Genomic DNA, 144,179 nt, shown 5'->3' with positions numbered 1-144,179 from the left:
CTAGCGCAAGCTGAGCATTTTTTTTACTTCATGGCATTGGTTTTTGACTCATAGCATAACCTTGTTTTTTACCACGTTCGCACCAAATTTGAATCCCGGGTTTTTGTGATGCATTCTATGTGTGGTCTGAAAAACTGCGAGCACTATCAATGTGCTTATGTATTATGGAGCGTGAAAAGGGAATACATTAATCCCTCGCTATAGCGAAGTCATCGGGACGGCAAAAAAGTTTTGTTATAAGCGGTATTTCGATATAAGCGACCACTCGAGAAAAGCTGAACAATTTGAGCTTTATTTGCGCCACAACAGCGAGGAATCAAAACACATTGTTTTCACTGAAACAAAACTTTATTCACGTGGAAAAAAGGCAGAGAGCTTGGGCTGTTTCAAGTTCTTCCGGGCAGCGAGCAACCCCTGCTCTAATTTGACAGAGCATTGCATGAAGCTGTGGTCGCCGCACATGCAACCAACTTTATTTCGCAACAGGCGTATAGGTACTCCCGAATCTCTACTATATAGTTGGCACTTCACCTGGATCTTCATCCGCCGGCTCTTCGTCCTCGTCGGGGCCACCAACAACAGCGTCAATTATCTCCGCATTCGTTGCTGGGGCGACCACTGGAGCGTCAGCGTCAGCCAATGCAAACTTTTAGAAGTCACCTCCTATGTAATAGCCAGAAATTCTACCTCTTTACCAGTGACGGAACGCTGCGAGAGTTTCGCGCTTGAAAGCGACGCACCACCACTCCTGCTTACGCCCATTCGTGGCCCGCAGTATTGTTTAAATAAATAAATAAATAAAAATGCCGTGGCTCGAGTCTCAGGTTGCTTGGTTGAGCTCAAAAAACGATTAACCGCTCATTGTGGGTACACAGCGCAATCATGAAAACTAAACGGGATTGCACTAGGGGCTTTGCATGATTACTGGGCAACTACTTCTTCAGGTGTGCAGCCTTGAAGTTTGGAAAACAAGAGTTTTTCGGCGCCCCGTTGTAAACGAAACTGCTGAGTCCACAGTTCGAGTGTCCGTGTTTGTGCACCATCGTGACCAGGCCATTGTTTAATGCCTAGGAACGAATTTCAATGACCATACAACGCATTTGGACCGTTCGACTAAAGTCAGATAGCGCGAATTGGGCATGACCGGCTCGAGAAAATCACCGAGGAAAGGCCAGCTTGCGTTGACGCGCCATGTCGACAGCCTGACTCGCGGCTTGGTCGCCGCCGTCCGCGACGCCTCCGCTCGCCACTTCGATCTAAGCGGGTCAAGCTCTTCGTGCACTTCGAGTAATGCGGCCTAAAACGCATGTGTTTGGGTTGGGACCAGAAGAAATTTCGAATAAAGCGATATTTCGAGTAAGGCTATTTCGTTATAACGCGTGATTACTTGATTTACTGCCAATATGCCAATAATTTTCGAAGTAGAGTCCCACTGTTGGCATAATTCACTCGTATATCTACATTTCATAGCGCACTGAAAACCTTGGGACGAATTTAGACTAATCCCAAGTAGCTAACCATAACTGTACAGCCCATTTTAATTTCAAAAATTCCGGACGATCGGGTTGTGCGAAAATATCGATACCTTGGCTAAAAAATGGAATCAAAAACAGTAAATATATTAATTGAACAAAAAAGTACGCCCACCTCCCCTCGCGGGACCCCTGGTGGGATGCGACGCTGAGGGGGGTTCAAGCGCAAGCGGAGAACAACCGCCGACCGGAAGGCCGCCGGAGAGCGGCACACCGGTTATATGCGCAGCGCGCCCGAAGGAGAGGAGACCGCGGAGAGAGAGAGTGCCGCGGCTATGACGCAACACAATCCAACACAATTCACTTTAATCCAATCCAATCCAATCCAATCCAATCCAAGCCAAGCCAAGCCAAGCCAAGCCAATCGAATCCAATCCAATGCCCCTCGCGAGAGAGTGTTCGCTATCGGAGAAGAGAGGGGGAGAGTGGCTGCGGACAACAACAACGGACGCACGCGGACAACAACAACGGACGCACGCAGGAAGGACAGGGCCGCCGACAAGAGATGCTCTCAGCGTCGCATCTAAAAGAAAACACGGAAACACACTAGTTTGGTGCCACCGCGAACAGCACAATACAGGGCAAAAACAAAACACTGAGAAAAAGCAGAAAAAGCAGCTGTCTGGATTGAACGTGGCGTCGCAAGGAGTCGAGATGAAACCAAACACAACTGAAAAACATTTTTTTTCGTCTCATGAGGCATATAAGATTCTCACCCCAAGAAATTAGCGTTGCCCTCCATTCGTTCCTACATTCAATCTTTTCTCGAGAAACTCGCAGTGTGGGATTGGCCGACCAAACATCCCCCTCGCGAGGGGCACGATCAAATGCAGAGCATTTCCGGGCGCGCACGACGTTAAGTAGTTTGCGTTACGTTAATGTTGTTGCCCTTGTTGCTGTTGGTTGTTGTATTGTAATTAAATGAGGAGACGTAATTACGTGGTCACGTGACATCATTTATTAGCAGGTGGGTATGATTATTGTGGCGCAGTGGGAAAAGCACCATGTACCTCGCGTTCCGCCCACAGGTAGTGAATGCGTTGTATCAGCAGCTTCTTGACGTAGTTTGAATGAGTCAAGGATATAAGGCGCGTTCGTAGCCCTCCATTCTGTGTCGGCTTTGTGGCGCAGTGGGTAGAGCACCATGTACCTTGCGTTCCGAAGCAGGGTCGTGGGATCGAAACCAGGCGCCCGTAAGTATTATTTTTTATATAGTGTAGGGGGAGGGGTGCGGACTACTACGGACAACTAGAACGGGTGACATCGTGAGTTAAAGAAATGCTCTGCATTTAAAACAAAGGAAGGGTTCTGCCTTGCTTTGCCGCTGGCGGCGCGAAAGCAACAAAAGGAAGTACCTTGTCTCGACCGACTACCAACAACTGCATACAGCTAGTTTAAACCGCGCAGTTCTGTTCAATTTTCCAGGGTCTCCTCACAAGGAAGTGCGATGAAGTCGATTTTACTATCATTGCTACACAACCCACCAATATTCGCTTACGGGCAATTCCGCTCCCTCTTTTAACTTCAGAACTTTTCTGGCGCTGGTCCTTACGACGGTCCTCCCTGGCGTTGTGTCACGCTCCCTTTTGAGCAGGTTTTTCTTTCCCGGAAAAACAGGTTCCCAGTATGGAAAGATTCTTATAAAAATGTCCTAGGGCCTTCATATTTTCGTACAAAACGGCTTATGCTGCCCTTGAACAACAACGTCTTCCAAGCAATACACTGGTGTTTAGAGGTGAAGCCAACTTTAAAATGGTCAGCGTAAGCTTGGTTTTTGTAAGCTGCCTTTATCACATTACCTGCTCCGCAGTGAAGCATGCATAGCCATCTACGGAGGGTGTATGGGTACGTAAAACGGCCGCAAATGTCGTTTTGCTGCAACTATCCGGAAACAAATTATGTGGCCATTAGCCACTAAGACGACTCTAACATTACGCACCACAAATTCGCTGGTCATCCTTGTTCACGGAGGGAAAGGACACCAAAGTATCTATCCTCCTTTCTGTCCGGTTTTGTTGATTTACGGATTTTCTTCTGGATATAGCCTATTGTTAAAAAACAATATACGGGGCAGCAATAGGGTCTGTTTTTGCGAAGGTGGCAAACTAATTCAACATTGTTTGCACTTTTTTGTAACAATAAAGTGTAAATCATTCTTTCGCACAGGTATTCATTTTCACATATTCGTTTCAATTTCCTGAAAACGTTTCGTAATTAGCAATTTATCTGGCACCATATCCTTGCCTTGACTGCAGTTCAGTTCGGATTTCGGCTTATACACAAAAATATCCCTCCTCGTGCGAACACTGAAACTTACAGACAGACAGACAGACAGACAGACAGACAGACAGACAGACAGACAGACAGACAGACAGACAGACAGACAGACAGACAGACAGACAGACAGACAGACTAAACAATAACTTGACTCTGGCAAATATTTGTCACGCAATAAAGCTAGTAATAAAACACAGGGTTGCTCTAATGCGCCTGGTGTTCTGGACGTTTTGGCGCTGGTGGCTGAAGAGGACTACTAACGACATAAAAGCCGGAGGGCCGTTAATTCAGAGGAAAGCAATTCCTGGTCCCCATCAAAAGCTGGCTTCGGTGCGGAGGTTGACGACCCCCAAATCCGCTGTGAGCTAGTGGCATCAAACCATTAAGCCTGGGCCAACCCAAATGGTCATTAGAAGATCGTTGTCGCTTGATCTATTCGTCCTGCAGGGCTGTTGATAGGCTCAGAGATAGAGGAGGCGCGCCCTCTTTGCAATACAGCAACAACGGATGCAGTAAACCATGCGAGAGTCCCCTGTCCTCTGGAGAAAGGCATCCCTTCTGCAGCAGTGAGTGTGGTTTGGTGGCCACTAAGCTAGCAGACAACGAAATAATGTTCGCGCTAGTGCATTTGTACGTTTTCTTACAAAAAGGATGGTGTACGCTGCCTTGCCCGGCATAATGGTCGTAAATATTTATTTGATACCATAATACACCCAAACCTAGCCTATGTAGGGCAAAAATAATAAATTTTTGTGCTTTAACGAGACTTTTGTAGTGGTTTTAGGACACAATGTCGTGACAATTGGCTTTCCAAACATTTTTAGCCAAGCGGTTCTAGAGTTCTCTATCGGCGTTCTACAAATAATATGTCGCGTTGCTGCAACGTCTCGTCGATCGCCTCTCATGAGGCTTTTGCAAATTGGGGTCTGGAGCCTTCAATTTAACATAATATAGAGCCATATTCTAAGTGCCATAATGAGCATCATTTGATTCAGAAGCTTGCGCGCTATACGTACTAAGCCTACTAAACACGACAATTCTCCCTTTCTTACGGCAGTTATACATATCCACCTAAGGTCCCTCCACAAAGTCTTTCATTTTACGGCTATTCCGCCGCCGTTTCCCTAACAAACCCCACTTTTATCTTCGCTACCAATGTTCTGTTCCCTGTTACAAACATTTTCTTCAACAGCGTTTGAACATAATTTTCACTGGTGGGACTTGAAAGTACTACCACATTTTAAATCCATGCTATACATATCCCTTTAGGCAGGAAGAAAGAAAGAAACAGCCCAGGAAAGTCATGGAAATTAACCGGGGAACTGTCCGATCGGCAACCCTACATATGGAGATGTAGGGTTGCCAAAAAGAAATGGACCGCGGCGAATATTAAAACAAATAAGTGACAAACTAAGGACTGTGCACGCCAGTGATGTGTCCCTACAACCGTTCAGATAAGGCTGTTTCCTTGAAAGTGAAGTAAGACAATTTTCTAGCCTTCTGCGAATTTTACGGGCAACGCCTGTGACCAAAAATAGCCTGTGCCGTAAAAGAGTAGTCGTTGAGTTGGCGTAGTGTGGTTGAGAGTTGATGCTTCGGCGTTGTTAACTGGTCAAAGTAGCACAAAAGGTGTTTAGTTGTCTCTTCGTTGGCTCACATATCACAGGCAGGGATGTTTACCATGCTGATAGTGAAGTGTAAGCACTGGTGAAGGCAGCATCTAGCCACAAGCGACGAAGTTTGGTGACGTCCGGGAATAACACGTCAGTAGGTAAGTGGCGCTGCAGATCAGCTTCGTGCGTGTAAAAACGAGGGTTCGAAAACTCTGGTGTATCCCACTTCGTGTGACTTCGTTGCAATGAAGCGCGGTGCCGTTGCTGAATCAGGGCGTGATAGTGGGATGCAGGCTAATATTGCACTCTTCTGGACATATCTTGGAGCTTTATTTGCATACTCATACCCGGAATGCTGCCATAGCTTGGAGCCATGGGAAAATAATATATTGCCCTTGCTTGACTAAGGTATTATATGCACCGGATTTCTGCACCAAATTCATATGCTAGAGAATGGACAACTGGGAGAGTTGGTACTGGTTCATGGCTAATATAACAGCGCACACAGACGGAAGGCATTGCAATAAATGAGGCAGGATGAGCGCTGACTCAAAACCAAATTTCTATTGAAGAACACATTGAGGATATACTAATACCAGCCGAGCTGCACGTGGCATTCGACCATTTACTAGCAGCCATCCCCATGCATTGTGTCTGTGAACTGCGCAGGATATCAAGCGATAACGACCAACTGATCACTGTGTGCTTGGAGCCGGATTTCACTTGTTATCCGGGAAGGGAATTTCTTTTTGGCTCAGGGTAATGGAAGAGTTGGATACGCACATATCTCCGAGCTTCGCAATATTGAGTGCGTCGATAACTTTCCGCGTCGTCCTGTCTCTGTGCGAAAAGAACAATTTTGTTTCGTTAAACTTAGGTTAGCAGATACAGTCCCGGCAATGCTGGGAAATGTGCCCCTGCGAGTCATTCTCGAAGCTGCCCCTGTGTTCTATGAGGCGCACATGCAAACAACGGCCCGTCTGGCCCACGTACTGACGGCTGCACCTCAGAGGCACGCTCTACGCTGCACCCATTGTGCGCTGCACAAACGGTGCTTGGTGGTTTACCCCGCAGCCTTTGCGCTTGCTTCTTGATTTGCACTTGCTTGCTTCCTGGCCTGTTCATATGGGCCGCATCGAAACGCAGACTGAAGGCACTGAAGATGAGACCTGCAGTCTCAGAGAACTGCATATTTTCTGGTGGTTTCGGCTTTATGAATAAAATAGCCTCCGCAATAGTTGTCAGTTCAGAACCGGTTGACGTCGTCAAGTTGGGAAGTTGATAATGAATGCCAATAGATGGGCCTGGTATTCTTACCGCACCGGTAGAACTGGAGATGGTTGCCGGTCCATCTGTATAGACATAAAGTGGGTTTCTGTAGGCTTCATTTAGAAACAGTTGGGACAGCTGTTTGAAGACCCCACGGTGGAGAGTCCGCTGTCTCTTTTCCCCGAGAAATGGTGAGGTGCACTGGTGGCTGTAACAGGCACGAAAGTATGGATTATGGCAATACCCGATTTTCGTATTTCGAAGGCAGGACCCCATGGTGGGCGGCCGCCACATTACAAAAAGGTGCCTCTTGTCCCGTTGACGACGGGGATGTCAGGTGGTAGTGAGGCAGCCGACTGGGGTGCCTGATGTGTGTCTTATGTATCTCCACTGTCATGTAATTGATGATCGGATTACCCCTTTCCATACAAGTGGTGGCCACAGTTAAGGCGCAACGGGGCAGAGCGGGGCATTTCCCTAGACAATGGGCTTGTATGGCCTAAATTTCCTCCAGGTTGCTTTTACACGCGTTTTGTGATTACGGGCTGGCTGTAACACAAACTAACGTGAAGCGCCCCATTCTGTCGGCTTAACATTTAGTAAAAGGAGACATTTGGTATGTTTCCGACCGGAAACTTTATTGGCTGGACCACTGCAGTAAGCCTACTCATCAGGACTAACATTTGGCCGGGCCACGAAAGATCTTGATCGATGATAACTGCCACAAACCTGTCACTTTTTTAGGTAGACAATAGGGTGTTTATTCAAAGAAATCCTATACTGGAACATTGTTTTGTATGTAAAAGCAACCAATGCACATTTCTCCGGAGATATCGTGAGGTCATGTCGACGCAATAGCAATCATATCACCGTTGCGGCTTGACGTCGCACCCGGATCTCAGGACGTGAAACCTGTGAGGCCTAGATGCAAATGTTATCATTACGGATTGGGCAGGTGATCATTTGTTGGTAAAGCTTCATTAGGTTCTATCAAGGTAAGTTTTAATAAGGCAGGGCTAAGCACATCTGCTTGCGGGACGCCATGAGTAATATAGTGCTGCGTTGTTGGGCCATCCGAAGTCTCAAAAACAATATCTCCGAGATTGAAAGATTTGTATCCATCTAAATGTCCGGCGACCGACTCCCACATCTTGAAGGCCGTCCAGAATGGAATCACGTATTACTTTATTGTACTCTCTATTGATATTGATAAGCAGACCTGAGGACAAAGTTTTGACGAATTTCTCGTGTTGAATCCATGTCACAAGGTCCATTGCGTTGGCAATGACTGAAAGGCCGTTCAGGAATCCAGCCATGGGCAGATGTTGTAGTGCTCCAGGTACGACTCAGTACGCCCCAAAACTATCCTTTGCAAAAATTTACCTATCCAACTTGCAAGACGATATCGACAATTTGATGCCAGGTCCAGGGAAGATTTTCAGTGTGTAAAAACTGGAATAGGGAGGTTACATTTACAGGCCTCATGAAAAACATTAAAACATTGTACGAGCTATACTACATTCACCCACTGATATACGCATAAAAAATTAAAAAAATAATAATCAAAATGTTAACGCGGGAAATCAGAGCGTATATGGTTCGCGGAAATCCAACAACGTCGGATTTTCCGTGAGTATAAACTGCCGAGTGATAAGGTTTTCTTAGCGTGACTAAGCTATGCTATGATTAGACATCAAAGCGAATAACGTCATGTTAACGCTCACGTTCTCCACGAGACTACGTAAAGCAGGCATGAGGTGATACTTGCAGGTCACACGCACTGCGAAGGCGAAAATACACGAGGCACGTTCACTAAAACTGTAGAGCGCATCCAGGTCGGCAGAAGGGCAAGAACGAAGAACCACGCGGATAAAGCAGATAAGCTTGTCAGCGTCGAGTTCACTAGAGAAAGAAAACAATCTAGGTCGAGCAACGAGCAATCCTGAGAGTTGAATGCCGGTGTGGTCACGGTGTGACTTTGGTTCCCGCAGGTGGACCTGTTGAAACAGTTTCATTATCCGTAATAGGGATACTATATGATACGACGACTTCAGCCTTACCATGGCGACCATGCTACTGAGATGCGTCAGCGTAACCGTTGGAAACGCGACGTGCACAAGTCGCCCAATACTGTAAGGAAAGTGGCAGGACAATTGTGGGAGTAGGGCTGTAGCTAATAAATTGAAAACTTCCGGAACCTAGAGCGTTCTGAAGTGCGCCCCGGTTAGTAGAGGACCTCTTAAGAACGCGCAGAAGGCGCGTTTCGAAATATCGTATAGAATTTCGTTGTGCTGAGAATATTTGAACATTCGAGCATTTGTTTATTTGACCGTGCAGTACTTGTGCGGAGACCTTGAAAAAAAGCTGCATTAGAGCAGCGTGACTGACCCATCAGTCCCAATGTCTGAAATATTAGGCTTTCGTTTCCTTCCCGACCAGGATGTAGTGCCGTATGGGTTACACAATGTCCTTCACGTACAACGCGCTTACAGTTGCGCTAGGCAAGCTGTAGGGTGTGCTATTGTCAAGCATGGCTCTTACAACATGCATGACATTTGACCTGCGGCGGGCAGTATTCATCATGGTAGAGGTCACGGTAGGGAATGGCCCTGCGAACAAGGGCCCTGGCAGTAGCGGTGGAGATTGAGTTCGGTGCGCAGAATGGGTGAAGGTGGCCACGTTCCCATGCTTGAATTGTGTCCGTGATCAGAATCGTACAAATAGACGATGTGTAAGTCTTAAACCTCACACATTATTATACACGCGGAAGCCCTGCCAGAATTGGAAGTGGCGACGTATTTTGACATCCCAAATCTGCAGCCATGCATGGTTATTCTGGGAACATAGAAAAGTTGGAGCATGCCGTTAACGCCATTTTTTAAAACGTGATTTAGGCTGGGTAAACGTGTAAGTCCATTGTAAACCAATATTAAAGCAGACCTTTCTCTGCCTCACTGATGGCGGCGTTGCACGAAAACACACTCTAGGAAAGCAAACTTTTCCTGACGGTGATGATTATCGTGGGTGAAGTGAAAATGATTGAAACGCGAAGCTTTCACTGGTCGAAAGCCAATGTCTTCAAAATCCAAAGTCAAAGCCTATTGTCCAAATCGCTACGCCCAAAACGCACTGCAGAAAAGCCAAATTACATAAAGGGTCGCCACTGAGGCACATCAAGCGCCCCTGCCTTGAAGTGCTTTCTGTGGTCGGAATCTACCGACGTCTATCCGATTGCGCCATTTTGACACTGTCGAAGCGGTTTAGAATTTGGACTTTGACTTTGACTCGATTTCATGGGAGAGGGCTTCGCGTTTTGATCATCTTTCTGTTAAGAAGGGGCTTTTGATCTTTGCTTCTCTTTATTAGTCGCTTGAAAAGGGTTGCGGCCGCCAAAATAAATAACTGCATAATGGATATGTGTGCAGAACACTTCGCGAGGAAACCAAGGAAGGAGCCAATAATTCAAGCCGTTAATTTATCTATGCAGGCGACCGTCCCGCGGCGCTCTTTTCTTGCGGCGTCAGAACGGCAGCCGCGTTCCTCGCATGCCTCCAGCTGCGCCCAGGCGCCAGTGATGAATCTCTGCCGCTTTTATTCTGTAACAAACAGCGCCTCCCTACCCTGGCCACGCGCTGTCGGTCACATTGAAAGGGACGTTACCCGCCATGAAAGGGCGCATTGCGTGAAAGCTTTTCCAACCCAGTGGGCACTGCGAATGTTTATACGGCTCGTATCTGTGCCAAGCTACACAAAGACGGGAAACACTGTTTATTTTCGATGTTCGCTCCATTTATGTTACTCCCAAAGGGTGGAGATTCCTGCAGCGTACAATTTAGCGATTATTTGGAAATCTTTGCACGCTGTTTGGGCAAAATCAAGATATAGCGAATATTATACGCACTCACACGTGGTGTTTAAGCTTAACTTTTTCTGGTGTTCGACGGAGCCCCTTTCCATGCAATGCTTCGTGAGCAATTGCGGCTGCTGAAGAAACATTGGAGCTCGAGGACTTCGCTTGCTTTGACTTGGAATTTCTTACATCTGCCCCTTTCTTCAGAGAAAGATGGTTAAAAATAAAGCTTGCCTCATGCAAACTGAGTCTTACAAAAGTCCACAATTTACACTCCTGAAGTCCAAAATACAAACTGGCAAAGTACTCGTCAACTCAGCCAAAGTCCAAAGCCAACGGCCACGCTATGAATCCAAAGGAAAGGCTGAATGCCCTGAGTACGATTATTGCGTAAATGGATAGACGCCAGTTTCATAACGCCAGATACCTACCCCCAATTCAAGCCACGGGAAGCGTTTTTTTTCTCTTAACGTGCGCACTCCCCGCACCAGCTCGCGGGCTTCTTTCCTCCTCGCAACTTTCTTTCACACTTCTTGGCCTGGCCCGTTCCTCCTTTCTGCTTTTCTTCGTCGCGTTTTGAGCGACGCCATGCTTGGATAGAATTCAAGCTTCAACAGCTCCGCTGTTAAAAACTTCCGATGACACTTACGCTTCCTCGTATGGTATCAGAATACCTGAGCGTCAATTATCGTTTACGTTTAAATGCATAAAGCCAATGTGGTTGGACTGGTGTGCCCCACTAGGACCATCTTCTTCCAGTGCGTCCGTCTGGCGTGCGTTTCGTCGTATGGAGCGTGGTGGCCGCCCCCAAGACTCGGCATCCACGGCCTTTCTTGCCTCTGGACGTACACCGAGCCAATTTGCTCCAGACGTGGCCAAGCAGTTTTTCCCGAAGAACGACCAAGCTCCACCAGCATTTGTCAGCTTACCTACTCTTACACCGGAGGCTGGGTCGCGCCCAAGCCAGGAATATCTTGACGGGATACAGGCTCCATTTACCATGGCTGGGTTTTTGGGAGCTATTGGCGGTGAGATATTTGAGTGGCGTCCCCTGGCTGTGACGTCGGCTTAGGGACTCGCGCCGCTGTCGTCTTCTACACTAGAGCACTGCACGGGCCCGGGCCAGCCCAAATCCCGGGCCCGACCCGACCCGCGGGCCGGGCCGGGCCGCCCGAAGTCGATTATCGGCAGGCCCGGGCCGGGCCCGGGTTCAGTGCCGCGGGCCCGGGCGTGGCTCGGGCTCAGTGCCGCGGGCCCGGGCCGGGCTCGGGCTCGACGCCACGGGCCCGGGTCGGGCCTGAATTCATAGGCCCGGCCGTTAATAGTTCGGACGTGAAGTGTAGAAAAGAGCATATAATTGAATATTCTGAGTATACTTTTACGCGCTTCTTGATGTTAGTTGTACACATTGTTTTTAAAACATGTTTTGCTAGGGCTGATAGTCACTTACTGCAACTTTAGTGACATTGCATGTACTGCATCAAGATTTTATATTTTGGTGTATAACATATCAAATATACGGTTACAAGGAATGCCCTAGCGGGGAAGGAATTAATTATGCCACCCTGGAGCTGTGCACCTATGTCTATGTACGTGTGTTTTAGATGTCGAACCAATCTAAATGTGGCTGCCATGGCTGGAAATCAAACTAGCGTGCTAGAGAAGCGCCGCCGCTTAACAACCACTCCAGGGAAAATATTTCAACGCATGCAAATACTCGTGGATTGAAATGGAAAGCAAGAAATTTCATTAATACCAACTTGTGACCGAAACAGCCCCATGAAGTTGCCAAGAGTCTGGTCAACAGAGTTGATGGTGTCTCTCGTGTAAGAATACGAGGTATTATTACGCCCATGTGGCGTGAACTGCAGACGGTGTGAGCTAAGCTACGTGTACTTTTAAACTTTTATTTTTTGCGTTACAATTCAGCGCGTGCTTGTACAGACTACATGCTCCGTCTGATTTCCCGCCACGAAGACACTCGACCAAATATAATAAACAAATTTTCATCAACGTCTAAGACCAGGCCTGGTCACACACATGCGGGCCCTCCCTAGGCTCAAAACAAAAAAGACCGTGCCTGGGCTGGGTGTGGGCCTGAGACTACGGGCCCGGGCGGTGCCTTGGATTTAGACTATGATCCCGGGCCGGGCCTGGGCTTGAGACGACGGGCCCGGGCCGGGCCCGGGCTAGGCGCACTTATGAATTCCCGGGCCCGGGCCGGGCCCGGGCTCGGTGTTACGGGCCCGGGTCGGGCTCGGGCTTCACAAAGCGGGCTCGGGCCGGGCTCGGGTCTTAAAATCAGGTCGGTGCAGTGCTCTATTCTACACTCCGCTTGTGAGGGGCAGCAGTGCCTGTGCTCGAAATCGCCAGCTTTGATGTTTTAGTGCGTTAAAAAGTGTATTTTTAGTAATGCAGTTATTTTAGCCAGCTTCTGACACTCTGAATAATTTCAAGCTGTATCCCCCGCAAGTTTGCAACACACGAGGAGAGAAAGAACAACTTTCTTCAGAGCAAGCTTATTCGCGAGGTTCAGCGCACAGATAAGTAATTAAAATGCGTTGGCTTCCCTACAGTATTTTTGAGATGCTCTTACGACTACTCAACAGTCTAGTGCTACGTACACGCGCATCTCACAGCCGGAAATAAAGTGGCTGTCTTCTATTTTTTTTTCGTTTTGTGTTACTTGTACAGATGAATGTTTTTTTTTTCTGTACGAAAGGCATTATTTCAACATTAATGAATTATTAACCATCACAAACGTCTTATTAGTAGGTTTCGGGATGTTTAGGATTCTCGCAAAGATCGTCAGGCTTTATGCATGGCATACATCCCCTTCACAAATTGGGTTCCGTTATAGCTACTTGCACGAAAGTGCATATCCGCAGCATGCGTTTTTTATACACATGCAAATACAATGAGAAGGTTTTTGCTACGCCACTGCGATCGCACCCCAAGCAACTTTGTCCAGAGTACTCGAAGGTGGCTTTTATGCTCCAAATTTCTATCGTAACCATTGTTCGTAACGAAGTGACTCTCAACCCGAACAATTATGGCATGATTACGGTGTTTAAGGCTTGATATACTCACTAACGAACGCAATAATTAGTATACGTGCATATATTGCAAGAATCGAAACCGATGAATATTTCCAAGGAGCTCTCTTTAACTCTTCAAGGCGAAAAGAAACCCGGGATTGAGATCTATGAATTGAAAAAAAAAATTACTCTTACTCATTTGTCCTGGACTGAGGACCTGGACCACTAATCAGCTCGATTTTACTGTTAAATAGAGCTTTCTCCTCCTCTTGTTCCTCCTCCTGCTCCTCTTCAGTGCAGTTCTCCTATAGCGCAAATCTGAATACTGGGAACAAATGGCTGTGGGTAATGTACGGAAATATCCCTCCAGGTCTGAACAAACATAGTGTTACTCTATCTTTACCTTAGACGTGACTCGTTTTGCTCAATAAACCTCCATACTGGTTAGAAGCGTGGTATAAAACCATCACGCGCCTATGCACACAGGGGGTTATTCGGAACCTAACCTACAGTTCTTGCAGGCCCATGATGCATGTCAGCATACTTTCATGCTATGACAACGTAAAGTGATGTGATACAATACTTTCGAGCGTTCGGCAAAGTTGGAAAAACTCTTACCTTACATAGATTACCGCGTATTGTAATGCCTTCTGCCAAAGCCGACAGCCTTGAAGGCCTGGTATTTGCTTTGGTCTTGCAATTCCGCTTTTTTCGGTTATTATCAGCTGTTCGAATATAGCTTTGTTCGAAAGATAGCTTGATGCAGAAGCTGACCCTTAGCTGCATCTCTTCGTGCTCCGCACAGGACGGGCTTCGCAAGGAATGGGGCGACGCCGGCTATGTTTCTTACGTAGCGGTATACAAAATTGCCCTTTAACTCACGCCTTGAGCTAGTGTATGCGATTTTATGTCTATTAATATGATCAAAAGTTACGCGCATGGCAAATCTGGTGTGGACAAGCATAAGATGTCAACTGAGCGCAAAGAAAAAGCAGGGAGCGCGAGCCCGAGTGAAGCAGACGACAAATGCGAGAATCCCTAAGCCGACGTCACGGAGGCGCGCTTCGCAGCGCCGCCTGTGTTCGCGCTCACCGCCAGTTGACAAGGCTAAACTGCGCACAGAGCCGGGCCCAGATGGTGTAACATATGAAGTGTTTAAGAACATGGACGGTCCCTGTCTGCATTGGTTACTGGACTGGCTGAACACTGTCTGGGCTTACAGCGCCATTCCACTTACCTTGAAACACGCCAAAGTGGTACTCGTCCCGAAACCTGGGAAGCCCCACCAGTTGAGTAACCACCGTCCTATCGCACTGACATCCACCCTGTGCAAGCTACTGGAAAGGATGCTCGCCACGCGCCTTTTCTGGTGGCTCGAACGACACGGATGGTATCACCGAGCTCAGATTGTGTTTCGTCCACACCTGGGAACAGAAGATGGCCTGGGCCATCCGTCATCTATGGTGCTTTTAGGCGGCAGGTCACGTAAGCTCCGTACAATCTTCGCCATGGACGTTGAAAAGGCGTATGACAACGTGAGCCACTCTGCTATAATCAGTATACAGCAGAGACTCCACCTTCCGCAAGCAGTATGCCACTTTGTGAAGTCCTTCCTTCGTATCCGTATAGGCAAGGAACGCGTGGAACACTTTGTTTCGGAGCGAGGAGTGCCTCAGGGCGCCGTATTGTCTCCTGTGCTGTTCAACGTGGCCCTACTACCATTGGCGTGGCAGCTGGATAGCATACCGGAGACATTTTTCCTTGTCTATGTGGACGATATTACTGTGTGGTCGGTGCACGACAAGCTGTCTCGTCAAGAAACAGGTCTACATGCTGCCGTGGACATTACCTCACAGTGGTGTTCACTTATTGACCGTAAGCTGTCTCCGCAAAAAACCACTTAAAAGTCCATCACAAATCGTATGGGTCAACAACGGCTGTCGCAGACACCGATATCCCTGTTTTTGAATGGTGAACCCCTTGCCGCCACTGATCATATGCGTATACTGGGACTGGAAATTAGTGCAGCTGGGTCGGCAGCCTCTTGGTCCGCTCCACCCGACAAAATTCCACCAGCACGTTACACTTGTTCCGCCGAATCAGCCAGAAGTCTGGGGGTGCCTGCTCTCAAGTCATGCGTACGCTAGTGTATGCTATCTTCCAGCCTCGACTCGTTTACCAAGCCCAGTTTCAACACCTTACCTTGCGCGACTGGGATCGCTTAAAAACTGCAAATAGAAAAGCAATGTGAGTCATCAACGGACTCCCTCGCATGACCTCTATACCGATACATCAAGCCGAGGCGCAACTGAACTCGCTGGATGAAATCGTACACCAGCGTCGATCGGCTCGTCACTTAAAAATTCAATCGATTCCCGCCGCGGCAGCACTTGCACCCTACTACGATAGTGCTTCGCCTCTGCTACCTCGCTTAGCGGAGCCCCCTCCAAGGCAACGACCTCAAGCTACGGACAACCGGCCTCTAGGGTGCATAAAAAGCATTCATCCCCAAGAGAAGCAGGCCAATCCACCGCTCCCTCTTGACTCACCAGAAGTCCTTCAATCGCATGTGGACGCAGAGGGTGCCGACGGCATCCTCCACACAAGCCTTGTCTGCCCCACTATGCCATTTATCAAACAGACATGCACGTATTTCACTGAGGCGCCACTTCCTTCTGTGTTGGCGGAGCTGGTTGCCATTCGTGATGGCCTGTGTGATTCAGCTTCTGAGCCCGGCGCTGCCCCACCACCGCGCTCAGTATTATACACCGATTCCACTCAGGCTGCTCGAGAGCTTCGGCGTGTCAACAGTACACTTGACATTATATGCGAGGTGCACCGGGTACTCCAATCATTTCCGTGCCCTGTTCGCGTCCTCTGGACCCGTCAGAGCACGACCATGCACGCTCTCGCCGACTCGGCCGCTCACCCGCAGCAAGTAATGTACCAACTCCAATTTCGGCAGCTCTCACTGGAAGACACTCTAATCATCAAGAAAGATATTCTTCGACGCTCCACGCGTGCCTTTCTCCCTCCGCGTTGGTCTGACCTTCCTGGCGGCTTAACCCACCGTGAAGAGGTGGTGCTTCGTAGAATCCGCCTGGGCGCCGCACTGACGCCTGCTGTGCGAGCAACGTGGACTTCAAGTCTTGCAGATCCCTCTTCGACCTGCCCCTACTGCCCTGCCCCTATTGCTGCGGCGACATCAGAACACTTGCTAGTGACGTGCCCAGGGCTTCAATCAACCCGAGCTCGACACATGGGGCCCACAGGACATCGCCCAGGCCGACCTCCCAATATTCATCAGTGGACGCACGGCCCACTTTACAAGAAACTTTTGGAAATTATTTCCGAAACTGGACTCTATAGTATCATGTAGGGCGCGCGCCTCACATTGTGTGTTTTTCTTTTTCTTTTGTTTGCTGGCCTCCTGTGTCGTACACCTGTTTTGTTTTGTTCATTGTTTTTCTGTTACCTATTCTCTGTGGCAAAGTGGCGCAAAAAAGCATATGTGTCGATCCGTATGTTGACACCGCTGCCAAGGATAATTGGTGAAAGGGTCATGAGTCTTTCACGGCTGCTGTCATAGACAGTGGCTATGTGAGTGGGTAGGTGAGCACTAGGGGATGGTGGGTTGTTGCCGCGGCCAAATTAGGTGTTGTTAACTGGCCGTGTGCTCTCCACATCAGCTGACGTCACCACAGGGAAATCGGTTTGTTTGACTTCGACAGAACTGTGAGCACGTATGTTGACGTCACAGAAGCATGAGAATTGTTCAGGTGGCCTGGCCATGAGCCTCTGATGCCAGCTATCACGTCGCTATCCAATCTACTTTAGTGAATATTTTGTAAGTCCCGTATTTAGCCTTTTCTTTATGTGACCTTATGCAGCAGCTGTGATTAGGCTCGTGGGCTTACAATTAATTTAGAGTTGCGTAGAGCGAGCAACACGGTCCCGCGAAACAGAAAGCACCCGTATGTCGCGGCCGAGCAGCGCTGAAATCATGGTGTTCGGTGTTGCGTCATCACCTTCAGTAATGATTCAATATGTATTTGTGTTGCGTCATCACTTAAGGCAATTCAATGAATTTCCTGACGAAATGTTCTCTTCAACTATGGGGAACCATTTTCATGCTGACATTCCAGCATTAGCACATTTTTTTACGCATGCATGTGTACGTGGTGATCGTTTGGTTAGTTCTCTGATTTTTAATTGCTGGTTAGTGATGAGAAAGATGATAATAATGTATTATAGAAAAATTCATACCGCATTCGGGCGAGGACAAGGAAAGAGAACAGACAACATGAAGCGCTACTTTCGTACGTCCGCATGCGTGATGAATTTTGCTGCAATGCAACACCAACTCGCCCATGAATCCGTACTCGTAGTAATAATGTATTTAAAATCAATGTTGATTTATTGTATTTTTGTTTTCGTTTGTTTTTGTTTTGGCTTGTGTTTCGCTTCCCTTTGTGTTTTTTGTGTTTTATGTTTTTCTCTGTATTCAGTTATCGCTGTCGAAGAGTACTTTTGACTGTAGGTATGACCGCGGCTGTTGGGCGACGCCGCACAAGCCCACCTGTTGGCTTTAATGAGCCCATCTTTCCTCTCTGTATGTACTCTGTGAGAATAAACAAATTATGATTTTTTATATTATGCGGCACCGGTGTTGATTTTGTTGCTACAACATTACCACTCCCAGTAACTACGCCCAAATGATGTCAAACTCCAGGTCCGCCAAACTGCTAGTACGCCATCAGCTCTTTGGAGACATTGCATCTCAAAGAGGTGATGGAGATGCTTGATGTCAACGATGGTGCCAACATCGAGCAGTCAGATATCCGATGGAGGCGTTACGCCCCCGTATAACCGTGATCGCGCCACGTGACGATTGCTAAATCGGCCGTGAGCTTGTGGCGACTGCTGTCCTCGTCACTGGCCATCCAACCTGATTTGGTATGTTGTTAAACTGTCGCAGATACTCGTTAACTTCAGTGGTAGGCTTCGGGCCAGACGTTGGCAATGGAAATTTCGATGACGCTGTACGGGTGCGGGTACGGTTACAGGTACGGGTCGCCAATGGGATATTTTCAGGCAGATTCTCACTAGGGAATGTCCTTCATCTGAGCTTCGTAATGCGTCAGTGTTGCTCACTCGTTAAATATTGCACGAGAAACTCTGTTGGTTCGGTGGTGGTTGCCACTATCACGCCTTTATTGTGGGTGAAATTGTTACTTTGGTAATCGACCAGATTTAGGGCAAATGCCCTAGGTGGAGTAAGTTCCTGCGGAGGAAATTTTGACATCCCCCTCAATGCAGCCGTACGGCTACAAAGGAAAAGTGTGCAGCCTTCTTAGAAACAACGCATTTGAAGAAAAATTTGTCCCGGTACAAGATTCGAACCCACCAGTCGCTCTACCAACTGAGCAAATCGGGAGGCAACTCGTTTGTAGCGTGAGAGCGAATTGATCAACAATTCAAAGTTATGGACAGGTGTTGATCGACCAGATTTGGGGAAATCCTCAAGGTGGAGTAATTACTGTCGTACGCCGCTGCTGCTCAATGTGCGCTAGGGACCTGTGGGTCGTTGTATTCGGTGAGACTGTAAATTACGTAAAAAATCAAGCGCGATCAGGGTTCCTGCGGCACCTCCGCTGGCAGAAAAAGGGTCACCACACCGCGATTTCTAATTCGCAGTTTATATTCTGCAATCGCGGTAATGCCAATACCACTGACACCGCGTAAGTTTGAGGTGGGTAAGTTGAGAGCTTTATAAATAAGGGATGCGGCGCAAACCCCAGAAAGCAAGTTCCTTAGCTCTGCCTTACCGTCCAAACTCTCAGGGAAAAGGTTGCCGACCTCTGGTTTCTGAAGCACGCGAAGATAAATTGGTGTCGCTGAAGCCGCCAATAGGTGTCCGTTTTGCCTTAGATTCCCAGAGCAATACACTGCGCAGCATTGCACGATAGCATGTGACCTCAGCGGCACCACACGGCTTCTTCACCTTGACGTGGTTTGGGTCATCTGTCCCGCAATTTGTTAGGCGGTAAGCACTTTCTGACGTCGAAGCGCGTTTTGCCTTGTGCCGAAATTGCGACTTTTGAACTATGGCTCCAGTTGAACAATCGGTATTTCTGTGTTTAACAGCATGCCGCCTTAGAAATCCACGACGTATAGTTGGTACTATAGAGAAAAGTCACTCAGAAAAACGGGCCTGTGTGCGATACACTATTTCATAGGTTTCATAATGGTGAGCGTTAAAGTTTCATATTTTGAAAATATAGGAAAACGAACCTAAGCTGCTAATACATTCATTTGAGGCCCTGAATGATATCGTATGGAAAAAGTGTGGGCTTTTTATTCCTTTAAAAAAATTACGACTAATTCCCCTCTTCGAAGCAGAATGACCAGTGAAGCTGTATTAAATACGCATCTAACACATAGGTCGCAAATGTACGCGCAATACTTTTTATGAGTTTTTGATATGATAATAACTGCGGTTTGGTGAAAAATTAAGGAGACGTGAAAGGACTGCAGTTTTATTTTAGCTGACATTAGGAGGAGGAGCAGGAGTCCATTTCCGTCCCTTTGGGAGCCTACGTATTCACAGCGGACGGGAATGTGGCAATCTGTGCCACTTCACTGCGAACTACCCAATCGTAGAAAAAAAATAAACTCGCCTAAATGATATAAAATGTTACTGGCAAGTTGTTACATGCATTGCTGCGCAATAGTCTCGATAAAACAGGGTTATATCTTTTTCTGTAGCCATGCGCTTCTCTTAAATGCCCATGCAATGCCAGCTGAATTAAATATTGCACCGCTTGCAACATAACTGTTAGGTACCTAACTACGAGAAATAAATAAACGTCTGCGCAGTAATTAGAAGACAAATTCCCTATGATTTTTATGAGAAACTTTTTCATAAACAACAGTGACAGTCGTTTTTTGCCGAAAATTTGCGATGCAGTTCCTTTTGAGACAAGATGATTTTTTGGGGGCTACGAAAAAAATGTACGCAGCCTTATCCATAAGAAGTGCCTCTGTGAAACCTACACTGATTTTGTGCCACGTTCATTGGTGGAGAGGTGGCGTTAGGTTTGGAATCAGCCAGCAGTGCCCTTTGAATACTTCCAATTCACATCTTAGTTAGGAAGATTAAGATAAACTGGGACATCCAATTGCAAGAATGTACGCACATTCGGTGAGAGGAAACAATCTCCCTAGCCTATAATTAACTGGGATTGTGGTAGTGGGCGGAATTATGGCTAAAGCAAGGTACTATTTCCTCACCAGCACCCACATCTGCAGACCGTGTGCGTGCAACGTGTAGCATTAGTTCCATTTAAGAATCTCCCCTTACCAAGCCAACATGCCAACACTCGAAACCGCTTTTCGTTTTGCTCGCTACTACAAACTCTACCTCGCAAATTCAGGCAGCATCAGATCAAGCACAAGCTTGCTACCGGGACAATGCTCCGTAGGCCTGCGATGTTCCCTCGCAGACTACTTGGCGCCATTTCTGAAAACGCTCCTCCTTGTAAGCGTCTTCGCCTTCTGTCCAATCGGTATATTTTACATATTGGTCGACCGTTGGGAAGCCGCCCGGAAACTGCGGGCTTGTAAACGCTGCTAAGCTGATATCTTATGGATACAACATACTGCCGTGCAATACCGTGACGATGGTGGGGCGTTACCCCGAGAATCCAGCCTTGGATTCAACCCTGAAATGCAGCACAACCCCTCAAGCCACAACTCTCTGGTATGCTAGGGGCACTTTACTAAGCCGCCTATCCTCTGCAACGAAACAACTATCGACTATTTCCCTTCGCCTCTTTAGAGTCTCTTGCGGCTATCATACAAGTCCAAAAGCCCGGATATACTCCAGCGATCGTTCACGCCACACAAACCACCCTAGGAATCCCGTCATCTAATAAGGTATCCGCATGTACCGCATGGACATGGAGTCACTGCAGTGTTGACTATTGCAATCATGCGGATCACTTTGCGTCACTTGGAACCATTCAAATTACCCTACGTCCGCTGCTTTCTCATCTCACTTCTACTCACTCTTGCCGGTCTCCAGTTTCACCACCCTGTACACGCCAGCAAGCGCTGGTTAGACAGAGCATTCGCACTGGGTTACCTTATTCATGCCTCTCTCCCAAAGTCTGACGTAAGGTGACCAATTTTCAAACAAAACAACACAAAGTACAGCTCATAATCCGCAAGCTTCATAAAAATGAACCACATGACTCCCCACGGCTGAGGACGGCGTGCCACTATACTGTAACTGTGTAATACGGTCCAAACACACTCGTGTCCCGTCTTCGCAGCGAATCTCCGATAACAACTCGGCATATTCAGTACATAGTATTCCCTGAGCTACGTCCATACGCTTCATGAAGTGATATGAGAAGGAGCTGACCAAGTTATGTGTCTCGAAAGCTCCGAAGGGGCGCGCAATATGTGCAAATGTTTTCGAAGTACTCCCTAAATCTGGCCAAATATCCGCCTTAATTCCCACTTCGGGTTCCCATGCCTCTTGCATCCAAACGCGTTTTTCACATACTCACCTCTTTGTGCGATTTACTTATGGCGGTGCGCTGCGTTGCAGGAGCTTTGTGCTTGTTTGATTGTCCAACTTATAGAACTCCTAGCGTAGTGGCAGTTGGTGTTACCTCCAAAGGCGGTTTACAACATCGCCAACGACGAGGCGCCACCCGGGCATAGGTTCCCACTTGAAATGTTAATAAAATGTGTCATCACAGTGTCAAATTACCATGAACACTAAAGGAGGGTTGCAATACAAATAAAAACAGCCCAACTTACCGGTAATCACTGATCACCACGGTGTGATAGCAAAAACCGGCATTTGCGTCCATACCTTCACATACATAACTTTTCGTTATTGTCAGTGCTAGCGCGCTTGATGATGAATGAGCGCAAAACCCGAAAAACCAGTCGGGGAAAACGTTTACTGCGGCTAAGCACTACTCACGACATACAGAACTACCTAATGTATTTGCCGATATTGTGTGTGCCTGGAAGTTGCATTTAGGATGATGGCTTGATATGATTGATTCATTTATTGTGAGCCTTACATTTCATGTATTCCTTACATTTCACGTAAGGAATAATACATGAAGTAATGCATAAATAATAATTACCACATGATACCGTACTCTCTCGAGCAGCGTATTGAAGAGTTCGCCATTGCTCCCTTCCGGAACGAGATCGGTATGTCTAGCATCAATTTTTAGAGCTTTTGCAGTTGTATCTTCAGCGTATTTTTCTTCCACTTAACCCGTTTTCGCGTTACAGACGCCAGCAGTGAGAAAACTAAAGGTTCGCTTTAATAAGTTGTAGTTGGCCGTTTGTGCTGTGTCTGTCCGTCCTCACTTCGTCCGTGTCCCCCTTTATTGCGCGATTAGTAGACGTAACTAGTAAAAAGAATGATGGTACCAATGATGAGAAGACACCGTCGCACCACTACACACGTACCGTCCAAGCCGATACGAAGAAGGTGGCCAGCCTATGGTTCCCGCATCATGACTGTAGATAAAATAAGCCCGATACTTTCAACGCGACACTTGTTCTCGGAATTTCATTGGATTCCTGTGTACGGTGACGCACTCTCAGCCGTCTACACGAACTAAATCAGTGAAACCTGGCGCTCATGGCAATGCCGCACAGTAGAGGAGCAGGCTTTGAGGAATGCGGCGAAAAGAGCCAAAGCACTGGCCAACCGGCACCAACGTGGGCAAGTCACACAAAACGAAGGAAACGAAGAGCACAGCAGCGGAGGTTGCGGAATGTATATAGAAGCAGTATAGGTGCTACAGCGAAAATTCTGAAGCCATGAAGCTGAAGCGAATGAATGCGAGGATTCTACCGAACATGAGAGGTCACAAACAACTGCGCTCACACAACGCTGCACCAACAGATGGCGCAGACGAAATGAATCAAACCCACCAAGACGTTATCCCCTATACAACTTCCACGTTCACACAGTGGCACAATAAAATGTAGTTGGAAGTCCGCGCTGTGCGTGTACGGCCTCACTTCGTCAGTGTACCCCTTTTATTGCGCAACTATTTGGTGCAATTATGGAGCACCAACATGCACAGAATGCTACGCTTCCCAAATTTGTTTCCCGCTCTGACTTTTCTTCCTGTCTATTAGTTTAAAGGCCAAACTGAAGGATTCGTTCCATGCGGCGAGGAGGCCCAAGCGTCAGGCACATACTGCTACTTTGGAGGTGTCGTCTTTAAATTTACGTACACGCAACCATGACGTCGCAGTACACACGTTTTTGATATAGCCCTGGCAAACGAAATGTATGCTTTCGGCTCCAACTTGCATAAGCAGACTTAAAGGAGCCATGAAGAGAAAACAAAAGTTTCTTTTATTCGAAAGATTAGGTGTTTCATAGTACCCCAAGCGCTTTCCCGGAAGCAAATGATGCTTTATTCACTGAGAAATAAGGCAATTTAAGCCAAAATTTTAAATCTCCCGCTAAAATTGCACATTTCGTCACGTGAACAATGGCGTCATACGATCCGGTCCATGAAACAGATACTTAGTATGTCGACTCCATATAGCACCCACACGCGGGAGTCGACCGAGACGGCGGCCATTTTAAAAATACTAGTAAAACCTAGTGCACCCGCAGCCCTAGTCATGGAATCGCCTGATCCGGAGAACAAAGCTCTCGCCGAGGAGCTCGGGCTTGCATTTAACAACCTCACACCACTTGAACGCTCAATGCTTCTAAGTGCACGAGCGGCAAGAGTTGTGGGATACGCGGTGGACGGGAAAGCGACCATTCCGCGATAGCCACAACAGACGAACGCCCAGCCGTCGGCACCGCTGCCTCGTCAGCCCCGTCGCGACGGACGAATACAGACTGGTACGTATGTGCCGCATTTTCAATTTCAGTAGCAGTATCGCTTATGCCAGTTGGCCGGTGTCGTGTATGGAAAGCCGTTCGCTCGAGCTCTCTGCTCCGACCAGAAAGATTCGAGCGTCAATGCGCGGTGTGTACGGCAATTTTTTTTCCCCAAGGTCAGAGCGCTTTGAAAGGCGATTTGACGAAGTCGGCGACGAACGCCAGCATGTCCGGGCCCCTGCCGTAACCACTTCCTCGGAAATGAAGCGAGCACACTCGTACTTCCTTTAGCTCTCTTTCTCCTCCGTTTGCAAAGTTCACAAAACGTAGCCACTTGCTTCGCCGAGGTTCGTCGTTGGGCAGCACATGAAAGGAGATCTCACCGGCGGGGATGTCGCACGACGATTTGCCCGTACTACATGAGCATTTCAAAACACAGCAACGAAATTTCATTGTAAAGTACTCTTGCAACCTGAAGTTTTCAGTGGTTGTAAACTGTAAACGAGCTCGTAACGACAGCAGCAAGCCAACACGACCTCCATACCGAAACCTGCGCGACGAGTGGCAATATATCTCGTTGCTGCTCTGTGTTCCTTACTCCCCTTGTTTCTATTTTTACCTTTGCTGGTTGGCGATATGACGGCCAACCTCCTGTGAAGGGATTACAATACCAAGCAAGGTCGCGGCTGTGCGTGCTGGGACGGTTCGTTGGCCCCGAAGAGCCTTGAACCCGAAAATTCGTCTGCACGACGGTGGAGACGGCGAGATGTCGAGTTCGGCTTGGCCGTAGTTTCGTACGCATTGGCATACACGCTTGCGTGTTCGTTCGGAACTTCAACCGTTTACTCCACCATTCTTTGTCATAAAAAGAATGTGCAGTATGTTTCACGGGCATTTAGCTCGCTATGCAAACTGTAAGCCCTGCGTAACACGCGTTTGCTTTTGCCGGCCTCCGCCAATCGCAGAGCATTCCCAAGTGACATCATAGGTTCTGTTGCGGAAAATGATCTGGTGGGTCGCATGGTCATTTCCTTTTTTCCTAATTATGTAGCTTATTTGAGCGAAGTTTGCGTTATAAGTGGTGTCGTTATGGTTCTAACGAGGCAATCTTTCGAATGAGCCAAACTTGTGCTTTCTCTTCATGGCTCCTTTAAGTAGTCAGCAATTCTTTTCGTTTTGCGGCGCTTCACTCTGCAGCGTTCAGGGAGGTACGGTAACGCGTGCCGTGTAAAATCTAAGTTTGTTTCATTGTATAGACGAGGATTTTTTTCTTTTTCTGGGCTGCGAGGCGGGGGGTGAGCCTGAAGCAGTAGTAAAATATGGCAAAGAGAATTATCCGTGGCCACTGCATTGTCAAAGGACTGAATATTTGCGATACTGTGTGGTTTAACGGATTTTGTAATGTTTGTAACTTCAATGTCGTGTATATATAAACGAATTAAAACTGACACATTTTTTTATTTATATCTTTGTATCCGCGTGTCTCGGCTGCAGTCCAAAACTAGGTACTATTTTTTTACGTTTGTGTCTCCAAACGTTCGGTAGGGAGGAGTTTTTTAAAGGAACCCTGCAGCAGTGCCTATAAATGTTTTTTCACTTTTTCTTTCGTGCCTGGTAAACTACGAAACCTGTAATTACCGCCAGCTGAGTACAAAACGCCGTGATTGCCTCGTGTTTATTTTTTTCGCTGACGACGTCCTCCGCCGTTTTAACAGTATGTTCACCTTATGGGCTCCGTGCGCTGGTATGCTGGCGACACCGGCGCCTGAACAACTAGCGCCACCTACGGCCACCGGCGGCATTTATCGGATATTCACATCGCATGCTCGCTGCCCCGCACTGCCCGTGCTACGCTGCGATGAATGATTACTTAAACCAGCGCGCTCGTTTTAATATTGGTTTTGAAAGGTAGGAAAGATAGGTACGTTTTTTTATTAAAAAAAACGCAAAACGTGGTCGCCAGCTACAAGCCGCAAACGATGTTTACTGCGTCCGGGAGGAGCTAGCAAGCGCAGCGGAGCTGTCCGATGTTTCCAGCAATGGCGTTGGGCGCATAACAGGCGTGGCCCTGGCTACGACTTTTCGTTAAGGGCGGGTACAGTGGGCAGTTGTGAGTTCTGTTGTAACCACGCGGCTCACCCATCACTGCACTTTTTTATGAGTTCAGTTAATCCAATCTAAGTAGTTGGGGAAACCTGCACGCGCAAAGCCAGGTGCCACGGCACGCGTGTAAACATGCTGATGCAGTTGTTATGTTCGTAAACTCATAACTGTGAACACCGAGCAACTAATGCCCAAGTTTAGCACCGGTATCAAAGCCGGTGTTCCCTCTGTCCGAGTCAACGAAATGTTAGTCATATGGAGTTGGCCGCGATGCCTGCGTCGAAGCAGCCGCCGAGGCCACTCGGGCAGGAACTCCGCGCGTACACATAGGAAGGGGTAAGCGCGATGAGTACCGTAATACAGAAGAGAAATAAAGCATACAGATTGTTAAAGCATAAGCGAAATGTAATACTAAAATGCCAGAGTAGGCATAAGCTCAGCGACAAAGAAAAAAATGCAGACACCGTAACTGCTTCAAGAAGACCGACGCGTATAATAATGGTCCATTCGTTAAGCTGCGGTGGTTGCCTGTGAAATCCCTGCCGTTTAATTCGTGCCAGCATTACTCTGCGTCATATTCTATAGCACTCAGGGAAGATTACTGGGAGGTATGCTGGCGCGCTGTTTTTATTCCCGCGAATTTCGTGTTGGCTATTCAAGTTTCGCCGGTCTCCAGCTGTCACAGGTGACCCCCAAAGCTGATAGCGGGCGTGCAAAAAACAAACATTCCCGAGTATAAACCGGATTCACAGAAAACAGCAAAAGGAACGTTTATGGCCAGAAGTCGTTTGGCGTTGGTTACACTGCACGTCGCACTGCGCGGATTCATCGCCCTCGCGTTTCCGCTTCATTTCAAGGGAACTGAGATAAACTATTTTTTGGGCAGCCTGTTCGCGACCCTTCTAAAAATTTTGCGGGAGCCGTAGACCCAGAAATACACAGAAATACGCACTAGAAGCTCGACTTTTTTGCAACGAGTGCGGAATCTCTGCCCCCTGCAGCCGCTCCTTCTGGCTAACCAACATCCGATTTTTGACGGTGCCGCTGTTCGGCGGCGCTGCGGTCGCGCTGGAAACACCAGCGCACGGAGCCTATCCAACACACCCAACTTTGATGTTTAAGGTTTTGGTTTTCTGGGGTTTCCCCTTGGAAGCTGTTGCGCTTTTCCTTGAAGTGGCTATCACGCACCGCGGTGGCTCAATTGCTAAGGCGTTATACTGCTGAGCACGAGTTCGCAGGTTCGATTCCCGACGCGACGGCCGCTTTTCCCAAGAGGCGAAAAGCAAAAACGCCCTTGCGTGCCAGATTTCGCCGGACGTTAAATATGCTGAAGTGGTCACAATCGAATCCGAAGCAATCCACTACGGCGCGCCTCATCGCCTGCGTTGCGTCGGCGCGTTAAACCCTATAATCACTCAAATCTTTAAGTGGCTATCAAACGTTTTGATTGTTGCAACTGAAAGGAAGCCGGCCAAAAGAAGCAACATCGCTCGAGCGCCACCACTTAAAGGAGCACTGACAAGAAAATTTTGTGTTACACTTTTATTGCTTTCATCGATGCTTAATGGCCTGGCGAACTTGAAACAGCACTTCAAATACTTCAGCGCGCGATAGTTGATTACATTGAACGGCCGGAAAATCGTTTGTTTCAAATTCCCCTGCTTTCATCCCGAAAGGCACATATGAAAGAATCCCGGCCTGACCTCACCGCTTTGTGCGGACGTCACCGGCGCCCGCTCGAGAGGGTGTTGAGCCCGCTCGCCGCTCGTGGGGCCGCGCGCGTGAAATGACGTCACGAGTTTTTGACAGGTGCTGTCGCGTCACTTCTTGTGGCTTCACGGGGTGATGTCACGCTGCTGTCCCTTTGCTGAGTGCCGCTCCGCGCACTGCTCCGTCGGCGTGATAAATGACATCCAATTGAACTATGTTCTTCGCGTCGCAGGCCACTCATATTTCAGCCAGGGTATTCTGTTGAGCAAAGGAAGCTAACTGTGCAACAATATTAACGCCAAAATTGGTGTCACTGCTCCTTTAAGCCCGTATAGGCACCTTGAAAAAAAAAAAAAAATTTGTGCATGAGCAACTGCAGTAAATGTTTGGCTGAGTTACTTTTTATCTATGATATGAAGTGTTCAATTGCTTTAAAAAGTGATGGTTTGGCGCGCCCAGGCTACACCTTGGCTATGAAGCGCGCCGTAGCGGGGTGCTGCAGTTAAATGTTTTTTTACGTGCCCCTGAATCTCGACACAGAGACGTGGTTGCTTTCCGCCTTTGTCTGAAAAGCGACTGCCACAGCAGAAAATTCAACCCGTGTCCTTGAGGTCTGCAGCATAGTGCTTTACCACAGAACTGCCGCAGCAGGTCATGATAAGTGCTGGGTGCGATTGTTGACTACGCTATGAAAGCATTTCGCATAAGCAAAAAGGCTAAACAACTGTTACAATGGCCTTTCTGCCTTATTACATGTTCGTGCAAGTTCATTCCGATATCGTGATGTCCTACCTTGCCAATACATCCGGTCCATGTCGTGCAATGTCTCTTTGGCTTATGGTGGCCTGCTTAGTGGTTTTATATTTGAAAAGAAGAAATTTCTAGTGCCTATAATATTGCTATTAATATTGTTACGTGGTGTCAGAAAGGATGAGGCGAACCATGGAGGAGAATGACGCAATCTATTTACTGGACGAGATGTTCTATTTACATTATATACGAGGCAGCTGTTGCAGAGCGTTCGCCGAGGCTGCACGCCCCACACAGAGCTTCGTCGTAGTTGATGGTTGGGCCAAAGCCGCATGCCCTACCACGGCCTTTTTCATCTTCTCGTGACAGCATTACGGGTTCCGAGACAGTTTATAGGACTATATAGCGTTCGACAAGGTAGGCTGAAGCATAAATGTGCAGTAGTTCCTTCGAGATTGAATCTACTTTTATATCGTCTCCACTGTCCTTGGAATTATCACAGGTTTACTTTTACAAAGCAAATGACAGCACGAGCAAGTGTTCAGACAGTGTTATTCTCTTTCTACGCGTTTTTAAGCTGATAACCACCGCGTTCTCATAGGGGGCTTCTCTTAATGTGTGACATCTTTCCTTTTCTCGCCTAGTTTGTTCCTCGACGCCGCAGTAATTATAAGTCCGAAGAATCACGGAAACGACTCGTGCCACGTTCAAAATAGATGCAGTAACCCGCCCTCTGTGGCACGCGAATGAAGAGCCGGCTGCGGCGGTGAGGCGCACGGGTAGGTTAAGTTGTAGTTCTTAATTTGTACCCTAGTATAGTTTTGAGACCTGCCCCATGACACCGTCTGTGTTATTTCCTGTCCTAAGTTTTTTCCTGTGTACCTTTGGTTTTCGCTTTTCCCATCATGAATCTATACCACCATTCCCAACTCGCAGTTCACCCTCTATCGAGCAAGCAAGCGAGACATATAAAAAGCAACGATGGAACCTGCACGCTTTTAAAGACGATAGTCTTAATCGGAGTACTGAAACGCAGAAATTTCGGAGTGAAACGAGAATTTATTATAACCCAAATATCAAGGCGCAGTGACTAGGGGTAACAGCACTGCCCCTCAAGAAAAATTATTCAGTCAGTTTTCATGCAACATGGTCATACTACACACTGCACAACAATTGTGTGGAATTGGCAACGAGCTACTAGAAAATCAGTTCACCGAGAGTTTACCAGCGTAACATAAAGAGTTCATCAACTATACTGACCTCAATACGGCACAAGAGAAACTTTCAGGATGTTGCGCCTCACCCTATAAAGCGTGTAGACCAGTGCAAATCAAAGATTCGTATCCTAGAGCTCCAAACTCGTCCTCCAAGTGACTCATGAGAATCTACCGGACTCGCCAGCGCCGTTGTAACATTGCTCGTTGCGGCCGGGCTCGAAGACATGTAGCACCACGATTTCTCCACTTAACAAAAGCACCAGCACACATCAGAAAACTCGCAAACACATCATCTGTCTGTGACTCGATTAGCCACCCGACCCAAATGAAACAGTAGCTGTGCAATAGTCTTATACAGTGTGTTGCGACGATAAGTGGAACACTTTAAAATTTTTTCCTGAGCGATCCGCCGCTCTGTTCACGCTCAAACTTCACACAAAGGTCGCATTTTGTGGTCTATTTTGTTTGACACCGGGAACAACAACGGTAGTTATCTGTTTATTCTGAAAATAAATAAAAACGATTTTCGCCTATGGGAAAATGGCGGCGATTTGGACGTGCGAGCCCGAAAATCGGGTTTTCTGATCGTCTGTTAGCTCATTTCTAGGTGCATTTTCTGATCGTCTGCTGCACCATTTGGCTCCGTACGTGAATCCCAAACATGCGTTTCACTCTGCAGGTGGTTCCGTCGTTCCAACATCAACTTGCGCTGGCTCGCGCGTCCAAATCAGCGGCCATTTTCCCATAGGCGAAAATCGTTTTTATTTATTTTCAGAATAAACAGGTAAGTACCGTTGTTGTTCCCGGTGTCAAACAAAATAGACCACGAAATGCGACCTTTGTGTGAAGTTTGAGCGCGAACAGAGCGGCGGATCGCTCAGGAAAAATTTTTAAAGTGTTCCTGTTATCGTCGCAACACCCTGTATACACACAGCCAAATCTGGAAGTCTGAGTCTGGTGACAACGTTCATACTTGTCAACATTGTTGACCAAGAACAAGACAATATCCAAATAAAACCAATACATGAGTGATATTTGCGGTGTTCCCTTACTAAGAAATTCTTGGATTCTTGGCTTTTGCGGCAGCAAATGGAATACTACATCAACTGCAGAACGCCGTCGCCGCTGTTGCCCCCGCTACAATAGCTCATGGCGGAATTTGCGAAATCAAACGCCAAAAGTAACGAAAGATCCCATTAGATTGGTTCCTCGTTCCGCTCGGAGCGCTCGTGGAGTAGGGCAACGTGGTTCTATGAACGTTGTAGTAGGGTGCTTTGATTCACGCTCGTCTCCGCCGTACGGTACAGCTGCCATCGAGGCACCCGACTTGGAGCAGTGGAACGCGGTAAATTTAAATTGACTTGAGCAAAGCTCTAGCGTGTTATCTTGGGAGGAACAGCATGAGTCGTAAGCACAAACAGAAGGTAGGCATTTACTTGGCACGGGCGGCAGTAGACTGTCGTCTTTCGTCGACATTTGCAATGAAAGGAGCAGATACGCGGCCATATTTTTTATTAATGTAACGTGCTCGATTGATATTTGTGCACTATTAACCAGCGTGAAGAATTCTGCACAATCTCCCACATAATGACGCAAACAGATACTTCATTTCTGACGAGTTAAGCTTTTACCAGGGGCGGAGTGATTGTAAAATAGACGTATGGTAAACTTCCGTAAACTCCGTATTGCAAGCTTGCGCCTGGGGAAACCAAAACACGTGGCTTTGTTACCGTTTAATGACGCCAACAATTGAAGTGGCGGAGGCGCTGACCATCTCGCGGCTCTTTAGGCGGTTTTTCTTTCGTGTGGCGTACCTGTGCACATCCGTCAATGCTATTCCTTCACACGTGGAGCCCTTTCTGGGAGTTCACGTGTTTTACCTCACCGCCTTTTACTCTAATAATCAAACAATATGCATTTACCTCCTTAGTTATGTGTAGTTATCGTAGGGAATTCGTAAACGACGCAACCATGCCAAGAAAATATTGTAGAATATTTCAAGGAATTGGATGCACCAACATAGCTTCTTACGCACTGCACACAACTGTGAACGCACTTCGTACTACGCCAGCTCTCACCCTATGTATTCTCCGATGAGACACTCTGTATGAGCGAAACTTGCACGATTTCTCTCCCGGCGAACTTCCGAGACGGCGTGCCATTGGCATTAAAAGGGGGCTCGGAGCTACTCCATCGTCTGCGGCCGTTCCAGAACAAGGGGATCGGAAACACGTCGACCGATCCGATCACGTGCCGGTTACGAGCCAAAGCAACAGAAGGTCGGCAGTCTGACGAGGAAGGCACGGACAGAGCGTCGACGACATGTCATCAGATTAGAAGCACAACATAGCCGGCCGGCGGGGTCAGAAACAGCTGCCCTGCGCACGGTGGCGGGTGACTCGCCCTCTTGCCCTCTCCGCCCGCCCTGTTCGCGCTCCCCGCTCGTCCCTTTCCGACCCTTTCGTAGAAGTAGGCGGCTTCGGCGTACCCGAAAGCCGCGCGAGCACGCCATGTTCCGCGTGCTCGCCTTCGCGGAGGGGCTGTTTGTCTTTCGTGGTGCATGTAGTGTGTAAGCCGTTCATTTGTTTCGCCTCAATCTCCGTTGTAATCTTGCAGTGTGGTTTATGCTAGGTGAAGAGATGCTAAGCATCAATAATCCTTAACTATTTTGGAGTACTATTCGCTATTTATTGTAAAAGAAACTGCAGAAACGCACACACAACAGAAGAAGAAACGTGCGGCGCAGGCGCAGACTATCAACTGCGTTTTATTATTGCGTTTTAATTTCTATACGGAGCGTGGAATACCGCAAAAACAGACTGACCAGTAAGCAACACGTGAAAAAACCGCTTACATGAAGATTAAACACTCTCCACTGATCATCACAGCGTGCCCGCCAGCGACGCGACTGGATATTTTCTTTCGCTGCCAGTGAGTGCCACCGACGGCTGGCTCACGCAAGAGTCATCGCCCCGAACATACGTACGGAAAGCTTCCACAATCCCACGCCATCTCTGTTACGGTACAGGCATGTTGTGTCTCTCAGCTTCGGATAGCTGTCTTTACACATGCGACAATGCTCGCCAAGGTTTGAATACCGTCCATTCCTTATCACAGACATGTATTGTTTCAACGTTTACGTTTCTTCTTTTGTTTTGTGTCCGTTATGTGGACGTTATGTTCATGTAATGTGTACATTTCCTCTTCTGCTGTGTGTGTGTGCTTCTGCGCAGTTTTTTTGCAATGAACCAGTAGCAGCTCGCCGAGTTTGTCGTTCTTCTAAGCACTATTCGCTATACCTCACGGGGGAGTAAAACATTTTGCATATTGCCGAGAAAAACATGGACACCGGATGTCCGCTTTTCTTATTACAGGTTAGAAATGAAAAAAAGTAATGTTGGGATCCTGAGTACTTTTATAAGGGCATCTGTTGTATTTTATAACAAGATGGGCCGTTGATTTAGCAGTGTGAGGGGTTATGTCGATAGAAAAGTCGGCTGTAACCCGCAAAATATCATTATTTTTTTATGTAAGACATGGTAATATGATAAAAAGCTTCTTGTTGTGGTGCAGTGTATAGGTAAACGGTATAGGCGCAAAGGCTCACAGGTACGTAGTCTGCGTCCGCCACTTGCGGTTCGAAGGCTCTCCTGGCCTCCTGTAGGCTGATGGCTTTTATATGCGTGTGTGCGTGCTGTTCATCTGTCACGAAGTGGTTACCTTCCAAAAGTGACCCGGGTAGCATCTATCATTGTTGTTCGTTGGAGGCGCAATTCATGATCGCTCTGTCCAATGAACAACACGTACCAATGAACAACACGTACACACACTTGTGAAAGCCGTCGGTGGACGGGAGGCCAGGAGAGCTGTCGAATCGGAAGTGGCGGGTAGAGATGACGTACCCGTGAGCCTTTGCGCTTCTACCGCTCACATATTCTTTACGAGTTCCTTAAACACCCGTTTCACATTATTGCGTTCAATCCTTATATAGTTCAAGTAACCTCAATCACACAAGGAAAGTGATAATTGAATTGCAATCTCTGCCACAATAAGCGGAGGGAGCTGCGTTGAGTCCACATACAAGTGCGAACCTCGCTTGTACCCATGTCCGTAACTCTGAAACAGTGAGTCGAAATTTGAAGATAAATACATGGTTTTAGTTTGCACGTGGGGTTTTCAGTGCCCTTAACTTATCGATGGACTGCGTTGATTGACTCTGTAGATTGCTACAAACTGATTCAGTTAATTTCTTCCTTAAACTCTTGATTACCTCGTACGGAACACGGAAAACAAAACAAATGAAGCGCAAATCACCTCCCGTAGTTCCTGCAAGGGTGACAGGTTGCTACTACAGCAATGAAGTTGCTTGGTAGAAGGACGTGAGGTATGTTCAAAGGTTTGCTATTTTGTCCCGGTTGATGGAAAATTTGTCCCAAATTCAATCTCATGCCGTAAAATTTTATTTGTCCGTGCATACAGGCTGTGCGGCACTTGTATCCCATGTATTTGTATCTTATTTATCCCATGAAGTTGTATCGGATTTATTTTGGCGGATCTTTTAAATCTATAACAGTGGTTCTTCGCCATTAGTGTGCCAGTGACCCCTTCTGGGCTTCCAAAAGTGACGCAACGATGAAATATACGACTGATGTGATTGATTATGAGGTTTAACGCACGGGCACTACACAGGGGATGAGGCTCGCAGCAGTGGAAGGCTCCGAATTAATTTTTACCACCTGGGGATATTTAACGTGCGCGCGATCTGGAACGCACGGGCGTTTTCGCTTTGTACCGCCACCTCAATAGCGGCCTCCGCGTCTGGGAATCAAGCCCCCGTCCTATGGCTCAGCAACACGACCGATAGCCACTGAGCCACCTCAGCGGACCTACGATGAACTATCTTGAACCATGTCATAATGTCAGAAAATTCGTACTTCCAGCTGAAGTCTCGCGCACATGGAATGCCGTCTTTTTAAGGCTGTCTTTTACGCTGATTACGACATATTGTGAAACGATTTTCTCTTGCTGCTAAAAGTTTCCCCGGCAGCGTACGCTCCCTCTTGTGAGGGTGGCTTTCTTGCATAGGTGGTGTGTTGTGCAAAAAGCCAACGTTGAAAAGATGTGTTCAGTGGAGAAAAATAAGACGGACATGATGTCATTCAGCGATGTTTGACAAAATGGAAAAATAAACGGGGGGAGAAAGAGAGTTCTGGGGGAGGCTTTGCGGGCCCCTGAAACGCTCTCTCATACCCCACGGGATCCGCAGACAACCGCTTGAGAATTACTGATCTACAAGGCATCTATCAACTGTCAAAACACCCATCACGCTCATTGTCCAATTGACTTTAAAAAATGAAGAAAGAGTAAGTTTATCTACTCTCAGAACTCGTGTGGAAGGTTTAGATTATATTAACGTAAGCTCGCTTATCTATTTCTCTGGCAACCTCTTTAAATAGATTTGGGTGTTGTGCAAGTCAAGCAAGCCCAATCATGGCGGCATGTTCTTGTAGTTCTGACTTTTCTGGTTAAAGTTGTCGAAGTTGTAAAAACGAAGAGCATCCTCGAGTATATTTTCATTGCTACATACGAGTGCACAGCGCCGCAGAAATATTGCGTGCTAGAACAGCGGTGAAATTCTTGTTTGGTTAGATACGGCAGGTGTATGTATTTACGAATTGTAATTCGGACTTTTCGAATAGCTCCCTGTCTAAGCAGACAAAATATGACTGTGAAAATGTCGATCCGCCTGTGACGCAAAATGATGTCACAGTTACAATTCTGCTCAAATAAAATAATTGCACATTCAGACTGCGGTACAGGTTCAGTACTTGAGAAGGAAACGCCCATTCCAGTGAGTTTGTGGATAGAAGCCAAATACTCTAAAACTAATTTTGAAAAAATAGAAATTTCGCAGCAAACACCAAAAATACATTCGAAATGTTCGAACATTTAAGTTCAGAAAATATGGATAGAATAATAAACACCTCGTACAAAGCATTTTTGTGGTGTAAACGGACGTTAGGATTGCACAATTCACAGACATGCTTCTGTGTTAAGCATAAACTCTTTAAATAGCTTGTCGTTTTCTGTTATTCCTACTCGACTCAGCTCGACACAGAGACTCGTTTATTACACGCAAGCCAGGTTTGGGACTGAAAGTGCTTAGATGGGTGTACATGGATTGCATGAATGGTTACCGTAATGCACACTCTGAATTCAAATGCGTGGCACGTCAAGACACCCTTCTTTACGTTCACCATCTTCATCATTGGCTTGCTAGTGTCCGCCGCCGAACACCTGTCCCAAGATTTTCAGCCGCTTCGATTGTGAGTTTGACTAGTCATTCCCTTACCCCCCTCTCTGCCCCCCTCCTCCCCCCGCCTTTGCGCTCCCGAATTTTCATAGTTCATCTTGACATCGAATTCTCGTTTTCCCCTATTCCGTACGTAATAAGGCTGTACGGAAAACGCAAGCAGCAATGCTTCCTTCGGAGAACCTGCCACACTAGATAACGAAAACTATTCCACCGAATTGCGCTTCTGGGCAATTTTGTAAAGGTTTAGTTTTTTTGCATTATTATTCGTTGTAGTTTGCAAACTATCTACCTGCTTGCAAACTAATAGCCTTGCTTGCCCACATGAAAAACGGGCTTGACAGAAGAAGTTGTGTTTGGAGCATTGCAATGAATTCAGGAAGGCTCCTGAGGGCAATAAGAGTTTGCAGGAGTACGTAGCGAAGCCAAAATCAACTTGCTGCAATAAGTGGATGAAGCAAAAATTTACAGGTTGTGAAAGAGGTTTTTAGAAATACTCATAACGACACCAATTCACTGATTACTTCGTGAAAAACAGCCTCTTGGTGGTAAAGGGTTTTGGAAATGATATCATAACTTTTATGACTGACCGTTTCCGTTGTATCCCTCGCTGCCAATCGGACGGGCAATATCGCAGCTTCTGCTGCAAGTTTTCTATATGCCATATGTGCTGTGCTTGGAGCTCATGCCGCTAGAGAATCCGGGGAAATTTAATGTCCGCAACCTTGATCCTAGATGAACATCATAAGTAACTATTAGAAGCCAACGTAATTTCACCTTCATTGTTTTCGTGTAGATAACTGACAAGCATGTGAACGGATAGTATATTGTTTCAAGTCTTTGAAGTTGAGGACCAAGATCAATACATGCCTTCACTAAGTGAAAAATAAAATTAACTTAGACTGAGTGACAAGAGTACTTGAATATAATGAAAAATTTACAGTCCCCCAAACATGCAGTAATGTTAGTGATGAATACTTTGGGTACATTCGATACATGATTTGAAGACTTTTTACCATTCTTGTTCACACAACCGCGATACTAACGATGGGAGTCTACAGAAATTAAATGTAGGGTTTGACGAAATCTCGTCTGGTTGGGTAAAAGAGTCATAGTTGAAGAAACGGGTGATCGCCGACCAAAGGTTTAGTTAAAATCTAAAGGAGACGTTTAAGCTTCTATACGGAAGCCTTGTTCACTGCCAATCACTAGTTTCTTCAACTATGAATGGTAGTCTACATAGCAGCTGCCATAAAACGTACCTCAAGTTTTCTAGTTCTTTTCGCCAAATATTGCGCTACTAAATTCTTCTTTCCGCTGTCTTTATACCACGATGTCAAAGGGCGCCAACGTTATCTTTCGTCGGGTAATTAGAATCTTTTCGCGCCACGTAAAACAGCGCTCCTTTCCTCGAAACATCCGCTCCGTTTCCGCGTATATTTCGCGTGCCTGCACGCTGCCCGCGAGCGTTCGACGCCCTCACTCCCCTCGGGAGGCCACCCGCGGCATAACAAGCACTGCCAGAGTGGTTGAGGAGGAGGCTCGGTCTCGGTTCATTGCGCGGCCCACAGGCGGCGCCGCTATCGGACTCTCCGCGTTTTTTATGTAGACACTTCTTTGGTCGCCCTTTCGTTTCACCCTCTCTCCCTTCTCGGGCGCGTCCTCCTCTCCCTCGTACCGACCGCGGTTGAAGCCACGCGAGGAGTGAATGGTTGGCTGGTCGCGTGCCTGGACGTGCATGTTGTGTTACACCGGCGTGGATGGATTTCGGGATGCTACTGGCCCTCGTGACGCTCTCCCTGGTCGCCCAAGGTAAGCGGTCGCGGGGCCCGACATGATTGGCGGCAGTAGTGACAACCGAACTGGGAGACTTCCCTTATATATTCTTTTATAAATGCCCAGGTGGCGGCTAAGCTTGACAAGCACATTCGTTCGTCAAATGCATATTGTCTTTAGTACATGTGATGGAACAAGAAAGCTGCCAATGTTTATGATAGAACGAAAAAGTTGGCAGAACTTCTTTAAAAAAGGGGCAAAATTGAAGGGAGTAGCTTCGTGCAAAGCTCAAAAAACTGCATTAACTGAAACTTATTTCTGAAGTGCGTGTATTTCCTTTCATTACCGAAAAACAAAGTGGCTGCACAAACTTCTACTAAGAGGTTGGCTCATTTTCACTGCAAAGTACTGTACAGACGGTGATGCTAGCAATGCCCATGTGACTGCATGCGCCGTGAGTTTCGGTTCCACATCGAGCCGGAACATCATGCCGGCGAAGCAGTCGCGGTGACCATAGTTTGGTCCTAGCGTGAAAAAACTTAACCGCTGCAGCAACCAAAGGACAGAAAATAGGAATACAAAATTAAAACGTAATTTTAAAAAGACGTCCTGCGCCAGAAATCAGTAACAGTAATTCTAATAACCCTCGGCTGCCGTTTGTGTTGAAAAAAACGCAAGTTTCTAGTTAAGGGTATTGTCGCCGCCACCAAAAGAAAAAAAAAACACCTTTCTTATTAAGCGCCTATGACTCCTTTTTATTACCCGAACGCTGAATTTGAGCTGCAACGGTTTCTGCAACAGAAAACAGCATTGCAAGTATTCTTCCAGCGGATTCAACTGGTTCAAAGAATCTTTTCGCTATAGTTTTGACAACTTAAAGTAGCCAAAAGCGATAGTCTAAAAACTAGTCAAAAAACTGTTGTGATGTCTTGAAAATAGATATCAACCGATCTGCTCTAGACTGAGTGTAGTCTCAGCTATGCCAATAAAAACGCGTGCCAGCAGCCGTAACGACACCAGCTCTCCAAGGCGAAACAGTAAACAGCTGAGATTTTAGAACTAATGAAAAATAGGGTAATGATGTGGAAGCAACACTGATTAAAACCGCAGCGCGGAACCGCCGTTGGCATAATTGGTGTATTGTCTGAAAGGACTATCTGCCGGTATACCTTTTATTCGGAATAACAACGCTACGACAGCGCACATCTCGTGCGCCTGTGAGAATGTGAGCTCGCACTGACGATGTGAATATTCAGAGTATCGACAATGGCGTCGCAGATTACTAAGTCCTTGCGTTTCGGGTTTTCTTGTTATGCCCCACTTTACAAAACTGGTATGGGTCCATGGTTTCTGTGACCGCAGCATAAAATTATGCGCAGGAATTCGTTTTTTTTTTTGACAACTTTTTCTAGCCGCATTTTGTGATGCTGAACATATATAATTCCCGGTTATCTCTTTATGTCTTCACCAGCGTTAAAACTTACATCTTGCATCATTCTTATATCTTGATTAAGGCCTTAAATTCTGTGTAATCGAGTATAAACAAAACATTTCTAGTAACACACGAGATTTCTTTTTCAGCCGGATATCAACAGAAAGCAAGCGCGACGGAGCTTGCCACGATCAACGAATCATCGGTTGCACAAGTAGTGTAGCAGTATTATGGTCTGATAAGTAATGATTCACTTGAAAAGGCCTCTATGGTAAGTATCCGATTACAATAGGGACAGCATCGAACGCAAATGTGGTCCTCATTCTTTTCAATATCGGTAATCCGCTTTATCACTCGCGTTCAATTCCGATATCTTCCAATAGAACACCTTAGTCTGGTCACGCTGCCGTAGGCTCACTTTTGGAAGCTGGTAAAGGTTTAAAGCCTTTTACACAATGTACGGCAGTGTCATTTCGGAAACGCAGTATCTTGATTAGGTATCGGTGACTGTCGGCATGACGGCATACTATGAGGCATGCAGTGAAGCTGCAGGGCGGTGTCGAGCCGCTCGCGTTCTGTTAGTGCTGCAACGATGCGCTGTTATTTTTTGCTAAATAATGGCGGAGAACGATGTAAGAAATATAATTCAGCATGAGAAAACGAAACGTCTCCACTTGAAGTACTATAGGGGTCAGTAGCACGATTTCATTCCGTAGACTTCGCAGTGATATATCTAACAACTTTTTATTGAAAAAGCAAAAAAAAACTTTCCTCGTGTGGTCTCTTTCACGACGTATACCTGCGGTAGTAATGAACAAGTTTTGTTGCGAAGCTTTTGGCGTCCGCCAGCAAAGCCTATCAAGTTTATTGACTCCCGCGCCATTTCTAGCAATAAAATTTCATCGTTCCGCGTTCAACACGAACACAGAAAAACAAATCGCAGAGAGAGAGCCGCTATCGCGTCGTTTCGTTATTATAAATTATCCCAGCCGGATGAGAGTGACGTAAGCTGGCAGTTCCGGGAGACGAGAGCTGGCTTCTGGGCCAACGACTCCACCGCGCAGAACCCCACTTAAGCAATTAGAGCATCAGGCATCCAATTAGCGTTCGCCGTTCGACGGCAGGCTGGAAGAGGAGGCTAAAGCACAAGACGACAAGAAAATTGCGGCCTGATCTCCGACGACCGGATGACAATTCGACATGGCACCAAGGGCTCAGGCATAGCACAGACCGCGCGTTCGACATGGCACAAAGTGCTCGGAGAAACACGACGCAGGCATGGCACAGACCTCGCGGTCTCCAATGGTCCACTCAACAAATTATGCAGTGTTTTACCGTCGAACTCACCAACAGCCGAAATAAAATATTTTATGCGCCGTCTGTCTACATTTGCAGAGGCCGCCATTATTTATGGGCTCAGGCCCGAAGTGAAAATATTGATGTTTTTAAAGCGAAACTTTAGTGTCCTCACTAATGCAGTTCTACGCCAATACACCCTAAAGGAAAGCAAAATTTTCGGACGATGATGATGAATGATCGTGGGTGAAGCGAAAGGAAAAAATGCTGGCCGTGACCGGAATGGAGCGTGGGTCCATCGCGCAATGAAGCCGACGTCTATCCGATAGCTCTATTAGGACATGGTCGAAGCGAACGCCAAGCAGCAGGCACCGATCTGCATCGTACACCCCAAACCCAACCGTTTGGCCTGCGGCGTGCCCAACCGAAAGTATGCCGTAGGTATTATAGAAAAGTGGTGCGCACCTCCAGAGCAGCACATACTCGCCGTGTGGGATTAGCCAACCAAAGTATCCATCAAGAGAAAGTTTTACGTTCAACCATCGTCGTCGTTGGACGGAGGGATGCATGATTTTAACTACCACGTTCTGCCGGTCGTCATGGATCGGGCTACCAGGATTACTTAACTACTTGCACGCTGTCAGATACGTTTAGGCAGCTTCCCGGCCCTCGTAGTAACTTCTTGCTGATGTAAAGTGCATAACATTCCGTGTTGATGGATTTTTATGTTTACGTAAAAGAAGAAAAGATGCAACTTTTTTCAAAGGGGCTGCTTTAATTTTTGGGGCTCTGATTGAACGCCTTTCAAGAAATGGGTGGCATCTACAACGCTTGTCTTTAGATAAGGATCACATCTTCGCATACTTACTGCTTGGTGGAGTTGGATTTTGAGTGCAAACTGCATAATGACGTTAGAGCCTGAAAACACGCTTTAAGCCCCTGCCAAACACCCCTCTTGCTCAGCTTTTGTTTCTAACAACTTTATCTTCACTGAAGAATATCCCTAACACTTTATAGAGAACAATTCCTGGAGTTTCTCCCGACAGTATGAGGTACCATATCACTGGAATCAAAGACCCGCAGCGATATGGTTTGTTATGGCGTCTCCTAATACCAAGACTGTAAGTAAGTTTGAGCGCTTGGCAATCTCGCAGAATTAAGACTCAAGCCAAGCGTTGCGGATGGAGAAATACTGCGCCAATTTAGGAGCTATTTCTCCTAGCTTCCCAAAATTTGAACATTGCAAACAGGAAACTTTATGGCTGCAAGCTAGGAACGATATTACCAGCCGAAAATCTCCAAGTGATCCCCAAATTCTTCGGCACAGTAAGTACTCACTCGTCTTAAAAGTTTTCCGTAATTTCGAAACACCCCGTCAGTGAAATGCATTTTTGTAGCGTAAGTTACACTGGCCGATTTTGAGCAGTTTCGCGTGGGCCGTGAAAGGGCCGTTCTGCGCAAGCGCAAGGAGCATTGGATTGGTTTGGATCGGGATTGGATTGGATTAGCTTGGCTTGGATTAGATTGGATTGGATTAAATTGGATTGTGTTGGATTGAAATCCAATCCCATTGGAGTAGGGGTGTGTAGAGAATTGGGTCTGCACATTCGCCGGTCTGCGCATTCCAGAAGAGTGACGTCATAGCCGCGGCAGACTCACTGGCGCCGGCGCGTGCCTAGCTGTGCGCCTGCGTTGCGCAGTAGCAAAGTCTGACGCTGCGCAGGAGCCGCTTGATAGCCGTTTCGCGTGGCTCCTAAAGAGCCGTGCTGCGCATGCGCGAGAATCAGTGAATGTACTGAACTGGAATGGACTGGACTGGACTGGACTGGATTGGATTGGATTGGATTGGATTGCATTGGATTGGATTGCATTGGAGTGGATTGGATTGGACTGGACTGGATGGAATTGGATTGGATTGGATTGGAAATCGTTTTAGCGCAGTAAGCGTAATCACCAAATGCTAGATAACCAGGAAACCTAATAATCCCCAGCTGAACCTTAGCTCACGCTGCGTATACCCTGGAATAGCCGAGCTAAGCCACTGCTAATTTTTTTGCTATCACCAGAAATCCATGCACTTTGAATCCAAGTTTAGATATGACTCACTTATGACTCAAAAAAATTAATTGTTCCCTACGGTGTTGCGGTGTAAATGAACAAACACCTAAACAGCCGTAAATTTCGTTCAGCGCATAAACATTGTTTCTCGCAAAAAAACATCTCACGTCTACAAACGCTTTTAAAGGGGTCAAAGCGTTGCTTGCTTTTGTGTGTTTAAGATGGAGTTCTCACCACTTTCACGAACAACAATGGGCTCAGCAAGAAATTCCTACTGCGCTACAAAGGCCTGGTAAAAATTATGCAGCGATGAACTAATAGGCTGCCCAAATAGGGGACGAATCGCTACGGCAACATACTTCTGTAATGGATGTTCTGCCTCATTAGCCTAGGGTTCAATTTCTTCGATTCCTTATTAGGTAGGTCACCCCGACTTTTCCATAAGTTGCCGGAGCCGCCTAATGGAGAGTTAGGCGGCCATGCACCAAGTATTGCAAGCCGGAACTCCAACTTCCCATATTTGCGGCGCAGTACCAGAATTGTGTTTTTCCTATAAATTATTACATTTGACCCCGGTGTGTTATGCAGCGTTCTTGTAAATTGGTGCAAGTTACGCTAGATGCAAAACCAGCGTGCACTGGCCCCACTTTCGTGTTTCGTTTCCTGTACTTGGTTGGTTTATTTCCTTTGATCCTTCTTTCAAGCGTTCGATGCACCTAAACACTGCATTTTCTTTTCACTTCAAAATTTTGTATCACGCTGCAAGAAGCGACAACGTACAGCAATTTTGCTGGCGCACAGAGCAACGAGTGAGAAACGTGTATTCTAGAGAGAGAGAGAGAGAGAGAGAGAGAGAGAAAGAGAGAGAGAGAATGAGAGAGAGAATGAGAGAAAGCGATAGGCAGAGAGAGATAGATAGATAGATATATATATAGATAGATAGATAGATAGATAGATAGATAGATAGATAGATGGATAGATAGATAGATAGATAGAGAGCGAGAGAGAGAGAGAGAGAGAGAGAGAGAGAGAGAGAGGGAGAGGGAGGGAGGGAGAGAGAGAGAGAGAAAGAGAGATAGAGATAGAGAGAGAGAGAGAGAGAGAGAAAGAGAGAGGGAAAGAGAGAGAGAGAACTTTATATGAAAGGAAGCTATCACGTTAGGCAAGAGAAGCTACCTTCGTACAGCGTCTTGGTACTCTAATCTTATTCTTCTAGTTAATATTTTTGTTATTATTCTAGTCTTCGTATTCTTCGGGCATTCTAGTCTTCTTATTCTGCTGTCTCGTCTGTTTGCCGCTTATTCAAAGATTGCTATCTAAGTAGCCCAAGTTCCCCATTGCAGTACGAATACAAGGTGCTTGGGGATGAAGTGTTCCGGTAATAAATAATTTTATGTTCGCTGAGATTTAAAACTTACAAACATGTACGCTGGCCCAATGGCATAGTCCTGTTACTGCCAAACTTCACCTTTTTTCATCACCCCCTTGTAACACTTAGTGAAAAAAAAAAAAAAAAAAACACAGACACACTTCTACCGCGATGGGAGGGAAAGCTCTTTGGCGCCAGGAAAGCATCTGGAGTCGAGTCCTCATATTACAGCCGTTCCGACAACAGCGGCGCCGCCGGGCGCACGTGAGCTGGCCCCTGGCTCAGTGCCGCGCCACCTCATCCGTGGCGGCGGTCGAAACAGATTCCCTTTCGGCCGCCCGTGCCGCCCGACCCCCACCCCCGAACGTGAGCGTCGGTCGAGACACGCGGGGAGGCATGCCCAATCGTCGGCCTACTCGAGCGTGGCGCGTACGGCCCCTCTCCACGTTCACGCGTGCTTCTCCACTCACCTTTCCTCCCGCGTTTACTCCCTCCTATTTTTGAGTTTTTCGTTGCAGTTCTGTGCAGTGGACCGGAAAGCCCGGGCGGCCTTTCCAAAATATTGAAAGTAGTGAGGCTTTCTCACGGGTGCCGAAAGTATTTGACGTACGAGGTCCGGGGCCGGGAGATATGGTAGGCGAGGCGTAAAACGGTGGTATGGGCTAAAGCTAAGTGAAGGGGCTCAATGTACAATAAAATGGCCTGAACATTTTATAAGCCCTGGCGGTGTCCTGACAGCGCTAGCATTCCTGAGTTAGGTGGAACGCCTGCAGATGTTTTTGGCGCGTGCGTAATGTGGGCAAGAAATCCTCCCTCTCAAAGGGGGTAGGAGGGGTGGTTGCTCTGGTTTCTTAGAATTACCTCCCCAATCTCTTGCATGGTGAGCTGTATTGAGTGGAACAGGCTTTGTACTCCTCTCGTGACAAAGACGTTGTTTTTGGTTGACTAACCAAGCAGCGTGTTTTTTTCCCCCACAGTTTTGCGTGCTATGAGGAACCTGTACGGTCGCCCGAAGTCCTAACAATTTCAGGAAACCGTACGCGCTGCTATCACGCTAAGCCTGTGGAGTACGCGCTTTCCCCCGCTTTTGGTGCAGTCCCAACCGCGAAGCAGAAAAAAATCACAGCGTCAACTAGAGAACATCGAACATTTTCAGTGTAAAGCAGGGCAACTGCAGAGTCTTCTTGATACTCAAACAGTAACGTACCACAAATAAACTATATAGCATTGCTTACCGATTCCCACTAGTAACTTTTCAGACGTACGGAGAGGCGCGACAGTGTCGGCGGTCCGTTTAGAATAGGCCTGGGAGCACGCAGCGCTATACCACAGCCATATATCCTCAGCACTTCCAAGTACCCACCCACTGGGAATCTAATAACAGGCACTCTTTGTGTGGTAGCTTGGGTTCAACGGCAACTCAATATAAAAAAAATGTTGGGTGAACTCAGAGCCCTTCCACCCTGGGAAGAGAAAATTCGATCCAGCGAAATTGGCCCTCTCGTTGGATTTTCTGCGTTGCGGTATAGCCGTATTGGGGACTGGTTATGTTTAATTATATGGACACTGGCGCGATTTATTCATGACAGACTAAGGATACCCACGATTGATGGATTGGTGGGAAGATGCCATGGTATTTAATTTACGGCGCGTCTATGCCGATCACGGCTGAGGCTCTCATGAGCCCCACAGCTGCCCGCCGAAGAACACGCGGCATTGTGCAATTTCAGGGTGTGCAGTGGAGACGCCGCTTATGGCAAGGACTATGCACAAACCGGGAAACAAGCGGTTGCGGTAGAAGCGAGTATAAAGGGATGCTATAACCATATTTTCTCCATAGATGGCCAAGCTTCCCTGTGCAGCGCACACTGTTAGAAAGCCATCTTACAGGCGCCAAGCTTACATTTATTTGCCTAACGTCGTCTTCAAGCTCGAAACATGAATGCATTGCTGAGAACACAATTTTTTTCCTGGGCCAATACAGTCAAACCTGTTTATAGCGAATTGCAATAGGCACCGCGATTAGTTCGATATATCCAATAGTTCGATATAGCCGAACCCGCCTATAACGAGCTTATTGTTACGAGTTCGCAATCCTCGGAAGCGCCCCCCCCCCCCCCAACTCCGCCATCCGCGTATGCAGAAACGAACACAGTACAGTAGCCATTACCATACCAAAATAATCCAGTTTTTGCAAGTTATTAATAAAGCTACTTTCCACCTTAACTGCCAGCGTTGCAAAAAAAAAAGCGGTGATTTTTGTTTTCAATTTCGTTTTGGCGGCTTCAACTAGCATAGTATTCTCTACACGAAAGATTGTTTGCACCAGTTCGAGTCCGCGTCCTCAAAAATCTAAGAAGCATTGGCGGAGCCCATCGACTGCCGAACGCGCTTCATTATAAGCGTCGGACGGATTTCACTCGCGACACCACTGGGAACGTTGTTGAGCTTTTCCCACAGTTCACTGATGCTGCTGTCTTGGTCCGGACTCGCTGACTGGGCGGGTTCCGTCACGAGTCCCGCGCGTTGGAAACAGTTACGGAAAGTACTGGGCGTAACATCGCTCCGAGCGAGGCGCAATGTCTCAGTCGTGGCTCTTGCTCAGTGGTCGCGGCCAATCCACATCTCAATCGTCGCTCCGAGTTCATGCATTTCGGCGGCCATTCTAGGCGGCCAGAGTTCGATATATCGGATGTGAACTTCGTTATAAGGAATACATTTCCCATGTATTTCCCTAACTGAAATATTTTTGTTCGATATATAGCATAATTCGCTCTATCCGGGTTCGTTATAGCAAAGTTTGACTGTATAGGCCACTTTATCCAGTCTGACATTGATTACGATGACGATATTAAAGGGGTCCTGAAATACCTTCCGCCGATGCATGAATGTGCATGTAACCAAATAAAGCAATGTATTAGCAATCTCCTCCCGCAAGAATTTTGTTAAAGCGATGACTATTAGCTGAGAAATCGTAAATCAAAAACCGCGCATTATCGTCGCGCCACGTTAACTCCTCGTTTCAACTTACTCTCCGCTGTTGACGGCGCGTGAGCCTTCCCTCCCATTTTGCTGCGCTCCTCAGCGGTGACGTACTTCCGCTATTGCGCTGCTGCAGACTGCCGTTTGCTACGGGCAAGCTTTGTTGACACTATGAATCCCGCACTCCGCTCAAGGCTGGAAAAGCGAACGAAAAATCTGGCCGCATGTGTGCGGCGGCCTGGCCTTGCCCTTTTGCGGTGTACGTTGGTGCAGTTGCTATCGGCGGCACGTGACTTTTTATCGGCGGTGAACTCGCAGCCGCACGGGGAGGATCGTGCGCTCGTTCTCTTTGATGCACCGCGCACTGTTTATCCAAAAAGCACCATATCAGATGTGGCCCCGCTGGTGCCGGGTCTTCATTTGCGGCGGTGGTAATTCCTGCCGGCGGCATGTGAAAAAGACATTTTAAACCGACACAGAACCCGTGTACAAAACGCTTCAATCATGTGACCAGTTCAGATTGGGGCGACGCGTGGTGGAGAGCGGCAACGTTGGCAAAACATGCTCCGCCGCGGCTCTGAGCTTTCTAGCGCTGAATCGAGCGCCATTTCTTTGACAATCTCAAACATCGGTTGCCTTGGCAATAAGGCACAAACCACTCCAGAAGACAGTTTCGGTTCCGTGATCCCAGTTCAGCTCGGGGCCCCACCTCGCGACTTGTGGGCACTGCAGGCGTACCACTCACCGCCATTGGGAAGTGCGAGATGCGTTTTTCATTACAGGAGGTGATGGTGTGTGTGTTGTGGACGCCTTTGTTTCGCGATGAAATGCGACGTTGTGCTTCTGCGGGTGGATAGTGCTTCCCATGGTCTGGATTATCCTTCTCGAGCGACGTACGACTCAACCTCGCATGGGGTATGTGCAGTGTGCGTGGCTAAAAGCCATCTCGGCTTGTGCGCCAGAGTTAAGTAACTTGCTGTTCGTCCCCGCAAACCGCGCGCGAGGTGAGTGCCGAATTTACGACGGGCAGGAGGAGGCAACCCATCGTCCGTCAATCGCCGTTCAGACTTGCAACGCATGTTGTGACGTTGTGTTCGTTCGAAACGCATCTCTGGATTGTTTTGAAGTTGAGTAAAATGTGTGCGAAAGAGGTGCCACGGGGCTTCAACGCTTTCTTTGTGGAACGTACTCAGGTAAGAGAATATCCATGTCGTGTTATGGCCGTATTGCATTCAATACAAACGGTTAAGCGTTTGTTTACACTTGTTTTGTTTGTCGTAAAATGTCCAAGCACTCCGGCACTACGCTGGCAGATCAGCAGGCGAGCCGACGCTGAGCAGACGACTCATATCTTTGCCGGAAGTGCGCGAAAAAGCCGCCCAATAGCAGGATGTCTAGCTCATGACGAACATCTGGGTCTCGATGACGCAGACATGTGAAGATGGCGGCGTCCAATAACAAGAAGGGAAGGGTGAGAAAAAAGCGACAAACTTTGCAACAAAATTGTGAGCTTTCCGCTGCGCGTAAAAGAATTATACTTGGCACAGATGACGTTGACGACCCAATCTAACGATTGCGCTAGTTCATTTGGTGTGCTCAAAACGCCTTTCAGGGCCCCTTTAAGTATCACGTCCCTACAACTGCCACAGCTGTATGCCTTACGATGTGAGCCTTATTGGAGATACTGAAGCCCCGAATATACACATTATATACATAATTTATTACTCTAGCACAATGCGGGGTCTTCCTTGAATTATATCACCACAACACTAATCCCTTGAGGTATGTAAAGGCGTAAAGTCAGTGCGTCGAAGTACTGCCTTTGTGCCTGACACCGCGGGAAAGTTGCCTTGGATGTAACATAAGCACACAGGAGCATTAAAAGGTGCCGCTGGAGGGCTTGCTTCTGTCCACCCTATACTCGTGGGGTGTAAGGAGCGCTGGAGTGGAACTCTGACAGACTACATACGCCATAATTGTCACCTTATCTTGGGCGCCAAAATCCGGACACACGGGCGTTTCTGTATTTCTCCCCTCGCAGAAAAAAGGCCTCCGCGGCCGGGATCTAACCCGCGTCTCCGTGCTCTGGAGCATAACGCCATGTCTACTGAGCCAGCGCTGCGGGCGATGGCCCAGAATGCCGCTTTCACATTACATTAGGGCGATCGGCACGTTCATAAATTATTGAAGCAGGGATGTCTTCGGTCACCACTGTTTTGCCGGTTCACGTTAGCGCAATACACAGGAAACTGCGACGGAGAAACGTTGGCTTATCGTACCGCCTGATCAGACAGCTGGAGCAACGCGTATACCTCAGGACTGATGCATACGATCATCATAGGGCTAGTAGCAGACGATCCGAAGCACTTGCAGAAATTGCACATGCTTCTGGTAAAGGTGAAACATCTTAGCATAAATTCTAACCTACAGATATCAGGGTTTACATTACCTAACTATCGAAATGTGCACCGGTCATTATCCAACGAAAAGCGATGAGTACCTGGGGACAAGGCTAGACGGGGGAGGAGCTACTTAAATACCCATGAAGAAGATTTTTCCATGAAAGATCGGCGAAAAGCTGCTAAAATCACCACAAAACGCTAAGGCAATTGAATTAATATAGAATATATATAGTGCAGGCCATTTGAAACCACTAGGGGTCTGGGGCTTAAATTATCAAGTATCGAAGTGGGTACAAAGGTAAATATCTAGTCCCAACTGGGACTCGCAAGAAATGCAGGCGCCCTACTGGCACAACCGCTCGTAGTAAACCTACAAATAAGGTCGTTCAGAGTTTGTAGTTTGGAGTTCGGGGTTTGCTTTATTTGACTACAAAGCAGCGCTCACACAAATAAATAACGTGTTTTCATTTGAGGTCAGCGAAGCACTGAATAAAATACGTTAGGAGTACAGGCCCCGAAACATACAGGGTAATATGTTGGCAAAGTAGAGCACGCACATGCAACAGTGGCATATATGCAACACCTGGAATTCCGCCCGCCCCCCCCCCCCCCCCTCCAAGGTATCCAGGTGACGTGGACACAACATGCCCATCCTTAAATAAACCGTAGCGGTTATTACTTACCTTCCAAGATGCGTTCAACTTTTGCTCCTTCAACTGCTGCTCCCAACAAACCCAATCAGCAAGCTTGCAATGCTCCTGACTAGAACAATATAGAAGAAAAACCCAGAAAAATATATAGAAAGCACACGGTAAACCTTCAGTGTGCTTTTTAACGCAGTTATGGCTGTTTTTGTCAGCATTTTTTTTATTTTTGTCGTGTTGCCCCTGAAATTTATTTTTCTCGCGCGTTCCGCTACCTGCTCATTTCCCCGAAATTGAATCTACTCTAGGCCACTGACCTGCACAATGAAAGCGTGGCCACGCAATGGCGAAATATGGCTAGACAGGTGACATTGTTCTCAGGCGGCAGTGAGTTGTGGACACAAAGGGCAAGGCACTCACCTTTGTGATATCGAAAAAAAAAATTACAGGTACTTCTTTGTAGCTCGCCTGGTGTGCAGATACCCACTTACTTTTTCGTTTCGTTCTTGGGTGCATAAGCCCACATTATTGCCACTGATTCCCTCGCCTTCTATTTGCTGGGTCCTCAAAGTAAATATTTACAAACAATATTGCGCTTCGTCGTCAGTCGGCCAGCGCTCTTTGGCCATTGTGTGTCGACACTTTTATTTCGCAGGTCAGTGACCTCCACACGATTTAGTTTCGGGGAAATAAGGAGAAGGGAGAACTCAGTGGAAAACGAATAAAAAGGTGCATGCTGGGACACAATATAAAAAAACAGCGCATTAATCCAAAGACCGCAAAGAAATGAGACCTCTGTATGACGTGCCAAAGTTGCCAGCTCATTTAAACATATTGTTAACAGTTTCATCTCGATTAACAGGTTCATCCCTATTAACAGTCATCCCGATACGGAGATAACGTTCAGTGTTCTGAAACATTGGGTTTTAGGTGTGCTGAAAGCGTTAACTAACAAGTAATGTCTGCTAGCAAGGGGCGATCAGACCGGATCGCGAAAATCAGGAAAAATATTTGCGCAGGCGTGTGAGGACCAACCTCATTTTGAATGCGCAGTGAAAAAGGGAATGTTAACTTCAGTTTTTAAGGCGAGAACATGAGCACAGCTAATTAGCGTATGCGTACTACACAGAATTTGCTTTGATTGGAGGTTGAAAATGAAGCGTTGAAAGATCATTATTTTTACCCGAGTCCGGGAACTCGTCATACACGCAAGTTCAACGCTCTCTTACAATGCTTCCAGCACTCGCTTTATCTGTAAAAATGGAAATAAATATTTGACTTCATTTGACTAAACTCTTAAAAACAGATTTTTGGGCACAGATTTCCATAGCGTGTCTTGTTCGATCTGTTCGTCCCTTTGGACATCATTGATGGGCGACAACACAAAACGCGTGGAATAAGCACACCACTGGGCGCCTCGTGTACTCTTGAGAAAACCTCTTTAGAAAATAAATGACTCGCGTCATTGTGATGAAGAGCGAGTGGAAGGTTTCCAGGAAAACTTTCCGGTGTTAATTTCCATTGGTCATTCCATCCCGTCAAAGACTTCATTCGTTGTGATGCTAAGCTGAACATGGTCTCCCATTATTGGTATAAGTGGTAAGTAAAGCACCAAACTGCCTTAATAAGCCAATGTTTGGTATCTTTAAAATACTTCCGCGGCGAAATTTCTCAGTGCTCCTATACGTGCGTGCTATTAACAAGAGGTTTTCCGCAACATAAACTCCTGTCCTGATGATTTCTAAAAACGGCTGCATGTTCACAAACTAAACCCACTTTCCCTTTCTATTCGCCCCCCTCTTTTTGTCACAGTCTCTTATCCCATACCGAGTTGGTGTATTCTGCACGTGTCAGGTACACTTGCCACGCGCGCTACCCTCTTTGGCCTGCTAAACTTTCATTTTCTTAATCTGGCACTACGGCTCGTAGTAAACCTGTCCCTCTTACATAGTTCCCTCTTCCTATGGGTATGCGTGACAGCTCCCACCTTCGTTTTTTTCAGCTTGAATAGACACTTCTCGTACTAGTATGTTTCACTTACGCCCAAATAAATTTCTAGCAATCTCGATAAGAAACTTCTGATTATCAATGAGGGAAACCAGCGAAAAAACAAAAACGAACGATATTTAGCCACAAAAATACCGGGAGGTCACTGGTAGTCGAAAGAGCAAGCGCAGTATGTGAGCAGATCACCAGGGCTTGTTACGTCGGAGGCGTTTTGCTCACGTGGAGCCAGTGCCCTGATTTGTGGGGCCTCTTTTGGCATGCGCATCACACTTCTCAATCCGCCCCTCCTTTGCCGCCGTACCCACATTCGCCGAAAGTGCCCCCCTTTGTTTTTCCTATATCGCACATCTGTACCGCGTCTTTCTCTGTGCGCAGCTTTGCCACTTCTCCTCTTCCCTTGCTTTTGCTCGGTCCTGGCGGGTGGCTCGCTTCAAATTTATAGATATGCGGAAACACGCTGCTCGTTCTTCTTGCTTCTTGTTTGTTTCCACCCCGCAACCACACCACCTTGTGATTTATTGCAGACAGCCTGTCACTGGCTTCGCCTTCAGTTCGGATCTGTGCCTAGCAAGCACTCTTTTGTTGATACTTCTTATCACAGCTGGGAGAAGAAAGGGGGCCAGCAAAATAAGACACAATCGCCGACTAAACAAAATACACTACGGCGGAGGGGGGGTGGGAGGGGGTGGACTGGAGGGGAGGATTTCTCTATCTGAGAAAACCGCTGTACGCATATGTTCGCTCTCTTTACAGATCAAGGGAACGGCGGAGACGTCTCTCGGGAGGCTTTCTTTGATGTTCACGGAATCGCGTGGCGCGGCAAGAACGCATTCCTCTGATGTTCGTCTCCTGCATTTTGGAGTGTCGTTCAGACTAGCCCTACCGCTGCACCCGGCGCGCGTGCAGAGAGGCAATCTTCGGCTCCCTTTGCGGCTGCCTTTAGTTTCTAAAAGTTCTTGAGCCTAGTGCAAAGTATAAAACCGAAATAATGACCTCAGCATTCGAACGTGGAGCCCGCGGGAGTATAGGTGAAGGCATCTCCATACCTACGCTCGTGAATTTTGTTTGAGAGTGATCAACGACAAAACTGCGGATATGAATTACACGTTATTTTAAAGAACGCGGGTAACAAAAGCAGCAACATAAATGTTACAATAATGTGTCCCGTCTGGGTGCACGGACGATAGGAGAGCGGAAGTCCTCAATATCATGGTTTCAAAGTTGTAAGTGGGAAATCGCGAATGGTGCCCTTTCACGGCTTACTTTGCAGTGCTATAAAAGCACTAGAATGACTGCTCAGCAGTTCTGGGACGAATCATGAGGCAACTACAATGAAGCGTAAAAATTGTAAACCGAGTAGCCAACCGAAGGAATGAATTGAAAGAAGGGTACATCCTCAAATCGCAACCGCTCTTATTTTTCGCTAGTGGGACGCTCTGCCACATTTCTACGTCTACCCACCAGCAAGCCTAAAGCCCCTTAAACATCACATGGGAATACCGTGTAAGCGGTGCATGGCTCATACAGATTGACGGGGACACAAAAATTTCAAGAACTCAAAGTCAGCAACAGTGTCGAAGAGATGCCTCGGTAAAAACAATCGGTTAGCTCGGAAAGTTAACAACCAGCCTTACGGGCAGGGAAACCCGAACTACTGAGTACGTGATGTGGCCCACAACCACCGGCCACATTTCATATTACAAATGCAGAACCCGGACAGCAGCGCTCATATCCAGAAACACGAACCTGGCGCTCCATTATGGCTGAGGCCTATATACATGCCGTTAATAAGAATGTACGGGTAGTCACAGTACACGTGGCACACAGACGCTGCCATTAGCAATATTGGTGGCATGTGTGCGCACAAACCAAGCCATACCCGTACTACCGTCGAACCTCGCTATAACGAATTAGTAGCGGGATTAGTAGCGGGGCAGTAAATTAATTCGTTATATACAATATTCGTCGTACCGCGTTCGTAAAATAGGATCAAATAAATGCGCAATCTGTCTCATCCAAAAATCTTAGATAAAAAACGCTTTGTTGTGGGCTTAGAATTCACGGTAAACTAGGTAATCCTCACCTGTCTCCTTGATGTCAAGGATGTGACGGAAGCCCGTCTGGTCGGGATGCATTTTTGTCTCCTTGTGATATTTCAAACTGAACGAACCGAAGCATGCCAACGTGAAACTACACAGAATGAAGTTCGTAGTTCGCTAGGCAAAAGAGGCCTGCGTTCTTATTTACTTGAGGAAGGATGTGACCTTCGCCTTGTGGCTTTTTACAGTTTGAGCGGAATAAAGTTTTTGCCTCCACGCAATAGGGCCTTTTGTACTTCTGCAGTTTTTCAAATTACTAAAAAAGGGTCGTGTGGTGTTCTTTTTTATATTCTGCTTTTATGACGATAGCTTTACAGTTTGGAGCCTTGCCGGAACCAAATATTTCTTCGTTATAGCCGATATCGCGTGGCTCTCGAGGTTTCGGTTTCGTTGTAAAAAGAATATCATTGAAATGAAGCGCGCCTGCACTAACTTTGTATATAGTACGCTATATCCGACAATTCGATATATAGTTGTTTGTTATAACGAGGTTCGACTGTAGTGCCAACTTACAGACGACCACACCCCTCGAAGCGGAAGGAGCATTAGTCACACTATCTCTTCAAGTCAGCAGGTTGCCCGAGTATAGATTATATATGGCTCTCAAAACACCTGCAGGGAATGGGGGGAAGGCCCATCGGTGAAACAGCTAACGAATGAAAAAATGGGTGCAAGTCGAATCACCCAATCAAACTCACCTGCCAAGAAACTTTACAGAGCAATTAACAGCACCACGCCTGGGCTCGCGCCTTTCGTTCCCGATCTACATCTCCTAAAAACAGCTATCCGCCCCCATGACGTCGGTAAATCCCAAAATCCGGATATACTAAGCAAACCGAATTGAATTCCTACCACCTATAACCCCAAGTTCCAAAGACAGTGTCAAACAGCACTCCAACAATCCAAACGAACACCTTGCCCCACCTCTCCGGCAAGCACATACTTTACCAAAATTCATAATCGACCAGTGCACTCAATTAGCCGCCCCCCCCCCCCCCCCATACTACCGCAGGACCATACCAAATTCACAAAATCCCCTTATCGGACTCTGAAACACTTCATATAAACGCTTTCTCTCTTTTCTTCGCCTCTGGAAGCACTGTTCTCCTCCTCGCACTGATCTCCTTCGTGCAGCAGATACGCCTTCCATTTATGCTCTGCTTTTGTGGCTTTTTAAAATGTCCATCAATTGCACTTATTGCTGCAGCTGAAAGAAAGCCGTTCAATAGCCGCAACCGTTGCAATGACGCAATTCGAGAGCTCGAAGAACGCCAACACCGGGAAAGAGAAGGAAATCTTTTGAGCAACTTTGTAAGTTAGCTCATGGCCATGGAGCAGTAATTATTGGCGGAGGTACTGTGTGAGCTCCTCTTCTAAGCTCTGAATATGTTGGTGACCGCTTTCTGAAAGCCTTAATCATTTCGGAAAAAGGTAAAAAAGTGTTGCATGGTCCCGTTGAATATAGGAGCAGTGGAATGAGGCACTGTCTAGCACTGACTATGACGCGGAGTGTCGATTAGTCGCCGTCGCATCCACCGGCCCCCTGGAGACTACAAACATGGACGGAGCGTCCACTATGCCGTAACAATCGCCGAATAGTGCAGTTATTTCTCTTTCATTCTCTCAAGAGAGAGAGAGAGAGAGAGACAACCTTTAATAGAAAAGGATGACCACTGGTCACGATGGGGGAAATGATTGGGGAGGGAGGGTAAGAGAAAATAAACAAATTAATGCTGGTCGTTCTCAGTAGAGTCAATAACTGGGCCAGTTCGTGTAACCTGCAATTCATGGGCCAGTTCATGGTGATCGCAATAGAGTTTGTGCACATACACCAGTTCGTTCGGGGGAGGACCCGCTCAAACAACCCGTGCCAGACCGCTTTTGATTGAATAAACCGCTATTTCATATAATAGTTGTGCATCAGTTTGTTGTAGATCGGGATGGGGTTGGGGAGATTGAAATGTACGGTGCGTGGCGAAAGCTGGGCACCACCAAACTAGGTGTGTGAGGTCTGATGGAGTTGTGGTACGGCAGTAAGGACATCGAGGGGGCAGGTGAGGGGTACACCACTTGCGAAGTGTTTCAGGTGTGTACGCTGAATTTGCAATATATTTGTTAATAAAAATTTCGCCTGAGCGGGGAATAGGAGGTAGGCGGCTGAGGAAGCCAGCTGGAGTTAGGGCTTTTAGACGTGTGCGTCGGTCCTTCTTGTGCAGGTGAATACGCATCGCTGGGGAGGGAGAGGGAGACCGCGACGGCCTTACCCCAGGCACCAGTGGAGGATAAGAGGGGGAACTCTCCTGAGCGGCCATATGAGCCGCCTGGTTGCCTGAAGTCCGTAAGAATTAGTACGAACCTTCCCGTCGATATCAAAAATTTTAGGGTTGGTGACTAGGCAGTTGTTCTCCACCTCACAGAGGTATTCTTGGTGCTTCCATGTGGCCTTAGAACATTAGTGATTTAATTTAGCATTTTTCATTCGACCTACCAAAAGACTAGTTATACCCTAATTAATTAGGTGAATCCCTAATTTTATTCACATTTTTTTCCTATTGGCCACTTTTTCCAAACACTAACAATGGCGTATTGGGAGCGTAACACCTGATGCAGTTTTACGTCAATTATGTCTCATGTTTCTTGTCTATTAAACATAAAAACAATGTTCGCGCATTCACCTTTCGTAAGGCTGCATCGCCTATTTATACACAGAGCGTTCTCGCCCTCGTCGGCGCGCTCTTCTTGACGAGTAATTGCGGCCACCTGTCAAGAAAGAGAACGCCAGAATGGCGGCAGACAAACATGGCATCTCGGTAACAGAAAAAGAATAAAGAACATTGATAAACATCAGAGGCCGGTCAATGAGCCCTGGGATCTTGCTGGAGAAGCGAGCGAAGCCTGACATCTGCGGTCACGTTATGCCATGTGCGGCAGAAAAAGAAGGCAACCCTCCTAACACCGTAGTCGTATCTATCATCCACTGACAGCGAGACGGAGGGTATTCTTGACCCTCCGCTGCAAAGCCACGATGCCTGTTGCGGCAGCTGTTCGCGAAAACAAGCTACGCTGGGAACCCGCTCGGGCTGCGTTGAAGGCGGAAGCAACCGTTGTCCATGGTTATAGCTCAGGACGTACGGGAGAGCATTTTAAGCACTGTTTGAAACTCTGACGACGTAATGTCTCCTGACAGCCCTTGGTGGCCTCAGTCGGTAGCGCCATGTGTGACGCTTTCGAAGAGCTGCCTTCGTGTTGACTTTCTCGCATGACAACACCGCTGTGCAAAGAAGCGTCGTTTGATTGCTAAAATAGAAAACGCATTGTTTGAACGCATTTAAAAGATACTGAAATAAACTGCCCCTACAATTTCAACTATTGTTAGGGTAGTTCATTTAGTGTTTTTTACTTGCATCAATTATTTTACAACGCAAAACAAGCATAAAGAACGCAGCGATGACCTCAATAGCTGAGGTTCCTTTCCACCATTAGTGTCTCAAGCTTTTATAACATCATTAGTCATACTCAGCAGCTGGCACCTTGTATTTTAACTGAGGATTGAAACTTATGAAAACTAAAAAAAACAACAGACTGTTGGTACTCCATAAAGAAAAAAAAACAGTAGCATTATCCACTCTTTTTTAATGAACTTTCAAAAAGGAAGTTAAAATTACTAAATGAAGCAGAAGTAGAGACTTAGCAAAAACCTACACTCCCTGAAGTGCCTAAAGTACATTTTTTGGTTGAGGCGTGTGCTCGTATTGTTATGGAACATCAATAGCCTGAGTTGTCTGTGAAATATACACCTATTTTAAAATGTATTAGTATTCTGGTCAAGAAAATTTACCTTACGTGGTCAAGCAAAATATCTAGTTGTTAAATTGAAAAAAAAAGTCTTTTAGCAGACACCTGGTTCTACGCACGCACGCAAAAATACTATATTAATGCAAGAATTCATCCTTACTGAGAATTATGGAAAAGTATTTTGCATTACTTGTGCGTAAATGGAACTTTTTATCAGTACTAATAGCTGAGCTCACTAACATTTGAGACGAATCTTTCAAGATCAAAAACCTCTCCAAAGTAAGAAGTTGCAAGCACCTGAAAGGCAACCTGACGGTTGCAAACGAAACAGTCTGACCTATATTTGGTAGAGCGGCTTCCCTGGATAGGTACATGCCGCAGGTTCATATCCAGCGACCCTTAAAAAAAGTTAATTTAAATGTAGCTGAGGGGAATGCCAGGTTATACTTCTGACAAGGCATATGTAGAAATGGGAGAGCACAGCCATGACTATAATCACATTTAAGGGGATAAATCAAAGTCAAATTAGAGCCGCCGAGTGGTATTTCTCTTGTCCTTGTTTCTGTTTCGCTAGTAACTGCGTCTTATTATACGAAAATCACAGTAGATGCAAGATCAGTAGTTGGGATGCTTTTGTTGTACATCTACAACTCTAAATTTCCAGGTAAGGTGAAGTTTTTTACCTTAAAGGGAGTCACTGTAGTGTGCCTGGACATACCCTTCTGTGTGCCATGCCCTTTCATTAGAGACTGTCTCTATGGCAGCAATATACACAAATCGCAGGAGCAGAGATCAGTGGAACGGGTCAACTCTAGCAAAGCGAAAAATCAAAGCACGGGGGATGAAAAAAAGACGAGTGTGCTGTAGACTGCAAATTCTTTTCTTTTAAATTTCTCCAGTGTTTAAAAAAACTGGAACTTCTTTTTTAGATAATCTAAAATAGCCATTTATACACGGAATGTGAGGAACAGTAGAAATAGTTGTGAAGAACTTTATGTAGCAAAGAAGTGTATGTGGTTCCTCAGTGAAGGAGCGCACGTAATCACTTGGTAGTCTTTGCCTTGGAGAATGTAGTTGCTGACGTCCAGGTTAGTGCTGGTCGTCAGGTTCATTCACACCTCGAAGAGGGGGAGAAAGCGAAGAAAGGGGTGGCACTGCTAGGTTGGGAGCACACCCGATAATGATATGCACATGGGTGCATGGTTGAAATGAATTCTGCGGGGTATTGTGTTAGACATATCTGTTGTGCTGACAAGTGAGCAAAGGGAAAGTCCACATCAGGATACTGCGGGCAGTCTCTTGTTCCCAAACTACCTGAACAAAATACTGGACCCTGTTTCTCTGGTTTGGGATGAAAGGACTGGGGGGCTTGTATAAGGCCGTCCAAACGAATAGCAAAACAAATAAAAAATTGATGACACATGATTCCGCCAAATATTTTTAGGTACCAAAATTCTGTCGAAATAAGCTAGATCGAACTGATCGTTTACATAGTTTGATACATTGCCGTAAATTTCACAGCAACTACTTTGAACATGTCACTAAAGAATGGTGTTACATTGTGTGACTGGCCGGCACACTTTCTGGCTGTATTATATAAGCTGACATAACACTTTTTAAAGAATACCTAAAGAAATGCATGCATATTTATTACACCACACTTCTGCATCTCTAACGAACACATAGCTCAGTCGCTTGAGCTGAAGTTGCTACACTTATTTCACATGAGGGTGTTGTTTCGCCTTTGTGGGCTTCGTCAAAACACATCATCGGTTGGTTGGCATGCCAGAATGGTATGCAGAACCAGGCAGGGTGCGCAAAACTTACGGTCGTATGCTACGAACTGTACATGCATGCTGAAGCTATCAGGTTAGTTTCATTGAATATTTCAGTCACTGATCACACACTGAACGCAAAAATGGGGAGGGTGTGGTTAGGGCAGCATTATCTGTTAGTTTTGCTGCCACGCCAAAAGGAAAACAAACTTCATGACATCAGTGTAACCCAACCACTAACGGTTAAGCAATTTTAAAACATCTCCGGGCTTTCCACAGATCACAGCCTGGCGGCACGCAAAACAAACGTCACTACAGTATAGACATTCCTCAACCAGGCGACCTTCCTTCTGCAGCCATACCACGGGGCCCCTTTTTTGAGGATAAACATACGTTGTTTGTTTAAAGGGTCTCACTTGGTACACAAAGCGGGAACGTGTAGGGGACATTTCATCCCCATGTCAATACCCCTTCATATGATCAATCTTCAGCCCTACCTCTGTTACGAGGGCATAGTTTTATTTGTTCTCTTTAATATGCTTTTGTGCAATTCTCTTGCACTCTAAAATCCAACACAATTTCCTGAGTGTACCTGAAGCAGTAGCTGGCTGTCAGCTGTTCTTCTAGCCAGTGCACATATTCTCTGCGTATTCTTCTCAGCAGCAGGACTCCACCAGCCGTGTTGGGTCATTATGCACTGTCACAAAATTCTCAGCTCCAATAAAGAATGATGTTGCACTGTGAGACTTGTTGATTCACGCCACACGCAAAAGAATAGTGGAATATGGGAGAAATGAACGTCAGCTTCAAGAAAGTATTTCCGAACAAACCAAACACCGTTTGTCACCCAAAAAACCCAACTACAAAAGACGGGTTTCACTAATAAATTTATGCAACCTTGTCATGGTTGTCATATTCCCTGGTTCGATTAAATCTGGTATTTGCCTGGCATGCGTTAACGTGCAAGGGCCTTTTGGACGTTATGCATTCTCAGGGTAATTAGCTCCAAGGCATTAAGTCAGCCATATGCCTGTTTTGGCGCCAAGCTTGCTTGCGCAGCTTTTGTGCTCTGCAAACTGCACTACTCACTGCTTACAGAGCGAACAACAAGACGAAGGACGAAGAGAGTGGCTACACGGACAAGCGCTGGCAAGGCTACACGAACAATTCCGTGCAGCCAGACGCTTCGTCCTTGGTATTGTGGTTTGCGCTGTAAGAAATAATTTATTAGAGCCAAACTCTCGCGTTAATTAGACTACTTGTCAAAATGTTCTTTTGCGGGGTAACTTGTCTGCACCAGCACCGCAACATCTGGCAATAACACACACGGAATGAATATTGCGGCCCCTTTGAAGTTTGTGCAGGTTTCAGCTCATATTATTGTAACCTAAGAAAGTGTTAAATTGCGGGATTGCTAGAAAAGCCAATGAAATACTCGTGCCGAGGTGATGTGATTTAAAACAAACTTAACATAGGTTACATGCAAAGCATCGTACACATTTAAAGGATGAACCAAACACACACACACACGCACACACACACACACACGCACACACACGCACACACGCACACGCACGCACACGCAGGCACACACACACACACACGCATGCACGCACGCACACACACACACACAAACGCACACGCGCGCACACACGCGCACACGCACGCAAGCACGATCCTGCTTTCGCTGTAATTGTGGCAACACTTGTTCGGAACGACAGACAGTTCATAGGATTCGCCAAGGTGATGTCCAATGATTATCACTTCTAAATAATTGAAGGAAGCTCACCCTTACAGCAACAATGATGGAGTAAAGGACGTTGCGACAACGAAGAAGAAGCAAACCGGCTGCAATCAGGGGCTTACACCTTTGTGATGGTCGTGAAGCTTGCGTACTTCTTTGCTACCTTCAGGTCTTACGTGTTAGTGTGAGCTTCTTTTTTGTTTCAAAGTGCACGAGGTTTCTACCAATTTACAAATAGCGACGCTGATGGACAACACACCTCGTTTTATTCTTATTATCGTTTCTTGCAGGTTATTTTGCGTATGTGTGAGCACGTGCTTGCGAGAAACCTTGAATGAATCACATCGATAAATGAAACCTGTCTTTTTTAGCTGCAGAGAGGTGGAGAAGAAAAACATTTTGATAGAATCTTTTGGCGTTACGCATAATGTGTTCAAAGTTGTTTATATTACTGATGTTTATCAGGTCACGTTATTGTATGACGCCCGGTAAGCGTCGAATATAATCCGGAGCCCTCATGGACAATGTATAGAATGGGCATGTTAAACCCCACAGTTCGATTACGTCCTGTAAGTACGCAGTCATTGTGCAGCTTATCAATTTCGAACCTTTGCTCTCCCCAGTTTCTGTGAATACGAATTTCGACGAATGAAAAGCTTAATTTAAGGGTGAACTTCCATTTCCCTGCAAACCTGCAGGGCTTTAGGCGCTCATGATTGCTGCAGAAAATTGCCTTTTTTTTAAGTCTTTACAGGCCTAAGGAGTATTGAAGATAGTGCCGCTCCGCCCCCCCCCCCCCTTTAAAAAATTGCTTAATAGTGCTTAAATAATCATGCACCTTACATAATGCATCATCATCGTGATATGACTAATATCATTTTAGTTTGCAATGATGATGGTGCTTGTGCATCCGATGGCGAGTTGCTTAGGTTTTATACGGGATTCCACCCGCGAATAGAAGTGTGAACTAGAAACCCAGTTTAAGATGCCAGGTTACCGCAATGAGGTTTTAAATAAGAATCGCCTAGCGGAAAAAGGCTTCATTACAACGGAAACAGCTGCACTTACCTGGAACACCCGTTGCCGTTACTTCCCGCATTTGTTTTATTTTGCTTTCTTTGGACAGTTTTTGTGCTCTCCTAACGGACGCATTACATGACTTCTATCTGCAGTCCTGCCGTCTGTCTTAGTCGCAAAAAAAAAACGCTTCGCTGCGATGCCTGATACAAGTATAGCAAATGAGAGAAAGGAACAGCCCTCAGCGGCGGCGTCACGGTGACCCTGCTGTTTCCAATTCCGCTAAAGCTCACGACGTGATGGAACACCGGAAGTGGGGAAAGATACGGTGACGCCCGTCAGCCGAGTCGGAGTTCGGGTAGTCACAATGTCGTAGGCCGAGTCTTCTCTTTCTCTGGTGCAGTGTCTACGAGTATAACGCGGGACAGAGGGGAAGGGGTGGGGCTCACCTGGACGTGCGCACCGCAGATAGGCGCCCAGGCGGTAATGTAGGCGCAGTGATGTGATCTTGCATGGGCGCCTGTAGTGCACCCAAAAGTGTGCGCTCCCACATGTAATGCCTCGAAGAGAGTGGCGTTACGTCTCCGGGTGGAAAAAAGACCGTAACGTTCCGCCACAGGCTGGCTGGAGATGGCTGCAGCTTTTAGTAGGAGGGTGGAGTCTACACATCTGCTACGCATTGAAACACACACAAACGCACTCCCGCACGCAAAAGAAGGCCGAATAGAATCTCGTTGCGCTGGAGAAGCCGTCTTCCCTGGACTGGTACAATTATCAGCGATAAATACGTCCGCGTCAGCTTTTTTTACCAACAAAAGCACATTATAAAGCAGACATTTTTATTTTGGGCTGGTAAAATGGTGCTACTATGTATGGGCTGTGATGGACGCCGTAAGGAGAGTTACATATGGGCCACCGGCGGTGTCCTCAAAGAACGTACAGAACAGAGGTGTTGCTGGCTACATCGTTTTCATGAAGTACCACAGCACGAATGAATAATGAACTAAATTGGTTTTATTTTGTTTCACAACCATGTTGCAGCAAGACCAAAAAAAACGGTTTGAACAGCTTTAAGGGCCCTTGCCAGCTTACAAATAGAGCTGAAAATCAGGCATGACGAGAGGAATTACTAAACATGAGTTCTACAGTTACAAAACGAGCGTAAAACTAGTACACGAGTAAAAAGCAATTGCAGTGTACATCTCAATAACTCCTTAACCGGGAATTTTCAGGCAGGAAGGGTTGAAGCTCCCAGGTATGTGACCAAAGGGCATTATACAGGCTGTTTAATGACCCGCTGTGATATGGTGCAAGCTACACTGCGATAAAAATACTTAGTAAACAGCATCAAAACAATACCAGTTTTTAATATACAGCTGCCAGACACCAATCATACGAACTTGGTTCAAGCAGCTTCTAGCAAGACATGTAAGCTATGGTATAATTATGAATAATTGGGGAGATTTTTGGACTGCGTCGAGAACAATCACTGCAGCCGCCACTGTAACCAAAAAAAGCTCATCCGTTCCGTTACCGCAACTCAGCTACCAAGGATTGCCACACAAACTAAGGCTGAAGTAATGAGTTACAAAAACTGTGAGGACGTTAATGGTTTTGAGGATAAAACGACGAATAAAGCGACGAAGCATAAAACGACGAAGTAAAAAATCCACGACAAAGTACCAACACATTCGAATATAATTTTTTTCCTTTTAACTGCCGAATACTGGACAGATTGTCCGGTGACGTTGTTCCCTTCCGCTCAAAAAACTAGCAGTTGGCATTTCTGATTTGCCTTGATTGTGCTTTTGTTCTATTGCTCCGTTGCTCTGTTGCTATATTTAATTGCTATTCTCATTTGCTCTGTTCATTGCGCACTCCTGACGTAGCCCGAAGGGGGGGGGGGGGGGGCTGCAGTATGTGCAAATAAATAAATAAATAAATATATAAATAAATAAATAAATAAATAAATAAATAAATAAATAAATAAATATGCTCCAAAAAGAGTATTTGTTTGTCTTTTTCTAACTATGAATGAACTTACTGTAGTCAGTAAAAATTGCGCAGGAATTTTCGCCCCGTACTTTTCCTACACATTCGCGGCCGTCCGGCTTGCAATAACCGACCCATACTAAGTTCGAAGCGTAATACTACCGGTGTGTATACAAGCTTTCAAGAAGTGCATTTATTACATTCTGAGTGCATTTTTATACAGTGTGATTGCTTACGCCAGTTTTTTCCGCTCCATGTCCGGGTGTATGGCTTCATTTAAGAACCAAAATGCCTAGGAACAAAGCGTATAGGCATTGACGGTCCTTGCATGACGGCGCCACTGTGCTGCGGCTGTGGTGTTACTTTAAGGAGTTAAGCTAGCAAAAAAAGCACAGTTGCGGATTTTTTTTCTTGGAACTCAGGTTTTGCAACTACCGCCTTCCGCATATACTGACAGGAACCTAGAATGAACGTAAAGCAACAAGCTATAACGGAGTCACTTTATTTGAAGTGCTTCGTAATTTCTATTACAGAGCACCCAGGGCAAACTGTCCTTGCTTTCAACAAAGTATCGCTTATAGTGGAGTGACTTTTCTGTTTTGAGGACTTCGTTACTGCGAGGTTTCACTGTGCGTGTTCAATGGCTTTTTCTCTCTGTAAGCTTGGACAGTCTGGGAAGACACAGACCGTGCCGGAGCAAACTTGGCGGCGCAAACTACCCATACTGTTATGCTCAGCGGATGGCGAAACGGCGGCATAGTTACTCGAAAGTGCCTACTGTCGTATCTCTACCATCAAACTGGTACGGTCATATCAGTTTGAATAAGAGGTTAAGCAATGGTACCTCCGCGAAAACCAGCAACCGGGCTCAGGGCCACAGCTCTTTCAGGCCGTAGGTATGCGGCCGTAGCCGTGTTCACGGGGTTAGGCGTTCAGTAAATGTACTTTTAATTGGGTACGCTAGCTGTGAGAGTTTGATATTACCGTTATATGGGTGCAGAAAAATCTTTCTTGTCGAGCCTACCGGTCGTGTGTTTGTTTCTCCCGTGGCCACAGAAAAATACACACCAGACATACAACTACCTCGGCACAACTGCCCCAAATAATACGGACAACCCACCGATGTTGAAGTCTATTGGCGAACGTGGACCATGGGTGGAATTCCAAGTTATAGCTGTAAGTTTTTTTTACGAACAGTGAGGTGTACGGCGTTAATAGGATCACTTAACCAGCCACCGAAGAACAGTGTGTTCACCCTAAGATCTGAAACCCTTGCTTAAAACGATGTCTACACTTTAAAGCGCTGCAGTCACGTGTAAATAAATTGTCGCCACAGGCGCGCTAGAATAGCACACCGAGTAACTACGGCGCTCTCTCCGCCTCGAACGATGTGGATGCCATTTTCCAGTCATCCGTTAGCCTTCATGTGTGCATAACACAGAATCAAAGATGGGTAAAATTTTGTCGTTCCATTTGCTTCAACGCCGATAGACAGAGTTGTGTGAACGCATTTTGGCATTAAGGTCTGGGGTGCTTCCACCATTAACTTTGTTCCACAGCCCATTGCGCTAAGAGCAAGCGTGCCAATTGCCGGGGAGGATCTTATATCTAACACCTACGGTAATTCTAGGTGGCCGTAGGCATTTGCAGGAAAAAATTGCAACCTCGTAGCCCGAACAGAAATGCGTAAACGGGGTTGCTTTGTTCGCTAAGATATAAAAACTAAGATGGCTGCTTCAGCCCAGTGGCGTCCTAGAACGGAACAGGATATGTTCCTTCTTGGTGCTCACACCATTTCTAATAACGTCGATTATCATTCACTTCGCATTTGCATTCATCTTAAAGTACGCCTATATTGTATCTCATGTGCCGTCTTTATTGTAGTTACCATTTCTTGCTTATCAGCCTGAATAACTAGAGCATTTCTTGGACATACACGTCATATACAGCGTGTTGCTCAAGACCTGCGGAGTGCACTATAGATACCACTGCTGCGCAGTGGGCATATGATCAGTGGCGTCTGCATTTTTCTCACCCACGGCGCGTCACCAGCTTCTCCAGTTCACCAATCAAGCTTCAATCACCAGTAACCCCAATCAAGCTTAACCACTTTCGATAATTGAAGAATAAACCATACCTCATGACCGCATTGATGACTTTTTTTTGGTTACTCTGTCACTCAATTGCGACGAGAAGTTTATCCTACAATCGCGTCCGCTTCGCAGATCAGGGGAGACTTGAGTGAGGGTTTGTTATCCCTCAATAACCGGAATACATGCGCGTGATTTCCGCCGAAGCTCAATATAAAATTAGACGTCCCTAAAACGGCCTCTTGGGCCTCTTCCAGAATCTCCCACAGTTAGGAACCCCCCTTCCTTTTTTCCCCTGTTCGCGGGCACAAAATGTCCGCTTCCTTCATGCTCCCAAGTTGCCGCGTGTGCATAAATAGCGCGTGCGCCCGCCTCAGCATTCTTCGAGCCGCATCACAGGACACCCTTCTCCCCGCTGGCACGCCGTCCGCGGCCATTAGGCAAACGACCGTGACTGCGCGCAACGTTGTCCGCCAATGATCGAAGCGTCGATCGTGGCTATTGTGTTCCCCAGTGCGACGGGGCGCCTGCTCACCCCTAACGACCGGTCCTTTCGTGTTTACCCTGGTGCTTTTGTCGCCGTTGCCGTCGATAGCCCTTTCACGCCTTCCGCAGAATGGCCTCATTGTGAGCGTTCGCAGCTCGCTTCCCCCCAGCGCTGTTTTGCAGCTTGCTTTGGCTCGAGTGATCGGGGACGTTCCTTGTTTTCCGATGACTACAGAGAGGGTGGAGTCGGTAGCATTGTTTTGTTGGAAGTTAGACAGGACGGTGTTGTCTTTCGCAGGGCAGAACGACCAGAACGGGGCTGCGGTAGGCACCGCCAAACTTTCCTTGATTATGATAATTGTTGGCCTATCGCTGCAAGCACAACGCATCAGAGCGTGCAGCAATAGCGCCAAAGGCCCATCGCAACACAACCGAAGCGGCCACAAGGATAATTGTACAGCTTCCCCAACGTAGCCGCTCATAGTTCCCAAACACAAACATATTACTGTGTAAAACTTCAAATTATTGTTTCTGCAGTCATTTAACAAAGCTTTTATTTCGAAAATATATTATACCAATAGTCGAAATATCTTCAAACAAATTGAAGTGCCTAGCTAATACCAACATGGCTGATCCAAAGTTATTCATCCATCTACAAAAAAAAATGTGTTAAGGCAGGTAAGTGTAAATACAAATTTATGTGTTTATTTTTCGGATGCGCCTAATTGTGCGTCTGGAGGACAGGAGAATGTTCACTTCCCTGAAACAGTGTATAAGGGCAAATGCTAAGGCCTGTATTTACCGCTGTTATTTCTGAAATTCAACCTAAGTTCAGAAACATGCGGAACCTACCCCACTTATTAAGAATCGGAAATGTCCCGGCCGCGGCGGCCACTTTTCTGAAGGAGGCGAAAAGCAAAAACGCCCGTGTGCACGAGATTTCGGCGCACGTTAAAGATTCCCAGATGGTCGAAATTGATTAATTCGGAGCCCTCCACTACGGCGCGCCTCATCGCCTGCGCTGCGTCCGCGCGTTAAACCGTACAATAAATCAAATCAATTAAGAATAAAAAATGTTTGAAGCAAACAACCCAACAACAAAACACACTAAATGTAGTCGTGCTTTAAAGGCAATTGTTAAGCTTCCCCGGCATATGCGGAAAACACAATTTACCTGTTTCAAGCACTATAGAAAATGATATGTAATAGTCAGGTTACAGGAGATGCTCCCGGTAGCCTGATTACTATTAGTAAAGCATTAGTGGAGTGTTCCGAGGATCCTTGTACGGTCTCCAGCCGGGGAGAATGGCTTTTCTTACTTTCTTTCTTTCTTTCTTTCTTTCTTTCTTTCTTTCTTTCTTTCTTTCTTTCTTTCTTTCTTTCTTTCTTTTTTCTTCCTTCCTTCCTTTTACTTTTTGTTTTCTTTTATTTCTTCCTTACTTTTATTACTTTCTTTCTTTCTTTAATTCTTTCTTCCTTTCTTTCTTTCTTTCTTTCTTTCTTTGGAACACTAAAATCTATTTCAACACACAAAAAACAATGAACTTCTTCAATGCCTCACTTGGCGCTTGGCGTTCTTTACTGGTGGTTTTCCTTTCTGTGTTCATTAAACGGCAATCTGATTACCAGTTCTGATCGGCAAAGAATGGTTGCTGGCGAAGAATGGAATCGGACAGGACAGGGCAGGAGCGTAATTCTATGGGGGATGCTTTCAGACAACGGTAGGAATAATAGACTAATGACAATTATCATCCTGATGATATGTGATATGGATGAGTTCCATTCACCCCGAGGAACGAGGTGAAAGTCTGCCATTTATCCCAAGTACTTGAGAACATCGGCTTTGAGAGCTTACCACATGCTCCATCTCTCCATAACTATAGAAGAACCCTAAGCCTGATAAATGGCGCACCTAGCGCAAGGTTTTAGAGGTGCTTGACCGCTGGGAAGCCAGCGAAGTGTGTATTGCAAGTGCTTAAACCTTGTGAAACCATTTGCGGCTGAGCACCAGGATACAGCCCGGGGCGTCTAACTGGTAACCCCACGCTTAATCGTGCGGAGCCTTAATCGCCCCTTTGAACCTGCTGACGGGCGCAAATGTGGGCTGAGATCTTCACCTTTATAGCCTCCTCGTTTAAGGCCAGGATGGCGCAACATGGTAGCTCTCAACGTCCATTTTACATTATTACGCATTCTCCGCTTACCGTCGATGGGGCTGTGTGATTTGGCTGTTTATTCAAAGAATAACAACGAAATGGACCTGGAGAAACATTTAGGGTGCTTTTACAAGCCTTTGCGCCGTTACACTATGGCAGTTAGTTGACCATTGTAGTTGTATTTTAATATCGTTTACAATCCTCGCTTTATCAATTTCAACAACAAAGAAAGGTACGTTCCGTTATAAAATTATAAGGGTACACCAGCGCCTATGTTGTGGTGGAGGCGAAAGCATCAATGTCCTGCTTCCGAATGTCTCTTCTTATAATTGTCTTCAGCAGTTTCCTGTGCGCTGTTTCCCTGTCTCCGTTATCATGATTTAGCACCATAGGTTGACAAAACAGAAATAACTCTCTCAAACTCAATCACAATTGTTTTCCATCACGCTGTACTCACTCAAACTCAGACTCCAAATGCTCGTCTGTACTCAAAATCACTCGTTCTCCCATCCCATAAGCATGGCTACTCTTACTCCCTTGTGCTCAAACTCAATGCTCCTCAGGAGTACTAGTACTCAATCTCTGCTCACTTGTACTGTCACTCATTCGGTACTCATCTGTACTCATCTCAACTCACTTGCACTCGCATTTACGCGTATTCAAAAGCGTTTCTACTGATAGGTTCTTGCAACCAACCACTTGCATTCACACGCTGCACAAGGTCTATGAACTCGCTAAACTAGAACCAGAGAACGCTTCTAGACAGCACCAGTTGGTTCTCCCTGTTCCCTTTTCACCATTTCGTCCAACTGAAGCAGGCGAAAGCTTTTCGGGTTACCAATTTTGAATACCAATAAAGAGTGGCTGCAGCATGCGTTGTTCATGCTAGCAGCCTTCCGTGCCCTTCGAACAATTTGAAAGAAGAAACAGCAGCGAAGCCACCCATGATTGCCCATCCTCCTTTCACTATGGCAACCGCGTAACGAGCGGTTACCGAGAGCAGCAACACCACGGAGGACGGAATAGAGAGAGAGAGAGAGAGAGAGACGCAGTTTTCGATGAACGCATGTCACATCAGATCACAGCTTCTGATACATCCCCCCAAGTTTCCCCTCTACACTGCTGCTGTTTCTCCTCCGCGTCATTCCTGTTATCGTTTTGGCACTGGCGCATATCTTTCGCTCTTGTCGAAGGCTAAAGCAAGACGAAATCTCACTCATTCCGCCGACTTTCTACTCAGCAGTCCTCTGTGTGAAGAATGCCTCTACCGAGCATTTCATTACAAAAGGTGCTTGTCATCTTGCGACTCTGGGCCAACATCATAGGCTTCACCCCCTTACACATGATTTACCGTCTTTCTTTCAATGTATTTCTCATTTGCTGTCCTCTCTGGTTAAAAAATATCTCACGATAAGCTTAAACCGTCAGCTTTTAGATCGACGCTGCGATAAATAAAAATTTTAAGCGCTTTGTTTACCGCAAGGTAACACTGTCTTTTAGTTTATAACTTCTTATGGAAGCACTGGACACTGGAGCTAACTTTACTTTTATTAATTAAATTCTGTGCTGCGGATTGAGAAAAGTAAAAACCTGCGGGTTGGTCTGGTCCACCATGAGTCAGCCTTCCACGATGTGTTCATAAATTGGCCTTGGGGTGGGGCTTTCTGAAGTCGGCTCTGGCTGTAATCCTTTATGAGATGTTGCGCATTGTATAGGAAGAAGATGAGGCTCCTGGAACATACCGCACCAGTATCATCATCATTGTAACCAAGTCATCGCCATTAAAGGAGTCGTTCCATTAGGGGTCCCACGGCTTCGTTTCTTGGCGGCGCACCCGCAACGAGGTGTCCGATCCGCAACATTTGGTGCCGAATCCCAAGGGAAAACGAGCGGCTCCCATCGACGTGGACAGCGAGCGACGGCGACGACGAGTTTCTTCTAGAAACGGTCGCCCAAGCAAGCTTCGTCCTTCTCGGAACCACACCCAGGGAGACAACGCGCGGACCGGGCTGCCTACCAAGCGAGTAAGCCGGACTTTTCCCTGAACGATGGACCGGCTGAAGGCGAAACTCGCTGCAAGGCGAGCCCAAGCGAAGAAAATTTCTACAGAGGCGACAGCACTCATAGAGAGCGGCTGCTCCGACCGGCTCGCGCTCCGGAAGGTGTTGGACAAGCTCGTGGCTAGCCGCGAGGAGCTCAGCAAGATCGACGCCCAGGTCGAGGACACGGTTCCTGTCGAGGAGCTGGAAAGGGAGTACGAGTCGGCGGCCCGTTACAACGTCCAGACGCTCGAGGCTCTGACTCGCCTTACGTACCGGCTCGAGGAACTCGGCGTCAGCGACACGGCGCAACCTGCCCCCTCGGCTGCGGTTAGCACGCCACAGGCCCCAACAACGGTTCCATCTCAGATCTCTGGACCCCGTCTGCCCATGCTCACCATCCAGCCCTTTCATGGAGACGTGTGTAGGTGGACGTCGTTTTGGGAGCAATTCAACGGCGCAGTCCACACCAACCGGGCTCTCACCGCTACCGATAAGTTTCATTACCTCAGAAACTCCTTGTCGGGTGAAGCAGCAGCTGCCATCGCCGGGCTGCCAACAACGGAGGCCTGTTATGAAAGTGCCGTTCAGCTGCTGAAGGACAGGTTCGGCGACAAGAGCCGTATCATACAGCGGCATTTTCGAAACCTCCGCGAGCTACAGCCCGTGACGTCTCACTCGGAGGACAAGGAGCTGCGCAGGCTTTATGTCTGTGTTCAGCTGAATGTCCGATGCCTAAACGTACTGGACGTACCCACAAGCAGCTTCTCGGCAATGCTCTACGACGTTTTGCTGGAGGCGCTGCCGAAGGAGATCGTCTTGGCATTCCACCGCCATGGACGTCTTCAAGGTGATACGCAGGGAGCGGTGCCTTCGGCTTCAGTAGAGGTAACCCGAACCACAACGTCTTGCCAGAAGCTAGAGCAGCTCTTGAGATACACGCAAAGCGAGCTCGAGGCAAGAGAGCAATGCGCTCCAGTGTCGACTCCTACCGAATCTAGTGACCCTCTACAAAGTAACGGCCACTCAACGTCGGTTCTGCACGCCTCTCAAGCAGGGATGACCGAAAGGAACGAGTGCTTCTTTTGCAAATCGCCGAAGCACACTACTGAAGGATGCTACGCTTCTCTGAGCATTTCAGAGAAGAAGAAACGACTATCTAGCGCAAGGCGGTGCTACCGATGCACTATGACGGGCCATCGATCAAAGGAGTGCCGACGAAAGATAAGGTGTACGACATGCAAGGGAAGGCACGCAACCGTCATGTGCAACCCAGACTTGCATGCAAAGCAAATAGAGACCAGGCGCACACTGACCCAACCTGCAAAGCCCCGGTGCAGACGCACGACGCCAAGTCAGCATCACCTGCCCTCACTAGCTGCCAGTTGGGCGAGGACATTTACCTCCAGACCTTCCGGTCGTGGATCATCGGTCCCAACGACGCAAGTTACGTACGAGGCATTTTAGACGGTGGCAGCCAGCGAACTTATATTAAAGAAGAACTCGTGGCAAAACTAGGACTGAAAGTCGTGGGAGAGACGAGCCTAGCTGTACATTCATTTGCGTCGGCCATCCCTCCAGAAGTACGACGATATCGAATAGTTGAACTACTACTGCGCAGCCAGTTTGGCGACGAAGAGCATGCTCTCCGGGCAATTTCTGTACCAACGATTTGCCGAAACGTCCCAAATACAGAAATGAACACTGATTTCGGCAAGCATCTACGGAAGTTCGGCTACAGACTTGCTGACGAATGTACCGTTCCCCAAGAATGTGACAGCCGAGGAATGGATCTACTTATAGGATCCGACCAGCTGTGGACGATCGTGAAAGGAAACGTCATTCGAAGCAAGCAAGTCCAAGGATTAGTAGCTATAAAGACCTCGCTCGGATGGACGCTTCAAGGCCCTGTACGGGAACCGAGTCCTTCGGATCAGACAACGGCAGGAGTGTCTTGCGTGCTTAGTACGCAAGTGCCACGCAACGACAAATCAACACGGGAACCTGCATGGAGTCTACACAGCAGCATTGTTGTCCTATCTCCAGGTGCTGCATCCATCTCACAGCACACCACACAAAGAAAGGAAGCAAGGGAACGTAAGGGTTTTGAAGTGGACTTACAGGGTCAAAGACTATCCAGCAAGCACCTGAGTTACCCGGAGCCAGATAAGAGATGTTGGATGCGTGAGCGTGAACATCCGCTTTTTATGGATTTGAGGCGGTTGCCGACATCACCCCAGGCTTTACAAGTCGCAGACATATGCACTGCGCCCAAGCCCACAGATCAGACGCATTCTATGCCAACGTTACGAGAAGCTTCGCGAAACGATACAGCAGCGCAGGCATACTTGAATGGCTACAGGCATCGTCAGCACAGCAGACGCTGTGACCATGATAACCATCTGAACACGTCGGAAGCAACGCGGTTGAAATCCTGGATGCACCGGAAGAAAGCAAGTAACCGGAAGCAAAGGTGGAAGAAAAAGGCTGTCTAGGTTCTAGTACGTTAGCCTTTCACCAGGAACTGCAGTGCTATGTTTCGCCAGGAGCCGTTAGCAAGACGTTAATGTTTTTCCTGCATCTGTTTTGTGGCCGGAAATATGTTGCGAATTGTATAGGAAGAAGATGAGGCTCCTGGAACATACCGCACCAGTATCATCATCATTGTAACCAAGTCATCGCCATTAAAGGGGTCGTTCCATTAGGGGTCCCACGGCTTCGTTTCTTGGCGGCGCACCCGCAACGAGGTGTCCGATCCGCAACATGAGAAATACGTGACCGACACACACCTGGCCAGGGTTTTGGACGCCACAATGGTACGTCTGATGCTACCCAGCGACATCTCTCTGCCTCCTCGTGAGGAAACCACACCATCGGTTAGATGATTTTTGAAGAGGACGTGCTAATTGCGCCTACCGGTACGTCCCTTCAAAGTCTTGAGATAGGCCTGTGCCCAGTTCGTCTGCTTAGTCGAAATGAAACTGGTATTCCGGGGACAGTGATTATTATTAAGACTTCTAGGTTACACGAAGGCGCCGGCCCTGGGGTAACACTGCTTGCTCTTCTGTTCGTCTGCTGACGAAACGGTTTCTTGCAATATTTGGTCTCCTGGCGGAACAGGAAGATTTATTTTACTCTTTCGCACCTTGAACCTTTAATTTTATCTGTATTTTTGTTTGCTTTACTATAGCGAAGCTTGCAATTTCGAACTTATGGCCTATGTCTCGTCGATAACGCACTGCAGGAAAGCCAACTTCTTTGACGATGATGATGACTGTTGGTGAAGTGAAAGAAAACTCTTCCCGTCGTCGGAATCGAACCGGTGTCCCTCGCGTGATGAAGCCGACGTCTATAAAATTTCGCCATTCCGACACGCTAGAAGCAACTTGGATTTGCAGAGAGCTTCGTGGACGTGCAAATTTAAACCGAAAATTATGCACTTCACCGTCTCACGGTGACGCTATTTGAACGCGAAGTGTTCCTTCGCGCGAGAACTAATGGCGAAGAGTCAAAGTCAAAGACGCTGCTATTGAAAGTCCACACTGCGTGGCAGTCAAAGTCAAAGCCCGGAGAGTCGAACTCCAAATTCAGAGGACCACGAAGAAATTCCTCACAAGAAAGCTTCGCGTTCACCCATCGTAGTAGTTAGACGGAGGAGGGGTGCATTATTTTTTGACAGAAAGTTCTACTTGGGAGACATCGACGTTTACCCTAGCATTAATAGGTTATAGCATTAACGAAAGGGCAGCAGGTCTAGTAATTAGGCTCAATAAGAGGTACAAGCTCAAGGTGGTGCAGGGCTACACGCCCACATCCAGCCACGACGACCAAGTAGTGGAACGCTTCTATGAAGATGTGGAATCGGCAATGGCTAAAGAAAAACACAGTATACCGTAGTTATGGGGGACTTCCATGCTAAAGTAGGCAAGAATCAGTCTGGAGACAATGCAGTTGGGAACTATGGTTTGGGCTGTAGAAATGGCAGGGGGGACCTACTAGTTGAGTTTGCAGAACGGAATAACCTACGCATAATGAATACCTTCTGTAAACGGGAGAGTAGGAAGTGGACCTGGAGGAGCCCGAATGGGGAGCACAAAAATGAAATAGACTTCATATTATGCGATAACCCTGGCGTCGTGCAGGATGTGGAAGTGCTCGGAAGGGTAAGGTGTAGTGACCACCGTATGGTAAGAACTCGAATTAGGCTAGATTTGAGGAGGGACCGCAACAAGCTAGTACGAAAGAAGCCGACAAATGAGCTAACAGTAAGACGTAAAGTAGAAGAATTCAGGATCGCGCTGCAGAACCGATATTCCGCCCTTAACGAGTAAGCCGAGCTTACGACACAGGAAGCCAGCGACAACCTTACACGCATTATCACGGAGTGTGCAGTTGAAGTCGGGGGCACTATGGCTAGACAGGATGCTGGTAAACTTTCACAGGAGACGAAAGATCTAATCAGGAAACGGCAAACCATGAGAATCTCTACCGCAGCTGACAGAATAGAACTAGCCGAGCTCTCGAAGCCAATCAATAAGCGTAAGACAGCTGACATACGCAAGTATAATATGGAGAGGATCGAATACGCTGTAAAGAACGGAGGTAGCCTGAAAGCATTGAAGAGACGTCTTGGCGTGGGGAAAAATCAGATGTATGCACTTAAGGATAAGCAAGGCAATGTCATCACAAATAGGGATAAAATAGTCACAGTGGCCGAAGAGTTCTATAGGGATCTGTACAGTAGCCGGGACATACAGGACAATGCCGAACGAGACAATAGTTCAGAGGAGATAGACATCCTACCAGTAACGACCGAAGAAGTAAGGAAGGCTTTGAAAGAAATGAAAGGGGGCAAAGCACCTGGTGAGGATCAGATAACAGCAGACCTCTTGAAGGATGGCGGCGAAATTGTACTTGAAAAACTGCCAAACCTGCATACGCAATGCCTAATGACCGCAATGGTACCGGAATCTTGGAAGAACGCGAACATCATCCTAATCCATAAGAAAGGCGACATGAAGGACTTGAAAAATTACAGGCCGATCAGCTTACTGTCAGTCGTCTACAAGGTATTTACCAAGGTAATCGCTAACCTAATCTCTGCAACCTTAGATTTCAGTCAACCTAAAGAACAAGCAGGGGTCCGTAAAGGTTATTCTACAATGGACCATATTCACACGATCAATCAGGTGATAGAGAAGTGCGCTGAGTATACCGAACCCCTATATATAGCCTTCATAGATAATGAGAAAGCATTTGACTCAGTCGAAACCCTAGCAGTCATTCAGGCATTACGGAACCAGGGGGTAAATGAGCATTATGTAAGAATACTAGAGGATATCTACAATGGGTCTACAGCTACTATCATCCTCCATAGGGAGAGCAGTAAAATACCTATAAGGAAGGGTGTCAGACAAGGAGACACAATCTCTCCAATGTTATTCACAGCATGCTTACAAGAAGTATTCAGAACGTTGGATTGGGAACAGGTGGGAGTAAGGGTTAATGGAGAATACCTCAGTAACCTCAGATTTGCTGATGACGTTGCCTTGCTAAGTAACTCGGGGGACGAATTGCAAAGCATGCTTTCCGCACTGGGCGAACAGAGTAGAACCGTGGGCCTGAAAATTAATATGCAGAAAACTAAAGTAATGATTCATAACCTCGGGACAGCACAGCAGTTTGAGATAGGTGGAGAGGCAGTGGAAGTGGTAAGCGAACATATCTACTTAGGCCGAGTTGTGACCCCAGATCCCAACCATGTGGCAGAGATAATTAGAAGGATCAGAATGGGGTGGGGTACATATGGCAGACATTCTCAGATAATGAATAGCAGCCTACCATTGTCGCTTAAGAAGAAAGTGTATGACAGCTGCATCTTACCGGTACTCACCTACGGGGCAGAAACTTGGAGGCTCACTAAGAGGGTTCAACTTAAATTGAGAACGACTCAGCGGGCAATGGAGCGGAAGATGATAGGTGTAACATTAAGGGACAAGAAGAGAGCGGAGTGGGTCAGGGAGCAAACTGGTGTTAAAGACATATTAGTAGAAATTAAGAAGAAATGGACGTGGGCAGGGCATGTAATGCGAAGGCAAGATAACCGCTGGTCATTAAGGGTAACAGAGTGGATCCCTAGAGAAGGCAAGCGTTGCAGGGGGCGGCAGAAAGTTAGATGGGCAGATGAGATCAAGAAGTTTGCGGGGATAAATTGGTCACAGTTGGCACAGGACCGAGGTAACTGGAGAATAATGGGAGAGGCCTTTGCCCTGCAGTGGGCGTAGATAGGCTGGTGATGATGATGACGTTTACCCTGCAAATACACAACGGCGGTTCGTGTATAGTTTGGCACCGCCAACAACTCAACAACTGGTCTCTCCAACAGAACGTCAACACATTCAAGAACACCTTAGTGGCATATCAAGAGAATCAGTCCGCTAATCAGCGAGTTACTGGCCCTTTACCGTTTTTGTAGTCCAGAAGGAGAGCTCCTTGCGAAGTTGGCGGAGAAACAGCGGCTCAATAGCATCATTCGGAAGGATGTCTACCCGATGCCTCGTATTGATGATGCTCTGGATATCAATGGGCACAGTACTCTTCGAATCAGGATCCTTGATATGTGTACTGGCAATCCCTGCTGCAAAAGTAAGCGAGTAAACTACTTTTGCCACGTCTGACGGTGTTCATGAGTTTAGTGTATTCCCGTTCGGCTTGGGCCACGCTCCAGCCATCTTCGAGGGCACGACAAATACGTGTTATTCGTCGATTGAATTGGAGGACGAGCCAACGGTATGTTGACGACCTATTTATATTTTCTTACATGTATGGTGACTCATTGAAGGTTTAGCCTGCTTGTCACGCCAGGCCGGAGCGTCAACATCACAGATTGCGCCTCCCTAGTCAATACATTCGGGCAGTGGACGATTTGGTACGGAAGCAAATTGTCCTGCTCAACCCGGATAAAATGAATGCCTTACCTTATTTTACGCGGCCAGCCCGTCAAAAAGAATCTCGCAGCTTGTTAACCGTAATAGGCTGCTCCGCCGTTTTATTCGCCATAAAACTTCGATTCTCTCACCCATGCCGATACTCCTGGCCGCTGGTGCGCCACTAGTCTGGTCCCATGGCTTTTTAACATCCTTGTAGATAATGAACGAGGCAGATACTTCAGATCTCCGTAACAGCTATTCTGATCAACAAGCCCTGCCTGCAGTGCGCACCTACGTCAACGGACATGGTATTGGTACTGTATCAGGTGGAATGATGTCCTCCCTTGAACAGGTGATGGCCTACGCCAGCAGACGTTATCACCCGTCAAGACGAATCACACTGTAAAAAAGGGAGGGGAAAGGAAATAAATAAACTGTATCTTTCCAAGCACGCTCAGTTAAAGGGGCCCTAAATAGGCTGCCGAATGTTACGATTTTGCGTGCGCAGTCACTGGAGTACTATCCAAGGAACGTCATCCCGCAAAAATTGTTTAAATTCGTTAAGTATTAGCCGAGTTATCGCTCATTAAAAGGGGCCACCCTTAAGGCCTGGGGCTCTCCTCCTCTAGTAGCTCCTCCGAAGCACTGTGGAAGCCGCGACGTCATCGACCCGGCCCAAGACCACCGAGAGAAACAGGGCAATCCATCACCCTCCTTGATGTACGTGCAGTCATTGGCTGAGCCAAGCCCTGCGCGCGCTTTTTTTTTTTTAGCACTCGACGCGCATGCTCCGCCCACCAGATTCCGGTTGCACGGTGAGCGCTGTCGCTGTGGTTCGCGTTCGCGGCGCCGCACTGGTCAGTGTCTCGTGCGTCATAGAGGCGCGTCAGAGCCGGAAAGAACTGCGTCAGAGCGCGCAAGTGTGGCGGCAAGGTATGGTTGGTGAGCCAGGGGAGAAAGTGAAATCTTTTTTTCGTGTTTGTGCGGCCCCTGCTTTACGCAGAGGTGTAATATTTGGTACACGTTGTCGTGAATGGGTACTCTAGCGATTGCGCGATTGAAATGGCGACCTTCGGAAGCCTATTTAGGGCCCCTTTAAAGGTGCTCGCTGCCTCCTTTGAAAGCTGTGGCCCAGGCGTCGACCACATTACCAGTCAGCAAGAGTTGCGTCACTGTGGGGGAATCAGCCATCCTCGCCTTCCAAGATGGGACAGTTGGGTTGGGAACCCGGGTCAAGTTCGGATGCTGAACACAAGCACATAATCTCTCGAAGATGTTGCGGCAACCTCCGCAGAAAGAACAAGAAGGGGTGTCATAAAACGTGCGCTGTTGTGTTGGCATGATTCAAATTTCCTTACAGCACCCAGGGTCACTTCCCTGTGAGCCCGGCCATTCCGCTCTTTGTTTGATGTCCTCTCCGTAGAGCTGACACGACAAGGACTCTGAGTACTTTATTTGCATGAGTAAAGTTTCAGTGTTGTGTAGAGATATCGTAAAAATCGCTTGAATTCGGACCCCCTTTTCCGCCGACCATTGTCACTTACACGAGATGGCACTCAATGGCGGGCTAAGGTAGCAGCAGCCTTACAAATTGCAATCAAAGGTGCTTCGGCAGCAGTACCGTCGGATCTCATTTCCCTCCAAAATGGTTATTCCTATGGCCCTAACCCATTCACTAAACGGTTGAGAAAAAATGCACAGTTGCCGTTCGCATCGCCTGATAAACAAATGTTGACTCTTTAGTGACAGTGTTTACCACTACAACTGCTACCCAAACTGTGGCGAACGGGTTCTTGCCGTTATCCGCCCTGTTCAACTCAAAGTTTCATGGAAAATTGTTAATGACGATACAGGAAGAAATCGCGCTTTCCACACGATACGTAACGCTACTGGGTCGGTCATTGAGGCTAACGTTAGGGGCCCCCAAACATTAAGTTTGAACATAACCCTACCAAATGTGATTAACCAAAGTTGTTCGTCGTACTAACAAATACAACAAAAGAACCAGAGGGAAAATCATGATCCTTTCACGCCCACAGCTTAGGAACATTTTCTTTGTTATGTGCAGCTGGACGCTTTGTAGATCGGGTTTACACAATCATTTCAGGAAGCCATAGAGTTAAATATCAATCAATCAATCAATCAATCAATCAATCAATCAATCAATCAATCAATCAATCAATCAATCAATCAATCAATCAATCAATCAATCAATCAATCAATCAATCAATCAATCAATCAATCAATCAATCAATCAATCAATCACAGAGACCACAAGCACTTGGAGGGTCTACCACAACAAATTTGCGCGTACTCTTAAACAGGTGTGTATATTCTGAAGCTAGGAAAATGTTACATCTTGTCAAAAGTGTTACATCAAACTTTTAGATATTTCCCGTGTCCCCTTCAACGTACGTACATGCATACACACATATAGCGCGCCTTTGTAAGCTCTATACTATGCACCTGCATTGTTCACAATCTTTCGACGACTGCAGCGAAGCGGTTGAACGTACCGCTGACTAGCGCTTTTTTAAGTGCCTTGGTTTTCTTGACGAGAACAGGAACCCGGACATGAATAATGACGCCATGGCATGGTGTACGCTCATTCTGGGAGGCACTCCGCTGACACTTTAATAATGCTCCTCCTGTCTCGCCGGAGGCCGGTACCCTGAGTACATAGATCTTCCCTGAGAAACAATCTAACAGAGTAGCTTGTCCATAAGTAATGCCCTTTGATAAAATGAGCCAGCACTTCCGCGACGTCCTTTCTTCTTCTCGCATCATTGCGCACGACGTTCGTAATATAATGTGGCAGCCATCCAACCGGCACGCTCCCCTCAATTTTGCTGCAAGGTGAAATTAGGCTGAATAAACAATGTTCGCTGTAAAGGATCCTTCCTTTGTCTTTCGGTGATCTATGGCTCCTTGTTTTGTGGCAGAGTAAATAAGCGGTACTCACAAAGTTATAAACACCTAATTTGGCTCAAGCTAAATTCGCCGAATGATTTTATAACGAAGTTCAAAAGATTCGGCCACTTTTCTTGAATTGTTCCGGAAAGCTAAAATGGAACCTTTTATTTACACTTACTGTGCTATTCAGAACGTTATACGTGTCCGATGTTGCAATCCGTTTTTTTTTACCCTCGACGCCTGCGCTGAAAACGGGACTAAAACTACTCGTTTCCGGACCGAATGCCAGCGGTTGTAAGTATTTACTACACCAAACTCGACACGGTAGAAGCTTCCGTATGTTACATACGTCTGCGCTTACACTGTTCACGCCTAGGCACTTAAGACGCACAAAACACTATGTCCATCACCATAAAGGAACTGCCCGGCATTGCCACCGCTTCCCGCTGTCCCCTAGTGTGGGTTATGACTGCGTATCATGAACAGTTAGAGCTCTACGCAATCTGCTAGTTGCGAAAATTATTCGTGAACATCGGGTGACTATAAAATTGGAGATGGTCGTTAGATTGTTCTATAGGGTTTATGTTTAATATGCTCGGTAGGGCGAGGTGCAGCCTTATGATTTCGCGAGCAAAAATATTTCAAAGTGACGGCACGCCACTCATCAAGATATGCAGGTTGCAAGCAAGAAAAGGAGACTAAAGCGAAGACCCGTACAGAAATAGCGCTATCTAGAAACTAGAGGAACCAAGCGGCAGGCAGTGCCAGTTCCTGGCGGGCGCTTAGAAACATTTAGTGGATGGAGGAAGATGCCAGATGGCGCAAGCATAAGCGAAAGACGAGTTCAATAGATTACCATCATCCCACAAAGGTAGATGCTAAATAGCGGGTGGCTACAGTGAAGGGCCCTATTATGGAGGGTCATTAGGGGCGCATTGATTGAAATAAGGGCGTTTAATTGAGTTGAACTGAACTGAGTTGAATTAGGATCTTTCCAGTACGTGGGCACAAAAAATCTGTTCCACAAGCGCCAAACACGAAAGACCGGTGGGTATTACACTGAAAAAAAAAACGCCGAACAAGCAACCTGTGATATCAGTACCCGTTGCGCACGTTCCGAGGCACCGATATATGCGTATACCATAATCTTCGTTCCAATAAATACTATCCAGGGCACCTGCCTAACTTCACCATGGTCAATGATAATATACTCGTTAACCGTGGGAAGCACGTTTCAATCGCACAATTTGCCGCGATAATTGCCTCTTGCGACATGGGAGTGATGCCAATAACCGCACATATAAAAAGGGTGTATTGCAAATCCCTACAGTAGCGGTGAAGCAGGACGTTTATTCTGCGGTGCTGCCGTATCCGAACCCCGATCAAAGAACTGATTATGATGACGCACGAGAAAAGGGGATGAGGTAAATGTTTATGATGATAATCGTGCCAGGCCAAGCAGGGGATGATATACGGGAGAGTGCCCTTACGTAGAAGCACAGATGTTGATGAGGATGATCAGCTTATGCAACGGACGAAATACGGGAGAATGCCCATATGTACAAGTAGGTCACTGCAAGTGGTCGTCGATGCGGAGGGAGTATTTGCGCGACATACACGCTCACAGTATGTATGAAATACCTATACAACTGCACATACAAAGAGATGAGATTTTTAAAATTTGCAAGAAGACTATGTGAAACTGAATTGAACTTTGAAATAGCCAAGCACAATACACCGGAAGTGATGTCAGTACAATTTAATATAAAAAGGGGCCCGTATAGTAGGGTATTTTGTTGGATAATGATATCACTTTGGAAAGGCAACTCGGAGCGAGGACGCCTGATGACGACGACGGCACTACGAAGAGCAGTGACGCTAACGGAAACGCAATAGAATTTACATTTTCATAAACTGTAGTTGCTTGCCTTTGGTCAGTTATTTGGTGTAGTGCTTTGGTCAGTCGTTGCAGGCAATAGTATTGGCTATGCTGTCTAACCGTTTTCACAGCCAGGATTGGAACTCAAAATATTTTCGACCCCAAGTCTAAGCACCACGAAAGGCATTACTGGTGGAATCTACCCTCTTTTTGCGTCTTAAAGAAGGCGCAGAAATGACAAAAGACTCAGGAGCCCCACAAACAGAGCCACGGTAATAACTATCCCACAGAATGGGCGAGCCGTATCGTCCATCAACCGAATCATACTTTTCTGTCTGAGAGGCACCACCAGCCACTTAAAACGTCCTAATTACGTGCGTAAATTTCCTTCTCATTATGTGCTGGACTCCTTTACTGGCGAAGCCCCCCCCCCCCAGCCCATTCGTGGAGCATAGAACCATTCTGTGAACTTCAGATGAACGACGCCATTGCCCTTTGTATTGGAAAGCTAATGAATTTGCTAAATGCAATTGCATGATGCCGTGAAGCTAACTGAATGGCTTTACAAACCCTTGCCAGACAAAAAACAACTTTGAAATAGGGTATAGAAAGAAACAAGTGAGTTACTTATCTTCTAATTGTAAATTCTACTGAAGTAAGCAATCTTCTAAACAAACTATGGAAGAAAATTTGAGGATGTCGTTTGGGAAGGAAATGTGAATAGGTGGGTGCTAGGTTTGTTGACTATTGCACAGTGGTATTCAGCAAGCTAAATAAACAAGCTCCGCTGACTCGTTATCTGGAAGCCTCCATGCCCCGCCTCCCTCCCTCCCTCTCGCCCTCCCTCCCTCTCGCCCTCACTCACTCACTCACTCACTCACTCACTCACTCACTCACTCACTCACTCACTCACTCACTCACTCACTCACTCACTCACTCACTCACTCACTCACTCACTCACTCACTCACTCACTCACTCACTCAGCTAGCTACTCTAGCACACTGGCAATTTAACTTTCGTGCACCAAACGAATTAGCACGCTCACTCACACCATACACTCCTCCGATTGGAAGTTGCCAGGAAAGACCAACGGGCTGCAAATTTGAGGAATTGTTCCGCGTGTTTGACAATTTCGCCGAATCGGCTGCAAGTTAGCGCAATATATGGGTAATTATTACTCAGAAGTATCGGTTTACAGTGGTCAAGTATAAAACTTACCGGGGCTAAACTGGCTGGTCGCGCAATGGATGGGATGGCCAGCACAGCCGGCGCGACATCCATGGCGAGACTGAGTGACCGAGCGCTGGCGATGCACACGTTAAACCGTCGCACAGTCACGTGTTACCTCATCGGCGAGGTTCCGAGTGAGTGCAGCTACGACGCCTCCCCGAAGCGGATTATGTGGCGTGACGTCAGGCCTGCACAATTTGTGCTCGGCCCTGGCTGAGCTTTGGCTCTAACAAAATTTAGATGTCTAATGTCAAGTGAAATGCCAATATGCTGAAGGTATGCGCAGCAGACAGGGACGCGACGTAAGTTTTAGTATTTGTGTACCGAAATAAAGGAGTACTCCTTCCCCAGTTATAAATAATCTTGGCGATGCTATAGTGCATCTAAGTACAACGAAAAAAGTAAATAGTTTGAATAGTGAAAATCTCGTCGGCAACAATTTATCCCTGTTTTTAATAGATGAATTTCACGAAGTACCCGATTAAGTGCTCGTTTAATTAAAGTAACTTGTTTTTTTATTATGGAGGAAGATAAATGAAGTTATGACCGGGAAAACAAGTTTTATTGATAATGGTCGCGCTACCGAGTCATTGAACTGTTGGACATGACGCATGTCAAAAAAATTTCGGCCATCTCTGCTAACGTGAAACCTGGGGAGGGGCGAAGTATGCATTGTATAAGTGCATTCAAGGATTGTAAGTCTCTCTCTTGCCAAACGGCAAGCGCTGATTGGGCGCCGGAGAAGCGCTGGTGGGAGGAGCAATCATGCGCTTGCTGAGGCCGTGGCGCCCTCTCTTGCGTTGAACCGCATTTAAGCGAAAAATGAGAGACAGACTGGCCGTAAGTTGTCTTCGTGCCACACGCCCCAGCATGCTTTACAGTAGAAAGCCTGGCATTTGAAACCACTCTTATGGCGGAATTTAACAAATTTCTGCAGTTAATGCAAGGAAACCCCCATTATTCGTGTAATTGACATTAGTTTAAATCATGTTAATACATCTATTTGGAACTGGTTTTATCTATTATACAGCTGTTTTTCGACCATCGTTTGAGATCTTTATTTACCTTGACGACATGAGTAGACGACCGGAATCGCCGACGGCCCAAGCTTCAAACGTGCTTCGCCCCTAAAGTTTCAGAATGCTGTTCACTTTCTCGGTCTATAGCTGTTTTTCTCACACACACAACACACGCACACAGTCGCACCCATGCGACAGTTGCCAAACATTTCTGTACAGACCACTACTAGGGAGATACAACGAAAGGTCGTTAGCAGCATTTTCGGTCTCTCTTAGGCCCATGGACCAAAACCGAACATGAGTTCAAGACCTCCATCATGTGGCCCACACAGATGGGCAATGAATGTCGGTTTAGACAGGAAACTTCAAGCATATTTACACGAGGTAGGATAGTACCAACCGAGTTCCAAAGAAGGTGAATCGCTCATCCCGGAAAGGTGATAACAATATTTGAATACAGAAAACGCATGCAAAAAAAGTCATAATTGCGCTGAAATGCTTACTGTGTGACATCAAGAAAGATGACAACAAAAATTCTGAAATTCATACCGTAATGACCAGCGCTAAGATGAACACGGCAACCAAGAGCCTTTTGAAGTACACATATTTTATGTTATGTAGATTTTTTATTTTTTAAATTTTAAGATAAAATAAAAGCAAAACTTAGCATCTCTTGGTGGCCTGCTATTTTCTAAATGCCTTACATTTTTTCCGAGCACCAGCGATGTGCCGTTTGGCGTTTGTTCCAGTGTCTGGCCCCAAGGGTGGAATAGAATGGCGGCGATCCTTGTATCAGAGGGCTGTCATCGAATAGCGCTCTTCTATGTAACGGGGGATTGCGTTTGGCCCCGTTGCGCCTTTCTTTTTTTCTTTCACGGCCAGTTCCCGTGCTTGCGCGCAGTTGTTTAAAGCGGAGTTGATGGTCGCCGGACGCCCGGCACCATTTATCCTCTTTACGCAGGCCCCGAAAGCACGCAGGCAATGCTGGCCGCCCTTTATATAGTACCTGCCAAGACGAGGAAAGAAGAGGAAGAACCGGGGAATAATGACGTTAAGGGTAAACGAATACCCAGGCAAGAGCGAAAAGCAGTAGCATGCCCCACCAGTACAGGCGGATGCGTAGAGCACAAGCGGCGTAAGCGAGCGACGATTGTCGGCTCGGATTTTGGATACCGAGGTAACGAGGCTGCCCGCGAGCGAGCGGAATAAAAAAATTGTAACAAAAAATTGAGCGAATATTCAAACATAATTTGTGTACGTCTTTATTTCCCCTCGAATAACTATCGGCGACATGGGGTAACTTTTTTTCTTGTTTCTGCCGATGTGTGAACTAGTAAAAGGCACAGCTCTTTGGTTGTTCTGTTGAAGGCCTACGCTGTCTGAAAGCTGCAATGGTGGTGTGGTGGTGAAGCGTTTCTTTAGAATGTACGATGTGTGATGTTGGTTTCTTAGAGACAAATAATTTATTTCTGGTGGAGTCCTTAAAAACGGCGCGCCTCAAATTTATTAAGTGACTTCTGCCAGCCGTATTTATTTTTGCTAGAAGTTGGAGGTAATGAATACTTAGAGCAAACACTAACAAACTCACCGGAAAAACTACTTCTGCAAATCCTTTTTTAAAACTTTTACTTTCTGACCCCGTTGGAGCGATAGTTTGGGTATTTTTTGGTGTGTTTAGCTAGCTTCTCCCGTTAGTCGGGCGCTCAAAACAGTTGACTTCTCAGTGGAAGTCTTTGATAAGGAGGTTAGCTGTAGCAGGTGGTTTATAGTGATCATTGTAATAATTCTACTGACCTCAAATTACCTTTTGTATAAATCATATTTGTAAGGTTTGGTCAAATATAAATTTGCATATTTGAATTTGAACAGCTTCTTTTTTCGTATTTTTTTCAGTTATTAGCTATGTCCCTCGTTATACAATACCATTAACCACGGGCTTTAGGGCTATTTTAAATATATATGTGTGTAAATAAACATTGCTTCTTTTGGAGCAATCATGCACCGTACTTGGATTTTATAGACGCAGACACTATCTGTTGCTTGAGTATAGCATTTCTTACAAAATGGATTCAAGAGTATTCACAGTCAGTTCTTCGGTAAGCACCAAATACTGCTCGTACCTACCCCACAATAAAGAGATAAATTGTATTAGTTGACAATACGCCACAGCAAATTGTAGAAGTTTTCGGCGTTTCTTAAAGTTACCATAAATACAAAATACAACTTTTATTCATTCGACGGATAACCACATCGCAGTAGGAGTGGACGCAATCGTAACACGAATTTACCCAATTAAGATAGGTAGTAACTTGAAAAAAACAGGTGAAATAATAGCTCCTCGATGGAGCCGCAGCATTCTACCGTGCCTCTATGACGTAACATATAGTAATTTATGTGATTAGTGGCCGTAGACAAAAGCTATGAGGATAAAGATGAATACGCAATTGTTATATTGCATGGGGTTCAACTTAAATTGAGAACGACTCAGAGGGCAATGGAGCGGAAAATGATAGGTGTAACATTAAGGGACAAGAAGAGAGCGGAGTGGGTCAAGGAACAAACGCGTGTTAAGGACATACTGTAGGACATTAAGAAGAAGAAATGGACGTGGGCAGGGCACGTAATGCGCAGGCAAGATAACTGTTGATCATTAAAGTTAACAGAGTGGATCCCTAGAGAAGGCAAGCGTTGCAGGAGGCGGCAGAAAGTTAGATGGGCGGGTGAGATCAAGAAGTTTGCAGGGACAAATTGGTCACAGTTGGCACAGGACCGGGGTAATTGGAGAATAATGGGAGAGGCCTCTGCCCTGTAGTGGGCGTAGATAGGCTGGGGATGATGATGATGATGATGATGATGGGGTGCCACTTGAAAACATTATTTTAGTGTAGCAAGAAGCAAAGAAATTCACTTCTCTGTTCTTGGCATCCCTTACAAGCTGAACCTCGAGACGCATTGTCGCGCCACATCCAAAAAGAAAAAAAAATACAATGCAAAGGTTGTGATTCTGTTTGGTGAAACTTCTTTTAGAGCCGGACTAGAGTTTAGCGAATGATCAATGGGTAGTCATTTTTTCAAAAGAAATAGAAATGTCTGCGGCCTCTGTATAATTAATAAAGGGAGGCCCTTGACGCCCCACTGTGCAAAAAACCGCCGTTGCCTTGTGAAGGAAATGGCCTCCGCTGCACAAACAATTACAAAAAGCCAACCGCTCTTCCACCAGAAAACGGAATGCACTAGAAGTTTTCTCATCCATGTGAAACGTAAACCGATCTCTGGAAAATCCCTGCCAAACCTGCTCGCAGGACCCCTTGAGCGGCACGCCGTTGTCGTTGTTCTCCCTGCCTTTCCAATCACCGAAATGCGAGAACAGCTTGCCGAGCGCACGTACGTTCACGGACTGCTCCTGCTCTCCTATCAGGGTTGCCTTCTCTTCGACGGAGTGGACAAAGCGTGGCCTACTCATGGCGAAGCTCCATCCTTGCCCTGGCGAGAAACGTAGAGCTGATTGAGCTAAGCTCCTGTTAAGTGGAATGCACTTCTTAAGCGACCCTGAACCTGCGTCCACCGGCGATGTCCGCGCACGTGGAGATGGGCGCGCGCAGCCTGGCCGCTGACATGGCACATACCCACGTGGGGGATTGGCCAGGAATCTCCTCGTCTTCCTTGGCAACGGGGGGAGATGGGCGCGCGCTGCCTGGCCGCTGACATGGCACATACCCACGTGGGGGATTGGCCAAGAATCGGGCGGGAGAAGGGCTAATGCACCTGCTTAAAGGAGTACTGACACGAAATTTCAAAGCTGAGATCCGCTCTAGCAATCAAGTACAACGACAACACAAATAGGTGTCTGTGAATAAATGCATCTTTCTTTCTTTGTAGTTGTGTGTGTGTGTGTGATCTCTCTTTCGCGAACATTACCGAACCGCGCAAATTCAACTCGTGCATTCGCACTTTCACATTCTTCCCCTCGGGGAAATGCGGGGAATTTTTTTGCTTCTCTGTAGAGAGGGTGCACCTGTGATTGGGTTGGCGTACGTCCTGATCCGGCACGCCACTCCTGGGAGCGGACCGCCAGATACGGATGAGGAGAGTCGAGGGCAGTGAGGGAGGAGGAAGGTTTGGCATACGACGTTAACACCAACACCTACCGCTACACGAGTCAGCCGATGCAAGCTTTGTGTGAAAAACGCATTGGCGCTCGCATCGCCTTTTAACCCTGGTTCCCACATTGGGAGCACAGAGCGCTACCACTGCGCTATGGCCGCGCGCTACCAGCGGCGGAGCAAAATTTGCTGTTTTTACTGTACCTTTCTTCAAGGTACATACCCGCTTGGGCGATTGGCCAGGAGTAGGGGCATTCGAGGAGCTAATGCGCCCGCTTGACAAAAATATGCAGCTTTTTGCTTACGTGCTTTCAAAGGCGAAAGACTGAAAATACTTCTTCACAAGTTCGTTATGGTTACATCGTGTTTGCGTCTTCGCTTTTTTTTTTATGCACGCGAGATCACTGGCCTGGCGTTTATCAAATATTCTTGATTCTCTTTCGTGTTAACCGAGTAAAAAATGGGCTGCGAGAAACAAACGGCCGCGGTACAAACGCATCGCACGTAGTGCGTCTGGCCTTACAAACTTCATAGGGCAAGTCATAGACCCAGTAACCTGGAGGATGGGTTATTGTCCCAAAGTGTGCTCGTTAACTTTTTTTTTTTTTCCTCGGGGCTATTTTCCTTCACAGGGCCTAGCTGCTGTGAATACCACTGTGACGAAAAGGGAAAAGTTCAGTTCGTAATGGAAATCGAAGTTTAATTCCCTGCCTAACTTTTCGTTAGATTTTTTATTGTTTCAGCTACTTTGCGCGCTTTTTACACTCGTGGTGCTGCTGAAGGTTGCCCAAAGTAAGTTGGTTTGATTCTATGGCGCCGCCGCCGCCGCTATTACCCGCGATAAAGTACTCGTCCTTTTTTTATCTTCCAAAAACGATTCTCGCGTTTCCAATTTCGAATTCATGATCCTTTGTCACGCCTTTCAGTTGGAAGCTGCTCGCGTGAGCAACAAGGCACCTTTAATTAAAATTTCCACCAGAGGGAACAAAAAAGGCTTTCTTTAAATCAATGACAACTCGGAACCGAGAAGAAGTAGGGCGACAAGTAACGCTTCCAACCGTCTAATGAGCGTAATCATTTTGTTATCGATCGGATTTAGAAGAAACGCTTCGATGAAAGTCGCACGCGGACTGCTTTCTTTTTTATAACAGTGCGAAGAAAACCGAAGATATCTATTTGTATGGAACGGCAGGAAAGACCTGTCATATTTGGCATTTCTAATTAAACGCCCGATGTGAAATCGTTAAAATTAGCATTCATAAGTTTCCTCGCATTCGCGTTTTTATTCTGCAGTGTTCTTTTTAGTTATTTTACGTGTTTCTTCCGAATAATGGCACCCCGTCATTAGTAAGGGTGAGGCATCTGTACGGCCGGTGTTTATGCGGTTTCGAACGCAGAAGCTTTCTGCAGTCTTTTAAACACAATGTTCGAGTCTGTTCTTGTATCCCAGAATTCGGGACTGCTTCCCGACATCAAGTTATTATGGCAAATTGATTCTACGTAGCCTGTAAACCAATTGAATAAAATTTCGCGAGACATGACCCACTGGGGTTTCATTACTTTCACAGCTGATTTCGCTGGACCATAAGTGCTAGAAAACCTGCCGAGAGGTGTGCTTTCTGGTCGGTAGTCGAGGCAAAAAATAATCGATACTGATGGATGCCTTTGACAGAGAATATGACGGGTGCATTGAAAGGCCACCCGCGTTATGGTTACATCCGGATTGGCTATCGTAATAGCTTAGATACCACAATTATCGTGCCAAGCGTTGTCGAAGGACAAAACTACCCTCGGAGTTGTAAAGGTCAAACACCTGTGTACGTGCATTTGGCGGTTTAAATAAAGCCAGCTTTAATAGGGTGGTCACTGCAGATTTTTTAATATTTATGTGTCATGAGCAACAGCGCCCCCCCCCCCCCCAACCTCCCCTAGCCCAACAATTCCTCTCATAACTTACTAGTAGTGTAAGCCTCAAAACAATTTTCTGCGACAGAATTTTGTAGAAGAGCGTAAGGCTCTAACGCAACAACACGAATATTACTCGAGTCAAAATACATACAAATAGAGGACGGAATACAGTTTTTCACAGGGTTAAAAAAACAGTCAATGCCAACCTGAAAAACGAAAATTTGGCGTTGAAATACCACTCGAATTGGCACTTAAAACTTGCGGTCAGTGAGTTAAAGAACTGGACGTGCGTCGGAATCCATTGCGGCACCCGTGATTGGATTCTTTAGTGAATAAAAGAGCCCGTGCCGTACAAGATACAATATAAAAGATACAAGAGCCCGCGCCGTACAAGGGCATGATACGCGAACATCCACGGAGCACACCTCCGCAGACCAAGTATTCAACATTTATTTGCAAAAAAAAAAAAGTGGCGGATCTTGCACTAAATCGCGCAAGGCTTGAAGCGCAGCGAAGCTGAAAGGTTTCTTTCGATGCAAACACTGAAGGACCCACCACCCCGCATTGCATTATGTTTGAAATTGTTTGTTACCATGTTTGTCGTCGCTTTTCACTGTGGTAGTAGTAGTCATCGTCATATACACCTATATCGTCGTCTTCATCATGCATGACTGGCGGACCCGTATCGTTTTGTCCGCACGCTTCCACATTTCTCCCAAAGTGGAACGCGTCAGCACGCGCTACAACCGGCGCCACCCGGTTTCCAGAACTGGGCGTCTGCAGCACGAGCACCCTCCTTGAGGAGCGGGCGCACGTTAATCGTTGTCTTGGTATTTTCGGCGAGTGCCACGCGCAAGCCTGGACGGCGCCGGGCGCTTCTCGTAAGGCGAGTGCTCATGATAGATGTAAGCAGCGGGAGTAACTATGACACCGGGTTTTCTGGTGACGCCGCACACATTACGGCCAGCAACAAGATCTCCGCTGGTAAAAAAAAAAAACATTTACGGAGGTAAATTGAAGACTCGTGACTTGCAGGAATGCGAAAGCCAAGTATCCCGCCAATCCACCTCCGGACTCTCCCGCTGTGGAGGCACTGCTCTACCTGAAATCACTTGTCCTCTTTCATTGTTTCTTCACAACTGTTCGTTCTTTTCTTTTAACTTTCGGCCGCACATTTAATGGCCTGTTCTCTTCCAGCCCCGTTACCTGTACCGGTACCTCCCACGTGCCTTTTCGGTAGCATCCGCTTCTTACGGTCATGGGATGGTCTTCCGAGTCATGAGACATTTAAAACTTTCGCCTTTACATATTCTGACGCCGAAAGCATTACGAGCCCCAACGGGCGAAAGACTCTTGTCGCGGTAGTTGTTTCGGTCGGGTACAGAATAAAGCCACCGCTATGCAGACCGCATAAAAACACACATGAAACCCGGGTCTTCAGAGTACAAGGCTTATGCGTGCGGTGCTGGTGTCACAATGGTGTGAAAGGTGAACGCGACGGCACGTGAAGAATGTTCTGGGGAAGCTATGGCGTTAAGTGGCACCAGCCTGCTTGCTGAAGCAATTCTCACCAAAAGACGAAGAAACATGTGAGGAAAGAGCTGCAAAAGCAAACTCGAACTAATCCGTGCTATGGGTATTCAGACGAGATTGTACCTGGATTTCTTACGCCTGCTCATCCCATTTTTCTCTCGTTTCTACGCTGACCAAATCCTTTTTTTGCGGTTTTTCTATTATCGCCTTGTCTAATTTATATCGTCAGCACCACCCCCCCCTCCCCCAAAGTAGCAGGAAAAAATGTCACCAACCTCTCCCCTTCAAAGCGTGTAAATGGACCCATGTGCACCTAAAATTTTTAAGTTAAAGATATGGGTTGTCGTCGGGCCGTCTCGAAAGCTTTTGCCGCATTACAGGTGTGCGCGCAGAAAAGCCGACTGTGTGCCTGCGGAGTAGGAAATATTATTTACTGATTGGTAGATGGGATAACAGCATAATAATAATGCGTAATTGACGGTGGCAAAATTATATTTGCTGGCCACAGATAGGTCATGTTCATAGCAAAAAAAATGAAATATATGGACAGCGATATGCCGGCACTCAAACGCAGTTGATGCGACCGCTCTGAGAGTGTCGCTTAACATTTTAACATTTCGACGATCGTAACCTGCGTGGTCCAACTATTTAATAACGCGGCAGCAATACTAGACGTATAGGAAGATTTTGTGTGGGCGCTAGTGGTCTGCTACCAGCCGTGTTTATAAAGTGCCGATGGTAGGTCGCCATCACCGCCAACCTGAAAAGCGACGTGGCCGCTACTAGTGAGCGCCCGCCTGAAGCCTGCAGGTGCGACCGGCGCTCACCAACAATGAGACCACGCTGAACGTGAAAGAAGGGATATGCGATATTTCAGCAAGCACCTCGCCTGCGCAGTGAAGCCTGTTCTTTGTCGGTGGGCGTAGCACGGTGCTCCACATACGCAACCGAGGACATTCCACCAAAGTGAATCGCTAAAAAGAACTAATGCCGGCGCCATCATTGTGTCATCGAACTATAAACGCCCGCTAGGCCCTCAAAAATCAATAAAAGGCACACGATGTTAACTGAAAACAAGTAACGTGTACTTAAAAATTACACCTAGGAAATACTTGTAATCTCTAGACTTGGCAATCTACTTCGCAAATCTCCCATGGCGTGGCCACCGCAACGACATATATGTTTCTAACAATGCATTGCGTCACCTGAACAAGCACTGACGCCCCCACGGCGCTCACAGAATATACACTTCGCAGCAATTAAAATCCAGCATCCTAGCGCCAACACCGCAACATGCCTCAGCCGCACGCTCTCGCAACCGGCTCTTACTGCACACAAGGGAAGATACCGAGTCTTGTTTCTCATAAATGAAGCTGCGATGCGTTCTTCCCAAGTTTGTTTTCTAATGTAGCACGCTTGTTTGTTATCACGAACTTTCATCATCGTTCGCTGGTATCGTTCGAATTACCCAAGTTTTATTTTTAATGATGTGGTGTGCGCCTGTCGGAAGTCATTAAAGGATAACACCGAGTGGTTGTACAATGTTATTTTTTGTGACAGCGGTACCCTGTTGTTCGTAACGTCAGAATGCTTGCCAAATGCATGCAACTGCATACTTGTTCAGCGCCCGACTCCTTTAACGGCTTTTCGAACAGCAATGACAACTACTCAAAGATAACTGTAGCATGAAATGCTTGGAAAGTTTCGTTAAACACTCAGAATGTTTATGCTTAGGTATGCCCCATTAAAACTGGAAACGTTTGGGGAAAAGCTGCCGAAAAGATTTGTCGCCGCCTTACTAAAACGAACATAAGATTGTTTTTTTTTTTGCATGCTGCGTTATCAGAGATTTTGGGTCTTCGAACATCCAAATAAATAAAAATAAAGCTTCGCACGAATACTTCGGAACTTGTGGAACCGCGGCTTCCCGTAACGACAAGGGTGGTACATGAGGAGCACGGTCACACGGAGGATGTAAAGATGCCAGGGGCGCACTGTTCCCGCCGCTTTGAATGAAACTCTGTCCGCTTAAAAATGTTCAAACTTGAACCTTTCAGGGTTAACTTCCAACACCTAAAGATTTACGCTTTGTTAAGCCAGGCTTCCTGCGCTAGATGAAGATGGTCGAGACCACGGTGTTGACGCAGAATGTGGACGGACAAGCACTTACTCTATGAAATTGAAAAGCTACAGAACACGTGAACGTTGGGAGCCGCCGCCGCAATTATGAGAAACCCTCGCGGTGGAAAAAACAGAACAAGCAAAATTTCACGTCCGAGAGTCGTTAACAGCGTGGAAAGCACGGTGTTAAGCTTCCCTTCGCATTAGCGGGAGAGTCCGAGCCGCCGGGTACGGCCGGGCGGGTGCGGTGCGATTAATGGCCACAGCGTAGCGGCAACCGCGGTGCGGAGCTGCGAACCGTTGCGATCGAGCCTGGCGCATGGTCGTGTTCCCGAAATGGCGCAATAAGTGCGTACAGGAAGGGGAAAAAATAAAAATGACCGCTTTATTCGAAGGCTCTTATGTAAATGAGTGTAATTACAATTTTGTTCATTCATGTAAAGCTTCCGCCGTCCGTTTAGGTTGTGCGCATCAATGTTCTGTTTTTGCTGTTTTGGTTATCCCCTGCTCCTTTCCTGTTGGTTATTCCCTTTCGTTATTTCCTGTTTGACGCGCCGCAGAAAGCGGCCTGCCTAAATTGTATATTATCAGAACTAGAGGCTGCATCAGGGTACAAATTTCAACTTAAGGGCTAAATGGTGCCAACTTTGTTAATAAAGCGGGAGGCGAGAGTAAAGCTTGCTATTAAGATGAAACAGTCAACTTTGCGGTGGTTAGGCGTGAAGTGTGCGTTAAATTTAGATTCCTTCTTCCAATAAGTTTGCTTTAAGTATTCTTTCCGGAAGCTGTGTTTAGTACATCAGCTGTCAGGTAGTCATAAATTTACACCGCTATTTTGAATTAGGGATGGTGAAAATTTTACTTTCCCTTAACGCGTACGTATCTGTGGAGTCCACCGGGCAAAAGAACGCGCTGTGTCCTATGATCAAACAGGGCACAGTCATCGAAGATAATGATCGAAGAAGTCTGCCGTTTATTGTTTATTTACGTTCCGAGTTCGATGCACGACAGTAGCCGCTAAAAGCATGTAGTCACGGCAGGGCATGGGAACACCTTTTATCGTATGATGATCTGCGAAGCGGGGCAGAGAAAAAAAAACATCGAATGCTTACACATGTCTTCCATAATAGCAGGGCGCGCAGACAGTGAACCTGGGTATGGAAAGGTGCCAAAGCGTTGGCAGGTGGCCCAGCAACTCTTCATCGACGGCGTTTCCGATTTAAAAAAAATGTTTCTTTATTACACGCAACATTTGTGGTGTCTGCAAGCAATCGATTACACATAGAACACAATGGTGCAGGCAGCGGTGCTGGCAGCGGTATTGACACGTTCGTCGGCGCTGCCGGACAAAGGAAAAAAAATGCCGGTTCCGCCCATATACCATGACAATGCCATAAAAACGCTGTTGTTGGACTTTCCTGGCCTATTTTAGATTTTATTTATATTTTCCGCGTGTTTCGTGCCCTCACAGCTGAAGTATTTTGTTAAACTATAATTACGGCATCATACTCGTGCTCTCTTGATTTCACGTTAAGATTCGCCAGAATTGGTCGATATGTGAAAGCCTTTAGCAAATATTTCCAATTCTCTCATCTGGTTGCAAAAGCGACCCGAACCGGTAGGTATTGCGCAGACAGCGTTGTACGACCATTTAGAATCTGACAGCCGCGCTAAAAAACAGACAAGGGCGAAAGAAGCAGGAGATACAAGGTATCGACTTGTCTGCGTCTGTTGTCCTTGTCCATTTTTAGCGCTGTTGACAAAATATCCACACGCCGATTCGTCCACCTTACCACCCTCCTTTAACCATGTAGAAGTGCGAGTTATAATGCGTCATGGTTGCAAATATACATTGCAGGAATAACAATTTTGGCGTGATATCCCGTAGAAATGTTTCAAAAGTGCGTACGGTGGCTCAGAAGCACACGTTACTTGTGCGGAGCATTTAGTCGCGTTTAAGCGGGTGCCGGTTACTAATGCCAAGCGTACATGGGCTCAAATGATATTTCCACTACCTCCTGAAACCACACGTCGCAGTTTTGTTCACTTATAACCGGGAGCACAAAAGGTGAATACGCTAAGGGAGCTCTTATACAGGAACCTGGATTTGAGTAATGGTACGTGCGGAAGCAAATATTTGTTACAAGAGTATGTTCAAAATTATTTTAATGAAACCGGTGGAGCCAATTGGTTCCCAATAAAGTTCGTCCCAAGTACATCAATATTGCCACGCTAATACGTCATTTATGTGGTGGTATTACCTTATCAGGACCACTTCGGTGCTACGATAACATCAGTACAAAACCCGCGGAGATACACCTTCCAGTCCTATTCAGGGCCTTTCGGGGAATCCTTTAAGTAATTTTTAAAAATCCGCTTTCGTAGGTAAAATTATTTTTCTTGCGCGAAGGGATCTGGCGCAGCGGCGGGCGCAATGATGCGAGCTCCAATTGCTGTTTACGGTACAAATTAGCTATAAGTTGTTAAATAACGTTTAAAATATTGCAGTTGGGCGTGCGATTGTAATGTGAAAATTGTTGAGGATCATCAGTGAAACCGATACCCAGCGTTAGACGGGCGGAAATGCCATTTCCCGTTGAGCGATGGGCTGAGTGGTACTTCAGTCCGCCGAACGCGCGCTTCTGTAGATGGGCGGCCACAAAGTGCCGCACAGCCACGCTCCCGTGTTGACGTCACACGTCAAACGTACGCTGCGCTTTATCGCGGCCGGGCCAGAGCGGAGATGCGTGACGCGTGCTCCTCAGCACTATAAAGCGGGGCGTACGTTTGACGTGTGACGTCAACACGGGAGCGTGGCTTTGCGGCACTTTGTGGCCGCCCATCTACAGAAGCGCGCGTTCGGCGGACTGAAGTACTCAGCCCATCGCTCAACGGGAAATGGCATTTCCGCCCGTCTAACGCTGGGTATCGGTTTCAATGATGATCCTCTACAATTTTCACATTATAATCACACGCCCAAGTGCAATAATTTAAAATTTGTCCAGCAAGTACTTGTTACTTGTTAGTAGTTGTACAAGTACTTGTTAGTACGTGTTAAATAAGTACTAATAATTATTACCGTAAATAGCAATTGGAGTTCGTTTTGTAGCGTCCGCCACGGCCCCTGATCACTTCGCGAAAGAAAAAAAAATTACGTCCGAAAACAGATTTTTAAAAATGACTTCTCCCCTGAAACACCCTGTATAGTGTAATACAGCATCGCAACCATTGCCGAAAAAAAGCCGCGGGCATTATGTGAAAACGCTTTATTTTGTCACTGCCTTTCTTTCGAAAGTATCCTACTACCAAGACAGCGCTTTCAAGCATTTCAGCAACGCCTTTAAGGTAAGAGAAGAAGTGATTACTCGCAAAACAGCCGTCACCAATTACCTTCATTAATACGCCAACTATAGGGTGGGTAGTCACCAGTGCGTCCTCAGTCCCTTACCTCTCTCGGGGGAATGTACTTAGAGGAACGATTGCAAGTGATGCTACGGCGACAACGCGATTGATATTGACGTCACTTTCATCGCGGAGAACGTAACGGGGGCGAACCGACAGGTTACTCCACGTCCGTTACCATTGCAATGACGCTACATCCTCCCGATTTACAAAAAAATTACGCCCAACTCCCCTAGCGGGAACCCTGGTGTGATGCGACGCTGAGGGGGGTTCAAGCGCAAGCGGAGAGCAACCGTCGACCGAAAGGCCACCGGAGAGCGGCACACCGGTTATAGAAAGGCGCAGCGCGCCCGAAGGAGAGGAGACCGCGAAGAGAGAGAGTACTGCACATGCGCAGCACCGCGCGCAGCGCCGCCCACCGGCGGAGTGAGAGCGCACTCGGCCGCACACCCGCAGATGTTGATAGAGAGTGTTCGCTCTCACCTGGGCACGCGCCGGCGCCAGTGCGTCTGCCGCGGCTATGACGCAACACAATCCAACACAATCCACTTTAATCCAATCCAATCCAATCCAAATCCAATCCAGGCCAAACCAAGCCAAGCCAAGCCAAGCCAAGCCAATTAAATCCAATTGAATACAATCCAATGCCCCTCGCGAGAGAGTGTTCGCTATCGGAGAGGAGTGGGGATGAGCGGAGGGGAGTGCGGACAACGACGTCGACGACGACGACGGACGCACGCAGGAAGGACAGGGCCGCCGACAAGAGATGCTCTCAGCGTCGCATCTAAAAAAGCGACCTCTTCCCGTTCCAATAGCAACGGCGCCATACACGTGGCTGCCTCCGAAACGTAGCGTAACCAGGCGCAGGAAACAAGAGCATTCCTTGAACCACTGCGATTTAAAATGTACAGCCGCCGCGGTGGCTCAGTAGCTAAGGCGTTGCGCTGCTGAGCACGAGGACGCTGGTCCGATTCCCGGCCCCACGGCCGCGTTTCCGATGGAGGGGAAAAGAAAAAACGCCCGTGTGTACGAGATTTCGATGTATACGTTAAATATCCCTAGGTGCTCAAAATTATTCTGGAGCTCTCCTCTACGGTGCGCCTTAACGCCTGCTTTGCGTCGGCACGTTCAACGCTATAATCAATCAATCAATCAATCGCGATTTAAAATATACAATGACCCCGAAAATACAGTTGTACTTCGCGTCCCACGTATTTGATATTGAAGGAACCACGTGACACAGACTGCGCCGTGAACAAGAAAACGAAGCAAATGGCAGTACTTTTATAGCGCGAGCTACACTGGCCGAGGTTGTGCAGTTTCGCGTGGCTCTTGGACAGCCTGCCTGAGCATTCGCGAGGAACAGTGACGTCACACGGCGCACAGAACGATGCGCCCAGCGTCTCCGCCGACCTCCGTTCCGCCTGTGGCGGCCCGGTCCACTTGATGATCATGCGAGGGGTGGCTGGCCGGGTGTGGAACCAATGGCTCGTACGTCGCAGCAACACCGGCGTGCGCCTGTGGAACCAGCTTAGCTTTGGGGCGATTGGTGACGCTGCGCCGGATCCGCTTGAAAAATACACGTGACACATAATGCGTATACCGTGTGCGTGTCATTGAAGCCGCAGTAAGCATGATAATCAAGCTAATCCTAGACAACCAGCAAAGCTAAAAATAACCAGCTGAACCTTATCTAACGCTAAGTATATCCTGACATAGCCGAGCTAAGCCACTGCCAATCTTTTTTTGCCATCCAAAACCTTAATCTCTCTTTCCTACAGGTTGACCGACAGCTGACTTACACATCCATACCTCCTGTTACTTGGGTGGTAACATTTTACAGTCATGAATGGAACTGCGCACAAAAAAACTGTACCAAGGGAACACACGCAACGCAATTTTCAACTAAATGTATTATCAGAAAAAACACACATATATAGGCTATGTCACATAATTTTTCGGGGGCGCACATGCGCACGGGGACTCGATCCGAATACACGTTACACGTTCGTTGCTAACAGGTTAATCTGTTTATCTAGTAAGACCAGCGATGGGTGACTCACAGAGTCATCTTTGTGAGAAGTAGAAGGCTTCTGTCAACTCTCTTAGCACCTGTTTCTTGTGGGAAAATAAAATATCTGTGTTATCGAAACACTGTGTGCAACCACATTCTGCGCAGTGGAGGGCTAAGTGTGTGAAGGGCCACCCCTGGAGGCTCGACGAATGCTCTCTTAATCTCATGTTGACACAGCGTCTAGTTTGTCCTACATACACATGACCGCTCGTCATCGGGATGCGGTGTACGACGTTTTTTTTTGCATTCAACAAAACGCCGCGAATTACGTACTGTATACATACTTGTGTGCCTTGGGGCTGTTCGAACTTCTTTCGAACCAGAGAGCACACACTACTGAGCTTATTCTTCGCCGAAAACGCCACCTTCACACCAAATCTCGCTGCCACGTTCTTTAATCGATATGATAACCCGTGCACGTATGGAATTACCGATAACGTGCCTCGCTCATTATGAAGGATCCCGTCCTTTTTTATTGGAATCGCTGCCCTCTGACAGGATGGCTTTTTTCACTTTCTTTCTCGCCACGAATAGCACCGCGTCAGGGAAGCCGGCCTTCCTGAGCCGCGCTACCTGCTCCATTACAATTTCGCGGACCGCGTGGTTCTGTAGCTGAAAACAATCTTACTATCACAAATCACTGGCACCCCCGGCAATGGGGTGCATAGAGCATGCTCCCTTTGTTTATAGCGGCTCTCTGCTATCTCAGCTTCAGTTTGACTGACGTGCGTGGCGTGACATGACAAAGGTGTTTGCATTGTAGGAAAACATAAATCTGCGCCAAGTCGCTCAACGTGCTACGTTCCCGATTGACAATAACGCTGGCTTCTGAGGTGTTCTTCGGAGTAGCCACAATGCAATGTTTGGTTACCCGCATTGTACTCTAATATTCACTGACAAATTCTATTCACTGACATCGCTGATTTCTTGGATCGTACGTCTTCCTGAATGTAGGCGTAACAACATGCCCGCTTACATGGATTGGTTAAGGACGATGCAGATGTCTGAAGCTCGTGGCCGCCTCACCGAAGCTTTAGTGGCTTAGGGCGTGAACATGCCCATCTGAAGGAGCACTCTGAACCATTTAATTGGACATGAGACACGTTTGCATCCACATCCAGAAGTGCGTTATTGTACTCGGAATTTCGCTAAAAGTTGTGGCACCATTCTCCAAGCACGTGTGGAGTGCGGGTCCACATACCCCACATCATGCGCCGGAATGCCCGGCATACGCGATGGGTGAACAAAAGTTTTCATACCTAAAAAATAACGATTCGGTTTCTCTTACTTACTCTTGTACCCACAGCACTACTCAGGCATATACAGGGGGGGAGGGTATACAGCGCAGTTTCAACAACCTGGTAGCCCATAATAACGATGCATTGTAATAACAGTAATGACAAATACGCCGCACTTTACAACAAACACAGATACACAATCAAGAGCACGAAGAAGTAAAAGTAGCGTATGTGAGTGTTAATGTACATCATCAACATAAACTGCCTCGGTAGCGACACTGTACAAATATTAAAAAAATCAACTACGTAATGCGAAATGGACTTTGCATGAAATAAAAGTGCAGCCGAGACAGAACGAGACTTCAAAGGCCGGTTGCAAATACTTCGTTATCTAATATGCTAAATGTGGCAGCAGGCCGCGTATTCTACTCTGAACTAATTGGGGGGAAAAAGTGATTTTGAAAATATTAGTTCTGCAACTGTATTCTCTAAAGTTGAGTTCATGGTCTTCCGTCGCAATGAAAAATGCGGCTGAAAAATGTACCGATTGCAGCCTAATCCAGTGTGGCCATAAAACATATCGTTAAAGACCTTCAAGTGAAATGTTTGCCGTCTTTTTTTTAAAGGCTGTCATTTTAATGTTTCTTTTGTATCAGTAATATTAAGGTTTCTGTCATAGTTGCCCATAAAGTACCTTGCTGCTATGTTATGAACTCTCTGAAGATTGTCGCGATCGTTACTCGGGCTAGGGTCCCATACACTGCATCCATTCTCTAAAATTAGTCTCACGTGCCTCTTCTAGAGAATATCGGGGGCTTGCTGAAGAGACAGCTTCGTGTTACACCGTAAGAGTCCCAACACCTTGAATGCCTTTGCTGCAATGAAATCAACGTGCCTGTGCCAACACATGGATGGTGTGAGGAATATCCCCAAGTACTTATATTCGGAAAAGAAACGGGAAGCAACAAATTCGAAGTTTAAACATAAAAGATCCCTAATATCTTCCTTTTCACCGTAAAATATAATATTTGATGAGTTTGACTGCTTTGTGAAGCTAAAAAGAATTCCTCAACAACTCGAGGTTGCCTTCCCTTCCATTTCCCGAAACTAACCTGAAGCAATGAATGCACACGGTACGTTGTCCCGGCGTACTAAGTTGGAAAAAGGGAAGACCGCGGATAGAATTCAACTCAAAATGCGCCCGCTGAGAGGTTTTCCTGCCGTGAGCGATAACAGGGCAATTCTCATAAAGTTCGGTGAATATAACGTGCAACTGTTTTAATTCTATATGTAGCTTGCTTGTCAACTTGGTTTAGTTACCTTCTCGTGGCTCGGGTATGCGGACGGCAAAAAAAAAATATTGCCGTTCGCCTATCTATTCCGCACGGGTTTGTCACCTCTGTTCACGGAAGTGGCAGTTTTCAATTCCTGCGCACATCGCGTAATGAAATCCCTTTTGCTTCAATGCTTCGCGGTGCTGCGATGTGTCTGGAATGTCAGTGCAGACATAAAAGTAGAGCAACTTCAGAAATATCACCACCAGGTTATTGCTGGAGCGGAGTGTGCTAACACGCGCTTCAGCAACTCTGATGGATCTTCCATATTAGTAGACATTCGCAATTCTCATTCAAGACTTGCGCACCCTAGTGAACTCGAGTATCATATTGATGCCCCACTCAAGTGATCAAAAGAAAGTCTAAAACAAGCCGACAAAGTCTACACGCGTAAAGTGCTCGCTACGCAAACTGCGTGCGCTACTCGATGATGTCGGCGCGTTCGTCACAGGTCGCTGGCTCCGAGGGAACTCGTGATCGCGGCGCGTCAGAACACCGCGACGAACCCTCCGGAAGGCAGGGCGGCTGCGTGTTCCCCCATTTCGCCTCCCCCTCTCTTTCCTACTCCTGCCCTTCTCACCTGCACTGTTGAAATGATGACGCCGGGAAAGAAGGGGGAGATGTCGGGACGAGGGGAAGGATGGATGAGCTGGAGGGGGGAGGGGTGATTAACGGCACGCGGTCACCGGACACGCGGCTGAGGTCACGCACTCCCTCTGACACTCGGCTGCACTGGAAATTTGAGTCATCCCCGCCGGCTGTCGATAGAGGCCAACCCCTCGGCCGGACCAGTGGTGCCGAGCTTTGTGACCATCTAATTAACAACAGGACAAAAAGAAAGCGCGGAGAACGGAGCTGTAAGTATAGGGTAGGCTTCGCAGACTTTGTGTACTTGAAACTCCAAGCTTTTTATGGATTAAAAGGGTAACTACGAAGATATCCGGCCAGATGCACTGAAGAAATGAAATGATTGCCAACACGATTTTGCGTGCACAGTAAGCTTCTGGTGGGGTTTAACTAGCCCGATTACGAATTCAAGCAGAAACACAAAAGAAACGGTTTGTTGTTGTTCAGAGTTCAACTCTTTTATTGCAAGCGAACGTCGACACCCCATATCACGGCCCTCATTCAACAAATATATCCCATAAGACGTATTTTTATTTTCAGTCTACCATACTTTTCCTTGTCCAGGCCAGTCGTGCCTACTCGTGCCTGGCCTCACACCAGACTTGGGTCACAGCGCACTTAGTGAAAACGAGTGTGTTCTAGCGTCCACAATCCGGACCTGATGCATTCGATTGTTTTTCTGCAACTTCCCCTGCCTGAAGCTCAACCTGAACCCTGGCAAACGCGACGAGTCGGCATCTCGTACACACAGTTCAGTGGAAGCAGCGGGCGAGATATCGTAGTCGCACAGCTCTATACAGCGTCTTTCTGCTTCGTGGAGTAATAGAGCTTTCTGTCTACAAATATAGAAGTAACGCTTAGGGTTAGAAACGACCGCCTTGAAAAGAAATGAAGCTTTGGTGGCAAACATGGTAGTTGGGGGAACATGACCAACAAATTGTGTTGTGTGGGCGTGTTAGAGAGGAAGGTGGCTTGGTAAGAGGAGAACTTGCAACAGTTGGACTACCTGGCTAAAAGAATTGTCGGCGACAGATAACATTACAAGTAGACGACCAATAAAACTATTGAGAACTAATATATGGACATTACGGAACAACGATTGGGTTCCAACAGTGCCGGGAGAGTTAGAGGGACTCTGTGAGAGAAGCGTTCGTCTTGCAGTGGACAAGCTAGGAAGTTAATGGTCATGACAAAGGTGGTGATGGCGGGTAAGCAAATTTACCGAGTACATTTGATCCTCGCAATATGTGCTGCCTGCATCCTGTATGAGATGTCTGACCTCCTGCGCCGTGAGCTCGAATTGGGATGAGTGTGCCTTCTCCCGAGGCATCTTCCACTAATAGTGCGGGTGTTCAAGAAAAATGTAATTTCTCATACCACAAATAAAGGATAAACATAGATGAACATAATCGCAGCTCAGAGCACTGCAGGCCCACCTTAAGTAACAAAACGTCTGGGCGTCGACTTGCAGCATACAATACGGATACAATAGGGCACTGTGTCTTGGCAAAAGTGCTACAGCAAGCTCTTGTGCAGCTTGTTTCTGTATCCACGACAAACAAGATGTAGCCTGTTTGTCGCGGTTGTGCTTTGTTGGTGCCCCGTTTTGTTTCGAAAGGTTTTCTTTCTTTATGGAGCAATAGAGATTTCTAAATACACTCAATACCATACAAGATCTATTTTTTCTTGTGCGATATTCTCTTGAAATTCGGTGACTTCTGCAACCCTGAATAAAAAAAACTGTTTCGTTCGTATTGATCATTCGAAACACTTCGCCTTCACTTAGCCTCAGACGTTTTTAGGAATTCGTCGTTAGTTTTCACTTTCTACTCAGATTCTCTACTTTAAGCAGCAGCAGCAGCAACTATCAGAAATCTTTCAGGCAGCCGTCACCTTCTTTTTTGTCTGTTCTAGTAATCCGGTCACGTACCATGACAATCCACTGGACGGGCTGCGCTAAGGGGATGGCGCGCCGACGACTTAGCGGACTCGCATATACTTTTCTGGTGCTCTTTGAGTCAAACCTTTGCCATTTATTCGCTGCCGACGAGCTAAGCTTAACGCAGTTTGTTTAATTGCCGCCAGTTGCCACCGTAGAAAGAAGGACGTCCTCGGCGTAAAAATTAATGGGCTCACAGCATGCAAAGTTCCCACGTAAGGACTTCGTCTTCTCTGGTTCTATGGAATAGACAAACCATGAGATGATGCCCTCTTACAGCAGCCATTATTGTGGTGTGGTTGATAATTTAGAAATGAATTAAGTAGATCATAATGCTTTATGACTCATCCTTTCTATTTTCTGAGCCATGACTGCAAATAAACAAACGCCAAAAAAGTCATGTTGCGTGAGTAGCATAACGTCCTCCGTGTTGAATGATGTTGGCCCTAGTGTATCCCAGCCGACATCAATTATATAACAATATTAATGCCGTTGAAACTTTGGTGTGTTAAGCAAAAAGTTTATTCCGTGCACCAATTTTGGTGCACTTGAAAACACCCACCCCGGCAGTTGTCTATAGTTGAATACTTGTAGTTGGGAGTACTGCATGGCGTGAAAAAACGCTTGAAGGTGAGGATGTATTTATGCAAGGTACCATCACAAGAGCACAAAAATTGGTGTGCCGAGCCATGCCAACATAACTAGCTATCCCACGCTGCGGGCATTTCTCCAACTAACATTTAAGCGTATCTATATTTGGTAAGTACCCCTTGTATTGCCAAAACATTCGTAATTTAGGAGGTTATGACATTTAATCCTAATGATACTGTTACTGTAGGTATTTGTTAACAAAGAAAGGAACAAACAGAAACATGACGTATTACAAATATCGAATTCGTCGTCCATCGCAAAAACCTTGAATGACAAAAGAATGAATATGCAGAAACAAAAATTCCCCGCATTTCCCCGAGGGGAAGAATGTGAAAGTGTGAATGCAGGAGGTGAATTTGCGCGGTTCGGTAATGTTCGCGAAAGAGAGATCACGCACACACACACAACTACAAAGAAAGAAAGATGCATTTATTCACAGACACCTATTTGTGTTGTCGTTGTACTTGATTGCTACAGCGGATCTCAGCTTTGAAATTTCGTGTCAGTACTCCTTTAGGCGGGTGCATTAGCCCTTCTCACGCCCGATTCCTGGCCAATCCCCCACGTGGGTATGTGCCATGCACAGACACCTATTTGTGTTGTCGTTGTACTTGATTGCTAGAGCGGATCTCAGCTTTGAAATTTCGTGTCAGTACGCCTTTAAGCGGGTGCATTAGCCCTTCTCCTCACGTCCGATTCCTGGCCAATCCCCCACGTGGGTATGTGCCATGTCAGCGGCCAGGCAGCGCGCGCCCATCTCCCCGCGTTGCCAAGGAAGACGAGGAGATTACTGGCCAATCCCCCACGTGGGTATGTGCCATCTCCCCCCGTTGCCAAGGAAGACGAGGAGCGCGCGCACCCGCAGCTGTTGCTATGTGGACGGACGGCGGTCAACGGAATTCAGGGTCGCTTATAAAGTGCATTCGCACTTAAAAAAGGAGTACAAAACTCGCAAAGGTTTACCATACCTTGCACCCTAATGCGAATAACGTAGAACCAAAAAAATATCAGAAATAAAACGTGAAAAAGTGCACACGAAATTTTAAAGTCATTCTGGTTCATCTTCCTCTCACGATTAACTTCAAAAAACCAAAATAAAAAGAAAAACAGACTAACTTAGTTGATGAGTTTGTCAACGGCGCAAAGAGAATAAGGTTGCTGAAATGATTATTCTTTTTCGTGCACAGGGAGCCCCGCTAGATCATCACCCACTAAAGCTTCAGACGATGTCACGTCTGAGTCACAATGCTCTTTTATCCATCATTAAGAGCATCCTCATGTTTTAGTCTATGCGTCCTCTTCACCAATATATACATTTTTTAGGCAATACCATACTCATCTTTTACGTACCCTATGCCTTAACCGGGCGTTGAAAGACCACCTAATACAGTCTGGTGCTCTTTGGTCATAATAGATACCCTTGCGCCAATAAACACAAACCAAACCACACCAGAACTACGAAATGGGTAAGCACTCAACAAGGCTATTTATGGAAAAAATATGGCAATTTAGTTCTTAAATACTCAAATCAGGCAACCATCTTCACCAGAAGAAAACTAACAAATCAAAATACGCAAAACGAGTGTAGGAGGCAGTGAAGTAATAAAATGGCGAAGATTAATCTACTCGTGTGCTCTGACGCGAACAGAGAAAAAAATTAGTGGAGCTTGCACTGGAGGCGCAAAGTTTGAGAAACAGCAGTACTGACGGCCACTCCCACCCAGTCGGAGACCAGGCTCTCGCATCTGGTATGAATTTCCGAGCTTGCCGCTGAAAGTTCTTCATGGCTGGCAGGGCTGAACTGTTTTGTCAGCAGCCTTTCACATCTCTCCCAAAGTGGACCGCGTCAGCACGTGCTAGAAACCGTGGCAACCGTCTTTGCGAACTCGGCGCCTCTAGCGCCAACTCGGAGTCAGTGCTCCGCACTTCAGGCGCGAATGCGCGTGAACTAGCGAGTGGAAGAACACGCGAATGGTCACGCCACGAACGCTAAGGAGAGTGTTCCCGAAGGCCGAGGTGCGTGACGCCGTGCGCTCCTCACAAGGCCCACGCCCACGTTCACTCAGTCTTTTTTTGTATTTTTTTGCGAGCTCCTCACGCGCTGCAAGCCCATGCACAAGCCTGGCCGACGCCAGGCGCTCCTGATGAGGCGAATGGTCACGTGCGCTCGGCCTTTATGCTTGATGTTGTTTTCTGGTAACGCTATACGGCAGAACTAAAAGCTTATGCAGCTTTGCTGTTAAAACAAAACAAAAACAAGAAAATTATATAAATACTAAAAAAAACTTCGAAGCACCACATTGGTATCTGGTATAGCGTCCTCACACGATTGCCTAAAAAGCAAAACCGCCAAAACAAAAATTTTGAAAAAAGCTCGAAAAAGAGTTGCGAAATTTCAAAGTTGCGTCATATACGGTGACGAGTTTTGCGAAGCCTAAATATACAACTCTTACTAGCAATGTCGTTTCATGTATAAGTAGACGGGGGCTTGAGCTTTGCGATGGCACATTCAAAACACGCGAAAGGAATTATTTGCGCAAAAAAAAAAAATTGCTCGCACTCGAGCCTCGAGCTCCAGACGGCCCCATAAACCCAACAGTAACAAAATGACCTAGAAAATGGCGCACGAGCAGTGGAACGCGATAACTTTTATATTCTACAAACGTCCATCACGTTTATTATTAGAAGAGCAAGACAAGAGGATGTGAAGGGTGGGTTTCGGAGGGAGGAGAGGCGGTTATGTAGCAAGAGCGCCAGAATACGCCTTTTTACGTGTGCAACGGCGCCAGCACATACGTGGCCAATTATTTCATTGAGAGAGCAGTAACGTCACAATTTTCGGTAATTTCTCCAGAACAACACTGGATCTACGACCGACGAAAAAAAAAACAGACTGAACTATTGCATAGTTTGAACACTTTTTTTTTCAGTTACGCGAACTGACTAAAGAAGTCATTTAGTGAAGAATTTCCACCCGCTCAGATCACCTAATCGAATCGACGTTACTCAAGCGGACCAGACACTAGATACACAGACATTGCTCTCATCAGCTCCACATTCTGTGCCCCGTAAGCAGTCATGGACTCCGGGGGCCATACTCAATTCGGCCACTTTACCCAATTACACAACCGCAACAGCAGAAGTAACCGCCATAATCTTCGCGGCTATCACACCTACCAGGACGGGTGAGCTCACCATCCTAAAGGACTATCAGCAGGCCTGCCGCTACTACCTTCTCAGCCGTTTTCAACAAAGTTCTTGACGTTTAATACCATGCCTCTTCTGCCAAACTGATCTCCGTATAGCCAGCATGTAAACTGTACAGTAATACCTCATTAGGGCGAAGTAGTAAAAACCGGGAAATATATCGAGATAAGAGGATTTTCGAATAAGCAAAGTTTCGCTACTTGCCATGAAATACCGAGTTTTTTTTTGCAAACAAAAAAAAACGCGCTAATACTTACTAGCTCCTCAACAGCAGCTTCCAATATTGGTTTCCATAAAAGTTTGAAAAAGAAAAAAAAAACATACAAGAAGACGTTGTCTCTACGCATGTCTCTACCGTCACTTGACGTGCCACAGTGTTGGTTGACGAAATTGATACGCCTATCTCTACGCTAAGACTACACGCTTGGGGAAAACATCGGCTTCGGGGAAAACATCAAAAGGCGCGGCTAAACTAGAAAAAATCGAGGGACTTATGCACGGCAGCATCGGGCAAATCTTGTGAAACGATCCGCGGCGGCGAAATTTTTGTTCCACTCAGATTCAAGATTTCGAGATATCCACAGTTTGGCCCAAAATACTTCAAAATAAAGGGCAACAAATGCATGGGACTTATAGGAAATGGTTCGGTGCAACGAAAAATCTCGACTTAGCCGATTTTTCGAGATATGTGAGTTCAAGTTAACGAGGTATTACTGTATAAGGTACACTCCTGAGGAAACCGTTGACAGTGTGAACACCTTTAGCCATGAAAAGCTTGAGGTTAATGGCGCGAAGGCGAAGCCAGTTTTAAAGACGACAGTCTTTCTTGGGCTACTTAAACCCAGAAATTTTGGTCTGTCTTTCTGCCTGTCTCTCTGCCTGTCTGTTTTTCTGTCTGTCTGTCTGTGACTCGATTCAGCCACCCAGCCAAAGTAAAAAAATGCCTGCGCAATAGTCTTATATATTCACAGCTAAATCTACCCGTCTAAGTCCGGAGTAATGTTCATACTTGTCAACATTGTTCAAGATGAACAAGACATTAGGCAAATATAAGACAGCAAATTAATACAGAAATGATATTTGCAGTGTTCCTTTACAATAAATCATACATGCTTGACTTTAGCGAAATTAAATACTTCATAAACTGCAGAAAAAAAATTCACTCCTCCGTCGCCTGCTGTCGCCCGCGCCACTATATCTTCTGGCGCCATTTTAAGAAATCAACCGGCAACAGTTACAAAAGGTTCCACTAGATAGGTTCCACGTTCTGCTTGCAACGCACGTGGAGCAGGTAAACGCGGTTCTATAAACGTTGAAGTAGGGCTCGATTCACGCGCGTCTTCGCCCTACGGCAGTGTTGGCATCGAGACACCCGGCCTGAAGAAGTGGAACACGGTAAATTTGAAATGATCTAAGCAAACCTTTGGCGTCTGTACCTTGGGAAGAGCGCGACGCAACAGGAACAACATGAGAGGTGAGCGGGAAAGCGAAGGGAGGAATTTACTTAACAATAGTCGATAAACACTATTGTCTTTTCTCGACATTTGCAACGAAAGGAGCAGATACGCGGCCAATTTTTTGTAATGAGAAACAGCAGTTCATTCGAACTCAGCGTCGCACTATAGGTCTAGCACAGAACGCAATGAATGACGCACTTCTCTACAAAATCATTCGTAGAGCCGAGGCCCGCACTAGGTGTTACCGTTCAAACATAAGGGGCTGTAAACGATCGCATACGAACACCACGCCCCCCGTGGGCTGTCCAGAAGCTGTCCTTCGAATATGTCAGGTACCTCCGCATGAGGAACGCGACTGTGCACTCGGCACGGGCGATTCCCCGAATTCTCTTTTGGTGGGCATAAGTGATCACTACTTGCCGCTAAGTTCGCGGAAGCACGCACGCTCCGTAGGATGCCCTTCCAATCCAGTGCCCTTCCGCTGCACGCGATCGTCGCGATCTTTTCCTGGACGTGTTTCGCGCTCAAATGGAGCTGCTTTGGTGCGGTGTTTCCCCGACCTTTGGACTTCTTCCCTTTGAAGCTTGGGGCACATCTCCCTTCAAAGCATTCGTAAACGCCGAAGCTTCTTACAGTGCTTCAAGTAACCTGCATGCTGATTTTGTAGCTTGAATGTATTTTTTCAGTGCCGTATCATGAGATATTGATGCGCCGCGCGCTGTGGTTTTATGTCCGTAGTTTTCTACCTCCCCTGCGGTAGAGTTGCCGCAAGTCTGCGATGAGCGCCGTAGATTCGGTACGTATTTTAAATTGACCGGGAGCCGAATCTCTCAGTCGTTTTAACGTATTGTCCATAGGCAGCTCGAGCGAAAAAAGCACGGCAGGGCGCAGGCGTGGTTCAGCCAGAGTGCCCCGAGGTTATAGTGGACATTGGGGGTCAGTTGTACAAAAAGGGCTACAGTTTTAAAAGGCACTCTTCACCTAACGAAGATGGTATATGAGCGTACATTTTAACTGCGCGTCGGTCAACTGCCTGTCGTACTCATCCAGTATTTCGGCGTTCTTTGCCAGAAGTAGCACTAATTTGGGTCTTTAGCTCCAGTGTTCTTAGTGGCGTCACTTAGCTGCTTCACACCGGGAGAAATATCTAAGTATACTTTGTCCGGAAGAGCAGTAGAATCTGACCCTTCGGAACATGCCCTAAAGTTCAAGATATAATTCCGTAACTAAAACTTTCTTTTTTAAAACCTTCAATTTTGAAGTGCACATATCCAGTCTACTTTATTGCCCACGACACAAAGCCACGGCACAGTTAGTGCACCCATAGACGTAAGGTTGCATACCTCTCTACAGTAATTCTCAGCATAAATTATAACTTTGGCTTGGCAACTATTTTGTGCATTCTAATCTTGATCACAAGGTGAGAACGCTATGATGAGGACTGGACTTATGGCTCAAATATTGGGGAGGCAGCTATAAAGCCTTTAACTTCAATATCTTATGTCTGCGAATACAACAGTCAAATAAATTGATAAATAAGTTCATTGCGCCGCCGGAACATATTCATTAATGTGGGACATCATTAGTGTTGTCATAAGGATACTCACAATAACTACATTAAACAAAGTGAACGTCCGACCTACGACCTGCTCATGCGGAACATCTAAGCTATTTTGAAACTCTTAAATGAATAATATTACCTTATTTGAAGAAGTTAATTTTAAGTGCCTCCAGTCTAGGAAACAAAATTCTAGGAGCGTGGAGGAACGCCCTCTACATGACGACAAACGGCTGCGCGGTATGAAGGACGCGTGGCAAGTGACGTAGCGGCCTACAACAGCACTCCCAGCGCTTCACTGTCGAGACTGCCCTGACGATGGTTTCCAAGTTCGACACCTCGGTATAGGACCAAGTGCAAGGTAACCTATCCTCGTTCCTTGCCTAAATGCTACACCACCACATCGATCACGGAATCCACGGGAAATTCGCGAATCCGCGTATTCATCTGTACGAATGTGTAGCAATGTGGGGTTGTTAGTAAATCAATGGGATATTACGCAACAACCGTTCTTCTGGAATGTTTGGGGCGTGAAACCTGTAGTACCCAAGTATTGTAGCATTAAAACCCCTAGAGGTCACCACCGCGAGATTTCTGCAATCTTCGCTAACTTGAAAACTTCTGAAAATTGACTATATGGATAATCTACAAATTCTCATTATGAAAAGATATAGATTGTAGGAACCCACAGAGGTTATGGACAACATTTTGTCGACACAATGTTTTGATTTTTCTGCCTTTTTTTTAAATGTTTTTCGAAAAGCTACTATCGAGAAAAAAGACACATTCTGTATTGGTGAAAGTAGCGAGAATTTTAGCAGTGGCCTTTCCTGGCAGCCCTTTCGTGAGGCAAAATCCAGCCTAATTTTAGTATTACCGGAATAATTGCACTTTGCAGGGACGACATTTACTTGGCTTTACCCCATTATATTTTCGGAACATTAACGAACTTGGGTGTTTACGATGTATGCCGGTTCTCCCAAAATAGTAGTGGACAAGACACTGAATATTGTTTTTATTCCATTTTGAGTTTTCCCTTACAGGAACTATTTCAGGGAGTATTGTGCCTTCAAACGAAAGCCCCATGCACGAGGACGTAGAGCTTCTTCGTGACCCTACTTATAAATACTGCAGCTAATTGCTGCGTCTCTTTCTTATATGAGGGCAGATGACAAGAATACCCGAACCTTTTATAGTCGGAATAAGCTTCGCGAATCCAAAAGTGAACGTCGATTGAGGTGTGCCGCTTTCATCTGCGATACGCACAAGGTTCGTAGATATATACTGCCCGTCGCTCTAATATTAATACTTCTGCATTTTTGATGTGGTATATTCTAGAGGTGGTTGCAATTTCGTAGCAGCAGTAGTTTCGCCAAAAAGTGTAGCAATGCACTTGACACTTGCTGTATGAGGGCGTTGTTGCCAATTAGCTGCAAACACTGCCACGCATCTCGGCAAAAGACCTGCTCTGGCATACATTTAAATTGCAGTGAAAGCTGGGAGGCGTTAATAATACCACAGATATGCGCTAGCGCTTCGTTATTGCATATTTCACATCCCATTCTGGGAGCGACAATACCTGCAGCTATACGTTGCAAGGACTCAGCCGCGGGGCTATTATCATCCCCGTGTCCACACTGGATGTTGAGTTTTTGCATAAAATGAATGCATCTAGTGTCTGCATCTTGAACAGTAGCCATTATTTCTCTACAATAGTGTCATTATTGACAGTTTGGTTCTTGAAGACACTTGGTTACTTGAGGCCAAAACGTGTTCACGAAGACTAGGTGCGTCAGTCTCAACACCTGCGTCGGTTACTTACGCTAAGCTGTTTTCACGTTCGAATTTCCAATATGAATGAATTCTCGAACAATTCTCTCTCCATTGCACGCGCACAGCTTGAAAGATTATGAGACATTCCTGTCACTTTTATAGGTACGAAAATGACTTTACCTATACGTTGCTGGGAATAGCAAGGCATATGTCTCGTGGATATTTGTCAAGCCGCGATCCCCTGCTTGCGCTGTGTCTGATCGCCGTGCAGTGTTCAATCCCCAGCGATTGATACGTTCGTACTTCTTGGCCCGCCAGGGGTACGAGGACGATGACGTAAATGTGTGGGTCCACTGCTCGCTGGCCAGACTGATTCAGCCATCTTCGCTGAGACTCGCCGTGCTGTCTGTACTGTTCGGTGTAGCGCTATGCCCAATAAATAGGTACATCGCCATCCTGCTGAAGTGACGATGGTATAACCGCAATGGGTTCTTCCAATCCAAGAACTTCGCCTTAAAGGTGAGAGGAACACAAAAAAAAGTACGGGTACTTCGAGACTTCTCCAGGTCTTTCAAAGACGTCAATCCCCTTCGACGGCCCATTAGCAGCAGTCCGTAAAGAGGCAGGTATGGCTAACGCGAAGACTGGCAGCATAATATTAGCACAAATACTATGGCGAAAGAGCGAAAAGAGCGCGGGAAACGACGTAAAAAAATAAAACCCAAAACCGCCGGGCTGGAACGTGTTCCCACGCGCGGAAAAATTACCGCTCCCGTTTGCGTAGGAGCAATGGTTTAGTCTCGTCATTTTTTTCCCTCCACATTTTCCGAACCGTGCGCGGCGGTGGCCTCGTCATGCGAGAGGCTGCTCCCAGCCTGAAGTTCCCCGCGGAGCTGGCACGCTATGCCGTACTCGAGGAGCTCGAAAAGGGCGAGGTTTCGACAGGGCTTCAAGCCGCGGCTGCTGTCGCTACCTCTTTCGCCGCTCCTGCCCGCTTACCCGGAACTTCGTAATTGCTGTCTTCATCAGTGATCCAACTCGCTTGTACGGACCACTTCGCTTTACGCTGTAAGGCAATTCGTCGCTCACAATGCAGTGAGCGGAGTTTTTGGGCGTGCAGCGCTTTTGTATTTCCCAGAGCTACATCTTGAGAGGTTTGTGCACCTTGGTCAAACTTAATTATATACGCCAGGGTTAAACCAATGACGTACTTGCGGATTCTCGTATGTAGGTCCTTAAGAGTTTACCTGGCCTACCTTTTTTCTCATTTTCGTGGAACGTGTCGGTTTCTGTTTACGGGAAAGTGCTTCTGCCATACGTAGGCTGGAGTACCCCCCTGAGACAAATGAAAAAGCAATTACATGTCCATTCAGCTCTTGAATGTCGCCACATATTAATTTCGTGGTTTTTTTGCACACCGCAGTTTTACGACATAGTGTCCCTGCATAAAAAATTGTTTTCGTCGTGTATGAGTTCTGTTTCCTGTATTTCTTCGCCTTGAGCAGTTGTTTAATTTGCTGTTCTTTATATTTCCCGCCTTTAGTTGTACAATAAATTGCTTTCGTCGTGGGTGAGCCACCTTTCCCTCAAAGCTTTGCTATAAGCATTTTGATGTACCTTTTCATTTCAATATTTTGTTCACATTCTCTTACGCTGATACTATAAGCCTATTTTGTTTCCATTAAATTCCAGAATCTCGGTATAGCCTAATAATTGTAAAAATTTTGATTCGCTTCGGGCAATAAATTTTGCGATGTGTTCTCTTTCTCAGTGTGGTTACACCTAAATTTACGCTTCTTGGGTTTTATCTTACCTGCATTTGCGGAATTCCCCGGCCTGCCTGGTTAGCGGTTGTTTAATCTTAGGCTTAGTTTAAGAAACCTCTTAACAAGTGCTCAGAGATGGTCACCGTAATCCGCCGCTATCTGCTTTTTCACGACGGGCTGAACGTTGGTAAAAGGTAGAAAAAAGTTTGCATTTTACAGCAAAACACAACAAAAACGATTGACTGTTTGTACGGTTATTCCAAGCACGGAATATCGGGTAAAAGCTAGATTCATGATTATGAAGGGTAGTCCAATACATGGCTCCGGGTAGGTGCTCCTGCAAACATAACACCTTCCGCTGGGCTTCGGATTACGCATACATTCAAGATTCAGGGCACACGGTTATATTTCTTGTCGTCTACTCTCCTGGCAGTTGCACATTATGTGGTTGATTGATTGATTGATTGATTGATTGATTGATTGATTGATTGATTGATTGATTGATTGATTGATTGATTGATTGATTGATTGATTGATTGATTGATCGATTGATGTACTGATTGTTTTATTGAGCTTCTTGCCTGACTGAAATGTTGGAGTTCATTTGCCGTTTTATAAAGCTCTGCCAAATACACGACCGCGTGTTTGCGGCACAGTCATCGAGCTTGACTCAAGTTGCAGACGACATCCCCGCTTCTGTAGGCTAAGATATGTGACCTGGTAATGATCATCCTTTAACTGTAACTCTGTTTTTTTTCCTCTTCTCTCCGTTACTACAAGTAAAAGGCTTGGTCAATTGCCCTACAATTAGGCCTGCGTTTAGACTTAAGTTTTCACAGTCGTACGTTAAGAAGCAACGTCAAGCTGATTGTACGTTAAGCCACGGGGATCGTATGGCGAGGTCAGACTTCAGTGCTCAATGCTGCACCATCAGTTGGGCTGTCTTTTAGCAACATGGCTTCGTCTTATATCAGGCTAAAACAGATTGGTAGGTTAGCAGCACTTCTGCGCAAACATTATCCGGAGAGATTTTGAATGTCATCGCAATAGTGGCGCAGTTTGCAAACAAGCTCGTCACCTGAACCACTTTATGTTATTTGTGGTATCGTGAGAAATGTTATGTAATAAAAGTGTGTGAAATATTTTTCGAGTTAGCGGAAAATTTGGTTGTCTAGGCCGCTTTTCTCATTGTAACTACATTTATTCCTACATTTTGTGGTCGCCTCACTGATTTCCGTATCCTTAAGCATGCGCTTTTTGGACTCTAAATTGTGTGTTGGTGAGACTATCGAAGTGCGTTCTCAATGTGCAGGCACTTTGGGAGGACAGGGTTGGCTCTATCGCTATTAGTGTGCTGCATGTTCCGATCCTGTTTGTTGAGAAACTATGAACCTTGGTATTTTCTGATGTGAAGAATTTTATGCTGTTCGATTGTAAAATAGCACTTTTACATTGGAGCATTATTGTAGATTTTTTTTGTGAACGTTACTCCGTACTTATCACGTTTTTTTGTACACAATAATTCACGCAAACTACGATACCTTCAGTTCAAAGAAATAATTGCAGTTTGGGGCAAATACCAAATGCAGTTCTATTTTTTCTAGTTTTTATTGGTGCTAATGCACGAATCAGTTATGTTATCTAGTTTCCAAGTTATTACGCGACCTAATAAGATATTTTATGCGTCCATATAACTATTTTCACGGGAAGAAGCGGTCCCTTAATTTCAAGCTAGACATAAAAAACACGGAATGGTCATTTTGTTAATCAGCGGGACGACTGAATGAATGAATGAATGAATGAATGAATGATCGAACGAACGAATGAATGAATGAATGAATGAATGAATGAATGAATGAATGAATGAATGAATGAATGAATGTTTCTCGTAAACCTTCAAAAAAAATCGTAGTAAACACGAGTTGGGAAAAAGTTGCTCGCAGGCAACTACACCAGCCCAAAAAGCCCTTTGGTGTCAGGCTATGCAATTCGCTTTCGACCGTTTACAACGTACGTCTCCAAATTATACGGGGCCAATTTGCAAATAGGGTATGGTCTAAACACCAGAATCAACGCCCAATGGAAGGCGCGCATTTGAACCTCAAGCAAAAAACGGGAAATTTTCCTTTACAAAATGGAAAAAAAGAAATCAGATTTGAAAGACAGGCGTGGAGGTCTAAATGTTTTCTTGCGTATTGCATCTCTCGGGCACACGTAAAAAAACAAGCAACATAATACCTCCGTTGCAAATTTGCCCAGGATAATTTGGAGAGGTTGTAAACAGTCAAAGAGCGGATTGCATAGCCCGACACCAAAGTCATGACAGTGATCTGGTCAATATCGAACCCAAACTCATATGCTTCAGGTACTTGTTGAGCACCTTTCGTTTAACGATGACGGATCTTTAGAGGACGCCTGAACAGTAATCACCCAGAGATGCTACGAGAACGGCTTTTGTTGCTCTACCTATTGTAAAGCGTTTCTCGCAGCGGAAATGTGCCCAGACGGCTTTGCCTGGCCTCCTCCGGAAGTGACTTCGTCTTTTTTTTTGTCGGGGCTCTGGCAGATTGTTCACACATTTTGTCACTGTTCTTTATATATGGTGAGAACAGTACTTTTGTACGGTTCATTTTTGCGTGTTTCTTGAAGTCGTTTTTATTTTGCTCCTACCCTTATTACTTTACTTTTATTTACACGTGCTTCCTTTTTCTTGTAGCAAAGTCATAGCTGTGGTCAGTTCTGTGCAGTTGGATACTTTACGCATATCTAGAATTATAGAAGCAAAGCGAAACATGACAAACTGGCAACACCTGGTGTAGGAGGTAGCGGCAGACGACAGTCGCAATAAACTCTAACTTCTTGTATTATGTTGGTTGCCTGAAGTTATCATTGACCAAGTTTTTGGCTGCGGTTTTGGTTATAGTCTGTTCGCTTTCTTCCCGTGGCCTTTCTTTGTGCTGTATGGTGTCTTGACGCGAACTATTGCCAACGGCTTGTTGTACACGTTTAAAGGAGTGTACTTATCTCTGGAATCATCCGCGTCGTCTAATATTTGTTAGTTCTCGATAACATCCTGTCTGAGAAACTTCGCTACATAACACGCACCCCAGAACAGCGTTGGTAAGTTCATGTATGCTGACCAGAAAACCTCACTAGCTGCATATACAAACTCCTCTGTGTTAGAAATGCGGGGCCGCTGTGAGCCCTGGTCGACAATGCCACACGGAAGCTTTATTATGCGCAAGTAATTACAGAGCCTCCGCAAAACCACAGCGCTGTCGGCTCTCCGTGGCCACAGCCTTCCCGCGACCCGCTTGGCGCATATCGCGACGCCTGGTTTGAATAAGCTGCCGAGGCGAGTGCTTGGGGCTTTGACAATGGCAGCCATAGAAAATTTCTCCGCTCAGCTTGTTTAGGTTACCAGCGGTTGTTTGTCCCAGCTGGAGTATACGCGTCTCCAAATATGGAAACATTATTACCGTATTTCAGATAGAGGCTGCTTATTCAGATTGCAGGAAGATCGGCGATGTCATAAACTAAAATCGATATTACCTAGTTCGATCGCGTCTGCTAGGCTTCACACAGCACCGCAAACCCTTGCTAAGGAAAACAATGTTTTAATCTAAATAGGCCGAGTGGCAAAGTGACGGAGGTTTCGGTTATTGTACGCGTTTAATGTTTTATGCATAATATTCACGGTTCGGAAGTGAACTACGTTAGACCGCTTCTATTTTACTGACATCAAGCTGTGGTGAGCAGCAGGTTAGCTAACAAGGACAGCAAGAAGAAATACACACCAAATGTGTTGGCCGGAGACAACTCGTATTATGAAGTAGGGGCTATAAGTGCTATATAATGTTAATAGGGGCTATATAATGTAGATTGCAACGCATTGAAGCCGAAAGTTAGAAACATTTGCGAAGGATAGCGGGGGATGCCAACTTTGGCAACACACACAACTAATGCACCACATAGGCACAGAAGCGTATTACGGGGAGCAAAAAGCAAAATAACCTAATGGAAAGATCAAAGGGCATTCGATATAACCGAATGAGTTGAGCTTACGCAAAACAGAGACCCCCTAAAATTCCTGCAAAAAGGCATCACGCTGTGTGAATCTAACGAGTAACAACAATCAACGAACACATCAACAGAGAAGACATTACACGATGTGTTTTATATGATGAAAGAACTTATATCATTTGTTACAGCGTACAACATAACGCGAGGTCAAGCAACTTGTGGCCGAAGAATAAGATTGCAGTAGTTGCAGTTAGATTTGCCAGTCGTTGTTTCGACCAAAGTCCCAAAGCCCGACTTGCACTTGTTTTGATTGCTTTGAAAAGTATCCAAAATTTCTAACGATATTCCCACCACCATATGTATTTTCTTTCTAATGTCCAAAGGTGTTTTTAGAGCACTTATCAATGAGTTTAAGTAGTGAAAAGCGAAGAAGTTATCACTGCTTTCAGTGTTTACTTGCCGTATAAAGCTGTTTGCTCGTATTCCCTATTTTTTCAGAGGCCATAGCCGTAACAAAGTATCCGTCACTGTTCCAAAGACATAAAGGTTAAACATGTTGGAAGATAGCTTCTCTATATATATTTATTCGGGGCACGATGTTCTTCCTTACTACGATTCGGGCGTTTTGCACAGGCTTAACCAGGAGTCAAAGCTCTGATTCTCAAACGTTTACGATGCCTGACAAAAAATTCATACGGCTATGTTTGGTATTATGTTTTAGATAAATAAAAAGAATGGATTTTCATAACTGTCTTTCACCATTTAGTAACGTTAAAGAAAGCTTCCATAAAAAATGATAAAAAATCTTTCCTGCTATAAATTTGTTACTCGATGCCACTTGCCTGCTTTACCGCCACCTTAAGTTTGTGGTTTCCCGTTCGTTCATATAGCAGGAAAGGAGAGTAAATAACTTCTTCCGTAAAATATTTTTAACGCGGTAAAGTATTTGGGCGTGCATCTCATTTCATTTGTGACGTATTCGTTAACGCAAACTTTTGATTCAAATTACGCCGAGAACAGGATTTCTCAGCCAGTCGTCAAACCTAATTCCAAGGCCCCAAGACCGCCCCAAAGGGGCCCTTCTAACTTATTCCAAATTTTACACGTCTAATTAAAGCACTCCAATAAATTAAAACAAAAATGGTTTAAAGCTTTATTTTTTTTTGTTGTGCTCCTCTTTGGAAATGCAGGAACGAAAGGGCTTCGATTGCTACGCCTGGACGTGCCATCCGTGGCTCGATCAGGGGACCCCATTTGGCTCAACTGCAGCTACGACCTCGAGAGGGACCAACTATACTCCGTCAAGTGGTACAAGAATAACGTGGAGATTTACAGATACCTGCCAAGCGAAACTCCCCGAACAAAAGTCTACAACATGCCCGGCATACACATAGACGTAAGCGCTCACGGTTTGGTTCTTAACTTCCAACAGCCACCATTCACATGCACGACAGTCACTAGAAACTTAAAGGTCACACGTAAAATGAAAATACCCAGATGCTTTAATTAAATTGTCCCTGACAACCCCACCATACATTTTTCTCTTACCATGTGTCTTCGCAGGATACCCTGGAAACTCACAAAGGTACAATGCAACACAGAAACAACCGGGCGAGAGATCAAAGCTTTTCAAGATAAAGAAATACCGGACCGAAAACAGTTGCAGAAATACAACCAGGAATACGTGCGTGATAAGCGGGGCTGCAACCACTTTGAATAGAGTGCCTCGCTTTTACAAGTTCTGATAAGGTCAGGTATCTGCTGCCGCGGAAGTGAAACTCCAGATACAACAGAACGAAGAGAAGCGAAAGCGACACGCGTGCTCACCGGAACAAGATTGGAGAAAACTCCGGTGACATGTAACAAAGAGTTGCTATTTGGTGGAGGGAACGAAAAGGAACACTGGAGGTAGGATACTGTAAACAAGGAACCAGATAAGCGGTAGTTGTTTCATTTACTTGAATAGGACCACAACGAAACGGTTTCCCCCGCAACATTATATCAGTAACGTTTTCGCTTTCTGCTATTATCGGTTCCAGAATATTGATCCTAAATTGTTGTCACGAAAGAAAAGCAAACCTACGCCTTCGTGCGTTCCTTACTGAGTTACTCTTGCCTGTGTTTTTTTCCTTTAAGGTCTCACGTTCCAACATCAGCAATCTCTACCTGAACGACACAAATCTCCACACTGAAGGCAAATATCGCTGCGAAGTTTCGGCCGAATCTCCCTCATTTCAGACTGAGCGGGCGCAGAAAGAGCTCATGATGTACGGTAAGCACCGCAAAACTCTCGCTTAAAGTAACACTGGCCCTTGCTTTTGGAATAGGTGTATATGTTTAAAATAGACTTTCCCAATCGGAGAGTTCGTTGGTTGCTGGAGGCTTCGTATTGGGCGCAAGCTATTAAGAATATCCCATTTTGGCCAAACGCGCGTTAAGCCGACCAGAAGTTCTTGAGCTGTATGACAGCTTCAAAGGTTCAGTTAAAAGAGTATTCATTGTTCACTCCCAAAAGGAATAAAATACCCGTTCAATTCGATTAATGTGACAGTAAAGATGGCACCGCAGTTGGAATGCTTTCACGTACGTGGCCGTGGTGTCGCGCAAACGCAAGTATGCTATGCACCTCTTTTTTAATAATAGGCTAAGCTATTTTTTGACGTTTTGCACTGAAGTTGTTTTGAAGTGAAGCTGCATGCCGATACCCACAAAGGCTCAGTCACATCCGGCGTCCGTACAGAAAAGTAGCCAGAATATGTAAGAAAAACCAACTTTTTTTGCAAATGTAGATGTGTTGGAAAACGTTATACCATAATTGCCCGCCGAGACGGCTCTGTCATACGCCGAGCTTTATTTATGTGTCACAATTAGTGCATCGCGGAAACTCTAAAAATTTGAACTCCTCCTCTTGAGGGAATATATATGGGCCTCTACGGGATGATTATAATTACAGAAAAACGCTGGAACAACCCGCGTTTTATCGGAACTACCCTGAAACAAGTTATATCACGTAGGACGGATCCCGCGAGCATAATAAACATTTCGGTGGTTCAGCTAAGCCGATATCATAGGGAACTATCAGTCACATTTTTAATATAATCACGCAGCCACCGCTTCTAGGCCACTCATGTGGAACACCAAATCCCCCATTGAACTGTCAGCCCTATAGTTGTTTGCATAAAAAAATTGTCCTCTCGAATTTCCTTTGGTCAATTAACCAAGAAGTATGGTACATTGCATATTGCAAACAACCGTGTGCGAAAATACGGTCAGTCTCAGTTTCACAGCGATGTTTGCTCATTTTTCTTCTTATTATCTTTTCACCCAGAGTTGCCACCGGAAGATCCATTTATTAGCGGCTGGCGGAACCAGTACCGTGTGGGGGACCCGGTCAACCTGACGTGTTCTTACGGGCCTTCGAAACCGAATACGTCACTCACATGGTACATCAACGGCAAAAAGGTGAAGATCAACTTTGTCGCCTTTAACTAAACTTACGCTGAACGTTTTATTTTTGTTTCGCAGGCTGAGAGTAAGCCAGAAAAGAGGTCCTCCGCTTGTTAGGCCATTGAACAGAAAAAAGAAAGAATGGCGAAATTGTCTGCGCCGAAGCTACAAGCGGCCTCTATATGAAGCGCGGTTCTGAGGCACTACTTAGCTAATCTGAGCTAGCTGCCTTTTTAGTATGTCGTATATGCCTTGTTAAGCTTTAAATGGCTTAACAATCACAGTTGAAATAAGAAAAAATATTACGTAGAACTGCCTTTTCAGCGAAATGACGCCGTTTTATTCCACCTTATATTGTATTCGCACGGTACCGCCGCTACTCTAGCCCCACAAGGGTTCTGCTCTTTCAGTACACCTTCTCTATCGCACCAGAGCTCATCGCCATTTCTGCAGTCGCAATAAATGTTAGCGCGGAACGGACAAGACGAAAGAAAAAGACTGGACTGCATTAGATGTCCCAAAAAACGTCCTGCTGGGCGGGATGGCTCATAGTGTTTGCAGAACAAGTTAGCGCACAACAGACAACAGAAGAGAGACGGACGGGGCTGTTGCCTGGCTCCTTTGTTCTGCGGGAACTTTTATTGCGAATAATATGAACCAACTAGCGCAGGAGCAAGTTTTAATAACTTGCTGCATGGGCGATGTTTTCACACTTTATAGATCTAGGCGTCTGAATCCGAGAACTGAGCACCAATAGTTTATACCAGGCTGACCACTGCTTTTACGATGGCTGCATCTGGGGCCGTGGGCCATATGGCTAACATTTGGCTGTTCGAACGACAAACATGACAATTATTTCCGTGCGCTCTCCGAAAAAATAAAAAATGAGAACAAAACCTTACGTGCTCGGCACGCGGATCTTGAGGTCGGGGGAAATTAATTTACAACTAGGCATTTATGTCAGTCGTAATTTTATGATGAATGATCACACTCGTTTCGGTACCACAGTGATAATATTTTCCCCTTTTCTGGTCGTTTTTATTGGTTTCTGATATCCAGGTGCCGACGTTCAACGGGGAATCCGTGCGAAACAAGGAGCTTACAGCGAACGACGGGTTTTGGCACGTGTTCTCCCGGGTTGCTTTCGTTGCTCAACCCAACCACTTCTGGCATGGGGCCATGGAAGTGCGTTGTGCCGCGTACGCCGCGCTGCCTTACTTCGTAAGCAGCGAAGAGATCACGTTGCGGGACTTTGGTCGCGTCGTCCAAGTTACAAGTGAGTTATTCGGTTGGTTCTCGCAAGTCAATTCATATTAACGCAGCCAGGCTTACAGTATGGGGTAAAATCTCCAACAAATTTTAGACATGCGCAGCAGGGCCTGTTTCCTCCTTAAGGATTGTGCATACTAACGTTCGAAACAATATTTGAACATTAGTTTCCTTCTGCTAAACATATCGTTGTGAAGTACACAAAGTTGTTGCTCCGATATTTTGGCACCGCCTTTCTGGCGTCGCCAAACCTTGAAGGTCGCGTTTAGCTCGCGTTGTAAAAACTACTTCTGCCACAACAATGAACCTAAATACAAATTTTTGCATGCAAGATCTTTCAATACTACTGAAATTGGGGGATGTGCTTCGTAAAAGTGGCTGGCTGGGCTACAGTCGTTTTTGTTACTGTCGTTTTTGTCCTTTTTACTGCTTAGTCAGTAATATTGAGTTCAAGCTCGTGAAAATAAACTGAAACTAGTTATATCCTACAGATGACTTTCATAAAAAGAGGCTAACCATACCTCATGCAAGCGATTTATGCGATGGATTGGTTAAATTTTTCTGATTACAAATCATGCTTGGAACGCTCTCCGCTAATTTTTTTATTTTGCTGATTGAATGTGAAACATTACCTGAATTTCTGAAAACAATTACCCCTTTGGAAATCGAGTAAGTCGCTGTACTTGACGTCTTATATACGTCGCGTGATAGCTTTCAGAACCTAAGGATTAAAATTTACCCGACAGAATGACCCAACTTGTGTTCCACGGATAGGTATATCGAAGCGACTGCTGACGAACGAGGTGGTCAAATTATATTGCACATTATGCTTCAAACTTCCTCGGTGAAGGACACTACACTTAGAGAGATTTTAGAGACGACAGTCTTTCTTGGGCCACTTAAACGCGAAAATTTCGGTCTGTCTCTCTGTCTGGGACTTGATTCAGCTACCCTGCCAAAGTGAATTAGAACCTGCGCAATACTCTTATGTATTTACAGCCAAATTTAAACGACTAAGTCCTTGGTCAATGTTCACACTTGTCAAAACTAAGCTCAAGAACAAGACATTAAGCAAATATAAGGCAAAAAATCAATACATAGTTGATATTTACAGTGTTCCTTTATTAGAACAATCGTGTATGCTCGGTTTTTGCGATATAAAATGAAATACTACATAACTGCAGAAAACCGTCACCTAGTGATACCGGCGCTGCTATAGCTCTTAGCAAAATTCAAGAAATCAAACGGAAACAGCAACGAAAGGCTCCACTAGATAGGTTCGCGGTTCCGCATGGAACGCTCATGGAGTAGGGCAACGTGGTTCTATAAACGTTGTATCAGGGTGCCTCGATTCCAGCGCATCTCCGCTATACGGCAGCACTGGCATCGAGTCAACCGACTTGGAACAATGAAACGCGGTAAAAAATTAAATTGACTTGAGCATATTTCTAGCGTGTTATTATGGGAGGAACGACTCGGGAGAGGAACAGCATGAGAGGTGGGCGGGAAGGAGAAGGGAGGCATTTCCTCATCAGGGGTGCCAGTCGACTATCATCGTTCGTCGGCATTTGCAAGGAAAGGAGCAGATACGCGGCCATTTTTTAGAGTTAAATTGCACAATGAGAACCTAAAAACTAGAAATTCTTCACTACGTACATTTTATATCTTGAACGCAGCTAACTGGCTCCGCTGCTTTCCGTTTGCGCGATGCCACAGGTCCTCGAATGAGTGGCCCTTGGATAGAAGGAAGGAAGGACCACTACAGCCTGGGAAGTGTCGTCGACCTGAGCTGCAATCTCGACATCGGGTCGACCGCACACGGCATCAAGTGGCTCATCAATGACCGGGAGGTAAGCTTAGTCTGCCCGCCGGGCATACGCGTTCCTGTAGTGACCTACGCTACACTTGAGGGGTACCTAATTAGTTATAACAGCGATAGGATACCTTCCTCGCTTGTTTTCGTCGAGAGAATCTATGTGGCAGAACCATATAGCGTAACACTACAACAGGCGCATTTATAATTTGGATGTGTACGCAAGTAATCCCTCTGAAGTGGTATACGGACGCCCAATTATCTTGGAGGGCGAACCCATAAGCCGCAGTTATTACGTGACCTAGTTGTTAGCCCTTTGCACTGTGTTAGGGAAACACAAAACAACCCAGCTTTTGAGAGACGGAACGCGAATCTCTTCTACGTAGGCAATGACAAAGATCGTGGCTACAGGCTGTGGCTGTGTTTTGAAGCTGTCAGCATTTTTGTAGGCTGCCATGGCACTGTTTTCTGTTATTTTGCAACGGAAAACAAAAACGAATGAAGGGAGAACTTGAGTATTGGTTGATAATTTTGCCCTTAAAGTGTGTGGTGAATAATGTTTAAAATAATATGCTTCCTCTCGTGCTAACAAAACAACTAATACAATCCATATGCACTAAAAAGCCGAAGAAAAATTTTAGTTCAAGAATAAGTGTATGTAAGCGCACTGAATTCTTTCTAATATGGGACAATAATGTTGTTAGGAAGCTAAACAAACACACATTTTACATGTCATTTTTGGTGTACGTTGTTTTCGTTTCGTGTGACCATAACACGCGTGTTTTTTACTTGACCGAATAATAATCTTTTATTAGCGAGGGTGGATGAACCTCTTCTCAGTACAAAGTCGCTAAGGCTCTCAATTGTCTCATCGCTAAGCCCAAATTTTTCGAGTTATGATTTGCGTACCATCGTGGCCGTATTTCCGTGGTGCTACCTGCCCCTTTGGTATTCCGTAAGGTTCAATGTATTCGTTCTCGTACTACATGTGCAACAGAAATTCCACAATGTAATCTTTTGATAATGAACACTTAGCCGCCATTACGGCTGCTGCTATTATTTTGACGTGAAGTCTGTATCAAAATAGTATCAGGCCATCACACTCTCCAACATCATTACCCACTTGGAATAAGTGCTCCTGTTGCTCGGTCGAGTCTCGCTGCGCGGAAGCTGCTAGCCTAGCCAAAATAATTTTAATTGCAGTTGCACTTCTGAACAGATAAACATGACATACTAACAGCGGAGCTGTTTAGCAAATCTTTGTTTTTCTTGTCCCTAGTTAAAAATACCAAGAAAATGACGAGCATACCTACTTATAGAAGAATTCCGAGCGTACCGACTAAGGGACATTGGCCTCGATTGTCAAAACGAGCATACCCACTTAGAGAGATCGGCCAACATTATCAAAACAAAAACAAAACAAATCCAGCGTTCGCCGTAATCGATGCAACACTTGCTCGGAACGAGAAAGACTCCAGCGTTCGCCGTAATCTTGGCAACATTTGGTCGGAACGCGAAAGACACATCATAGCGTACGCCCCTTCTAAGGTGATGCCCAATAATTTCCCGTCCAAAAAATGTAGGAAGCGCAATCATTTATCGACAATGATGGAGTAAAGTTCATTTGGGAAGCGAAGAAGCAAATCGGCTGCAATGGTAGAATTAAGCCACCGTGATGGTAGTGAAGGTTGTGTACAGCGCACCGCGCCCCCTCCGACACCCCCCCCATTAGGGTTAGGTCCAATGAGTATCACTTAAAAAAAATAAGGAAGCTCCCTCTATAGCAGCAGTGTTGGGTAGAGGAAGTTGTGGCAGCGAAGAAGCAAATCGGCTGCAATCGCTTACTAAACCGTCCTGATGCTCGTAAAGGTTGCGTACAACTGCGCTACCAAGGCTTACGCGTGAGAGCAAGCTTCTTTTATTTTTTTTTGTACGCGAAGACGCTTCTTTATTTAAAAAGATGAGCGATTCTCTGAAAATGGCTGAGCAATGAAGCTTCGTGGGACATGAAATAGATGCGACACAGAGTTTTGGTATACATTTGTGGTGGTTCAACGCGATTATTCTGAGTTTTCTGACCGATAGCTCGGTTTTTGCGCCCAGAAAACGCACACGAATGCACCGCAACACAAAACTTTAGGCGCAGTTACGCTCAGTTGATGCTGTAGACACGAACGCACTGCGACCTCGGATACAGCCAGGACCCATTTTTATCATTTTGTCGTGGCACACGCTCGTACTCTTTCCTTCCGTCCAACGCCGCCTGTATAATCATTGCCTAACGCGGGAGCGAAAAATGGCAACCAGCCACTCTCCTCTCGCTATCTCCTACCCTTTCCCTCTCCGTACCCTTCCTGTGTGCTTTCATGTGCGCCGGCGAGCGCCGCTTCTCGGAAACTATGCAAAATAGTTGAAAGTTTCTTTAGCGTCCCTCAGGCGGCGATCCTACGCCTGCTTGTTTTTCACCATGCCTGTTCTGTCTTAGTGTGTAGCTGATAAAAATGCCTTCGCCACCGAGCAATAATACTTGTGCTGCCGCAGGCTGATAGCGGCTTGGCGCGCTTATCTACTTGGATTACGGGTCCCGAAATTTTCTGAGTGGGGCATCCCCCCTCTCTGCCCTCCGCATTTCGTTCTTGTTTTGCCCTCGCTGTTCGCACTCCGCTTCGGTACGCACTTTTAAAATTGAGCACTGTACTGTAGAAGCCCCCGGACAGCGTGGCCGGATCCTCAGCTCGTTATCCTTTGTTTACTGTAATCTTCTCAAATTTACAGGCACGTGATAGTTTTGGAAAGTAATAGTAGAAGTGAGCGCCTCAACAAAAATGTGCACGCAATTGTTTCTTCCAAAAATCCTCCAGAGAGAAAAATATCAGTAAAATAATGGCAGCACCATCGGAAAATATCGTTTTTCTGTTCCCTATTTGCTACCCGACAATTAATATGTTTTTACACTATTTCAGTTCCGCATCCGTCAGATATCTTTGATAAAATGCGGCAAGTATGAAGCGAGGGACAGGTAGAATGAGATCCCCAGTGCTCCCCAGAACTAGCGCCCCGTCGCGGCTAAAACGTAAGCGAAACGGCTCTTGAAACGCACCAAGAAGCTGACAGACACACGTCGTAGAAGTAGGTGCAGCGTTCGCGACTCAGGAGAAGTGACGTAATGCGAGATGTCCGCCGGCACGCGCCACATAGTGGATGAGTACCTGAACTAAGCGTCCCTACCCGTGGCCTCCGCGATTTGCTGCCGGCGGCGCGCCGTCGGTGGCCGCGATCGGCTACCGGCGCGCCGCCGGTAGCCGATCGCGGAGGCCACGCCCTACCCTTCCCATTGAAAAGCACGCGACGCGTTAGGAAATGTTTTAAGTGCGATGCACTTTATAAGCGACCCCGAACCTTCCGCCGTCCGCATTGCTCCTCCTCCTCTCCCCCAGCAACGGCGCGAGGAGCGGAGAGGAGCGTCTGTAGCAACGGCGCAGCGACGTCACACCCCACGTGACCCGCGCGCGCTCCGCCTCCCGCGCCGTGGCTGCGCGCGCCCGCGCCGGCTCCCGCACCACTCCTCGCGCCATGACGTCACACTCCCACGTGACCGCACGCTGGCGCCTTTGCGTCTGCTCCCCCTCTCCTCGCGCCATGACGTCACATGCTCTGCATCTGGCGCGCCTCTCCCCCCGTTAGGTTTGCACTCACCCTCGGCGCTCGCCTCTCCCCTCGCCTGACAGCTCCCCCTCGCCGGTACTGCGCCTCTCAAGGCGATGGCAGAATTACTACGCCGTGTACTCTCGGCGCAAGAAATGCATTCGCACTTCCTCACGATTCCCTTCAGGGAGGTGGGGGCAATTTTTTTTTACGGGCGGCGGTGTTCCGTCCCTCTCTTCGCACCCACTTGGGACGAGCGTACGATAAGACGTTTTCACAGCGCAACCGCACTAGGTACTAAGTGCCTTCTTGGATCATTTACAATCAAACGCACTGTTTTTCGTCTGCTCTTATCCTCTCTCTGTACCCATGCAATTAAAACAAAAGACATCAGCATTTGAAGCTATCACTGCAGAAAACGGGGCACGGGACGCGGGGCCCGGGATTGATACGGGGTGCGGGATTGACCTTGGCTGAGCTTGATGTTCTGATTGACGCTTTGAGGAACGAACCATTTTTTGGGGTTCGGTTAGAGGGATAATTTTCGCTTAATATATCGTCTATTATCTCGCATGGCTTTAATAAATTGAGGAGCATCAGCCAGGCTAGGCATCCGGAGGAACCACATACTGTTATTGTTTTTTTATATCTTCGGCGAACAAGCAGGCGACATTTATCACAGACCGGCAATATTGTCATGATTATATAAGGAAATAAGCTGCTGTTCCTCATGCGGTCGCAGTTATCTTGGGCGAGCCATCAGCTATCACTTCGGCGATTTTTTCCCTTCATAGTAGTTCCGCATAAGGTCTGTAAACATCCTGGCAGTGTGCGTAACAACCATGGCTTAAAAGTTTAACAGAATTAATTAAGAAGCCTTGTATGCGACCGTGTTCATTGAGCAACGCTGACAACAAATTTTGGTTCCTTGAGCACAGGCCCTAGAGAGAGGTGTGTGCTCATCCCCGACCCCTAGCAGAGAAGCATGTAGGTGATCACAAACGCCGGCAAAACTCTCTGCTTTTTCAATAAAGAGCCTTCTCTCTCTCTCTCTTCCTTGAGCACAGTAAAAACGTGAGAAAACCGACACTGAGTGTATTGGTGACTGACAGAACTTGACAAGATGGTGGTAAGGGTACAGGCACCAACGACAGTACTGGACTGGTGCAAAAAATGCTCTTTTTTTCGATTTTGCTTTTCGGCAATACCATTTCTTCACAACACCCGATTTTGTTACTACACGACAGCAGGAGCGTCAGGTAAATTGGTACGTGTTTTTACAATATGACGGATGAACTTCCAAAAAACAATATTACCTTTGAGATAGTGTTCCGTAACGTATCGGTGAAATGAAAGAAAGATAATTAGGCGTCAGAAAAATGGGCGTTAGTGGGGCGAATTTTGTAACGTCGTTACCCTTATCTGAACAAAGGTAGTTGCATGACTGAACCTTTTTCATCGACTTACGAAACGTTTTTTGTGAAGTTGCTTACAATAAAAGAATTCCTCCAAAAAACTCAAAGGCTCGCTGAGAGAATTTGAGCCCTAGGACATGGAAATGGTCCCGGCCGCAGCAACCATTTTTACCTGCAGAGCTAGCTCCTTAAGCTTTAATTTACGCGGTTGAGCGTTCCCAGAAAACTCAGCCCAGCCGAGCGCACATGAGCGTGCGCTTCGTGAAGAGCGACCGGCATCGTGCAGGCTTGCGCGTGGGCATATGTCACGTCACGAGCTCGTAAAAAAACAGAAAATACCGACCGCACGTCAGCGCGCGACACGTGAGGAGCGCCCAGTGTGGGTCAGCTCGACCTTCGACAACACTCGGCCCATCGCTCATGGCGTGAACTCTCACGTTCTGTTCTCCTCGTCAGTTCACGTGCTTTGGCGGCAGAAATCGGTAGCACAGACGCCGAGTTCGCGCTGCCGACGCCGAGTTCGCGAAGCCGGCTGTCGCGAGTTCTAGCGCGTGCTAACGCGGTCTATTTTGTGACAGATGTGGAAACCTACGTACAAAATGATCCAGTCCTGCCAGTCATGGAGAACTTGCACTGGCAAGTTCGGAAATCCATGTGAGGTGAAGCAGCTGGATCTCCGCCAAAGGGAGAGGGGCCAGCAGCCCTGCTGTTTCTGCAACCTTGCACCGCTGGTGCTATCTACGCCAATTTCTTTTTGGTACAGGCAAATAAAACACAAAATATCAGTGAATCAAGATGTTGACGTGCGTTAAGGACCCAAAGGTAGTCAAAATGAATCTTGGGTGCTCCATTTCAGCGTGCCTCGCAGCCTATATGTACCTTCGGACATTATTCTTTCTCTGAAAGAACTAGAAAGAAGCCATGAGACCATTAAGTTTTCGGAAACAAAAAAAAAAAACTAAAACATTACACAGAGCTGTTAAGCTGCGAAGATACTAACTTGTCCCTGAACGTTACTTTAAGCACCGGAATATCGATAATGAATCCAGAAAATAAATGTGCTGCCTTTTTGTTTTGTTTTTTCCGCCCTCCCTTCTTACATATTTCCCTTGCCCGCCCTCGGCATCCTGTTCCTGATCCAAGGCCCCAGCACAGTACGTGTCCTCTACAAAGGCACATGGACAGAACAGCGTGGTGTTTGACACTTCTTTGCCGCCGCTGCCTAACAAGGCGGTCAGGCTTAGCTTCCGCCTCGGCGAACAGCACTTCAGCAAGGGTGAGCTGCGCCTGAAGTGTGTCTCCCGGCAAGTGAGGGAATTCACCGCAACCACCGCCCTCAGGACACAGCTAGTCGACCGGAGGCAAAGCTCTGGGCTTCAGGACCCGTTCTCCAGACGTAAGCTGCATGTTTTTCCTATCTTCCTGGTGATTTACTTTCTTCGATAAACAGCTAGTCTAAAGATACGCACATAGCTCTTCTGGTACAGTCATTGTTTGCCGTTTTAAAAGTCAAACCGACGGCGGCGGTTTTGGTCTGGACCTGTTTCCGCTTGTTACGAGAAATGTTTTCGCTTTACAATCTGGAGCAATTTACTGAGTGGTCTAAAAATTGTTAGGTCCATGTTTGAACATATACATGCAACGGCAATGCATGTACATCGCATTATTTTTGAAAGCAGCGGAGTGACATACGTATGACCAGGACGTCAAAGAAATGTGGTGGTCACTGCTTCCGCAGGGGTCGCCGTTAGAAAGGGCTGAACTTGTGTCCACGCAGTAAAAAAGCGGCCTTCAAATGAAAAAAGCGGAAAAAAAAGACAGCCTCGCAAGAACGGAGGCATTCGTAGGAAGATAATAGGGTTAACGTCCTTTTTAAGCAGTAGGGGGGCTTACATCCCAGCACAGCGTCCAAGCGCTTCTTCTACGTTCGTTTTTGAAGCAACCAGTGCATTTTGTTGCGTAATTAAAACCGCCCACCACTATTGGTTTTTGGGAACTCGTCTAGGAGTATGTGTAATAACACCCTGTTAATTTCTCCTACCTTAGTAGTTCAATGTTCGGTGAGTTTGGTGCCAAGTCATACGCGAAAAACGGCTGTAACAGTCAGTCCTTCTTTTGCAATTGTTCGTTTACGAAAGGCGATATATTTTTTGATATCTTGGTTGGTTTACCTTTGGCCGGATTTGTAGCTCAGATGTCGTCGAGGACGTTCTTTTAAATAACAAAGGCACATACAGTGAACGAATGGACTCTGCTCATATTTCCTTGAATTCCATATTTTCTGCTCATATTTTCGGGCCTCACATTATCCGTAGTTATAATTTTGTATTAAAGTAAGGTCAAGAACTATGCAGTCACACAGCGCGGCATTACTCTGAAAACATGCATTGGAACATGCATTGTATAATATATGGATATGTATTTATTGATGCCTGTATTTTCCCGCACAGGGAACGGAAGTGCGCAGAGTGGCGACAACGTTAGATCTCTGCTGCCAGTCCTGCTTCTCTTGAGGATGCTGGCAGCTTCGGTATAGTGTACTCGACGTGGACATGACCAGAGGAAATAAGCGTGATGATTCACGGAGAGCTTGCGACTGTGGCCGTTTTACTCCTCCAGAGTTGTAACGATGACACAGAGTCATCCAGCGCCTCCCAACCACAACAAGGAAGGCACCTGTGCTTGCCCGGTGACGACCCTGAGGAACCTGCCGACTCGTGCGAAGAGTGCGGGAAATGAACACATCGAACAACACTGGTGCGACCTCTCTTTCAGGTGCACGGGGAGACTCAGTCCTGTGGACGCCTTCGAGTGGCCTCGTTGATTTATTTCTTTGCGTTTCTTAAAACCTTCCCCGTTTAAGAGACGAGAATTCCCGAACAAAGGCAGTCGCAATTAGCGTCTTTTCTGGTTAACAAGTGCTCAAACCTTTACGAGCAGACAGTTCGCCCTGTCATCTGTAGGCGCCACCGGAGGAAAGTAGGCGGGCTAATAGAAGCCACAGATATTAGCAGCGATGTTAAAGCCTTCAGTAGGTTTGTTTGGCTCATTGCTTACAAGCTGATGGAGGCCCATACGATAAGTGCTAAGAAACGTTACTTTCGCTTTTTTGTTAAAAAAGTGCGTAATCCTAAATAACAAAGCATTCATGGCGCTAAATATTTCATTGCAGTCTGAAAATGTCAGCCGCCTGCATTGTACAGTGATGGACCAATGAAACGCGATCAGAAAATATTGAATTACAAATTGATGCTTGCCTAATTACAATAACGAAGGTAGGACATCTGGCTTTCAAAATATGCCAACAGCGCTCCAATGTTAGGCCTACGCGAACAGAATGTTTTTAAATTTGCGTGTATTGGTTCATATTTCCTTGTTCACATTTATTTTGTCCATGACTGTAGGTTCTTATTCAGTGTTGAGTTGTAAATAGGTGTACTTTTTGTTTTTAAATTCAGTCATCCTTTTTATTTGTTATTATTAAAGTGGACGGCACCGTATGTTGTGTCTTCACTGTCCCCTTCTTTCGTTTGCTATGGCTACAGAGGAAAAGATAGCACGCTGCAGTTTATTCGTTCTCTTCCTTGTATTCTGAAAGAGATTTTCCCGACAGCTTAGGAAACGTTGCGACGCTAAATATCATACGGATACAAAAGGCTTTCTCCGCCTCTGAACGGTAGCACAAGGCGATGAAAAATGAAATACCAAGGAAAACATCGACGTAAAAAAGAATTTTTTCGTGACTGGTCACATTTCCCAAAGAAAAAAAAACCTTCTTGAAACATGAGGACGAAAAATAAAGAGTGGTTAAATAAAATTTATTCCACAAAAATGCGTCTGTACTGGCGTTCCCCTTTTGCCCTTTTTTCAGGTTCCTGTTCTTGCAAGGAATGGTAAGAACGATGCTTATTGAGGTCTGGAATTATGCTTTGTTCCGAAGCATAGACAAACGGCGTAGCCTTAGCTTGTTCGTTTCCGCTGGACGCCTCGGTATAATCTCGGCCTTATTTGGCCGACGCTATGCAGGCGCACTTGCACCATATGCAGTACATGCAGCGGCGTTCCTAACTCTTAACCTTACAGCACACACAACACAAATGAATCCATTACCACGGCAGAGGGAAAGAGCGATCGCGTGCCGAATTGGCTGTAAATGAAGCGGACATTCTTACGGCTGAGCTAGCCCCCTATCAGCTCTGTGCGAAGGCTGAGCCTGCCACGTGGCTTGCCCCGCTACCAGCTGCATCTCTGTCATCACGATAGCAAAGAGAACACAAACATAGCCACTATATTCGGTGACAACTTAAGAACGGCGACGATGATGATGATGATTGCTATTGCTTTCCCCTTTGAAGCGGGGTGATGACATGTCATCTTACCAAAAAGGACTAATACAACCATGTTTTACACTCTTGGTTTAATACTAGCGCTGCTTAGGGGAGGCACTAAAGCTTATTAGGCCCGAAATACTTTTTTTTTTCTGTTACATGTGGTAACTGTCCTCGGCAATATTCCCCTCTCTGCTTTTCGTCCACCAGCATTCTAATCTTCTTTTCGTCCCCTCGAGAGCTTTGAAGTTAACTTCCTCTGTGATACCCTTGAATCCTAGGGCTTCTGGAAGCCCATTATTCCCTTCATGTAGATTTGGATGGATACCCTCACATCCTAACACTATGTGCCGCATGGTTTCTGTTTCTTTTCCGCAGACCGCGCATACCCCATCATTTTGTGAATACTTCTGCACAAAACTCTTAGTTCGCAGGCAACCTGCTCTAGCCTCAAAAAGCAAAGCACTGCCCTGGGAATTATCGTAGAAGTTTTCCTTTCTGATGTTCAATTTCTCAGCCCTGTACACCTTTAACAACGTTTTAGCTTCCATTTTTTTCCTCCATTTATTCGTTTCAATCTGCCTTGCCTCTTTTTTGGTTACCTTGGCTGTTTTGGATTCTCCACTGTTCTTTCCGTATTTCATCGTTAGCCTTCTGGTCTTTCTTAACCACTGCGTGTCCACGCTTTTCAAGTATAGGTACCTAAAAACCTTAGCTGCCCAACTTCGTTGATCCATTGCCATCAACCTCATCTCAAAGCATATTTTACTCTGTGCTTCTCCAACTTCAAACGACGCCCAGCCCATATCTCCTTGAACTGCTTCGTTAGTTGTTTTTCCATGGGCGCCTAAGGCCAAACGTCCTACCGTTCTCTGGTTTACTTCAAGGCCTGATAGAACGTCTGATTTTAAGCAGAGTACAGCATTCGCAAACATGAGACCCGGAACCATTACTCCTTTCCAAATTCCTCTTACTACTTCATATCTGTTATACCCCCACAGAGCTCTATGCTTCATTATAGCTGCGTTTCGCTTTCCCTTAACCTCAAGTTGCTCCTCGTGAGTTCTTAAGTAGTTATCCCCTTCGTTTATCCACACTCCCAAATATTTATATTCCTTCACTCTAGGTAATTCGCCTTGCTGGATAGACACTACATCAATGGTAGCGTCATTGAAAACCATTATTCCTGATTTTTCTGCACTGAAATCTAACCCGAGGTCGCTGGCTTCCTGGCCGCTAATATTTAACGGAAGTTGCCGCTTTGCCTCATCACCGCAGCCGGATGTTACTCCGCGCGGCGCAAGTAGTGCGTTACCGGGAATATTTTAAACATGACATCAGCCATTTCCCTGATTTTGTGGACTTAATATGCTTATAAACTACCGCAGTGGTGACAAATAAACTACGTGGGAAAACGCAGGCGCTATTACGCATTCATAAACACCTCCTTTCAAAACGCGCACGTCCGTTGACACCCATGAACGTCGCTTTGGCGGAGTGACACCGTACATGAGCTATTGGCGTTAATAAATTGTTCCCGATTATGGCACGACTGTCAGAAAGGGGGATTGCGACCGTAGGTGGTCACACAAAATATATCTGCTGACGATCAATGTGACCTAGAGCACTGCACGGGCCTGATTTTAAGGCCCGAGCCCGGCCCGAGCCCGCTTCGCGAAGCCCGAGCCCGACCCGGGCCCGTAACACCTAGCCCGAGCCCGGTCCGGGCCCGGCCATTCATAAGTGAGCCTGGCCCGAGCCCGGCCCGGGCCCGCCATCTCAAGCTCAGGCCCGGCCCGGCCCGGTGATTTATTTTTTGGCCTAGAGAGGGCCCGCGCGTGTGCGACCAGGCCCGGTCTTTGACGCTGAAGAAAGTTTGTTTATTATATTCCAAGCCATCAGACGGAGCATCTAGTCTGTACAAGCACGTCATGAACTGAACGCAAAAAATAAGGATTTAAAAGTGCACGTAGTTTAGCTTTCACCGTCTGCAGTTCACGCCACATCGGCGTAATAATAACTCGTATTCTTAGACGAGAGACGCCATCACCTTTGATTACCCGACTCTTGGCACCTTCACGTGGTTGTCTCGGCCACAAGTTGGTATTGCGGAAATTTTTTTATCCGCATTTGAATCAGCGAGTATGTACGCGTGTTGGAAAACTTCACCTGCAGTGGTCGTTAAGCGGTGGCGTTTCTCTGGCATGCGTGTTTGATTTCCGGCCACGGCAGCCGCATTTTGATTGGTGTGACATCTAAAACACAGGTGTACATACATAGACATAGGTGCACAGCTCCAGGATGTCTGAATTAATTCCTTCCCCTCTTGGGCATTCCTTTCAATCGTATCTTTGGTATGTTATACACCAAAATATAAAATCTTGATGCAGTACAAGAAATGTCATTAAAATTGCAGTATAGTGGCCATCAGACCTAGAAAAACACGTTTTTAAAACAATGAGTACAACTAACAGCAAGAAGCGCGCAAAAATAAACCAAGAATATTCATTTTGATGCTCTTTTCTGCACTTCACGTCGGACCTATTAATGGTCGTGCGTATGAATTCAAGGCCGAGTTCGGCCCGGGCCCACGGCGTCAAGCCCGAGCCCGGCCCGGGCCCACGGCGTCGAGCCCGAGCCCGGCCCGGGGCCACGGAATTGAGCCCGGGCCCGGCCCGGGCCCGCCGAAAATCAACTTCGGGCGGCCCGGCCCGGCCCGCGGGCCGGGTTTCGGGCCGGCCCGGGTCCGTGCAGTGCTCTAATGTGACCCAGCGCCAGCTATGTGGAGCAGCATTTTGGCACACCGGCCGACCCTCGGCTCGAGCTGCGCCTCCACGTAAATGAGTCGGCACGTGGCTACATTTGTTTCCGCTTCACAAGGTCCTTTTTCGTCCATCCCTGGGGCCCTGCGTTCACAGTACGTCCCCCCTTCACGGGTACTAACTTCGCACGGCTGTCTTTAGATGAACACCGGTGGTTTTTTTTTTGAATCCCCCTCCACCCGATGCGGTGGTTCAGTTGTTAAGGCGTTGCGCTGCTGAGCACGAGGTCGCGGGATCGATTCCCGGCCGCGGCGGCTGAGTTTCTGATGGAGGCGAAAAACGAAAACGCCCGTGTGTACGAGATTTCGGCGCACGTTAAAGATCCCCAGGTGGTCAAAATTAATCCGGAGCTCTCCACTACGGCGCGCCTCATCGCCTTCGTTGTGTCGGCGCGTTATATCCTACAATCATCACCCATTCGCCCTTCTGATGCTGACGCCTCGAAAACAATAGGTTCATTTTCTGTGGTATGAAAGTGATACCGGAGAGACTATAATAATTACCCAGAACTCAAGAATGCTGCGTCTATATACTATTTCCTTTCGTTTTGCGCGCAAAGCTATGTATATATAGCCCCTCTTCAAGAAGTGTATCACATATGCAGTTCAGTAACTGGGTTAAGTAGCAAGAAATTTGAAGAGCGAGAGAATAAATATAATGCCTGCACATAAATCGTGGAAAAGGAAATGACTGTTTTTTCGATGGGGCTTTCCTAAGCCACCAAGGGTGTAAAATAACTGAGCGAGATGTTGAAAACTTCTTTTGTTGGTAAATTGGCAGCACAGACGGCTATAATATGATTTTTTTGATCAACGTAACTTCAAGCAACATGGGAAGGGGGCCTTGCATGAACTTCGGCAATCGCGGTAAATATTCACTGTGGAACAACGCAGACCACAGTTTCATACCACAAAGCTCCCAGCGTTTCGAATGCAGAAATGGAACTTGATATTACCCTCCGCCAAGCCTATCCGATGCCTCCGATTGTTGGACAAATATTTCAGTAGCTCTTTCCGAACAGTCTATGGCCACTTCGAGGTTAAATTACAAATATTTGGATTTACAGTGAAACGCTTTCATGCGACAGGTAAGTAATGCCATTCACTCTCGAGACACAAGAATTGTGAGGACCAATACATGTAGATGCAGTACACGTTTTTGGCATGTTCTGTTGCGTGTGCAACATTACCAATGGATGCAACTACGGGCCATTGCTTCGGTCATGAGACGTATCACAACAGTTCAGCGAAGAACGTCGGAATGGGGAAGTGATGGGCCACAAGCGGAATAAGGATTTATCAATGGTGAGGCCCCCCCCCCCCCCGGTGGGGGGGGGGGGGGGGGTTCCTTATAAATGGGCTCCCAGTATGCTATTATAGGGGATTACTGTAAAAGGAGAACTTACGCTAAACAATTGAATGTGCAAGCGCGATTAGCGAGGCGTAGGGCACGCACATGTATCGTGCAAGGAACAAAGGATGGATGGGCCTGGAACTCCACCACAGGTGAGACACGTGGAATGCGAAAGTGTTTTGTTTGTTTTTGAAGCAGTCTGATTGTTCCAGAGAACAGAGCCCTTAGCGCAACGTCTTTAGTCGGAAATAAGTATTTATTCCTTTGGAAGCAGAAAAATTATTTTCAGATTCCCTAGTTGATTGTTCAGTGTGCTATCTATACAAGCTGGGTAAATTGCCAGAATTACGTTATTTTTTAATACAACTAATGATAGAAAGAGAACATTGGCTGGGATCTGCGCGCTGTATGCCGTCTCTTAGAAACAAGTGATGTTATACATATCACCATTACTGTAATTAGGAAAACCTCTGCTTGTCTACATCTCCTTTCACCAAGTACTCGCAAGAGGCACAAACCGTAACAAAGAGCGACATCTTAGTGCGTGACTAATATTTGGTGAATTTACCCTAAACAATGGGCCATTACAGCGAAAGAGCTGGAACCCTAGTATATGAAAGATAAATACATATTTCGTCATATTAACACATGCGGCCACTATAATGGCGGCCATGCAAATGATTTCTTCATATGGCGGCAGCATATTAGAACTCAAAACAAAAGACTAGGCCGCGTATCTGCCCCTTTCGTTGCAAATGTCAAAAGACGATAGTCTTTGTAGACATTTGCCAAGGAAATGCCCCCTGTAGAAAACCAAGAAGAAGAAGCGAAGAAGAAGAAGTGAAGAAGAAGAAGTCACCACAGGCACGTTCCTGTTCTAGTCATCATCATGGTTTTCTAGAATAAATATGTGTTCGCCTCAACGTCGCCACGGCCTCTGCGATTCCTTCGTCTCAATGGTGCCGTGATTCTGCGATGCTATTCCACGGCCTTGATCCTTCCAGCGACGCTTGTCCGATCAACGTTAAATTCCGGCCAGCCCGTTGACGCTGAGGAGGCTGGCAGCGTCGATGACGTAGTCTTCCCCGAATCCTGGTCACGGCACCATTGAGACGAAGGCTGGCCGGAATTTAACGTTGATCGGACAAGCGTCGCTGGAAGGATCAAGGCCGTGGAGCAGCATCGCAGAATCACGAGAACCGGCGAGTCCTCAGTGCGGTATTCCGTAGAAACATGAACAGAGACATACTCGTGAAGAAGCGCAAAGCGCTGCGAGGGCAGACTATCACCCTTGTTAATGAGGTTGATCAGAAGCTTGTGACACAGATAGATCGGAGCGCGTTGGTAGCGCTACGTAACCAAGTGACAAGAATCTCGGAGGCTCTAAAGCAAGTGGACAGCCAAATAGAGCAAGTTTTGACAGTAGAAAATGCCGAAGCCGAGTTTGAAAGAGTGCTCGAATATGAAATGAAGATAGTAGAGACTTTATCCAAGATTGACTTGAAACTCGAGGAATACGAGCTGAGTTCTCGCACAGCCCATCGTGCTGAAGAAAATAATGCCAATATTGACATGCAAGGTACTAACCGCATGGAACCAAGTGACATAGTGAAGCTGCCAAGGCTCGAAATGATCAAGTTTGACGGAACGAGGAAGCTATGGCCCCGGTTTTGGAATCAATTCGAAACGACAATACACGGCAGAGAGAGCATGCCAAAGACGCAAAAATTCAATTACTTGCTGGCATCGCTAGTAGGGGAAGCTGCGTCACTAGTTGAAGGATTGCAGTTCTCAGAAGAAAACTATGACCACGCCGTAGAACTGCTGCGGGAAGCCTTCGGCAAAGAGGAGAATCTGCGAGAGGTTTATATGAAGGAGCTTACAAGTCTCGAAGCTGTCAAGAGCAAGAAAGACTTAACGGGAGCCAAGCTGCTTTATAACAAGGTACAGCTTAACAAACGAGGACTCGAATCATTGGGAGTAAAACTGGAAAGCTACGCGCCCATGCTACTGACATTGATCAAGAAAGCTTTGCCTTCCGATATGATGGTGGACTTCAAGATGAAGGAAGCCACCAACGAAACAAACATTACGGGATCATCGCTATCTGCATCGGACGCCAGTGTTCAAACAATCCAGAGACTGTTAGATTTTCTGCGAATTCACATCAGTAGCAGAGAAGGAGAATTGGACAACCGAAGCAACAACCAAGCGGAAGACCATCGCGCACCGAGGACGAACTTCAGACCTACGTGCAGAACGTCAAGTTTCCAGAGCGTCGCAAGCAAAAAGTGCGTATTCTGTGGAAAACAAGGACATTATGCAGAAGACTGCCGACGGACCATTACGCTTAACGAAAAGAAGGCTGTGCTTCAACGGGAAAACCGATGCTTCCGATGCACCAGACCAAACCATACGGCGCGAATTTGCCGAGCCAACGTTCGCTGCAAGACCTGCAAAGGAAGACACGCCACTTCAATGTGCTGTCCCAAAAAACGCGACCCCGATAGGAGCGATGCAGAAACGATGTCTAAGGGCCAGGATGAGTCAAGCCAAGCTGCATCCAGCCGGTCGTGCAATATGCACACTCAACAGACGAACATCTCTTCGTGCATCTTGCTACAAACTGCTATCTCTTGGATGGAAGGGCAGAAATCTGGCAGCTACGCAAGAATAATGCTTCACACCGGGAGCCAACGATCCTTCATTCTTCAAAGCTTGTCACAAAAACTAGGATGCAAGGAGAAAAGAATTGAGAGGCTAACCGTTGGGTCGTTCTGTGGCGGCGAAAAAGAAATGGAAATGAGGGTTGTGGAGGTGAAAATTAAGAGGCATCCGTCCGAAGAAGAGATTATAATTGATGCACTGGAAATAGACATGATCTCTAAAGACACGTTGCCATCACCACCGAAGAGAATGGTGCAGGAAGTGAAAGCTCTAGGACTGACATTGGCAGATGACCTGACGCAATATCACAAGTCAAGGGTCCCATTAACAACATCGTTGCTCGTCGGAGCGGATTATTATTGGGAGATCGTTGCGGGACGAACAAAACGGCTTCAAGACAAAGTAATGGCCGCGGAAACAATTTTAGGGTGGACGTTACATGGGCCAACACAATTTCGAGCCCAACCAATGAATTCGTCAACAGTGATGGTGCTGAAGGTAACCACAACGAATGAAGACATAAACGAAGAAGTAAAAAGGTTTTGGGAGCTAGAATCAATAGGCATCAGCGACAACATTGCTCACACCAAGACAACAGACAACGATGGAGAACATACGTACATCAAAGACACTATGGATTTTCAAAACGGACGTTACGAAGTCAGGCTTCCTTGGAAGGAACTGGTCACGTTGGACGAAAACAAGTTGGTCGCCGAAAAGAGACTTTTACAAGTAACCAAAAAACTACTTAAGGACCCCAAAAATCTTCAAGCATACGATAAGGCAATACGAGAGTATATTGAATCAGGTATAGCTGAGAAAGTGAGCACGGAAGAAGACAAAAAAAGGAAAAACTTCGTCTACTACATGCCACATCAGGCTGTGATTAAAGAGGACAGAGCGACAACCAAGATTCGAATCGTGTTTGATGCATCTGCGAGTCGCACGGCAGGTCGGTCGTTGAATGACAACTTAGAGACTGGACCAAACCTTAACCCTGACATCGTATCCCT

General features: G+C 46.4%; 1 protein-coding gene across 1 annotated transcript; it reads left to right on the top strand.

The window, feature by feature from the left end:
- Positions 1 to 38,102: 38,102 nt before the first annotated feature.
- LOC144180558 (uncharacterized) lies at positions 38,103 to 135,797 on the top strand. The gene is made up of 8 exons (XM_077708887.1): positions 38,103 to 38,375; positions 121,598 to 121,803; positions 122,544 to 122,679; positions 123,736 to 123,869; positions 124,914 to 125,130; positions 126,840 to 126,973; positions 133,140 to 133,392; positions 134,447 to 135,797. Exons 1-8 carry the CDS (start codon positions 38,324 to 38,326, stop codon positions 134,530 to 134,532), a joined length of 1,218 nt encoding a protein of 405 aa, XP_077565013.1. The 5' UTR covers positions 38,103 to 38,323; the 3' UTR covers positions 134,533 to 135,797.
- Positions 135,798 to 144,179: the final 8,382 nt, after the last annotated feature.

The sequence above is a fragment of the Haemaphysalis longicornis genome, unplaced genomic scaffold, assembly GCF_048455015.1.
Source record: "Haemaphysalis longicornis isolate Haplotype H1 unplaced genomic scaffold, Haemaphysalis longicornis Haplotype H1 scaffold_4, whole genome shotgun sequence".
In the NCBI taxonomy this organism is placed as follows: Eukaryota; Metazoa; Arthropoda; class Arachnida; order Ixodida; family Ixodidae; genus Haemaphysalis; species Haemaphysalis longicornis.
Note: the sequence above shows the minus strand (reverse complement) of the source record. Positions and strands in the feature narration are given on the sequence as shown.

Bases quoted from the DNA above. Each gene is read 5' to 3' on its own strand.
- LOC144180558 (XM_077708887.1), top strand. From the start codon at position 38,324: ATGGATTTCGGGATGCTACTGGCCCTCGTGACGCTCTCCCTGGTCGCC. The intron at 38,376-121,597 runs GTAAGCGGTCGC...TTGGAAATGCAG, and splicing joins GCTCTCCCTGGTCGCCCAAG to GAACGAAAGGGCTTCGATTG. The intron at 121,804-122,543 runs GTAAGCGCTCAC...TTTTCCTTTAAG, and splicing joins TGCCCGGCATACACATAGAC to GTCTCACGTTCCAACATCAG.